The sequence below is a fragment of the Cydia splendana genome, chromosome 1 (assembly GCF_910591565.1).
Source record: "Cydia splendana chromosome 1, ilCydSple1.2, whole genome shotgun sequence".
Classification (NCBI taxonomy): Eukaryota; Metazoa; Arthropoda; class Insecta; order Lepidoptera; family Tortricidae; genus Cydia; species Cydia splendana.
In genome coordinates, this window is record NC_085960.1 from 11,715,255 (window position 1) to 11,850,640 (window position 135,386).

Genomic DNA, 135,386 nt, shown 5'->3' on the forward strand with positions numbered 1-135,386 from the left:
TTATGACGTATAAATAACACTGGCACTGCGAGGGCTATCAAAATCGCTGCAGACTTTTCGTAGCTTAACTCTACTGTAGTTAGTTTAAAAAAAAGGCTTGCATATCTCTTCGTAATATACTTTTTTATTCGACGTCTGTGGCAAACAAGCATACGGCCCGTCTGAGGGCTGCAGTCACCGTAATAGTATGAATGCCTGCATCTGCAATTCCAGCGGTGTTACATACTCGTACCCGACCCTTTAAAACCAGCGTGTACACTACTTTTTTGGGGTTAAAGGTTACTTTTAAAACATAATTATGAGTACTAATTTTTTATGGAGGTACACCGCTCCATGCCGGTGATGCGCACACACCTGTACAATACATATATACTTGTCCCTTTTCGTTTTGACTTTACGCTGCTGAAATTGGAAAATGTAGTTGAGTTAGCTATTTATGATACTCGTACCTATAGGTTTGTCTCTTCGACCAAGAGTGGCATAAAGATAATAAGTATATTCGAATCCTCTGTCATTTGAGCTTCAAAATCCTTGCATTTACAGCCAGAGTCCTATTCAATATTCAATCCATATCTTTATCCCTCGACTCAAAAGGATGTCTATAAACAAGAATCCATCTTCCATCACCTTAAAGAAATGTCATAGTACCTAATTCCACAGCTTCTTACCATGAGATTTCCCGGTGGATTGGTGGTGTTGGACAGGGACGGAGGATACTGGTTCTCAACAGTGTAAGAGGGATGGTAGACAGTCACGGGTGCGATTCTGATGATTGGTGTACGTGCTGTGTCGACCGCGTTGGGACGTGACTTTTGAGTCCGGTTTGTGTTGGGGTTTGATTGATTTTGATACTTGTTTTGATACTGTCTTTGAAGCAAAATCGTGTCAACTATAGCGACTGAGTTTTAAAAGTTTTGTAAATTTAATCGTAAGAATCACTGTGCATCTAGGTAAGCTACCGTCATTAAATCACATTTTAAAAGTATCAATAAATGAAATGAAAGATTAATGCAATAAGATTAATTAATACTACGAGTAGGTATGTGAGGTGTGCAATAAAGAGTATTGTATTTCATTGTATTGTATAAATAAAACTAGGTAAATTTGTGTATTGCTGCTACTTTTTTTCCTACTCTTTGTTAAGTTTTAATTATTAAGCCAGAATTCATAGGTATAATCGCGAGTTATTAAAACAATACATTTGTTATCCAATCAACTTTGCTGCTACCCTAAATATCAAGAAATGTGTTCGTGGTATAAAACCGAAGTGCTGGAGTATCTAGCATACCGGCCGGCTCATTCATTGTTCTAGCGGTCGTGTTTAATGAAGATTTTAACGCCTCTCGTGAATGGGAGGGCTTACGAAATTTTTGACACGAGTCGTTTGGCAGCGTGTGAAATGGAAATTATGATGTCAGAAATTCGAACTCGGGCAACCAATGAAGCGAGTAGGGAAAAGGTGAGAAATGGTACTTGTTATGAGTTGTTAGATAATGATTAAAGTTACTCAATGTCTTTTTATGGATTTCGCTTTTTATTGTTTTTTTTGTTATAAGAATTACATCATCATCATCATCATTTCAGCCTATATACGTCCCACTGCTGGGCACAGGCCTCCTCTCATGCGCGAGAGGGCTTGGGCTATAGTCCCCACGCTAGCCCAATGCGGATTGGGGACTTCACATGCACCTTTGAATTTCTTCGCAGATGTATGCAGGTTTCCTCACGATGTTTTCCTTCACCGAAAAGCTAGTGGTAAATATCAAATGATATTTCGTACATAAGTTCCGAAAAACTCATTGGTACGAGCCAGGATTTGAACCCGCGACCTCCGGATTGAAAGTCGGACGTCATATCCACTCGGCCACCACCGCTATAAGAATTACATCTATCGATTTTCGATGAACTTACTATAAAAACCCGGATAGAGAAGTTATAATCGTGGAGTCACTCACCATTATAACTAACCTTATACTTAATGTGGCGGCGTTTCTTGTTTGTCAGTGCCTATTACCTATATTTGTCCTTTGGATCCCTTTCATTAGGTACTTACAACAGATTATTGCTATCTAGTATTCCATTATGATGTGTTACAAAGTGTTTTATTTTAAAACCATATTTCTCTCAGGGATGTCTTTTTTATATAACAGTCTCTAACCAGGCAAACTTTATCTAACATGTCCAAATAACTATGAAGCAATAGAGACCGATCTACATATAAACATAACACATTTTTCGATTGGATCGCAAGTTACAGGCGTTATAAAATCGGCCGCCTAGATGTCTTCAATCAATCGCGTAATCGATTAATATTGCAAAACAGCGACGGCGGAGGCGACACGTAGCATACTAACGAATGATTACCGGCTGTATTAATTTGGTTAATTACATGGGTGGATACATTGATGAGTCATATAGCTTTTCTGTTCGTTTACGTTTGAAAATAACTATGTTGTAACTACCAAAAGGAATATCTTAGGTGGTTATCTGAAGTCCAGGATGAGAACCAAAGTCTTAGACATAGTCCAGTTTGATTCAAATCGGGGGTGTTCTCAAAGCCATATATTTTTTTTTTCATAGGGAAACAAACAGCATATAATTACACATATAGTTAAACGAATTAAGTTAATACAATTGCCAGAACAGTTTCCACTTATGGGTAACACAATTATTGCTCTGAGCGAATTAACATGCACTTATATAAATTAACAAGGCAATTACAAACTAAACCTAAAGATTATACAATTAATGACACAATTTATGAAGAAGTTAATTAATGACAACATTGAAGAAGTAGAAAAAAGAAGCATTTTATACATATTTGCTGCATTAAAAGTTAGTGCTCATTGTTTAATGATTATTTATGTATGTCTTTCCCATCACGGAACAATGGTGTTCCGGACCTTTGGGAGGCGTGCGCGGAGCCGAAGCCAACACGTAGAGGCCCTTTTGACACTTTAATGAAATGTAAGGGGTACACCGAGCGGAGGCTGCCCTTGCCCGTGTCATGGGACGCACGCAGAGGCAGCACCCGCCAGGGATGTAAGGACTATTGAGAGTTGATGGAATCTAAAATGAACTAGGTTATTGGGTGAAAGCGATGGACTAAGAACTGAGCTATGGGGTAAAAAACCGGACGCCTGCCTAATAAAACGGTATGCAATTTTATTTCCGGCAGACGGTGACTCGCCCTCACAAGATGGGCCCCCACAAAAAGCGACATCTATGATGGCTCAAGGGCAACACCGGTGTGAGCGGCTCAGGGGTGTCGAGAGGTGTGCGCCGCTTTCTACCCAGTGGCTGTTAACAGCCACTGTGCCAACTCGCGTCTTATGCATATTTCACTTCCACCCCTGGAGCTTATAGCTCTAACGACTCCATTCTGGCCGGCCGGCTAAGGCAAGCCAGAGGCAGAGAATCCTGTCCCACCCACCCTCCTTGCGGGTAACAGAACTCTCCAGGAGCACTCGGGTACGTGAGGTCGCTAATCCCCAACAGCTCGCCACAAGCTGCCCTGCGTTGTTGATTATTTATTATTATTGTCATTTGTTTGCTTTTTTGTTACTTTCATTGCAGATACAAATTTACGGGGATTTAAGTGAAACATGTCTATATGTAAATATTTCTTATTATAAGTACTACATGCTCTTACTAAATACTTATTGTTTGCATATCTTTTACGACTAAACGGAATGGAAAACAAATAAGTGGACCTGGTACGAAAGGTAGGACATCTAAGTGACAATTTGTTTACAAAATATTGGGAGTCAACAATATTATTCAGAATCTTATATAAGAGCGTGATATCCCTCTTTTCTCTACGCATCTGAAGACTTTCTAAAATTTTCATACACGAAGGATTTGAATTTATATTTAAGACGATTAAGGAACTTATTTTGAATTCGTTCTATTGAGTTTATATGTACTGAGTATAGAGGGCTCCATGCTGCAGATGCATATTCCAAATGCGATCTAAAAAATGCATTATAGAGGAGAAGTACTGTGTTGGGATTTTTAAAATCTTTACTCTGTCGAAGGATGAACCCGAGCATTCGATAGGCTTTAGACCAAAGAATATAATACTCACTAGGAGAAGAACGATAACTCCATACAAAAAAATGTCCCTTTCAAAAGTTCGTTTATACTACTAGCGCTCTGGTAGGATACCATTGTAATTAGAATTGACAACCCGTTTAGCCTAGCGGGTATTGGCAGTAATCCAGTTCAGGAAGCTAATGGTCCTGGGTTCGAATCCCAGAGAGGGAATTTCTTTTTGTATTTTTTTCTTTTTTGTTGGGGTCAGGTTTTTAAGAGCCCATCAACGTGCACACTAGCGCCACTGCTGAATACATTAAACTAGTTTTTATGTTATTGGATTCGTCAATCTACCCGTCCAAAGTTAAAACGGCCGTTTTTGTTATGAGCTCATAGATCGACGAATCCAGCAACATAAAATCTAGTTTGATGTATTCAAAAGGTACCTAAATACACAATACAGTCCGTAGCGGCCCCTTTTTTAAATACATGTCGTTAAATTTAAATAATCACGATTATTTAGCAGTGGCGCTAGTGTGCACGTTGTTGGGCTCTGAAATTAGCATTTCACAAATAAGTAAAAAAATACGTTAAAAGATAATGATTAGGTACTATATTCAGAAATTCGTGAAATATAAAAGGTAACAAAAAGTTACGTATTATTAAGATATAAATATTTTCATAATACATATGAATACATACACTGATATGGCAAATGGTTACAAGTTGTTATTACATCTATCCGGTTATCGGACATTTTCTGCTTCACAGCTCCGCGCAGCGTTCTTGGTCACCGGGAAACTAGTTTGGATATGCGGCAGATACGTGCCCTTCTGAGCTTTTTCCAAGAAATCATATGTGATGTTCCATGGAAAAAGGTACCTTATGGCGGCCGGCGCTTACGTCGCATGGCGCCGCAATAATATTGGAGCGGCGTTAATAATAGCGTAAGCGCCAACCCCCATAAGGTACCTTTACCCGTGGGACGTCACATATGACGGCCCAGGATTATATTATTATCTCACGCTCAAGCCATCTGCTGATTCACTTTCTAAAACAAAATAGTCAAAAAATTAAACAATATAATCTATCTTCCTAATTACTAACGTCGCTAATTCCTAGGGTTACCAGCTTAAACAATGTGGGGTTTTACATCTATGTTGAATTTTGATTATAATTTCGGACGCGTCCGCGGGACTTACGGGGATAGTAAGATTAAATTATTATATTTGAATTTGGTAATTAGCACGCTCATTTTTTTTTAAAGATTAATATATATCTTACCTTGAAATTATCGCTGTTTCTGATTTACTACAACGGTTTCCACACACACATTAGGGCTTTCCATAATCCGGATAAGAATTGTTGATAAAGTCGCCATTGCCGGATACATACAGCAAGGAAGGAAGAGAGACAACGGTTTAAATTTAACTAAGTCTGTGTGAAGACGCATTTAGATATGTTGCTCGTACATATGAATAGATTTTATTTTTAAAATTAATAGGTAAATAAATATATTTCAAGTGAATAAATCGTTTTATATGAAAATTGATATTTTTGCATTAAATGACTTAAATGACAGCATTGACATTACAGACTTTTATCTTGTCTATGTTCTTACCGGCCAGACCCAAATCAAGGCCTATCAAAGAGGCCAATTGACAAAGATTTTTTTTTATTTTATCAAGGAGGGTAGAGGCACGTCTACCCTTCGTAGATTTTATGAACATAGACAAAGAAAAACTGAAATATAATAGATAATAATATACATATATCAAAAAATAAATAATAATTTACATATGACTACTTCATAAAATACAAATCAAAATAATTTGATTTGTTCCTAGAAATCGCATCTATAGACAAAGCCAGTTCTAGCAATGTTGCTGTAGTAAAATATTTTGATGTTAATTACTGGCAATCTCGTCTGGGAACGGACAACACATGCACAATTTTGAAGGGTCACATCGTTTCAAGGAAGTCAATAGGCCTTGCTTTAGACGTAATTTTATCAACATGAGACGTCAGTGTCATAATGTAAAAAAGAACACACGTTACGTTTACACCTAAAGGAAATGGTCAAAAATAACTTTTTCATGCCTGGATTCGACTTGTGATCGATTTTCTCATGCCAAGGAGGTCGCGTCATGAAATAGAGTAGAAAACAATGAAATAGGTTAGTAACCGAAATATTTAGCAATATACAGTTGCAGGAAATTAGTCATATTTCCTCAAAATCTATAGGTACCAACCTACCAACTGGGTATTAGACCCGTTCCAAGTGAAACCACAGAGTAGTGTGAAATAGAATGACAAATTTTATTGTCCATTGGTGCTCTCCGTTCCATTCTCAGATGAAGGAAAAATCCTAATCCAAAAAACTCATTTAACTAAAACTGCGTAAAAAATGGAAAGTATTGTCCAGTCATTGACTCGTGGTCGCTAATGGATGAAGCGTTTAGTATAATGTCATAATGGCTGCGATCCATGTTTTGTGTCACGTACGGAGGCTTAATGTGAATTTAAAAACCTAATTAGACGAATTAACCGCATTTGTTTAAAACTAGTTCATGAGTTTCATGACCGTTAACATGTAGGATTAAATTGTATTGTATACTAAAACAGTTTTTCTTGCAACTTTATTGATGTTGTGAGTAATATAAGGACTGGTACGAGCAAAATATAATATTACGAGGATGAAAAATCTTAGATGATGCTCAGCCATGTGACTATCTTCGAATATCTAACAAAGTGTTCGGATAAACTGACGATATGAATAGTACTCCAAATGCATTTTTATAATGGTAGCTGCCTAAATATATCATAGGTAAGATATATGTACGGTATCCCCACAAAGATGCCAGAGAGCTTCCAAAATTGCGCTGTGTTGCGAGGGGCTTGAATTTTCCCTTTACCTTGAGATACCTCTGGAGCCACAAGACTCGCAATCATTTTCATTGTTAAGTCCTCATTCCATTTTGGTCAAACAACATTTCTTAAAATTAAAATGCACACGACAAAGTTTTCCGCTCGTATGCCGGAAACAGCTAGTGGATTGTATTATTGTATTGTACAATTGTATTTGCGCGAGTGTGGCGTGGCGGTGTCGGTGACGTTTGGCGCGGACCCACGATTGCACGCGCCGGCGCACACGTGCAGACATGGGAATATGCTAGACCAGCCATCAGCACTACTACAGTCTACAGAAAAAAAAATAGTTAAATAACTTTTTTTTTAATTTGTTGTTTTTAGCCGTAGTGCACGTATACCCTTGATATTAAGGAAAAAGACCTGTAACGGGGCCCACTGATTAACAGTCCGCCGGACGGTCTCGGCCTGTCAGTTGTTCGGAACTGTCAAAATTTTGTTCTAACTGACAGGCCGATACCGTCCGGCGGACTGTTAATCAGTGGGCCCCTTAACTGTTTTCAACAAAAATCTCTTTCAGTTTTGTAATTTAAGTAAAAGAGCTAAACTATTGTCCTCAATTGGTACTCTTAAGGTATCTTTGATTGGTTATCTGTCCAGGTAATCAATTACCTACTATACCTAAATACACCTATTTTTGGTGTCCAAGCTTTGCCTATGAAAACACTAAAACATACAACAGTTTTACTACATTCGTTACATCTACATGGTGTAACATGAGGAAACTGAATAATTTTAATCAGGCATTTCTGAGGTCAAAAGAAGGAAAAAATGTAATATGAGTTTAGGTCAATTTCGCCAAAAAAAAAATGTTTTTTTTTGTTTTGTTTTTTCAATTTTTTGAATGTATTTGTACATAAAAAATAAATGTTATTGGTAAACTTGACACTTAAAATTGATTTTTACTTTTCGTAAAACCTACTTTTTGCAAAGTGTTACTTGTCACTTTTTGACATCTATCAATAAGGATATTTAGACTACGTCCCATAGCAGCAACATCACCATCAAAAAGGCCTTTTACACTATGTAACAATAAAAACTTGTTTTTTTTTATTAATATTATCTCTGAAACTAGGCGAATTTCAAAAAAGTTTATAGGACATTTTTGTCTCTAAATATGATCAGGAATACGCTGTTAAAATTATTCGGTTTCCTCATGTTACATGCACCGTGTATACAGACGAGGAGAGTTACATGAGTCTAATTGAAAAAGTTTTCGAGTCTAGGAAACGCATAGCTCTACCCGCCACCCCCTCATTCCACAGAACTTGTGGGTGACTTACAAGTGAAATGGAATAAAAAACTCAGCGACACGACTACTGCATTATCGAGGTTTAAATGAACAACAAAAGAATTTCATAACTCGTCGGGAATTAAATGCCTTTAAATTATGTGCCATTGAAAGGATCCTTAAAGTTACGGTTACTTTGCAAAAATCGTTACAGTTTGCTATTAAGACTACTTTGATTCCAAATCGCAGGTTATGGATTGAAATTTTATTCATGAGGTGAGTTTAAACCGTACTTACACTTACTAAATGTTCATTTATTAGTACCTATCAACCTTTGCAAAGGCAAAATAAAGGAAAAAGATGTTCTCAAGTAAATTCAATAAGTAAAGTCACTTTGTAAAAATCGTAGACGGGGTCGAATGAAAGAAACAAAATTACACGGGAGAAAAATTGTATGCAAATCGTTTGCAGCGGGACGATGGGGCGGTTTATGCAATATGGAGTAATGTAGACAACCGATACAGATGTAAAAAATAAGCACTAATAGGTATGTAGCATTCAAGTAGGTAAGGTACAGTCAGTACAGGTGCATAGAAGTATGTATGCGGGAGTGGTACCTTTTCTCTGCAGTTGACTGTACATAAATTTGGAAATAAAATGTATTACAGCAAGTTACAAGATGATTCTCATTAAGTCTTCACTTCTGGTTAAAAAGCATTTTATAAGAGACGTAAATATCGGCTTATAAGGAATCGTCAGTCGCGGCACTAGTTGACTTTACTAAAGTTTAATTATGTTTATTCTAGATACTTAAATAATAATACAAATTTAGTTATGTATGCAGTTAAATAGAAAGCCTAAATGGAATACCCATTGTACGTAAGGTTTCACATTTTGTTTCAAACATGAATGTAGGCGGTCACATCTTGACCAATTCAATTACTTTTTCAGACAACAAATAGGTGTTTCAAATGATGTATTTAAATACATTTTAGATAGACTTTAGGTAACCTATTAATCATGATACGTACTTACATACACAGCTATTTGGAATAGTTGTCTCTAACTGCATAGCAACATCCAAGAACAAGGTGCGTCGGAGAATTCTAACACGGACAATTGAAAAATTACCCCGCGTTATTGGGCCCGCGCTTACCGTCGCAAAAACTGCACTTACCTCGCCTTTTTTGGGGTTCCACAGGAATCCAGAAACATGGTCTTCTCAAAAAAAGTGACAAGTCTCATTTTACTTACGTTGTATGAAAAACTTCATACAAAATCAACCGTTTTCATTGCGGTTTTACTCGTACTTATAAGCAATGCTTGCATTTAATTGTCATAAATCAATCAAAGTCTAGGTACCTACGTTTATTATATATATGTATATTGATAATTAATATCTAAAATACTACAAGACAAGTAGTAAGAATATGTTAAACCACTATAAACTAATTGGTTTAGATTAGATGGTTTGACATCAGCAATATGTTTAATTATACTATCATTTTTGCTGATGATGTTTTCAAAATTAAAAATTAATGTTGTTTGCCCAATACACAAAGTTGTACGGATCCCTCTTAAAATACCCTTAACCGGTCTTTTTTTCTTTTTAAAAGGTTTTAAAAATGTACTGGCATTTGACGGCGAGGGGAGGTTAATGTAATCGCGCTTTAAACTGCAAGCGCCAATTTGTGCGAATTAAAGAATTTGTCCACTTTTTGTAGGGAATTAAGTTGGAAAAATGTGTTAAGTTTCGATGGGGTTCGCGAACGGCCTGTGAAAATTATTAGACGTCTGTTGGCGCTTTCCTTAAACTCACTCGTTGTTTTTAGATTTCTCAATGTTATTGGATAAAATTACTAAGTCTCCATGTACGTCTAAATATATTGAATGTATGTATATAAATTGTAAATACAGATGTCAATCACAATGAAATAAGTTTTTGGCAATAATTTCATTTTTGGTAAGTACAAGGTTTTATCGCTGACTGTACTTTTCTTACGACAGACAACTAATACTCATCGAGACAATTCTAAAAACCCCTAACACAATTAGGTTGCGTTGTTTCATCCCAGAGTTCCTATGGCCACTGTCACGTAAATATTCCTAGCCCGGCTGTGGGCTTTCCCTGAGGAAACTCACGGACAATTAAAGTTACTAAATTAAATAAAAACTAAATCTTACCAAAAGCTCAAGCAGGTGCTAAACCTATTTCCATCAACTATTCAGGGCAATAAAGGACATGAATGAAAGTTAGTTTTTGTGACACATCATTTATTACTAATTCGAACACGGGCAGTTACTCTACATGTAAATCATTAAGCTAGCATAAGCACCTTATTTTAATAATGTCAGACGACAGAGCTGGGTCGTGCCAGAAATGGTTCTAAAATGATTTACAAGCAGACCTATCTAAATTTGTTAGTCCCTAAATTATCATTTGCCATCACATATGATTCTACTAAATTCTTTAACTTTAAATTTGGAAATGCTTCTAGGACGGAAGGAAAGCGTACACCAACCTCATAACAATGTTCCACCAGTTCAAGCCGACGTGTGATCCTCCGCCGTGCCGGAGCTGATTTGCTGCAGCGGGAATCTGACCCGACACCGCAGAGCAACACCAAAGGACTAAGGTCTCAGTTTGAAGGTGACGTCACCTCCATCCAGCAGAAGAGCGAAATTCTTATGGCGAACTGCTCACCAGACACAGTTGAAGTTTTAGGAATATGGACAGACTTCCATACTCTGATATGCGAAACGATTTCACATACGTAGTAACGTAAAAACGAAAAACAACAATCAGCAGCTGGAAATTCCTAGAGTGGACTCATCTCACAGCTCTGATACTCCCTCCCACCAACATTGTTTTACCAGCAGATGTTTGTGGCAAAATAACAACAGCATGAGCTCCCTAGCTCATGGATGCAGCGGCTACTGCATAACCAAGCCTCTGATCGATGCTAACAGAGCATGATGTACTTCGCTTCACTGTTCTATGTATAAAAGATGCCCATCCAGGGCGAAAACCAGCCAGGAAATGATCTCAAACCATTCTGTCCCTGGGATGACACAATCAAAATAACAGTAACTAATGAACTTCATGGAATAATTTTATATGCAAGTATAACCCAAAGAAATAAATCATATTCAATTATTTGAATATATTTCAACCTATTTTGTATTTATAAATTAAGTTTTTGATTTAAATATTTATTAATATTATTCCATAAATTTAGGATTTAATTTGAAGTAGCAACACCATCAACTTCAATTTGTTTCCTATTGGCTGAATGCCCGTCATGTATATTGTTGCTACATCAAAGACTTCCTTGCCATAGAACAAAACTACACTATATTCGAGACAATCCTAAAAACGTTAAACTGAGCTAACCATACAAAGTGCCGTGTCACAATACCCCTCTCCCCGCTGTTGCGTTTTACCAAGGGTAAAACGCTCGCTGTCCTCAGCGACTATCTAAATCTAAATCATGTGTCACAAGAAACGAAAAAAAAACAAACAGAACAACCTCAACCATACTTAGTATGGGAGAACCCAAACAAAACCACCACCGAAGTGATTGCCGCAGGATCGAGATTGCTATCCAACAGAAAAGCCAAAGTAAACCACACAACTCCACACAACTACACGTACCAAAACCAATAAACTTATAAATTTTGAATTTTCTATCTCGAACCCACACAACCTAAATACAAAAAAAAATGTGGTATCCGCCAGCCGGAAAAATCCACACCGCAGTATCCAACTATCCAGTAAACCATCCCTTGGTTCTACCAGCACAACTTTATCCAGTTGCGCTGGCAAAACCAAACCAACTGCCAGGACCGATGTTCAGCATACTCAAAATATTTCTCCGCTAGACCGGGCAAAATTAAAATCAAACAATTCCTACTACTAAGTTTACTGATATAAACTAGAGTAGTTAAATAACGAAATTTGCATTCCAAACTAAATTCAAAATATCCAAAATTACTAACCGCTAGTTAGCTAAATTATAATTATGTGTTATGTGCCTGAGAACGTGTGCTGAGAGAAAAAATAAACGGACTACATAACCAAACCGAAAAACAACGTCCGCGGTATGCAGTGCGCGCCCTGCGATACCTCACAAAATAAAGCCTCTCCTTCTCACACAAAAAAAAACAACGCCAATCCACACATGCACGGCATCCGCCACGTATTGGCTAAAACCATCAGCACCATAACACCCAAATTTCTGCGTGACCTCGCACGACAGCAAAAAATAATCCCACATTAAAGACAACGCTCTTGACGTTAATTGAGCTATGGTTGCGCCGCTCCATACATTCATCGCTTTCAGTTCGTAGCATCCTTCCACGTTCATACTGTGTGGTGAAACAGTTATACCTGTTCGCCACGTCTCTGACAATTGGTGATTAAATATGACTTTGCAATATTTAACACTGTTGCTAAACTACAACCATAAAACCCTGTATGAGCTCTATTGTTCAGTCAACGGTGGCGGCGCGGCGAGCAGTACCCTGTACGCGGGCCGCACGTCCACCGTTCACCCTGTTCAGTCAACGATGGTGGCGCGGCGAGCAGTACCCTGTACGCGAGCCGCACGTCCACCGTTCACCAAACCAGAAGCTGCTACCTTCCCTTTCAGGTCTTTAATGTGCCATGATCCTATACTATGACCATCTTCAGTTTCTAACTCGTAGACTAAAGGCGACAACACTGCCTTTACTCTACACTTAACATATTTCGGGGCGAGTTTCGCCATCCTGAAATTTTGTGCGTCACTCTGCACATAATTACGTTTCCATACTAAATCGCCTACTGCAAATTGTTCTGGACGTCTTCTCAAATTATAATTCCTAGCATTTGTTTCGTGTGCTCTCAATAAACGTAACCTAACCTGATGAAAAATATCCTTTAAAATCCCGAAATTACCCGCATATTCCTCCCTAGGTACACCCGGCTCGTAATCCCTATCTGTGTCCTTATAAAACGACCCATTTATAACTGGCTCTCTAGCATGAACTAAAAAGAAAGGAGACTCATTTGTGGTTTCATTCACTGCACTGTTTATTGCAAACTGAATTTGGTGCAATTTTTCGTCCCAAGTCCTATGGTTCTCCTTTACGTACGAAGCTACAGCTGTCATGACCGTTTTATTGTATCGCTCAACCAGGTTTACCTGTGGAGTATATCGAGGTCCGTAAAAAACTTTAGGTACGTTATAACGCTTCATCAACTGTCTAAATTCCGATCCCGTAAACTGAACTCCGTTATCAGTAATTACGGTTTCAGGTACACCGTGCTTCAAAATGACATGGTGCTCAAAAGTCTTCGCCACCAACGCGCTGGTTGCGCGGCGAAGCGGAAAAAGAAGCGTATACTTTGAAAAGCAACACGTAACCACAAACAAAAACGTAAATCCTGCACGAGAGCGCGGAAGGGGACCTACCAAATCAATACTTAACGCTAACATCGGTCGATCACATACTTTTGGCTGTCCCATTAGACCTGGAGTCGCTTTCTGTGAATGCTTATAGGCTGCACAGGTATCGCAAGCCTTCACGAAATCGACAACGTCCTTATACATCCCTGGCCAATAGTATGTCAACGACAACCGCCTATGAGTTTTAAATACTCCAAAATGTGCCGCGGTTGGTTCGCAATGATTCGCGTGTAAAACAGCGTTCCTATCACCCTTGCGCACTACCTCTTTCCAGTCAAACTCTCGCAAAAGATTATACTTGTTTTTACTCAACCGGTACAATTTCCCTCCCCTAATACTATAGTTTGGGAAATTGGCCGGCAAAGTTTCACAACCTTTAAACGTCCTGTCATACCATTCGTCAGTCACGTCGTTAGGATTCACTTGGTCCACGGCGTCAACCTTCATGAGCCTGGACAGCGCATCAGGTACGACATTGTCGGAGCCCTTCCTGTGCTCAATATCAAAATCAAATTGAGACAGTCTGCAACCCCAACGTGCCAACCTGCCCGATGGATTTTCCAGGTTCATGAACCACTTTAGTGACGCGTGATCCGTAATCACCTTAAACCGACGCGAGCCTAAATATGCTTGGAACTTCTCAACCGAAAACAAAACCGCAAGAGCCTCTCTTTCCGTCGCGCTGTAATTCCGTTCACACTTGTTCAGAGAACGACTAACGTATGCAATAGGATGCTCCTGGCCATCAATAGTCTGTGAGAGCATGCCACCTACGCCATATGAAGATGCATCAGCGTGTACCGAGAAAACTTTGCTAAAGTCTGGAACCGCCAGAATCGGAGCTGTCACTAATGCATTCTTCAAGGTGTTGAAAGCGTTATCGGCCTCAACAGACCATTGAAAAGCCGGGGCGTTCTTCCCCTTTGAAGTTAATTTATTTAAAGGCGCTGCTATACTTGCGAAGTTCCTTATAAACCGACGGTGCCAAGAGCACATGCCCAAAAACGTCTTTACTTCACGAGAAGTCGTGGGAATGGGAAAGTTCAAAACGGCTGAAACCTTCTCTGGGTCAGTTCTTAAACCTAATTCATCAACGACATGACCCAAGTACTTAATGGACTGTCTAAAGAACTTTGACTTGCCGAAATTTATCGTTAAATTAGCCATTTTCAACTTTTCCAACACACGGTTCAAAAGAAGCAGATGTGTCTGAAAATCTGACGAACATATGACAATATCGTCCACGTAACAGAACACCATACCATTCTCTATGTCACTGGTTATGTTGTGGTCAATGAGTTTATCCATGAGCCGTTGTTGTCGCGCACTCGCGCCACACAACCCAAAAGGCATGACTTTAAATTTAAATAACCCACGACCAGGGACACAGAAACTAGTTTTCTCCTGCGAACTTTCATTTAGCGGTATTTGCCAAAACGACGAGCTCAAATCAATGGTCGACAGGTACCGTGCTTCCTTTAAGCTATCTAAAATTTGCGGAATGTATGGCATGGAATACGAGTCGCCCTTTGATACTGCATTTAGTTTCCTACAGTCTAAGCAAAACCGCCAGTCCCCATTTGGCTTCTTCACTAAAAGTGCCGGGTTGTTCCAGGGACTTTCGCACGGAGTAACAACATCTAACTTCAACATCCGGTCTAATTCGGAACTTAAAGCTGCACGCTTCTCAGGAGAGAGCGGATACTGTCGCGTTCTAATAGGCTGGGCATCGCCAGTGTCAATTACGTGTTCGACTAACGACGTCCTACCTAATCCTTTTTCCTCGAACGAGATATCCTTGAACTTCCCTACCACTGAGTCGGCTAGTTCTTGTTGTGCTGAAGTTAAATTGTCGTATGCCTGAATGGTATTCACCGGATTTACTGAAATACTGGACAAACTTAAATAATTGTTTGGTCTTTCTATGTAGTCGATGCTGTCAAATAATTCTGGCGCTAAATTAAATGCGCGCCAGAAATCCACGCCTAAAATAACGTCCGAGACAATACTGGGCACAACATAAAACTGAATAACCTTTGTAACATTTTTGAATGTTACCGGAACAAAAATGTACCCCAGTGACTGGACTACGACGCCATTTGCAACGCTACATGTATTAGACTCCATTCGTTGGAGCTCAAATCCAAACTTAATAAAATCTTTATAAGACTGCCGTCCTAAAATTGAAACGGCGGCTCCTGAGTCCGCCAAACCGTAAATGTCAAAATTACACACCTTAAGTTTCAAATATGGCCGAATGTCACCTTCCCTAGGTGCGAAGAGAATCGTAGCAATCGAATTATAACTTAAGAATTTTTTCATTGAAGCACTCAATTTATCCGGAAAAATATTGCTACAATTCGGCCCTATTCGTTTTTTGTCTGTGAAACGGAACGTATTTCCGCGCTTTGACTTTGACGTTTACGATCTGTCTGTGTTGTCTGTGACAGCCGGTTCGGACAATTCCTCGCTATATGATCTTTTGTACCACATGAATAACAAATAATCTCGCCTTTAGATGGTTTAGCCCTGCATCTCTTAAAATCATGCGCAGTGCCACCGCATTTATAACAAGTAGGAACCGTGGCAGAGTTCTGTGCATGTGTGGATTGCGTGGACGAGCGTTGGACGTTCCTAACAGCGTTACTTTGTTGCCCACTCGATTTCGCTTGCGCTGGCGACCTACTAAATGTTTGTGAACGCTTGCTACTACTAACATCTACTGCGTTCACCTGCTTGGACTTGGCTTTATATGCGAAATCACTACTAAGTGTGTGAGCCGAACCAGACTTGTTGGGCTCAACAAAATACTGCGTACGCTGTGATGCCTGCTCTAATTTCCTACAACAATCCTTCAGCTCGGCTATAGAATCAACCTTTACTAATGCCAGTTGTTGTGAGAAGCTAGGCCTAATGTTATTCATCAAAATCTGCAACTTTTCCTCCTCCGGCAATGGATTCTTCAAGCGACCAAAAAGACAAGACATAATTGCAAAATAAATGTGCACTGGCTCTTCTAAACCCTGTGTTCTTGCAAGAATCTCACACCTTAGGCGAAAATCAAAGTTTGCAGGCTCAAACTCATCTAATAAAATGGTTTTTAAGTCATTCCAAGAAGAAACTTGTTCCTTTATACCTCTGTACCAAAGCAAACCCTGATCAACAAACAATTGAGCTGCCGAGTTAAACAAAACCACATCTGACAGACCATAAGCCAACTTGAGTTCATCGACACGCTCTAGGAAAGACCTCGGATCTGTGTTACCATTAAACTTGACCCCCCATTTAGCCACATTTTTGTCTCCGGAGCAGTGAACTTGCAGCTCCCTAGTAGGGACTGCCTGTGAAACCTGAGTCACTGCTGCCACACTGTCGCTAGAGCTGCTGCCTGCCTGCCCTATACTGTCCAACTGTGCTAACAAAGCGTCAAGCCTATTTGTGAATTGAATCTTCTGAGCCAACTTCCCCGGATCTTCATCCACCTGAACCCGCAGAAGCCTGAAGTACAAATGACTACCCAGAGCCTTCGACCTGTTCCCGGAGTATCTATCCTTCGACTGAACAAACTTAGCTACTAAGGATGACAAATCATTTAATTTATCAGAAATAACTTTCAATTCTGACTCCGGGTTCAAATCTGTATCCAAAATCTCATCTGGCCGACACTCACCTACCAAATTCCTCAACTGTTTCCTAAGACCCTCAACTGTTGAGTGTGGTGTCTCTGACCTGATCTTTACTTCATAAATCAATTCATCGCGCAGCAAAGAGTGAAATTGCACAGAAGTGGCCATTGTATAATAAGTTTAACTCAAAAAATAAACAAATATGATGGCAAAAGATTTACAAATCCAACTCACACTATTGTAGTCTGACAATTATATTAAACAATGTTATATCAATGTGTTTTACTATGTTTTACCTTTTATCTGTGTATGTATATTTCCTTGTCTTTATTGAACTAAATTTTCTGACCCAAAATATAACAGTGAATGCAAAACCAAAATTGTTCACAATTTAAAAAAATCGTTCAAAAATCAAGTAAAAGTGTCTGTTCATAAATGTCAAAATTTCACAATTCGTTTTTTTTTTTATACTTTCTAATAAAATATAACAATTTTTTTTTTGAATTAGTTTATTTGTGTGTAAAAATAACCTGTCCTATATATGTTTACTGTTATTAAAAAACTTTCGAGTCAAAATGTCTGAACTTATTTATACAAAGCTTCTCAATTTTTAAAGCAATTTCTGCACGAGCTTAAAAGCTTTCCGAACTTCGCCTTAACAAAGTGTCAACTCAATTCAATTGCAATACTCATAAAAGCTCAGCTACAATAAAATAGTGCATGAGTACTAAATTATGCACTAGAATTACACATTATTTTTTTTTTAATACTCAGAAAATATGTAAAATAACTTAAGTTACAGCCTCTTAAGTCTAAATCTCATGCATTAAAGTAGCCAAATGGTACTTAAAGTTTGACACTTTACTTCCTGACAAAACGTCAGCACAATGTAACTAACTGAAAATTCGAGCACTTACTTCTAAGTTTTTACAAAATATACTGAATATCGTGCAATAATTTAGGCAAAACTCAAAGTGAAACAGCTAAAGCCTATACTTAACGTTGTCAGAGCGTACACAAGCAAAGCATAAGCTCAAAATTTCACCTAAACGTAAGTACTACTAAAACTTTTTTTTTATCTATATGTGATGGCAGTGATACAAACTGATTTATGATGCAAATAGGGCTTTAAGACGGAATCTGTGGGCGCCAAATTGTCACGTAAATATTCCTAGCCCGGCTGTGGGCTTTCCCTGAGGAAACTCACGGACAATTAAAGTTACTAAATTAAATAAAAACTAAATCTTACCAAAAGCTCAAGCAGGTGCTAAACCTATTTCCATCAACTATTCAGGGCAATAAAGGACATGAATGAAAGTTAGTTTTTGTGACACATCATTTATTACTAATTCGAACACGGGCAGTTACTCTACATGTAAATCATTAAGCTAGCATAAGCACCTTATTTTAATAATGTCAGACGACAGAGCTGGGTCGTGCCAGAAATGGTTCTAAAATGATTTACAAGCAGACCTATCTAAATTTGTTAGTCCCTAAATTATCATTTGCCATCACATATGATTCTACTAAATTCTTTAACTTTAAATTTGGAAATGCTTCTAGGACGGAAGGAAAGCGTACACCAACCTCATAACAATGTTCCACCAGTTCAAGCCGACGTGTGATCCTCCGCCGTGCCGGAGCTGATTTGCTGCAGCGGGAATCTGACCCGCCACCGCAGAGCAACACCAAAGGACTAAGGTCTCAGTTTGAAGGTGACGTCACCTCCATCCAGCAGAAGAGCGAAATTCTTATGGCGAACTGCTCACCAGACACAGTTGAAGTTTTAGGAATATGGACAGACTTCCATACTCTGATATGCGAAACGATTTCACATACGTAGTAACGTAAAAACGAAAAACAACAATCAGCAGCTGGAAATTCCTAGAGTGGACTCATCTCACAGCTCTGATACTCCCTCCCACCAACATTGTTTTACCAGCAGATGTTTGTGGCAAAATAACAACAGCATGAGCTCCCTAGCTCATGGATGCAGCGGCTACTGCATAACCAAGCCTCTGATCGATGCTAACAGAGCATGATGTACTTCGCTTCACTGTTCTATGTATAAAAGATGCCCATCCAGGGCGAAAACCAGCCAGGAAATGATCTCAAACCATTCTGTCCCTGGGATGACACAATCAAAATAACAGTAACTAATGAACTTCATGGAATAATTTTATATGCAAGTATAACCCAAAGAAATAAATCATATTCAATTATTTGAATATATTTCAACCTATTTTGTATTTATAAATTAAGTTTTTGATTTAAATATTTATTAATATTATTCCATAAATTTAGGATTTAATTTGAAGTAGCAACACCATCAACTTCAATTTGTTTCCTATTGGCTGAATGCCCGTCATGTATATTGTTGCTACATCAAAGACTTCCTTGCCACAGAACAAAACTACACTATATTCGAGACAATCCTAAAAACGTTAAACTGAGCTAACCATACGAAGTGCCGTGTCACACCACCTCCTGTCTCCATCATCAGATCAGGTCGACAGTACCATATTATTGTATTGTCATCAGAACTACATACAGCTGCCAATTTTCATGACGCTACGATCCTTGGAAGATGGTTAAATTAGTTACCTTAGATTCCATGACATCGACCTAATAAAAGCTTGTTAAGGCCACCTCCTGTCTCCATCATCAGATCAGCTCGATGGTACCATAATATTGCATTGTCATCCGATTTATACATGCATGCAAAATTTCAGCTCAATCGGAAACCGGGAAGTGGATCAAATTTAACTTGCAAGATTTGATTATACATAGTTACATACAGGTCGACCTAATAAAAGCTTGTTAAAAATCAACGATAATCAACTTTGGCCAACGTGGGACTAGAACCCACATCCTTGGATTGCCGGTCAAATGTGTAACCAATTCCGTCAATCGACGCGAATTATAGCAACGCAAAAAAAATTCAAGTACCTACTTATGCCAACCACTAATATTTTTTCTGAAAATGAATAACATATGGTAAACTTATCACTAAATAGAGTCAAATTTGTACAGTTAAAAAGTGTAAAAATATGGGCACACATCATACTCAAAAATATCTCATAGCTCTTATGTCGACAAAATAAAACCTGTAAGTATAGCCATTTGGTGCTTTTTATCATGGGATATCTGTAACATCCTGTTACTTGTACCTACCTACTTACGGCTCGATTCGGAAAATGAATTAGATTTCTACTAGACTTCAACAAGTTACGATACGGATAATTTAAAGATATTTGTAAGATAGATATGTCAAATTTGACGTTTCTGCGATTCTGGAGGTCCTCTTGAACGATTTCGACAAGTTATGACTTAGATATCCAAGTCGCATCTAGTCGATATCTAATGTAGATCTAGTTCATCTCTAAATCGTCTCAAGATCTTGTGATTATCTCGAAATCCGAATAGGCCTGTTAGTATCTTGAGTATTGAAATTGAAACTGATATTGACGAAAGAATACCTAGCTATGCACGGAGTAACCTAACCTAATTGATTTTCACTTTCATTTCTGAGCTAACCAAGCTTCGATCTATTCCACCACTTTATATTGCAATTATATTGGTATTTTGTTCGTAATGCATGCATCTGGTGGTTTAAAAAATCTTAGGACTAGCAAGGTTATTTTAGAGTCCCCTGAAGGGACTTTACAGTTCCTAAACAAGCATCCCAACATTCATCCACTGTCTGACATGATGGACGGTAAGTACCGATGACTTCGAGAAGCAACATGACGTGCGCCGCCTTTGATGCATTCTCGCGTCAGCCTCACAACATAGTATAGGTATACTCGCTAGGGGCGAGGGAGCGGCCGTGCCTCGCATGGCGATGAGCTGCTAAACTCATATCCGGTGTTTTCGGGAGATTTTAGAGCTTTTATAAGTGTTACAGATAAACGTATATTCTGGAAGGTATCGGCTTATAACAACGAGAAAGATATATTATAGAGCCTTTAAATGGGCAAAGTTTTCAATGGTAAAAAACTCCTTAGAACAAAATATAGGTACCTACCTACCTAATAAATAAATAAATAAATAATAATAATTAGATGTCTTAGTACAAAAAGGGAAATCAAAAAGTAGCATAATTTTTAATTTAGTCATAATAATGATCATTGGAATTAAATGCATCAGTACATCACCAACGTAATTCAGTTTTTCTACATGGATGATACTAAACTTAACATATATAGGTACGAGTATATTATTTAAGTTATATCTTTATATCAAAGTAGACCTTACCAAAACTCATAGAAAAGAAAGTGGTAATACATATAATAATAATATTCACACTAAAAGGCTTATCAAGCTTTTTGTGGCACTTGTAATAATTATAATTTATTCATTACATTAAAAAAAATAATTAAAATCGTACACAGACCTTCAGAAAAATAACAAATTGCTTTACCGAATGCAAATTTTTATTTTGTTTAACAAGATAAGCACAAAAGGGTTAACATATCGCGTTCATCTTAACCCTGCTAAGGGTTGCTTTATTAATTTATTTAGTTTATCTGCAGTTATACGAAGTCACCCTAATTGCACCCATATGCAAAGTTTAATGTTTTGCTCAGATCTTATCAGGGTTCAGATTTCTTAGGGCCCTATTCAGGATTTAGCGTAGGTGGCATCGGTATACATTGATGGCAGTAAAAAAATACCTTTCTAAATAGCCTTTAAAAACAATAATAAAACTGTTATTTTGACGCCATGACTGTTATTTTCTAATAAGGTACTTACATAAAACTTACATGAAAATAAATAAGTAGGTACCTACTACTCGAATATGATTTTTTTTAATGATTGTGGCGTAACATTCTTAAGAACTTAAAATAAAAATTATTTTTTTCTGTTTTGTGTCTTCAAGTGTGTTGTTTGGATTAAGTGATGTGTTTTAAGCTTAAGCAGAATAACCCCGCCAAGTTCGTTGACACCGGGGTGCTGAAAGTATTAAAGCAAGCTCTGGGATTTGAGGATCATGCTTCACAAGTTTGCCTTGCCAAACTTGCCGTCTCAGACTTTGAACTCCTTTTAATACATTTCGTAACTTTTAATACTTACGCGCCGATTCGAACTTTAAGATACGTCAAATATTAGTTCTAGAAACGATATGGATTAGATATGTCAGTGTCAAAAGTGACGTTTCTTCAAATCCATAACCAGATCTTATCCATAACGTTTCTAGAACTAATATTTGACGTACGTAAGTTCGAATCGGGCCGTACTTAACCCGACTGTACATTACATATAACCATTTTGAAATGTATGACTGTAAAGATGACATACTCGTAGTTTTAATTAACGCATCTAAAATAAAAGCGTTTACCCCGAACCCAGGCAACACTCGCATGGACAATTAAAATTAGAATATCTTAATTCATATCAAAGTATCGGGGTTGCCATCTTAACGCGCGATCTTCCCTAATTCTGGGGTAATATGGAGATTGCGAGTTGGACATGTTTATTCCGGCGTAAGTGAATGTTTATGTTGTTTGTGGATATGCTGTGTTTGTACATTAGGATAAATGGTTTACTTGGGTAGCTCTTGTTGGTATGTAGGAAGTTAGTTTGTGATTAATTGTTGGGTACATGGAATGAGATATTATTAAGGTTTTTATGTGTTTTAGTTACTCAGTACGGATATGATGGTCGTTCTTGTCTGCGTGACAGCGTGATAAGACGGTGTCCGTCACTTCAATCCCGCGGTGTTAAAAAGTGACAGTTATTTTATCACGTGGATAAAACCATCCATAATACGCCGGCAGTAGTCAAATGTTTGGATTTATTCCTATTTATTAGGTCAGATTCCTATTTATTAAGTGTGCTACTTACAAGAATTGGCCCAATCCTTATCACTTAGTTACTTTTATAGTTGCTGTAGTATGAAAATGAAAATGAAAAAATATTTATTCGCTAACAAGCAACCTTTAACAAAATACAGGTTGGTGCACCTTTTTAAGTATAAAAATACCTGTGTTAAGGAACACCGCTCTTCCTTAGTGATTAACTACAAGCTAAAAGAAAAACTATGATAATAAGTTTAATAACAATAAAGTAAATTAAATTAAACTAAACAATTTAACAAGTTAACTATGTAGTAGCAATTGTTGTTGAATTCATAGTTGCAATTAAATTGCTGGTACGAGGTATGGTTTATATTAAATTATGATTATTTATGGAAATCGTAGGTAGTTACATAATACTTGCAAATAATAAAGAATTGCTACAATATCGGTGACCGAAACTCTCGAGTTTGGAGTAATTCAACCGGAAGCTTGAAAAGTATACAATTGAACTTAAATAGAAGGTAGATTAATCACTGTTAACCTTTATCAATATTTAATAACTATTGATTACCTGCTAATAGACCAATTAGCCACGTGAATGACTCGATGAGGTGTAAAAGTGTTAATTAGTATCGTGGGAAAGTTTGCATAACTGTTTACTGAGTGAGTAGAAAAAACGCCCAGCTTATTCGTCATGCTGCACATGGGCCATTTTATTTTGCTATATAAACTAAACTTTTTTTAGGATTCCGTACCCAAAAGGTAAAAACGGGACCCTATTACTAAGACTCCACTGTCTGTCTGTCTGTCTGTCACCACAGGCTGTATCTCATGAACCGTGATAGCTAGACATTTGAAATTTTCACAGATTATGTATTTAAATTCTTATGTTATTAAAAAAATAAGAAACAACCATTTAGTAGGTACGTCTATTTCAGATAGGTAACCATTATCATAGTGCATATTAATCTGTAAGTATGTTATAAATAAATCAATTAGATTAGTGATTACAGATTAATTTATGAACGATAACACTTTCCTTCCGCAACCAGGTGAAACAACATGACCCTTCATAGAGACATCCCGTCAGACGTCGATATCGGAAAACATTTAGCACGTTCGCGCTATTAAAAAAATAGTTCATTAATACGTGCGAAGCTAGCATAAGTGACCCGAAGGCCGGTGCCCGACCCCTCGGATGTGGGCCATCGATCGGTCTGATTAAAATTCACCAGCCACCATTGGGGCGGATCGAAGATAGCTTAGGCGGTATGGGTTTGCTTGAGCTATTAGTGTTAAACCGTGTTGTGGATTGGGATAAAAGTAACACAAATTCACTAGATTTTTGAAATTTTTTTGGTACCACATAATATACTTAGTTTAGGAACGCATCAGTTCAATTAGTGTCGGCCCAAATCGAACTTTAAGATACGTCAGTTAATAGATCTAGAAAATATATGGATTAGATATGTCAGTGTCAAATGTGACATTTCTTCAAACAAAAACGTCACTTTTAACATTGACATATTATCTTTTCTAGATCTATTAACTGACGTATCTTAATGTTCGAATTGGGCCGATACTCATTGAACTGATCTTAAGGGATATGAGTTGGTTCGATGTTGATAATTTTAAATTTTAACTACTCACTTTCTTAATAGTCTATATAGTGTATAGGGTACAAAAGAAAATCCATTAGGATCTGAAACTAAAAGAAAGAAATACTATTTTAAGGAACCAAAAAGGAAATAAACTTCATTTGGAACCCGAAATAAACTGCATGTAGGTCTTATCTTAAAAAGTTATTTTCATTAGTATAGGGCTGTATATAGTGTAGGTATACTAGGTACTATATGGTTACGGTAAGTTAGGAGTATTAGGGCCCGTAATTTAGTTTTGATTCTTCGAGGCGTACTCTAAAACAGTATCAACTAAGCAACGGTTAGAAAAATAATAATTTAAAGTACCCGTTATGATATAGATAGAAAATTGAAAGATGTGTGGATTTATATCGACCGGGATATGAACCGTGATTACCTTTTGTATTGTTTTCGAGCTCCCGATATTTCGACGCAGTTGTTAGATGCATCTTGTTCACGGGTACCTAACTGATGAATAGCGGGTAGGTGTCAAAGTTGTGTAGACCGCGCTCGGTCTACCATCATTGCGTGCGCGATCGATATAATATATCGATATATCGTGGTCGATATAAGTCTAGTCAAACTAACAGTGAATCATTCAAAACTGTTAGGTGTGTGGATGTTTCGGAATGTCATCCCAAGTGATAGTGTCTGCTCTCCATAAGCCGTATTGATCAACCCTTTAATAATATTTTAGTCATATTTCATTATTAGCTAAATATGAACAGACATTTCTATCTACAATACCTACTAAATCATAATTTGTAAGCGCGAATTTGTTCACTTTTACCTCCTAATGATTTAGTATGATTAAAATGCGAAAGTTTTAAATCCTATTTACAATAATAGAAATAAAGGAAAAATAGTAACCTATAATAAGGTAAACGTACTGGTGCTCGACGCGGTCCCAGTACATGTCATCTTGAAACTTAAGTCATTGTCAATAGAGGTGACAGCAGGGTGTCATCTATTGGGCATTAGCATGTCGAGCACTAGTACGTTTACCTTATAAAACGAAAACGAATCCCACCGATATAATTCAAATCGAATCAATTACCGAAACTATTACTCGGAAAAACGATTTAGTATTAAGATCACCCAGACTTCACTCGAGTAGGCAATTCTTTACGGTGCCAAATGGACCGGAGATTCAATTAAACGTCCAAACGGCTATGTTTATTTTAATCTCTATATTTAAAAATATATGCTTAGATATTTAAAAACATAATACTTATATCTACATATGTGACCTCCCACGGGTAAAGGTACCTTATGGCGGTTGGCGGTTACGCTATTATTAACGCCGCTCCAAAATTATTGCGGCGCTATGCGACGTAAGCGCCAGCCGCCATAAGGTACCTTTTCCCGTGGAACGTCACATATAATGATTTACAGGTTTTTATAATTGCTACTCGCGCTTAGATAAAAAAATCACAGATTTCGTGCCTCACACGACTATCGAGCACATTGGAAATGAATCTACGGAATTCGAAAAAATATTGTCGCTGAGCGACGAGAAAGTCTGGATAAGGAAAAAGTTACAAAATAAAACTACAACGTTGAATGATTATTATTTTATTCTTAGATTAACACAAGTATCCTGGACATAACGCAAGTGAACAAACAAATTGCAAAATTTCCACACGCGTATCGAAGTTTGAATAATTGTAGCCGTTGCGCATAAGTATAGGTACATATTTCATTTTTCGATTAATAAGCAGGATATATTAATGTTCAAAGTACAAGAAAATTATTACACGGCAAATCCGTAGTCAACTCGAGAAGTGGTAGCCACATCGCCGTTATCGTCACTCGAGTCTTGATCGGCAGCGGCCCATTTGCTGCAAGATATGAAATTTTCTTGACAGCAGTTTGACGCGACGAGAGATGACCATAACAGCGTTTGTCTATGTTGCACCAAACCTGAGTTCCAATAGGTACTACCAGGGTTCAGCATCAGCTATCTTGGGTAATGCTCTACCATGTGATCATCATGACGAATCGGATGTCCAAAACAGCGCGTGCCTATGTTGCACCAAACCAGAGTTCCGCTAGGTACAACCAGGGTTCAGCATCAGCTCTTATCTTGGGTACTACTCTCCTAAGTACTCATCAAGACGAGTCGGATGACCAAAACAGCGTGTGCCTATGTTGCAACAAACCTGAGTTACTTTAGGTACAGCCAGGGTTCAGCATCAGCTCTATCTTGGGTACTACTCTCCTAAGTGCTCATCGAGACGAGTCCGATGACCAAAACAGCGTGTGCTTATGTTGTATTAAACCCGAGCTCCACTAGGTACTGCCAGGGTTTAGCATCAGCTATCTGCTAGCAGCCGCCAGCAACATGCTGAGGTGAGACCATTTCGTGGCACTTTTTCTTTTTTATGTTTCCCTGTATAAGTTTTTATTTTGTGTTTGTGCTCACGAATAAAATTATTTCTATTTCTATTTCTATTTCTACCTCTACCTCTACCTCTACCTCTACCTCTACCTCTACCTCTACCTCTACCTCTACCTCTACCTCTACCTCTACCTCTACCTCTACCTCTACCTCTACCTCTACCTCTACCTCTACCTCTACCTCTACCTCTACCTCTACCTCTACCTCTACCTCTACCTCTACCTCTACCTCTACCTCTACCTCTACCTCTACCTCTACCTCTACCTCTACCTCTACCTCTACCTCTACCTCTACCTCTACCTCTACCTCTACCTCTACCTCTACCTCTACCTCTACCTCTACCTCTACCTCTACCTCTACCTCTACCTCTACCTCTACCTCTACCTCTACCTCTACCTCTACCTCTACCTCTACCTCTACCTCTACCTCTACCTCTACCTCTACCTCTACCTCTACCTCTACCTCTACCTCTACCTCTACCTCTACCTCTACCTCTACCTCTACCTCTACCTCTACCTCTACCTCTACCTCTACCTCTACCTCTACCTCTACCTCTACCTCTACCTCTACCTCTACCTCTACCTCTACCTCTACCTCTACCTCTACCTCTACCTCTACCTCTACCTCTACCTCTACCTCTACCTCTACCTCTACCTCTACCTCTACCTCTACCTCTACCTCTACCTCTACCTCTACCTCTACCTCTACCTCTACCTCTACCTCTACCTCTACCTCTACCTCTACCTCTACCTCTACCTCTACCTCTACCTCTACCTCTACCTCTACCTCTACCTCTACCTCTACCTCTACCTCTACCTCTACCTCTACCTCTACCTCTACCTCTACCTCTACCTCTACCTCTACCTCTACCTCTACCTCTACCTCTACCTCTACCTCTACCTCTACCTCTACCTCTACCTCTACCTCTACCTCTACCTCTACCTCTACCTCTACCTCTACCTCTACCTCTACCTCTACCTCTACCTCTACCTCTACCTCTACCTCTACCTCTACCTCTACCTCTACCTCTACCTCTACCTCTACCTCTACCTCTACCTCTACCTCTACCTCTACCTCTACCTCTACCTCTACCTCTACCTCTACCTCTACCTCTACCTCTACCTCTACCTCTACCTCTACCTCTACCTCTACCTCTACCTCTACCTCTACCTTCACTAAATCTGCAGCGATTTTGATAGCCGACGCAGTGCAAGTGTTATTCTGCCGTCATAATCCCGATAATTCACAACAAACACCGATAACGAACTCTGCGAAACATGAAGTCATAAATGTCATGTGAAAAATGTCGTTCTGACTTTTTGACTATTTTAAGGTTAGGCTACAGGGCAAACCCTTAACCCGATCGTCTTTGTTTTAGGCTCAAATTGTAGCTGACTAAATTGTCCAGAGACGTTTTTCTCAAATTTATGATATCATTCTTCGTTTCCAAATTATCGAGCACCAAAATCAAAAATTCGGAAAAAATTGAATTTTATTTTCACTATTTCGACCATAACTTTTTTCGTTTTTGACTTTCTCGAATAATTATTTTTGCACCTTACAGATATCGTGATTATGCGTCTTTTGAGCCTATTTTTTTAATATAATATCTTCACAACTTTCCGAGATATAAGGGGATCGCACTTTTTCGTGAAATCGGACCCTATACTGGAGCGAACGAAAAGACATTTCCAATGTCAAAATTATTATTATTATTCGAAGCCCACTGTGTCCCACTGCTGGGCAAAGGCCTCCCCGTAATTTTTCCACTCGTCTCTGTTTAGTGCTATATCTGGCACGCCTATAAAAAAAGAGTCCAAGTTATCCGGCCATCGCCGACGAGGTCTGCCGGATCCCCGGTTAGACTCGTGGGGCACCCATCACTCCGTGGTATCTTATAAAAATACGAAAGTAAAAATAATGAAATTCCTTCCTTTTAATTCTAGAACTTCCTTCCTATCCTATTTCTTCCTTTGCTTTTAAATTTTAGTTAGTGATGGGTGATGGGGATTACCACCCTGATTTATCGCCCTGTCTGTCGCATCACGGAGGTCCTGCTCAGAGCAGGCATGCGGGCACGCTGGATAGGATATCATGTGCTCCATCGTTTATGGAGCCGTCCCATATGGACATTGGGTGTCTGAGCCGCTTAGAGCGCCCCACTTCAGCATGTTCTCCTTGCTGCGGCCGACCCGGGAGCGCAATCTGTTCAAGGCTTTCCCGATCGACCACGGCTGCTTATGCCCAGCGGGAAGCGTTTCACATTGACGATAATTAAGAATTATTGTCATGACTGTACTGTGGAATTTGAGCAATGGCACGATTTCGATAGACACAGAGAAAAATTTGTGACTATTGAAGCGTCGAAAAGAAAACGTCTGTTTTCTCCAACATGACAAAAAAACGCCTGCTTAGATTCCCAGAAAACATTTTTTTTTCAAGTATCGAAATAGTTATTTTGGTTCAGTAAGTAGGTGTACCGTAAAGGCGCAATCTGGATATAATCAATGAACTGACCGTTTAGATGGACACGGTCACGAAATACGGACGCGGAGAAACGCGGGGATGTACGATAGTGGTGGCGAACGCGGGAGAGGTAGCGGAAAGCTTAAATAAGCGGTTGTATGCAGGATTTTATATAAGTACATAATTTTTTTCCGGGCTTGTAATATTTGCAATATTCTAATAATGGGTATTTCGTCTATTTTAGATAAAGTCTTTAAGGAATAGCCAAATTATGTCAACGTAAACTAAACAAGAAATGCGTAAACTGTAACTCAGTATTTCAGTATTCTTTTTGAAGTTTTAAGTAGGGTTTATTAAATAAGTAGTTCATAAACAAGAAATGGTAAAATTAATTAATTACCTATTTGTAGGTAGCCCGGGCCATTTCATTACAAGGTGTTACACTTCACTTTTATTAGATTTCCGAACTATTATGCATTTATTCAGAATCACGAGCTCTTTTAGATGCTAATGAAAAAAAATCCTAAATTATAAAAATCTTAAGACACTTTCATTCCTTTATTGGGATCGAAAGAGCTCATGATTCTGAGTAGAAATAACATAAAAGATACCAAATCTACAAAAAGTGTAATGTTCGACTTTAAATAACATGGTCCACCTAAGCTAATAGGTTGCCCGTGGGTTGCTCTGCTGTATCACAAATTTAAATAAACTTGTACTTAGAGTCAGTCCATGAAAAGTCTGCAGCGGATTTGATAGCCCACGTAGGGCACGTGTTATTTTAAACGTCAAACTTCTATGAAATTATGACGTATAAATGACACTTGCACTGCGTGGGCTATCAAATCCGCTGCAAACTTTTCTTGGTCCGACTCTAATCAATAAAACCGCTACTTCCCACACTATGCATCCCTACCTACGCGTCGACCGCATTTACAAGGCAGTGTTCAAACTGCCTTCTTATTGGTTAAATTCGTGATTTAATTTTTTCTCTATTTAAACCAATGCGACAGGTGCTTGAACCTGTTCACGAACTTGACATTCGATTTTTGAAATGTACCAATCGTGTGAGGGTTCGTTGAACTTTTTCTTTGTATAAGTTGCTTTATAGTGGAAAATTTGTCAAGTAAAAACAAAAAAAGTGTTTTTATCTGCCTATTTATTTGTTTAAGTGTTGTTGTAGCTAAGACATGTTTTTGTATGTAGTAAAAAATACTGATCACGAACCTATTTCAAGTAATGTTTTTACACTGCAAGTTTACAAGCACTTAGTATTCGCTAAAAGTGTAACAACCAAAAGTAAAGCCCACAGTAGTTACACTTTTGAAGTAACTAAGTCTTTATTATAGTTCGTTTTTTTAGCATTCGAAAAAAGGTAAACAATCTTGATGTGTCTTTTAATTGAAAAACACGTTTTTATAAAAAAATAAGTCACAGCAAATATGTAACAATTACGAGTATGGATCTAATACGATCATGTATATTCTTCTGATTTCATAAGTAAGAGTTACAGATTTTTATAAAGCATTTTTCAATTAAAAGACATGTCAGGATCGCTTACCTTTTTTCTAATGCTAAGAAAAACGAACAATATATCCCCAAATCGGGCTTTAATAATCTATTACCTCAACAAGCTTTGAATCAGCTGCGCGGCTTAAGTAAATCCGGTACGACCTACCACATCCCGCTGATCATGATTTGCCATAATGATGGGTCAACACACACCTAACGCCGGCGTAATGATGGGTCAACACACACCTAACGCCGGGTAATGATGGGTCAACACTGCACATATCCGACGCTAGGACACGCCGGAAGCCGCAGCGTCCGGTGCATGCTATTAAAGTTAGATAATTGTGCTGTTGTTAGATCCAGATTTAGGGTTGGTAAATTGTATGTCTACCTAGCTTTATTCTGTTAAGAGTTACGGAATTTTGGTGTCATGCGATTGTTATTAAGTGTCTGGGCTCAATTGTATGCAGGGTGGCCAAAAAATAAGTACATTCCCGTTGCCAGGGAGATTTTGGGATTATACTGAGCTACTTTTACTATGGGACCAACCCCGAAATCGCGAAAAAATAATTTGGCTGTTTCATACATTTTAGCTTGTCAATTTTCTATGGGAGGGTAATTTTTTTTTTCGCGATTTCGGGGTTATATAGTAATAAGCGGTATAAGCGGTATAGTAAAAGTTGCTCAGTATAATCCCAAAACTTCCCTGGCAACGGGAGTCCACTTATTTTTTAGCCACCGTGTATATCTATAGGTACCTATAGCTTTATTCTGTTAAGATAAAATATCAAGTTACGGAATTTGGTGTCATGCGATTGTTATTGAGTGTCTTTGTCGCAATTGATTGATCAAATTCCGACGTAGGTTTTGAAACTCTAGTTTTGGCGGATTATAAGTAATTTGGGTTTTAGTCAGTTTTAGCGTCAATCTTGGTCCTAAAGTCCTCGTAAAAAGCTACTGTGATAGAACATTTAAGGAATGCATTGGCAATTTTTTTGTAGCTTTAACCTTTCGTATATATGTAAAAAGAAAAACTGCAATTCCGGGCACAAAATTGGCCCTTTCGTGTATGTATAAAACAGAGAAAATGCAATTCGGGGCCCAAAATTGGCGAAAGGAGGGAAAAAATTACGACTTAAACGAAGATGGTACCCGTAGACAAACAGCTGATCCGGTGGCGCCCGAGTCCAAGAGCCCGTTAAGGGCAGTCACGTTGCTGCTGAACAAAACCCTCGCCTCGTAGCGCGGCCATTGCCAGGCGCGCGGCGTACTAGCGCGAACTTGAACCTGAATATTGATTGCGGACTACCGCTTGTGGTTACTGAGATGAAATCTTGCCTGGTTGGTTAACCTATGGTTGTTTAGTGGATATTAAGAATAATTAGAGCCATTTTATTCATAGTTATGCTATATAGGACTTTATAGCCATCAACGGCGATGCCATAAACACACAAGCGCCGCAACAAGCATCGACAAAAGATGATGTGACCAATGATGATGACATTACTTTTCTTTAAAAATTAAAATTTGGGATGCTTTTTTTGTTATTTCTACTCATAATCACGGGCTCCTTCGATCCCAATAGGAGAAAAATAGGATTCCTAAAATGTTCATACAGTTTTGTTTATCGCATTCCGTTACCATCATACAAAGTCTATGAAAAGCTTAAGTTAGGATGCAGCTATGGTGGTAACTTTCTCTACTATGATGGCAGCTAGTTGCCTTTACAGATGTGTTTGTCAGTTCGGTGAATCGTAGTACATATATACCTAAGTAGGATACGTAGCTGTTAGATTTGTTACACTAAAAATAACCTAAAACGAATTCACTTTTAAGATTAGTAATAACAATTTTCGGAACAATTTCGCGACATTGGTTACAGCTCTACGCTGAAACGGCGTAGCAGTCGTAGCACTGATAAGGACTATTATCACGTAGATCTAATGACAGTGCTACGGACTTTTGTGTTCTTAATGAAATGTTAATATTCGAGTTATGAATTTGATCTGGATTTGTTATGGACAGATCTTATCCATAACAAATCCAGATCAAATTTTACGTCCGAGGTAATAGCTACTCTACAATATGCAGTAGTTTTTGTATAAAGTAAAACGCGTTTTTTTGCCTTGCTCTTAAGTTGAATTGACTCTAGGAAATTTGTACTGAAGTAAAGTAGGTACTTAGGTAGAGTCAGTGAATTTTATACTAGCGATTGGTACAAAACCGCACAAAAACGTAATATGGCAATAAAGTGGCAAATATCTATAAATAAACTGGAAAGGTATAATTATATTGCTCCTACTCGTCTAGTAGGCTTTAGTTTTTGCTTCACTTCTGCAGACTGCCTGTCAATCAATAGATCAGCTAGCCACGCCCCCGTTCATTCACCTAACGCATCCGTACAACACGCAACTAACCCATTAACGGCCCTAAACTAATAATTAAAAACCATTACACAAACGGGAATGGAAACCACAACACGCCGGTCCGACTGGCGCGCATCCAAACTACAACTCACTTATTATATTCTATGAGCTGGCTATAAACGTATTCCTGAACATATCACGTAGACGACTACTACCAATTTCAACCAATCACAACGCGACTATTCAACTTAATAGCTCAGGCCACGCCCAATCACGTAACCGCCTATTACGGCCCGTGTAACGACGCAGCCTTTTAACTTCGCGATGACGGCCGATCGATGCCGCCGTCCTTAACGGCGGGCTAGCGGCGTCCCGCTCCGCGAGCCGAGGGTGCATCGGGGTGTCTAGGTTGTGTGATAGAGTCGTGTTTGGCGCGTGCTTCGTTTCAGTTGCACGTCCGCGGCCGCAGGAGGGGGACGCATGCAACTGTTTTCGATAATCGGTCTCTGTACGTGAAGAGCGGGCAGTAGCGCGCGGGTCACGTCCGCGTAAAAACGGATATATGCCCAGAATATTTATTAAGTGGGTGGTTGTGCGTGACTTTTCCCCGGCGACTACCCGTAAATGATCACCCGAAATAGAGCTTGTTTGATAACTGAAGTGACATCGGACTGAAATCCGGAACAGCTGTTAGTGTTTACGTGAACATAGACAAGGAACAGTTTTGATAGTTGGGATGTGTCGGGGAATTTAAGTGATGTTGCCGTATCAGGCAGTGGCCATGGACTATGCAGTGGCGTCTGGGTTCCACCACCACCAGAGGGGGGGCGGGTTGCCCGGGGTGATGGGGCTGCCCGGGCCGGCCCCGGGCCTCAACCCGGCGCTGAACCCGGCCTTCACCCATTCCTGGTTCGTACAGACAAGCCCGGATATCTGTCGCCAGCAACCAGCAACCAATCTCGAACCTGGGCACGTTTCATTTTTTCTTATTTTTTAGTTTTTAAGTTAACACCTGCGATGCCAAGGACTCGCCAAGCTTGGTCACGGAAGTGTTAAAAGTTTTTATAGACTGTCATATTTGATTTCTTGCCCATTTTATACGTATGTCAAATACATATAAGCATTCCTTAAGTAAATGCACTTTAATCAACTGTTAGATTTCCTGCATATTTTTTTATGTACTTAATAACAACAATAAGTCATCAAATATGACAAATAGTTTAATTTGCATTTAACATTAATTGCAATTATGTTTTCATGTGCTTTTTCTTATTGTCGCTTCCAAATAATAATAATATAAGTTGTGATTTACATACTTAGATTGCAAAAAAATTCCAACTCGCCAAAACTCAACTGACGTAAAACACTTTAATGTAATTTTAACAGGTTTGACAATGATAAGGAATAAATGTTTAAAAAGACAATAAACCTGCGCAAGAGCAACGTTTAAAATTCTGATTTGTATCTCTAAAGCCGTCATACTTGTTCCTAAACAATTTGTGCTAACTTAATGACACTTGTTACCTCACTTAGAAAATAATGCGAACAGGAAGTAAGCCTACTTGTGAATCATAACAATATAAAAAATGGATATTACCTATTTCTTTAAAGTTGCCTCATACTTAACCTTATATTTTTACCAGGTTAAGTTAGGCGATAGGAAAGCAATAGGAAACCATTCTAATTGGAAAAAAATATAACGATGAAATATTCTTAGTGTGTTTTTGAAGATATTTTGTGGGACAGCATATCCCAAACAAGAAATCGATTTTTTTATAATACTTTTATTTTAATACCAACCTGTTCCCATAATATGTGTGCATTAATAAAATACTGCACCGTACACTAGCACTTAACTTAGAAAGTGTTAGGCGAAATTTAGGAACTCTACAATTCATTTGATATCTTAATGTACCTAAGTACCTATCACAATTTTCCAAAAAAATTCTGAAACAATTTCTTAATAAGTAAGTACCTACAACAATGCGAACAAAGGCTGTATAAGTACAATAACAAGTTGTATACGAACTGGAAATAAAGATGTTATCTTCCTCGTGCCTCCGCTTACCTTCGCCATGGCTCCAAATGTGGATAAATTTACACAAAACAGACACATCTTTAGCGGTTACTAAACTTATGGAATAGACTCAGATGCCTCTATCGCAATATATACAGTCGCCATCAGAAATTTCAGAACGGGCTAGGTGCTCAAAAGAATCTGAACACGCACTTTAAAGCCTTGACAATAGAGGCGTGTTTAGATATTTTTGAGCGCCTTGGCCGCTCCAATGTATCTGATGGCAACAGTACCTACATGAGAAACCAACATCCGCAACTCAGTAACAAAAAATATTCATGATCAATACATATCTTCCCGGGACTAGAACCCAGGACATCCGTCACTAACGACTATGCTGCTAGAAGAATGATAAATGCTTTTGAAAATAATTTCAAGGAGTATGTTACCGTAAAATGGGGTGAGTAGGGTCAAACTGAAATTCAAACCTCGATAACATTTTATTTTTACATATGAAAACTGAATGGTATATAATAAGTGTTCCGGACGTTTGTATTTTAGTTTTTATTTTATTTTGGGTAGTTCCATTTCATAACTTTGACGATAAAGAGGAAAACCCACCTCACCCCGTAGTGCCTCGTATTTGGGATGAGAGGGGTTTTCATCCAAAGGTGATTTTGGAAGATTGTTGGATCGATTTTTTTTTTATTATGCGTATTACTATAACTCCATTTTAAATTGGAATACATTATTTTTGTAGCAGTAGCCTTAAAATTACTTCTCACCCCCCTCTCAAACCTTCTCTCCCCATTCATAACCCACCTCTCCCCGCGAAACCTACTCACCCCGTTTTACGGTATAACTATTGTGTAAAATAGAATGTAGGTACAGTACACACAAACTTGACGGTATTGAAGACAGAGGAGAGCAAAACAATCCACGTACACTCCCAATTATTGTTCAAAACTTAAGTATAACAGCATGATACGATCTTGATATTCGTTTTGTGCGGCTAAATAAACGAGAGTTAGCCTCCATGTTCCCTTGTTCTCGGCAGGTAATAAGCAGTCGTAAATTATAATGAGATCCGATGAAAAAAATATAATCTAAAGTCAAATGTTAATTGGGATGAGAATTTTACCCATTTAGCCTAAAATGTGGGTAGTCTATGATACAAGGATGAAGTTTGTACGTAATTATCTTTCTTTTCTTTTTAGTAGTAAATTATTTACCTACAGATTATTATTAGGTACGGGTGATGTACCTTGGGCAAGACTGCACTTTATCCAATGGGTCTTCAGGAGTTCCTTAAAATGGCATTCCTTTTTAGGGTTCCGTACCCAAAGGGTAAAACGGGACCCTATTACTAAGACTTCGCTGCCCGTCCGTCCGTCCGTCCGTCCGTCCGTCTGTCACCAGGCTGTATCTCACGAACCGTGATAGCTAGACAGTTGAAATTTTCACAGATGATGTATTTCTGTTGCCGCTATAACAACAAATACTAAAAACAGAATAAAATAAAGATTTAAATGGGGCTCCCATACAACAAACGTGAGTTTTGACCAAAGTTAAGCAACGTCGGGAGTGGTCAGTACTTGGATGGGTGACCGTTTTTTTTTATATGGTACGGAACCCTTCGTGCGCGAGTCCGACTCGCACTTGCCCGATTTTTATCCTCTAATGCTAGTTCCAGTTTTAGATTTAATGAATTCGGCTATGCAGGGAAACTGTAACTGAAAACCAGGCAACAGGCAACAGGCCTGGGAGACATGGAGGCCAATTCGAACGTACGTTTTGACATCAGAATGATTAAATTATGATGAAATATCAAATGATGTTATTTAGTTGTCATTAATCGCCAAAAGAATTGCGCAGTTGAAGCGGGAATGGGCCAGCCATATCTTTCGCAGGATGGCGACCGATGGGACAAGCTAGTAACTGTGATAGGAGACGTCGATTGGGAAACCGAAATTACGGAAAGCCACGAAACCAGATGGTCGGACAACATTAAAAAGATGGCAAGGCCGCCGATTCGCGCATAGAACCGCCGCATTTAGAACAACACGGAAATCCGTGAAAGAGGCATAATGTCCAGCAGTGGACGCGAATAATGCTGAGAAGAAGAAATGTGCATTAATTTCTCTTTTCTATTACGCTTCATCGATTCAGTCTATCTTCTTTCTTATTGTACATATTTTAATTACGTACTAGTAAACACTTTATTACTTCTTCTCGACTCTATCTTCGACGAAAAAAACACGCTTTACTAAATTCTTAGGTACAAAACAACATTAAAAAAATATGTAGTCGTTAACTTGATTTTGCAACCAGCTCACACGGGCACTAGCGAGCCTAGCTCCACTAAACAAGTATCAAAATAGTCTAGTCACAAAGTTACATAAGCCTGATCAAGATCGTGCGCCTGCGCCGGTCCGGTTTCATTGACGGACACGCGAGTAATAAACTTGAGACACGCGTCATTTCCAGCTAAACTGAACGGGTTGCAGGCTTGAATGGACCAACTGACCAACACGTAGTTGAAGTTAGATACAATGATGTAACAAAGAATGTACAGAAACACACGTATAATATGACTTGATTAGTGAAATCACATATTTTAACCGTTAATATGCCCTTAAATTGTAAACATTTTAACGTAACTCCTTTTTAGGGCTCCTTACCCAAAGGGTAAAAACGGGACAATAGGGTAGGACTAAGACTCCACTGTCCGTCTGTTTGTCACCAGGCTGTATCTCATGAACCGTGATAGCTAGACAGTTACAATTTTCACAGATGATGTATTTCTGATGTTGTTACAACAACAAATACTAAAAACAGGATAAAATAAATATTTAAATGGGGCTCCCATACAACAAACGTGATTTTTTGCCGTTTTCTGCGTAATGGTACAGAACCCTTCGTGCCCAAGTCCGACTCGCACTTGGACGGTTTTTATTTTATTTAGACTAATGTGATATAGGTAATTAAGTGTTGTAATTGAATAGATAAATATCTACATACAGTCGGGATCAGACAAATCTCCATTGTCACGAAACTGCTTAATGTAACAGCACCTCATTTAAACTCTATTATGATGAAAACAAAAACATTTTGACTCAATCACTGAATAAAAACCCTTTCACACCTCATCTAAATTTCTAAACGCTCCAAACCGATAGAATTTCATACAAAAACACCATATCCGTTGTCTAAGATATTTTGATTGAAAAATAAAGACCGTGTCTAAATCATAAAGAAATCCTTTTGAAGCATGCATTCTGTGTAAAAAAACTGGACCAACATATTCACCAACATATTTAGATAATATTTGAATTTGTATAAACAGGATTAAAAAACTTTTTTCACCAAACTAACTTCATTTTTAAGGATTGGTCTTGAAGTTTTGTCTCCAGATATATGTATTAAATCAAGTTAAAAATAACTAAAAAAGTCTTTTTTTTATTTGAGTTACGTTTAGTTATATAAGTTGTATTTTATAAGTAGATATAATTATTTAATGTAATTTATTATGACATTAAAACAATAAAATAAGTAATTAAGTATAGTCATTAATAGCAACAAAAGCGAAGGTTTTTAATTGAAAGTAATATCGATTATACAAAAGAAATTTGTTATTAACTTTGTTCAGGTAACTTGTGCAATGCGCACTTTACTTAAATGATTATTTTCATCACACCTTGAAATTTCAAAACAAAAACCATCCAATTTAATTTTATCCAATAAACAGTAACCAAATCCCGACGTTTCCGACAAAAATCGAATTCAATCGATTCCAGCAAAAAGTGTTTCGACCGCAATCGAGAAATCTCGGGAGCCCTCGTAACCACAATTAAGGGACATTATAACGAATAACGCAACCGTTAGCCGGGTTTAAGTGCTGAAGGGATCAAAATGTTGGAGAAAAAACAGGGTTTATTGGTGAGAGTAAAGATATATTGCAAGAAAATAGTAATCAACCAACGAACAGCTACTTTTGACTGAGAATTGGAATTGTCACTTGCCTTGAGGCTAAATTGAACTGAACGGGCTTGTAATTAGTATAATTTATTCTTGTTTATAATTATTAGCGATATGGGGGCCAGAAAAAATGTATAAAAGCAAATATGAATTTCAAACACCTATTGAACTGTTATATAAAACTCCAAAATAAATTGTTTTGTAAAGTGGCTCTACTTACCTATATTATTTTCTATTAAGTAATCGAGCCTACTTTTTGATTTTCATCGACCTATTTTCATTTGCAAACTACGACAAAAGATCTCAAACTCTATCAAAGAGATAATTACTTGATTCATCAAGTTCGTAAAAACGATTAGTTTCATGTAATAATCGACTTTGTCCCATTGAGATACAGATTAAAGTAAAAATATTGGTTACAACGACCTTTGATTTGGAAGATATTATAGCTAGCCCTTTTTATAAATATATGGATCTATTACGTTTTGTCTTGTGTTACTTTTTATCGGATGTACAGGTTGATCCCAAAATTTATTAACTCATAGGTAACAACACTTAATAAGGCGCATCTGACGTGTAATAAACTTCTTTGCTTTTCGAAATATCTGTCCAATTTTTAAAACCTTACCACTACGTTTAAAAATTACAGAATGAATTTGGTTGAACTATTTCCAAACAATCCTATACAAAAATAAGCACGTTGATGATTGATATTGATGATATGATGATTCATTCAACCTAAATAAAAAATAGACCGAAGTTTAAAATTGTGACTTTGTTTATCTAAGGTTAGGACCTAAGGACATATCTTTTTTAGGGTTCCGTACCCAAAGGGTGAAAACGGGACCCTATTACTAAGACTCCACTGTCCGTCTGTCCGTCTGTCTGTCACCAGGCTGTTTCTCATGAACCGTGATAGCTAGACAGTTGAAATTTTCACAGATGATGTATTTCTGTTGCCGCTATAACAACAAATACTAAAAAGGAACCCTCGGTGGGCGAGTCTGACTTCTGAGTGGTTTTAATTTTTATTTCAGGTGAGATTCACTAACACACTGATTCTTAGTTCCGTAAATTACTCTAGAATAACGGCATCAAAAATAGCAAAGTGTAGCTAAAAATATTTAAATTATGATAATCTTGTTAACTGTAGGTAACCCATGTGACCGTATTTAATATCTACTTACTCACAATATTACATTTCTACTCCCAAGAACAACCATGTACAGTCAGTTAAGCTAATAACTTGGAATCCCTGCAAACACATTTCTATAGTTTTGCTAACTGTACGTAGCTGTCATCTGGCATGACATGGCTGGTGACTGGTGAGTGTCCTTACTTTGGGATACAGGAAGGACATTTAATGTTTCAGTCTTTATACTTACCACTCGACCAGCAGAATTATCGATAGTATTTCAACACCCTGTAGTGGCACAGAAGCCGAGCTCAATCAGCAAAAGGCAAGTCACTGCGATTCGTCGCGCACCGCCGTACGGCCGCTTTTTACTACTCGACCGAAAAAACACCTACTATCTATTCCATGATAACTCATACAATATTCATATGATTCATACCATAAGCCGGAGATTTTCACGATATACTTAGTAAGTGTAATTTTCCTAGTTTCCTTCACCCCATAACTTTGTCACGGGGACCTTGCGACTGCGGACATGCAACTCGGACAGACAAACAGGAAAATCGTGTTTTTTTTTTCATACAACAACCTAGAAATTTTGCTCTAAAATTGAGCTCTGGCATTGAATAACCAGAGAACACCAAATAAGTAGGATATGAGATATTATTAAGCATAGCAAAGACATTTATAATCAAATTAAAAAAGATATCCAAATCATAACGATTTCTCTCCAATCGCACTAAAATAAAAACGTCACAATCGAACCTCATTTTGAATAAAAGTTTTTTTCCACAACCAAATCGGTTATTAACTGTTATTTGGAAATGAACAAAAGTATAGAAAAACATTCGATTTTAAAAAACCAGACAGCCGTCTGCGGTTTAAGAGAATTTTATTGCGGGCTATATTTGTAACGTAAAGTTAATGTTCTGATACCAATGGTTGTACTCCGCTGGATTTTGTTCCAAAAATCCTACATACGTACTTAAGCGAATTAAGAAATTCTATTCAGAGAAGAAAAATAAAATAATAATAATAGTATGTCATACCTATCCTTTTATATGCCATTGAAATTAATTTAGGTATTACGATTTTAAACCGCATCGATCAAGTTAGTTTTACATGAGTTAGACCGATTTAAAAAACTAAACAAGTGCGAATCGGACTCGCGCACGAAGGGTTCCGTACCATAATGCAAAAAACGGCAAAAAAAAAACTGTCACCCAGCCAAGTACTGACCCCGCCCGACGTTGCTTAACTTCGGTCAAAAATCACGTTTGTTGTATGGGAGCCCCACTTAAATCTTTATTTTATTATGTTTTTAGTATTTGTTGTTATAGCGGCAACAGAAATACATCATCTGTGAAAATTTCAGCTGTTTAGCTATCACAGATCACGAGATACAGCCCGGTGACAGACGGACGGACGGACGGACGGACAGCGGAGTTTTAGTAATAGGGTCCCGTTTTACCCTTTGGGTACGGAACCCTAAAAATAGTAAATTGACAGAGAAAAAACAGGTATGTCACCTATGTTTTCATATGCTATTGAAATTAATTTAGGTAAGAAAGCTACGCCGCATCCATCAAGCTAGAGTTAGACCAAGGCAAGTCTGCAGCAATTTTGATCGCCCACGCAGTGCAAGTGTTATTTATACGTCATTATTATATAGAAACCTGACGTTTAAAATAACACTCGCATTGCGTGGGCTATCAAATTCGCTGCAGACTTTTCTTGGTCTAACTCTAGTTTAACATGAGTTAAACCGATTAAACTAAAAAAATAGCTTGATGTTAAGTATGACTCACGACAGTTTAAATTCGCTCATTCATCAAGTTTTCAAAAATGTAGGATCGTCTTATATTACCTGATTAATATACAGTAATATATGCACCTAAATAAAATTAATCAGGTCGACTTATTCAGGTAATTACCATAAATAATATAAATCTTTATTTACATACAATATATATACAGTGGTACTACTAAACGAAATTAATAACTAGCTTAAATCTAAAATAGGCCCTTGAGGCATTGTACCAAGGATGCTGGCGGCATTTCCTCGCTGTATCGCAATGCTGATACGTAAATAATTATTTTTACCTACTTAAGTCATCCTAGCCTTCAAGAATATCACGACGTGAACTGCAGTACACATTTTCTCGAGCTTCCATTTCACGCACTTAGATATAATTCTGATCAAAACTTAACTTTCGCAAAAACAAGTATTTCTTCAATTTAATAGACATTCCTCACTCAGAGTCAATCGATCACACTGGACAGTGGGATTAACAGCGGGACAAGTGTCCCGAAAATGATCAATTATTTCCCCTTTACCTCATCAGGCTGACCCCGACTTGTTTAATTCTTTCTTTTAGGGTTGAGGGTGACCAGATCAGGGTTATTTGGGAGTTAAGATGTGTGTGGGAACGTTGAAAGAATAATAAGTTAAAGTTAATGTGACCCTTTTGTTATGTTGTTGTATTAGGATTTTATATTTTTTCAAAATCAGAATGAGATGCAATAAACCAGGCGACTATAATTATGTCCTCTGAAATGCATGTATTGTTTGTATGTCACTTTTGGTATGAAATACGGCTATACAATAGAGTAATCATATAAAACGTACATTTGAAATATTAAAAGCCTAATTTTAATTAATATTTGGTATTCAATTCAATAATCAATATTTTGCTATTTTTCTTTTTTTTTTTGAGGCATAGGTACACATCAAAAGAAAACTTAATATTGGTCAACTTTCGAAATAAATTTTAAACGAACAAAATACTCCTAAATCCCATTGGTTTTACAAAAGCAACAACTAGACAAAAATTGGCAAAAATGTCCGCCCGGGGCGCAATCAAGCGTCCCTCCGATTATTGCAAATAACTATTATTTTCTTCGCCTTTCAATTGCCGCTCAATGCAGCCTTTGTATTGCTAATTCGACTAGTTTTGTTTAGTTGCGAATGTGTCTGTAACTGTCTGTGATCGAAACGTTAGGAGTATTTTAGATGGTAACTGAAATAAAATCCATGTGTTGAGTCAGTTAATGTTTTGCATTGTTAAGTATGTGTTACTATTACACGATCATTAGGTATTTAAACTATTTAATTTATCTTTTCTTGGGTAGATTTACATTTTTTCTGCTTGCAGATATTTATATTTTTCTAACACCTGTAACGGATAACTCGTTTCATACGTTGAGTACAATATAAATATTTTAAGGACGGTCTAAACAAAAAAGAAGTTTTGTACCTATTTAGTTATCCTACAGATCAGTATAATAAAAATGTCACTGCAGATGTTACCACAGACAATGTCAAATGATTCTAACGATGGCTTATATCCCCAAAAAAGGGATATCAAAGAAAAATGGTATCAAATCCGTGCACGATAATGTTAATACAAACATTTGTCCATCTGACAGCGTAAGGGGCCACTATTTTATTCATCAAATCTCCATCCTTAAAGCCGGGCAATCTTTATGAATGAAACAATTTTCCAGTTGCGAGCCAGGCAATTTGCGGGCATCATTAGTCATAGCCGTATCGACGCGTCTAGCAGATTGGTCATTTTTTGTCCGTAAAGCTGGATCGCTGCCCACTGGGGTGTGTTAGCTATCAAGGGTTGACTGAACAAAACATTAGTCTGCTTTTATAATACGAACTTTATTCGTACGGAATAAGGTTTTTATTACTAATACGTCACGTATATAGCATGAGTTTAACAAAGTAATGTTACGAGTAGAAATGATATGTCAATTGCTTGCATAATTCGTTTTTACAAGAGGGTGTTATGTGTCGTCTTATTAAATGGACATTCCACGGAGGCGCTAAACATGCAGTTAATGCAAATTAATTACTGCGTGTTGGTAATATATGTAGTCATGATTACTAATTAATTGACGTATTTGTATGAATGGAATGTGTGACTACTTATACTCGACGCTTCATACAATAATTTTAACTGCGTTAATTATACCAAGAATTTACGAGGCACATAAAACATAATAATTATCGAGTTCATTACTCTAGATCCTGATTGTATTATGGATTGGTTAATATTATATCATTAAATATTTTTACATTATTTTTTATATTTAAACAAAAATATGCAATAACAATGTATAATTTTGATGCAAATGGATCCGACGTGGTAGATAAAATAAACCAGTAAGCAATAAAATACCTTGCATATATGATAAAAATATGCAAAATCTAAATTGATTGGAAATTAATCGGTGAGGATCCGCCTTAATTAAATCAATCAAACTACTACCTACTAAACTATACTATCTTTATCCAACGTAACTACCTTAGTCTAAGACAAACTGATTCAATCAACGCCCATTGGTATTCCTCTCCCGTTTGAAACGAAAATTGGATATGACGTGATTATTAGCGTCCGCGCCTAAAGAGCGCAATTTGCCCAATCGCCCGTCCCTCGGGCCCACTGCGTTATTTATTTTTGTCCAGAATTTTGTCCAGGGCGGCGCGCGCTACACCACTGGGCAGTGAATCATGATTTTTCTATTGGAGCTGTTGAAGAAAACAGGAGAAAATGTGCGTCATTTTAACAAAAATAATCAATTTAACGCGAGAAAAATTACATACAGGTTTTGAGGTAAAAAAGAAAATGTTATTATGAAAATTTACGGTCAAATACAAAAATTTCAATGAGAAGTTGACCCGCTAGGGACAAAAACGCTAAATTCCGAATACAGTTGAAAATTCAAATTTGAACCGAATCTAAGTAAAGGTCACGACTTCAGCTAATGTCAAATGTCGACTAAGTACAAAATGACCGACCTTACCTGCTTCCAATTTGAAATAGTAATCGTTGAGAGCCTTATCTCATGTACGTAGAGCTTATTATCGAATGGCTTGACCGTCATCGTGACTTGGTGTAATGCAAGATGTCCACGGCGGAGGTGTAATGATGACTGGGTGATTTTGATACTTTAAGTTCAATCTTATTTTGGCAAGTCATAATAGGTGGTGATAGCTTTTAGTCACTGATGTTAGACGTAAGTATAGGGAGATATTTTGTATGAGGGATTTTTAATCCATGAAAAACATGAGTTTTTAACTACGTATTAACCTCCATTTACTGTGGCCGGTTATTAAGTTGGATTAGATAATTTACATACAACTGAGACTATCTGTGTATGTTTGCTATGTTTAAATGAAAATGATAATGTTGTGACCCTCGGAAACAAAATATCTAGGATCGTTTATGTAAAGATGAACTGAAAGATATCCCTTAATAAAGGATAACTTTTCGCTTGTTTGCTTTCTTGCATTTTCCTAACTTACATTTCTAGATTCAGTTAATTCCACATCTGACACAAAGTACTAAGACCCTTTAAGATCCTGGTCGGAAATAATCAGTAGTCTCTCGGGACGGTTTAGTCGAGATGAGCTTAATATGACTCGGCGAATTCTAGAGGGCTCCGAAACTTCCCGAAGTGACGCGGACTCACCCGAATGGTCTATTCTATGGGGTAGTTTTGAAACGGTTATTGTTCAAGGTGTTTACAGATTTCTTGTTATTTTTTGGTATATTTTAACCTTTTGTCTGCTACTGTCAAATTGTGACTGTTCATAAGATTAAACTTGATTTTGGCATCCTTAAGTTGAATGTAGAGATGCTAAAGCATACCAAATTTAATCGTAAGTATTTGAATAGGTTTTTCGGGGTTTTAAATAATGTCATGTTTTTTACTTATCCCACTTGTTTTAAATTATTTATTATATAAGCAAGTATGGTAGCAAGAATATTTTTTTTACCGCCTGGCATCAAATAGGCGCATTTGTAATCCATTTTTACCTTTATTAATTGTATTGATTAACTTCTTGATTTAGGTATATTATAAATTTCCGTAGGTTTTGAACATAAAGAAACTAGAACATTCATTACATTCATCATTCATTACGTTTGGTAAGGATCAAACACTAAACCATAAACCAAACAATAGTACATTGTGCAACATGGGGCGTAAGTTGAATATTGCAAACGAGAGTAAGTTAAATCACGACGGCTTGCCGGAGCGATTTATAGACTCGAGTTTGCAATATTATTACGCCACGAGTTACACACAATGTTTTACATCACACTTGCGATAAAAAAATTAAGTATAAAGACAAAAAAACTGTTAATTATGGCACTAGAAACTTCATAACTCCCTAGGGAGAACGCTTTTTCTATAACTCCCGCTAAACTTGCGTGCAATTCCACATTTACTGAGCGAGTGTGATGAAAAAATATATAACTCGGTAAATCCCTCCCCGCCCGCTCTAATGAAATATCCATATTTCTGCAATAGGCTCACACATTAAGAGTTAATAAGCGGGCCGTGTTGGCCCATCTCCCGCGACACATCTAATCATGGCGGATAATGCTTGTATCAATAATCAGTAATAAGGCGATGACGTTTCATTTCCGTCGTCGCCCTCTTTATGACCCCTTTTGTATTTATATGCGATATTTGGAGCTTTTGTGATGGAAAGTTGGCGAAAAGTTTTTGGGAGTAAGTAACTATATTTAAAGAAGATTGAATTGCTTTTAATAAATACTTATTCATTTATTTCCCAATGGATTGGATTCACTTCGTCGTCGCTTTAAAATTTAAAATGTATTAAGGATAACTAAGTCATACTCGTACTGTGGTGTTTTGTAAGATTACGCTATAGGAACTTACTTAACTAGGTGAAAATGTAGAACATACACAACCACTTTTATTATGTATACTATACCCATAGACCCATCGTCTAAAGAAATAAAATAAAACAGTTTAGTCAATCGAAAGGTACAAAATAGTTGGTCCGTGCTTGTATACATATAAGTAGGTAATCTAAAATAAACCTAGACTCTTCGTAATCTATTCATGTGACAGCCAGCCTCGAAACCTTTTCACTTTTGCCAAGTTTAGACCTCTCAAATCATTGCAATATCATAGGTAAATAGCATTATCCACTATGACAAAATAGTACCGACCGATCTGTTTTCTACTGGCTAGTAACATGATCTATATCGGCTTTATAACTCAAGAAGTACATATCTCCTTCCTTGAACTCGCAAAGTAACAGTGTAAAAGTGCATGCAGATCATTTGATTCACCGGCACTGACCGTGGCCCCTGGGGGCCGACGCCTGACTAAACAGGGGTTTACAACTACCCTCTGAGGGTCCATTTCTCTTTGAGGACCCGCGGCCCGTGACGGACTTTTAAACTTGTTTAACACCTTCTTTTGGTGAAGATCTGTTGAAGACATACCTTATTTATGAGTCTGGACTCTGGAATGTTTTACAGTAAGACAAATCGAATTCCGACTTAGTGAAGTTTAAATTATCATTATTATCAACTATTATGAATTCTAAATTATTGCCAGTATTGTACCTATTATGAATTCTAAATTGTAGCCATCAATATGACTGAAGGTCCCTCAGCACTGGATGATAAACTGGTATTACCTTGTAAAAGACGCACTTCAAGAACAAGATCGATAAAATGTCTTACTATTATTCTCAACACCAAGACTTCTAAAAAATATAAAACGGTCTTATAACCCTATTATTAATATGAAAGAATTATTAAACGCATTATTATAGAGTCCTTGTACGGATAAGTGGGTACTCATTGGTGACATAACCACTTGAGGAGACAATGTGACGTGTCATATTTGTCTCGTTACAAAAGGGGTTTAGGGTGACAGCGACAACTTAATATCACGCTCAGCGAAACCGTTTCTCAGCGTTTATAAGTATAATACAACGTAAAAATAATGAAAAATACTATAGCTATGACTTGTGAAGATTTTAATGGAACTAAACTTATAATTTTCACTAAATTATTAATAGAGTAGGTACCTAGTTTGCACCACATTCGGTCATAGCACAGTATTAAGGTCATTGCAGGCTAATACAATATGTATGTTTTTAACCAATTTATTTACATATATCGTCGCTACTAAAAAAAAACGTATCGCGCGCTACATTTCTACAAATGAGTAGGTAATCAATAAACATACTAAGTTTTGTTGTTACTTGAAAGTGATTTGATATGATCCGACGACATAACAGAATTTGATATTTAGGTCCACCCCCACATAGTCATAAATGCATAGTTATTATTTTTATTGATGGGTTTCATAATATTTGTAATTACAACTGGTACTAAGTTGCAGCTAACATACTTGTTCTTCCTGCAGTATTACTGAATTGCCCCCGGGCTTCGAGCAACACGGAAGGGAGGCGGCATTCGCACTATTTCCCCTCTGCCGAGGTACAAGATTAGCGCGTCTATCTAATCTAGCGCGGGTAATAAAACTAGTTGCACTTGGATTTTTCACTAGACCGAGTCCAGATGCGCGCGTGAACACTGCTGCACAAAATTGCCTGTTTGCTCGGTTTTTTGTTATAAAACGAGGTCGGGGACATCAAATTTACAAAAAGAAAGTGTTACATTTCACATGTAATATTTTTTTTTACATATCATACGTTTAATTACATTCAAACACAATTATTATATTTTAGTCTCATGTAATTGTTGGATTTATCGATTTTGCTCGCTCAGTACAAATTGCGGATCGGTCGAGCGACAAATCCGACTTCTCATCTCTCAGAATACAATAACATACTTCAACGAAAATGTGTTAGTGTGCGTGTTGTGACACTTGTCACTCGTCCGTACACAAAAAGAGATCGAGGTTTGCAAGATTTGTCTTTGACGTGTGTCATTTTCTATGTATTTGTGTCGTCATTACAGATTGGATTTTGTATGTAAGTGTGTGAGAAGTGCGACTGTGTGCACCTTTCCCCCCGCGAAAAATGGCAGAAAGATTTGTACGGTGAGATATCGCTTGGGCCCCTCCCTTCCGATGTGTCGGAAGCCGGTGTTGCTCGAAGCCCCCGGGTATATAACCAAGACGGTAGAAAATCATGTCGTCTTTTTAAAAACCCCTTTCACTATTCAATAATCTCAAACACTTCGTCAATAATCCTTTAAAAACGGTATCTTTTTATCACCATCCATTTATACCAATAAAATGCAACCACAGCGGCACAATGTTTTGATTGCGACCCATTCAAGCGGCAAATACGCTGAAATTCCCAGGGACGAAAACACCCTTTACTTCATAATGTCGCCGCAAAGGTGTGACCTTTCTAGCCCTTATAATAAGCGCATTGATAGTTAATCTTTGCTACCTGTGTTACCTTGGTTAAAACGGACGTAAGTTTTAATGTTCTTTTAGTGCACATGTGACATTTTTGTGTTATGTACCTACCGCTAATCTCTTGTAATGAGATGTTTGAAAGTATTATGTGTGGCAGATGCGGGTTGTTGAATTTCGCTTCAATGACACCAACACATTGATTCAACTATACTTTTATACTGTACGTTATACATTTAATTTCGTCTACGTATCTTTTTAGGGTAATTTTTGTTACGGAAGAATCATCCGAGGGCCGAATTCAATATGTGGTTTTTCACAGCATTACTCATAAATAGGTACAATGTAACCGTCATCGCCAATCGTCATAAGTGCATACGTAAGTCTCCCGGGAAAGCTAATTCCCGGGAACTCAATTTGCCCGGACACATTAACCGTAGCGACACTATGCCGGAGTCCCGGCTTTTTACGATGCCCGTGCGTTCGAATTTTTTCCTTTCCATTTTCAATTTGCAAAAGAAAATTCCTTTTGTGGCTCCTGTTTAACGAATTTCAACCCTGTTGCGATGAGTGGGACTTTCATTTCTTCTGCAACTGTTTCGCTTTAGGTTATTTTATTATCAGAGGCTACCAATCATCACTGACCGGCTCCAAGCGTATGAATCCTTGTTAAATGAACCTTAAGCCGAGAGCGTATGGTTGATTTCTGCTTTTGAGGTTTGGGGGTAAGTTTTAGTAGGGGGTCAAGGCGTTAGTGTAGTATTGCGGGTTCGATTCCCAGGTGTACCGGGCGTCGGGACACGTACGTGCACACTTAAAGACAGACACTTCTAAGATGAAGGGAGGTCCGTCATAAAAATTGGACGGAACAAAAATAAAGGAGACGCTATTTGGGCTTGATTTATTTTTACGTACAGGTCTAGCTTACCTAAAGCCAAATACAATGGTGATATATCTTACTTATGAGAAAAATGTTAAACTTTAATAGGATATTACCTACTCAAAGCACATTATGATCCTTGTTAAATTCGGGACTAGAATCTAGAACTTCCAGACCCGCTTACCAAACCCTAAGAGTTTTATAGAAGATGATAACGTCGAAGACAGCAGTAAAAAATACCTACTTCGCTATTAATATATATTTGAAACGGGTACTTACATAATTATTTTTATTATTATTTAATTAAATAAAATATAGAACATTCTGCACACAAATGAAACCTGTCTCCTTCATCACCTATCTACATCTCACTGTTGTGTTGATTTGCTATACTATAGAGAACATTTGGAATAAAAACCGAAATTAGTCCATTTGTATATTTTTCGTTTTTTTTTTTGCGCGATGAGTTAAAAATAAAAAAATGTAGGTATTCGTTTTCCTAAAAAACGGTCTGAAAATGAAACAAGAGCTCGAAAATGGAGGTGTCCCTTTCTGCGGGGACTACTTATCCTTAGCTGTAAACGGGCAGAATGCGTCATAAAAGCCGTTACTGGAGGACTGGAAAACGGAATCACTGTTCTATTAGTTCCATTTTCGAACGTGCACTCTGCTTTTAAGTTTTCAGTATTTTAGTCCATGTTTTTTGACTTTTCTACTAAAAGAATAATAAAAGAATAGCAGTAATCGTAATAACGTTTTAGCATACCTAGTTACTTTTAACCTAATACTTGTACATTACTATTCTAACAAGGATCTGTTCATTAAATTAAAAATTATTTCCATATTACATCTATGTACCTAAAATCATCTTAAACAGTAATAATTATATCTGTGCCAGAAAAAAAAAGCAGTTAAAATACTCCAATAAGAAAATACCGAAAGAAAAAGGTTTTAATACTATTGCATTTTTTATTGTAATGGGATTAAGCTCCATTTAAGGGAATTAAGGATAAGTCCCCCTCGGGCCAGGGGCGGTCAACCCTCGGTCAGTTTAAAGTTATTTTAAACAATCTAATGCTGTTACCCTTATGGTATTGTATGGCTAGGGCGGTTGCACACGACCGACCGATAAACAATGTTTCAGAAATATTGTGAGTCCAAAATATTATCCTGGCATAAGTTGCATAGTTTGGCGTCTCTTTGTTTTTTTTTTCTACTTGTATAGGTAGGTACTCAAATAAAAATTCTATCTTCTATCTATTTTACTAATATTATAATCATCGGAATCCCTATTTATGTGTATATTATCTAAAAAATTGTTAATATTGAATTAACATTAACGTGTTGTAAAAATTAAGGTATTTGTAAAAATAGAGTTTTTTATGACATTCTGAGTGTTTTATTCGAAGTAAGGTAACTACGCAAATTTAAAATGTATCAAAAATAGGAATAGAAAAGTTAAACATTTGTCTGCACAAATGAGGTTACAAACTACAACAAACATAACCCCACTAGTCGTAAACACCTCAATCTTAAGCTAATCTCGTAGAGTCGTAGCGTACCGTCATAACCTCTAGTATCTTTGTTTGTTTTGAACTGAACTGAAAACCATATGTTTTCATTTCAGTGTGGACGATGGTAAGCACCTCAGCCTCACAATTAGCGCTGAATTTCTTTTAAACCAGAATTGTAGTCGTCCGTGTGCACACGCCCTTACTGGGCATTCGATCTCATCATTAAATCAAGCACAACCGATGTTCGGCTATCGGCCATCTTGCCGGAAAAGGCTCTTTACTTTTAAAGAGTTATTAGTCCCAGAGCAGCACTTCCGCTCTGATAAGAGAATTTAGTACTCTAGAATCGCTGATAAAATGTTGTATTGGGGAACAACAAACAATTATATATGTGAAATAGTAAAAACTTAAGATGTGCTTCTTGTGTATGAAAATAAAATGTACACGTACACTGAAATGGAATTTAATTAATATGGAATTTAATATAGACATGTTACTCTTAAATCGATCAGGTGACAATTTAAAATTTTATGCTATACATATTTAAGAATGCTTTCTAGTTAAAGTATTTATGAGTATTTTCTACAAAGAGTTAAAGCGAGTTCTATATACAAATGTGCTATTATGTTATAAAATTTTAGAACTATTTTATGCTCGCCTTTATTACTACTTATGGTTTAATTTTTTTTTTGTTTTTAACTTTATTGCACAATATAACAAATAAAGTACAAATGGCGGACTTAATGCCTAAAGGCATTCTCTACCAGTCAACCACCTTTTTTTTTACAACCTGTTTGGTTTATTTTATGACTACTTAGCCAAAGGTACCTAGTAGTGGTGAAAATACTTTCCATAGAGTCTAGAATCACCTTTTACTAGCGCACAATCAACGGGACTTAACATTAGACCGCATCAGCTGAAAGTTTACAGGGGTGCTAACCGTTGGTCCCCCGTTTACGATCAAACGCCATTACGTAGCCAGCTTTATTGACCTTACTCAGGTCATTCGTGAATGGACGGTTTTATGTCGTCTTGGAAACAAATAGGGTTTCTGGAGTAAAATGTGTGATGAGAGTGTTCAATGATAATACGCTGAAAATGTAAAATCAACTTCGTGTGTTTCTTGGGATTTCATATATTTTGTTTGTTTTTTTTAATCAAAAGCAACTGGATTAGGATGATATATAATTTGAGCTTGATTTTCAGTAAGATGATGCTTGATTTTCTGGATGTAGAAATTGGATAATGTTTAAATGGAGTTAGTCATTACATATGCATTTATTCGCGGTCACTTAGCTCTTTTTTATACATTGACATTATCATGACGAGCCTATGTCTACCGTATGTTCCCCTGCTGACCACAAAACTCCTCTCATTTAACAAGAGGGTAAGGCTATACTAGTAGTCCCCATGCTAACCCAGTGCGGATTAGGGGTTATCCATGATCACTGAACTGAACTTTCGTCAATGGAAATTATAGTTCAACCAAGTTATCTATTTCTACATATAAATAATCTACTAAGTTGTGTTAACTTAGGGACCTGGCTAAAATATAGTTCTCCTTAATCACCACACCTTATAAAACAAAGCCCCCCCCCCCCGCGCCTGTCTGTTTGTATGTTTGCGACAAACTCAAAAACTACTGAACGGTTTTGCATGCGGTTTTCACCTATAAATAGAGTGACTCTTGAGGAAGGTTTAGGTTATAATTTGTTAACTCTTGAGAAGCCAGGGCGGGTCGCTAGTCTCAGCATAAAGTAGTCTGGTAATGTTACCGTACAATTTACGACGCTCTAAATCCAAACTCTTTGTTTTAACGAACGTTAACCTCAAACTTCATAAAACGCAAATTAAACCCGCGCGCCCGAGGAATTCCATCAAGTCGGTATAAAAATGCAAATGTTATTTATACGCAGCTATGGCGGTGATCATTAGTGGGAGGAGCGCGCGGCCACTCCCACCTGGAGGAGTGGAGGTTTCAGGACCACGGTGACAGGAGTGACACGCGCAATTAGATCCATTAACTTGTCAAATAAAAATGTACCTATGTGGGACTGTGGGAGGCAGCTCCGAGACCGTTTTTTACGCTGCATAACATAATTGGTCGTACAAAGTCGGACCAAGCTAGTTATGCACGGCATTTGCAATGACAAAGTGGGACAATGTCATCATTAATGTCAAAGGAATATGAAAATATGACGTTTATAATAACACTCCCGCACTTTGTTCTATTCAAGTCGGTGCAAAGTTATCTTAGACGAGTAAAAACGGTTATTCTTTGATTGCGAAGTTACAGCATATAACCAAGGATGGAGTGAGCATTAGGTAATTTATCAAATAACTTGCTAAATGTAAATGAACATACTAACGAGTCTAAATACCGTCAAGAGCATTGGATTGATGCAGCCGGATATAAAGTACTTACCTACCTTTACGATCAACATAGTTTTACAAACCCCGAGGGGTGTGACAAAAAAAGATAAAAATGTGTTAATTTTTTCATCAACTTACATTCTAGATTATACTTAAGATTCAGGATTCTTTATTTTATTCGTGTTATTTATTCAGTCTTAAAACTGAAAGATTGTATTACGGATTGGCTTTAGTTTTCTGTAAATTACAATAGGTATCAGAAAATCTGAATGTATACAATACAACATGTGAGGTTGTGAGGTGTTCGGTTTAGCATTAAGGTGACAGTCCATTTCCAACGACGGCAGCACTACCATTCATTTTACTATGGAAATTGACAATAACACCGACGCGTTCGTACTAGTAGTGCAGCTGCGGTCAGAAATGGAACGTTACCCTTAGTATCTTACTATACAATAAAATCGCAGTAGTTTCATAAAACTGATAAACGTGGACTGTAGATCCATAGGTCACTGGTTCAAATCCGGTTAGAAGGGCCAAAATTTTATGTAAGCGGATATAAATAACGGATGCCAATGATTTGTCAAGGAATGTCAAATTATGTCAAAATGCAAGGAGTGGTGCCGAAGCACCAACAAAAAGATAGCAAATGCAAAGACGAGAGTTTACTGTGACATAAATACAATCATATTATTAATTACGGCTAGGTTGAGTGTCAAATTGCGATGCGTGTGCAAGATGACGCTCTACTTTTTGGACAAAGTACAGATATACATCGTTTGCACGGAGATGTTGTTTTGGGTCAGATCAAAGTGCGCATGCATAGCTGCAGAAAATGTACATCTTTGTACAATCATAACAAATGGGAATAACCTACCCACACACCATAATTATCTATATGTGGGCATCCAAATCTAACCTACCCATTTCTTTCCAGCATTCTCGAGTTGCGGAAAGAAAAAAGCCGAGACGCGGCGAGATCTCGCCGTGGAAAGGAGAACTACGAGTTCTACGAGCTAGCGAAGATGCTGCCGTTGCCTGCCGCCATCACCAGCCAGCTGGACAAGGCGTCCATCATCAGGCTCACCATCAGCTACCTGAAGTTAAGAGACTTCTCCGGGCACGGGGACCCGCCGTGGAGTAGGGATCCGCCGCCGAGTAGTAAGACTCTTAAAGGTTAGTGTTGACACGTTTGATTAAGATGTTGTAAATAATTCTGCATTTGCCAAATGCCATCACCAGCCAGCTGGACAAGGCGTCCATCATCAGGCTCACCATCAGCTACCTGAAGTTAAGAGACTTCTCCGGGCACGGGGACCCGCCGTGGAGTAGGGATCCGCCGCCGACTAGTAAGACGCTTAAAGGTTAGTGACACATTTTACTAAGCCCACTAAGGTGTAGTTAAAAAAATGCTGCCTACGCAGAACAACTGGGCGAAAAAGTAGAATTCGTGTCGTGAAAAACGAAAAAATACTTAAACATGTTTTTGTTTTTCACTAAACGATTCCATTGCGTAGAGGCACTAGCCAAGCTAATCAAACGACGACCCAGTGATGAGACCCATAAAAGTAATACTGTATATTTAATAAGCTGCAAAAGTGCACACACTTTAAGTGGGTATGTACTTTTGCAGTTGGGTGTACATGCACTTGCATTAGTGAGTTACTCGAATCCTATAATAACGCATTCAATGCAATAGTATTGAAATAATCTAGGGTTACCAAAAACCGTCATTACGAACGGTGCTACATCATCACAAAACCATATGCCCCACAGCCGGGCGCGACAGCCCTAACGTTCAAAATGGACTCGGTTTAAAACAGCGGGAGGGTCTGCAAATCAGATTTGCCTTCGTCAAGTCATTGTCGCGCTAACCACGTTACCCGCCCCTGTAGCGTCGGCAAAACAAGTTTATTGCTGTCTGTCTCTTTGTAGTTAAAGTGCCGACAGTTGAGGTGTCTGTTGTTTTATAGTTAAGGTGTAGTTCCAGTCAGTGGCGTAGCTAGGGGGGGGCGGCGGGGGCGGCCCGCCCCGGGTGTCGCCCATCTGGGGGGTGACACCCGACCGTGAACATCAGTAGTGCCATCTATAAAAAATCGTAAAACTGTGGCAGATTGCACAACCGCCATTAAGGAAATAATATACAACATGCCCGCATGAGGAACCCGAGAGATTTTAACAGAATATTCCTGATCATATTTAAAGACTAAAATGTCCTATAAACTGTTTTGGAATTCGCCTAGCTTCATAGTCCAGTACCACCAGCATAGCAATGTACAAATTGCAGAACATTCCCAAAAAGCGGAAACGTTCTCGAGAATGTTCTCAGAACATTCCTGCAACATGGAAATTATTGTTCCGCCATCTTGGATTTTTTGTCATAGGAATCTAGAGGCCTCTATCTCCCGCCATGCCAAATCTCAGCGCGCTCGGACCAACTTGAAAAAATTAAAAAAAAAAGTCGGCCATTTTGTTTTTTTTTTAATGCAGGTTGTTTTGTCTCGGGGCCCTCTATGACATTTGGTCGAGCACCCCCCACCTATCACGCACCGATTAAAAGTTGCCATACAAAATAAAAGTGGCCAGTTTTCCCGCAATTGTAGCATTTTTCCAAAAAAAAATTTTTCATAGATATTTAGAGGACTCCGAGATTCCGTGACCAAAATTTCAGCGCGCTAGGACAAACTTGAAAAAATTAAAAAAAAAGTCGGCCATATTGAAAAAAACATGGCGGCGTCAAAAACTGCCAGGGTCCCTCTATGACATTTGGTCGAGCACCCCCCACATAATTAAAAAAAACTTTCCAAAGTTGCGACGTATGTATGATGTATGACGGCCCGGCCAACCGTTTGGCCGGGCCGTCATACATTTTTCTGACCGGAAGCGGTAGACCAAAAGTCGGAATTTTCTGGGGGTAAGGATACTACACCTAAACTATCGTGAATATTCATGGTATAAACTACGATAAATAAATAAATTCTCGTTCTCGAGAACATTCTCAAAAGTTACCAAAAAATTCTCATGTTGAAAGTTTCGCAACTTTGGAAAGTTTTTTTTAATTATGAGATTATTTCTGTAATTGACAAAAAAGTGTTAAAATTATTTTTGGGTGACAGTTTTACAAATTATAGCATTTACATTTTATGTACAAAAAAATCGAAAAACGAGAAATTATCATGTGGAAATTTTCGCAACTTTGGAAAGTTTTTTTTTTAAATTATGTGATTATTTCTGTAATTGACAAAAAAAAGTTAAAATTATTTTTGAGTGACAGTTTTACAAATTTACATACATTTACATTTTATGTACAAAAAATCGAAAAACAATTTTATTTTGGCGAAATTGACGTAAATTCTTTTAGTATATTTTCCTTATTTTGGCCTCAGAAATGCATGGTTAAAATCTCTCGGGGTTCCTGGTATGTAACAATAATATGTTGGCGCCTCGTAGGTTTTTTTATTCAGAAAGGTTTTTTTTTATTATGTGATTATTTCTGTAATTGAGAAGCTATGTCACTGTTTCTAATTGGGTGACTCTGGACTATTTGAGATTCATAGTGAAATGGGATTTTACAGAATCTCTTTCAAATCGCGCACTTGGCAAAAAAAGTTTTTTTTAACGTAAATTATTTGTATATCTTTCACGGGACAATGATGACTTGATGACTCGGACCTTTGGGAGGCATGCGCGGAGCCCAAGCCAACATGTAGATGCCCTTATGACACTTCTGAAATGTGGGTTACACCGAGCGGATGCTGTCCGTGCCCGTGTCATAGAAGGCGCGCAGAGGCAACACCCGCCAGGATGTGGACTATTGAGAGTTCATGGAATCTAAAATGAAAGCGATGGAGTAAATTGTGAGCTATGGAATATTAAACGTAATTTTATAATTGTAAAATATTAAACATATTTTACAATTTTGATTGAATTTTGGGGTGACACCCACAATTTCCGCCCCGGGTGCCACCCATGCTAGCTACGCCACTGGTTCCAGTTCCAGTACGTACTTGCAATCCCATAACACAGCTACAAAATTGTGATTCCATTTTCTCTCCATCAGTAAGACACCTTTAGAAGTGTAGGTCTAATTTAAATTTAGTTTGAAAAGTAGGAAAGTAGGTATAATGTCACAAGAAAAGATGCGACTCTCGGAATACACATCAGCTGTAATAAACATCTGAAGAAGATGTAAAGGCCAATGATGATGATGATGAGGTATAATGTGATTATATTAAGGAACAGAGAACGTAGGTATACTGTATACTGTGAAACGGCATTTCAAACGGCTTAAATACATTTTCTTTAGGAGTACCTATAATAAAAACAATTTCCAAAAAGCACACAGTGGTGCTGCCGGCTTTTCTCCGCACAAAACCACTAAACAATGGGGTAAATCACATAAAATTGTCAGTCGAAGCGTGCAGGCAAATAAATACGCCTTAGGGACGCTGATTCTCCGCAATACGTCAAATAAATATTACCTATTCGTTTGTTGGGAAAAAACACCGGTGTTTGTTCACGGACAACATTACACATGAGCCCTGATTATTGGAAGGGGACGCATTAAGAAATATATTTTTAGCAAGTTTATTGCTCAGTATAACGCCTAACAATTTAAAAAAGGAGTTACCGGAATATTTATTTATAATATATTATACAACTAAAATATTGTATATTGATACTAATTGAAAAAAATAATTGTCTCAGACAGAAAATAATGTTATTTGCTATTTTGCCTTTTTATGTTTTTATGCTATTCTAATAAATAACATATCGACTTTATGTAATCAGTTTTGCCAGTTCTTCCTTTGAACCACATACATATAACATCCACATAAATATTTAAGACACCGGGAGCATTACAATACAGTCACATATTTGTCATATGCTTCACATATTTTCCAATATTTTTTTACCGCACAGTGGTCTTAAATTCGTAACAAGTGTACCAATAAAACACCCTCAAATCCAATTTAGCCCCCTAATGCGCTTAATGCAACCGCCGCGCGAATCACTACATACGCCACTGTCATTTTAACTCAATTTTCAAGCGGGATTTTTTTTGTATTTATTGAAATTTTGAATGTGTTACGACAGACATGTAGGTACCTATTGAAAATTACAATCGGAACTTTTAATAGTATTCGTAAATTCTAGAGCAATTTAACATTACTACATAAATTATTGGCCAAATGAAGAAGTAATTTAATGAAATTCAGATATATCATTTACCTAAATAATTTTGTCTCAACTTAAAAAAGAGAAAGTACGTCTCGTATAAGTTCACAAGAAAAGAAAATCAGAACGTTTTATCATATTCAATGGTTCACAATAAGTATGCGGAATCCCAAAACTCGCAATAAAACATGAGCATTTAGGGGTGTCAAAATTGTCTCACAAAATATTCGAGGGCAAATTTTCTAGTTTCAAATATACTCACGTATGCAATAAAGGTATTGGGGTACTTTGTTAAATGTACTCCGCTTGTAAAAACCCCTAAAACTCATGTGCAATGGGGTTCGATTTGTACATTTGAGGCAATCAATTTAAATAAATGTTTTTGTCTTCCTTGGTCTTGTTTTGGTAAATTTTCTATAGGTACAGTATTCAAGTTTCTTGCTTTATTAAATGTACTTAATCTTACTGTTCATTTAATAATAGGTACTGTGTCAGACATATAGCATAAATGAAATGGTACATTTGATAAAAATTACCTAAGACATATTGTATTACTTAAATACAATTTCAATACCAGCCATTGCCACATTATGTCGTCTAGTAATATATACGGTTTAGATTGAACTAAGTGAGAAAACCCATTAAACAATTATGTAAAGTGTTTATTAACTTAGGACGTAGAAAATCTTGTACTGATTATACAAATTTATGTAAGATTTATTAAAGTAAGTTGTCAGGTACTTTACAAAGTTGTTAACATAATTTACACTTAGGTATACAGGTACGCATAAACCGGGTTTTGATAATTTCATTAGGATTTTAGTTGCAATGCAATGCCTTGGTTACTACTTATTGCGAATTTATTCCAAATAAAGCGACAAAGACACACCGACAATGGTAAAAGAAACTTCCAAATAAAATTAGCAAGATGATCCCAACATCTGCAAATATGTCGTAAGGGACACCGCCATTAAAAACCTAATTAATCCCCCCAGTGTAACAATACGCCGTGAATTGGGACGAAATTTTTAATCTAATCAATTAACAATCAGTGCAAACGATATACCGCTTGTTAGTACTGCTTATTTGGCGAACGTGACGTGGTTATTCAAATCGCCGTGGGGTTCGTTTGACGATTTTGTCTGGAGCGTTTAATTGGACGAACCACTGTGCGTCTTCGTTTAATTTTGGGAAAGTAAGTTTTTTTTAAAACAGTGTAGGTACCTTTTATTTGCATTTTCATTAGAAGTTGAGTTTGACTTGTTTGAAGTTGGATGAAGTTGATTATAAATTCAAAAGTTATTAGCGTAACATAGGTAGTAGATAATTTTATAGTGTAATTAATTAATTATTCGAGTTGTCGATAACGCGACGTGCGTTTTAGATATGAAACAGGCTAATATATATACTATCCTAGTATTTGTATATTTTTACACAATATGAATAAATAAATACGAATAATAATATGAAAAAAAAAGGGAAAAAGGGCGGGATGGCTGAAATGGCGTTCCCTCACGGGCGTCTTGTGCGACCCAAAGATCCCAATCAAAACAAAGGGCACAGTATACAAACGGGCAGTTAGACCAGCCCTGCTCTACGGATCCGAGTGCTGGTCCGTGAGACAACAGGATGAACAAAGAATGCACGTAACGGAGATGAAGATGTTGCGCTGGTCGGGGGGAGTTACAAGGCTGGACAAAATAAAAAACACGTACATAAGAGGCACCTTCAAAGTCGCAGACATTCGGAACAAAATGCGCGAAAGCAGATTGCGATGGTTCGGACATGTCCAACGCCGTAGCGACGACCATATTACAAAGAGTGTAACCACCGAGAGTGCTGAGGTCTCAAGGGGAAGGGGCCGACCGCTGACAAACTGGGCTTCGACCATCAAAAAAGACCTACTGACGCACGGCTTGACGCCGGATATGACAAATGACCGCCAAAAATGGCGCCAGAGTGTTAGATGTGCCGACCCCAAGTAAATGGGATAAGGCAAGGATAATGATGATGAATGATGAATAAATAAATACGCAAAGAAAATTAAAAATCGCTCGAGGAAACCTTACTGCTAACAAGCTATATTCACTAGTGTCAACATTGCATTTGAATCCAATTTTAATCATACGAGTATTAAATCTGCCACACCCTACACAATTAAAATAACTGGACTGTTTCCGCCGTAAGTGAGTTACGTACGTCACAAACGTCAAATTAACCGGCGCTGTAATAGCATAATTGAATGATAACCATCTAACTGGAACAGGCCTCCTGGTAGGTTAGTGTAATCAGTTTACTATGTGCATAGCTAAAGTTAGTGGAATATGGTCGTAAGATCCTGTCGGGGTAGTGCGAGCAGTCATAAGTGTCTAAAGTAACGTTTTTGTTTGAAGAAACGTAATCCATATGTAATCCATATCGTATATCTAGCCGTAATATTTGACGTATCCTAAAGTTCGAATCGGGCCGTTAGACGCCGTTTGATAGTTTAGTAGGTACGTACCTATCTTGTTACTTTCACTGCCTTGTTTTACCTTTAATGTTCGCTGTTCATAATACTGTCTGAATAACCAATCATAAATGTTTATATAGATTTATTTTTCTACGCTTGATTATCAGTAATTACGAAGCAGATTATAGGTCTTATTCGTCAAAAAATCAAGTATTTAGTAATCCCAAGGCAACCCAAATATAGTCATACGCTGCCCAGTCTTAGTTATATAACCATGTATTCTTGTTTCTGTCTAAAGGAGTCTAGTTGGGTATCTACCAATAAGTTGTTAACCCCATTTTCTTGTTTATCCTATTTTTCAGGCAACGGTTCCACAGCGAAAGCACCCAACCCAAGTTTCCAATATTCCCGCCGTATGTCGCCATCTTTATTTATTGTTATTTTTCTATTTCGCCGGCAGATGTGCCGCCCATGATTTACGGGTACAACGTATTAAGGAACGTTATCGGGCTCGGTCAAGGGATGTTTAAAATATGGCGTTAGGTATGAGGATAGTTGAGACTGTTAGGAATACGTGGGCCATACTGAAAGTTTCTGGATTCTGATATATGAGAAGACTTATTTTATCTAAGTGGCCAGTCCAGGAATTTTCAGTATGTTCTAAGTAGGTAATGGTAGTTAGCCGATTATTATAAAAAAAATTTTTTTTGTCACATTTTCATAGCCACTTTCTTCATTTTCTGCTCTGCGTTTTCTGTAAAAAGTACTTTAGATACTTTTAATTCCTTTATACAACTGCAATACTATTGACTTTAAATTTTTTGAATTTGTTTTATTTATAAGTAAAAACGAATCACTGAGTCAGTGCGGAAAGAGGAGTCCTGGAATGTAAGGGAGCCCATACGACTCTTCTCTTTCCGCACAGACTCTAACAATAGAATTTAAGATATTTTATGAATGTTGAAACATTTCATAAGTTGTTATTAAATGTACAAAGTTCCAATTCCAGGTCTAATCTCAAACGAAATCGAATTTTGAATAATTCACACACTTAAAACAACATCAAAATCTGCCCCAAACGTCCGTTTTCTGCCAACGCCGACACCCTTCTACGATAAATCACATGCTGCCACCTACCGGCAATATAGGGAACAAAACATGTGTTTACCCCGAAGTTAATTTGTCGAATTTATCTGGCTTGTCTTCCGTTATTGTATTGAGAATTATTGCCTTTTTGACTTATGCGGTTTTGCGTGTGATTCAGGTGTTATTATAAAGAAGATATGGACAATTGTAACTACTCGTATTGTCGTATGTGTTTACTTATATCATAATATTTTAAAACTAAAAATATGGTTATAAATCAGTAAAACACACGCAAAATTATTACTTACAGAAAGTAAGGTTGGCAATATTTTAACATTCTTGGTTAAAAAGTTGATTTTCTAATATTTTAGAATGTTAATGCTTAAGTAAACTTGCCAAAGTTCAAAAGCAAATCCAAAGATAAGGGGTTACCCTGCCATGCCTGGAACTCGGCTGTAATCCCGGGTATGACCGGGAATGAACCGTGACCCCGGCATAAGGAGGTATCGGTATCGGTATCTTGGGTATCGGCATTTACCATCGGGATACTTGACATAGTACTTGTCTATTCAAGGTAAATGGTCTGCTTTACGTTTGGGTTCCTGATGTAATTTTATTACCTAAATAGTAGAGATAAAAGGTAGATACATAACAGGGTTTACCAAAATAATAGACACACTCTATATTACTTATGCTATGGTTGCATTGCATACTTACATATTTTATCTGTACGGATATGATGGTCGTTCTTGTCTACGTGACTGCGTGATAAGACGATGTCCGTCACTTTCTATCCCATGGTGTTAAAAAGTGACAGTTAGTTTATCACGTGGATAAAGATGGATAAAGCCATTCATAATACGCCGGCAGGTTGTGACAAAGTCACAAATAATAACTCCGTTCATACTAAAAACGTGACGGATCTTATCCACGCCGGAAAGTAATAAAAAGTCAATCAACAATTGACGACTAGTGACAAAAACACAAGTGCAACTGGAAAAAGCTTGATATAGCATAATAAAGTGAAGGTTTCAATCAATAGCCCCTGCACAATTGGCGTATTGACAGGACGTGTGTGGAATGGATGAGGTCCGACTAGGGGCCCTTGCTCGACGGGGCACCGGGTTCCGGGCGCTGTTGAAAGAGTTGGAGAAATGATTGCTTGAAGTATAACAGCTAAATCGTAATAAATTTACCTACTTATAAGTTATAAATGTAATAATAGATTTAATTTAGGAAAAGTTTTATTTCAGAATAGGTACCTACATGTGTCAACTATCGACACCATCCAATGACAGAAGAATAATTCTTCTTGATACCTAATAATCAATATTATAAAGTCATGGTAATTTAGTAGAATCATTCTCCCACGCTACTTACTACCGTCTATAATATTTAAGTGGTTATAAAGCAGATTTGGATATACTTGTATAATCCTAAAATTTATATCCGTATTTTTTTCAAAATAACCAGAAACACCATCTACATTTAAACGAATATATATCATATCCTTTAAAACATTTACTTAGAAACATCAGTATACATTCCCAATACGGAACCCACGTCCAGTCAGCCGGCGCGGCGCGGCCCCGGGCACCGGCGCCAGAAGGGTTATTCGGGTGTGTAATTGGCTAGTTACAATTCATTACCACCGGGCTACTGCGATTTTTCCGTATTTCTCTCTGTTTTGCTGACGAGTCTTCTGCAGATAGGTATGAACAAATTTCAGCAATATTTATTAACTAATAAACAGTACAGTCAGCAGCCGAAGTTGCTAAGCGGGCCAGGTGTTAAAATGAGCTTGACGCAACTTTATTGTTAAGAAAATAACAGCGTGTCAAGGTAATTTTGAACACCTCGTCCGCTTAGCAACTTCTGCTGCTGACTGTACTTACGGCTAGTACTTTCACGGGTACCTAGTTAAAATAAAACTTGCAGATAATGATGTTATTTTACATTTCTTGCTTTCAAGAAGCAGAGAGGTGAGTTGCCTTTAGTTAAATGTTACCTAATGATTTTTTGAATTAGTCTTGATAAAACTACTTTTTAGCACGTGTCGCATACTTGTAGAGAATACGAGCTTTACTGTTTCAATAAAATTCAAAGCCTTACGTTTTTGTTACAATCATAAAGGTAAAAAAAATAATTTGTAGTAAATTCCATCAATCAAGAAGATCCGCAGATAAAAGGCTCACACTTCACCAGAACCCCATAACTCCGTATTCTTATTTTAAAAGGCGCCAATCAATAGCCCTTGGAGCCACAAAGGGCAGTAATTCTTCATTAGGGTTCCGGTCAAGGGCCCTGGGGGTTGGTAATCAACGCACTTATGTTGTTTTTGAGGGCGGGAAAAGTTTCAAGCTGCGGTTATGCCGTTTTCCTCTGGAGTCCAGAGTAATGAATCGTGGAGTGGGTAAATAAGGATCCTAGGTAATGACAGCTACCCAAAAGAACCGGTAGTACCTATATATGTTGTAGGTAATAATGTACTCACAGGAAGGCATGTATATTTGATACTATATACTTCGTAACTACGTTATATGTGTACCTAATACTGCATTTATGGCCCTAGTGGATTTAAATGGAGATAGAAAAAATATTTACAAGAGATAACGACATTAGTAAGACATTATAAGTATGTGTAACAGCTCGGTAAAAGCCAGGTTACTTAAAATATGATTTTTTTGAACGTTAAGTCACTTGCGTGCTGTGTGCTTTTCTAAAACAGCCTTTTTTTTAGAAAAGTGCAGTTTTTATCACTGGGAAAAGTGAAAGTAGAAACAAAGATTTCTTTAATAATCCATATAATAGCTCCTCCTGAATTACTAGTATTAGAATTGAGTACCTACTTCTTGCCCTTCCTGGCAATAATTACACTTTTGAACTTGTTCGGCTGACTTCACTTAGTAGGTACTTTAGGATCAAATCTTTTATTCGTCCGGTTTATTCATTTATATTAAAAAGTACCCTCGAATGGCAATTTCTCGTAAGTTTTCCTTCGCCGCTGACCCCTGCGTTTATTTAATTTCGCGCCCCGCAAATGTTAGCTCTGAGCGAGCAAATACGAACGAATTATTGCTCGCCCACTAAATACTGGCCGTTCAAATATGGGCTCGTGTGACACCGGACTATTGTCGTTGTAAAGCAATTTTATTTCAGATTAAATTTAGTAGCATTTAGTATTCAATAGTTTACATATATCTATATGTAAATAAATTTTTGAAACTAGTACTTTGTTTATAAGGTTAGGTAAGTACCTATGTAAAGATCGACAAAATGTCTCGTAGTTTAGAACTACACAGGACAGAGGCAGGATTTCCCGAAATAATGCCTAGTAACAATATTTTGTATTCTAACTACATTGCTGCCTGCATTACAGTTCGGTGTGAAAGCCTCGTTATTTCGTGTCAAATCGATCGTTTAGCGGGCCACCCCAGGATACTATTAAAATCGCACCAAATTAGACCAATTTGACAGTTGTGTATAAAAAGCCATAGTTTTTTTTTATATCCTAATCTGTATGAATGAAGGATTTTTTTCTTAAACATGCCTCCTTCATTGGTTACTTTGTGTCTTAAAGAAACAAAAATAAAACAAGAACGCAGTAAAAATTAACTGCGTCATTTGATCACAAACACAAAAGTGAAATTTAAAACCACATTCGAGTAGGTAGGAACCTTAAAAAAACACAGTACAGTTATCGGAAATAATATATGTATAATCTTGTTTTAGGGGACTATGGGCTTTGGCTAGACAGTTGTCTTTGATTCTATATACTCCCAGATACACGTTAACGCTAAATGACGTAGAGACCTGTTAAAAATATATTGTAAATTATAGTGAGCAATTCCAAAGCGTGCAAAAATAGGTACTTGATAGTGACAAGACCTTGTTCCCAAAGCCATATGAGCATGTCGAGTCATGTATTATTTCACGTCATAATATATTATTTCAGATGAAGGTGGCTGTACACCGAAATACCATTAATAAGGCAGAGATTAATACCCACATTTGGGAAGTTCCTTCCGCAGACGACCGTAACTACGCCGCGCCGGGCGCTGTCGGTAATGACGAAATTATACAAAGACTTAGCGGGCTTAGTAAAAATTTGTTCATCTGCTTTTATTAACGCCGGAATGGCCCTATTTGCACTTAATTTGCTGCTGCGAATAATCCTTCGTTCATAAGAATTATATAAATATGTGAAAAAGTTATGCTATAACGACGAAATAGCAGGCAGACAGGGAAAGGTTTTACGTTGTTATAAATTTAATTTTCTATTATTTCTGAACATTACAATCGAGATCTCGTTTAGCTAGCGAGAACAGCCTATAAGTCCAAAATGGAAGAAACTTGAGTGCCTGTATTAAGTGAGTTACTGAGACAGACAGACAGTAATAATTAATAATAATCTAATAATTAGGTACCTGTATTAAGGATGGCCCACGTTAGACCGGGCCGGGGCCAGGCCGGAGCTTCCGGCGCTTCGTTTTCTATGGAAAGCACCACGTGATCACCGAACAGCAGTCATAGAAAACGACATGTCAGACGCCTCGGCCCGGTCTAGCGTGAGTCATCCTTTACACATGCATGTCATTTAGATCTATGAAAAGAATACAGAAAGTGCATTGTTTTGGATTGCCCTTGGATGTTATTTTTATTCTCAGTTGACTAAAAGACAATGATAAAAGTGAACATGGACAGTGTGTGTCTTGTGTTTCACGGTTAGTTCAAGTGAGGTTCACACGCGAATTGGGCCCGATGCCGCGATAGCAGTGCTTTATGACGATTTAATTCAACGACACCGCCTTTGATATGCCGACTGCAGGCTGCACAGGGTAACCATACGGTACATGAAATATTAAAGAGACTTTCTAGTTCGAGTCTCGTCATATCTGTAGTCACTTACCAAAGCGGGTGATGGCGGGTGAAATGGAAGGATGGAGGTGAAGTAGGCACATATGTTTACAGACTCCTCATGAATGGAAGCCTGAATCATATTGAAACGGGCATTTATAATTTTTATTTATTTAGCATCAATCTCCATGAGTCATAAGCGATCACCCATGAGTTAAAATACTTGTTTTTTTTTATCACCAAATTGAAAATTGTTTCTCTTCCAGGTACTTCTTGTTCTTTATAAGTAACTGAACGTCGTGCCTGCCTCGAATAGTTTTTACGTTTTGAAGTAAAAAATTAGGAACGAGAAAAGGCCCTTAAGTAATCTCTAACAAATCAAAAGTTTATCAATATTTTAATCATCAAAAAATTACTAATGAAACTTTCTCTTTACTCCCTGAAGCATGGTGTCCCCGCTCGTGTATAAAGTCATAGTGGACTATGTTTTGTTCCCTTTTGAAAGCTTTACGGCCTGGCGTACGACAATCATATTTATATTATTTCGCTTAAACTGTTTATTTTACTTTGTTGCAAAGGTTAGTTAAGGATCTAGATAACGACAGAATTAAAAGTGCAGCGCGTTTTTAAAATGCATTTTCTTGTATTTAGTATGTATATGTTTACGCAGGTGGAAGTCTAAGTATGATAACTGATAAAATTTAGCGACAAATGTGGTGATAAATTTCAATCATGCTAAGTGCTGACTTTTAAAAATAACTTATCTAGGAAACATACGTTAATACGTTCATTGTAAGCATGAATAAAAATATATTTCGAGCAAAATTTTAATGTAGGTATAATAGTATATCTTTGTGAATTCCAATAGATAATGTGAAAACTAATTGTTTTTTTTTGGCTTGGCTTGAGTTAGAGGTGTTTTTTTACTGTCGCGTAGCTTGTTCAATTGCTAGGACGACGAAGTTCTTACTAAGTCACATTTCGCTCCCAAAGCTAATTAGGCCAGTCAAATTAGATCCAAAAAAACCGTTTTTAGGAATTAATTCCCAGCAAGCTGGAAATCATTTTAATACCTTCATTTGGTCCTAAATGCGTATAATCTGAATTTTCTCCATCCTAGGAGATGTGGATAAATTTTGGGAGCGTTAGGAGATACATTTTACCTTGGATTGCCAAAACCACTCGATGTAGAAGGAACCCACCGTCAAAATCAATGTCACCCGCAAGGTAGTAATGAAAAAATATACTGATAAAAAAATAACGGATTTTAACCCAAGTTTACAAAAAAAAAAAGAAATTCAAAGTGGCGGCCATTTTTTACAATGTCGTTCAATGTTCGTTTTCTCAATGTGGTGTCGTTGTTGACTACGAATTTATATTAAGGTACTTTTCGGATCCTCAGATGTCAATTTTTATCATGATAAGAGTAAGAGTCCGTCGGACGTACCGCTTTTGAAGTACAAGCAAAAAACTGAAAAAGAACAAATTTTTTCCACAACTCCTGGAATGGAGCAAACTCGGATTACACTAATTTAGAACCAAATGAAGGTATAAGACGATTTCCAGCTTGCTGGGAATTAATTCCTGGAAAAAATCTAATTCGAGTGGCCTAAATGATGTAATGTAACGAACGTGGTCGTCGAACGTGTCGTGCGACCGCGCTACGTCACGAGTGCGCCGCACGACCGCTGTGTCCTTGTGAATGGTCGGTCTGTTGACAAGAGGTTCCCGTGTTCACGCTTCCAACATCGTAGGGTTTTAGTGACACGAGTTGGTGTTATCCCCTTAGAAAAACATTGAGTTGGTGTACTGGCTACCTAATATTTCTTCATCGGAAGTTGCGTACATATACCTAGTACTTACGAATCTTTAATTTGGCACATTTCTAAAGAAACAGAAAACCTGCCTCATACCTCTTTCATCTCCCTAATGTCGAAAGCACAAACATATAAATATAGAACTTCGTTTAAGGCACGAAGACGCATTATATAAATTAAAACCAAAATATTACTTTGCTAATCCGCGAAAAGATAACGTGCTAGTCAATCAGTGCTAACCCGTTATACTTACTTGCGTATTTTTACATGCAATTAATATTCCCACCCTCCCACCGCAAAAATAAATACGCAAATAAATATAACAAACCACCACCAAAAGAATAAACCTCGACACGTGTTTCGCCTCTCTACGAGGCATCCTCAGGAGTTGTTGACGGTCTGACGCCCGGCAACGGAATAACCTGTCTAGAATGGTCGGCCATATTTATACCTTGACCACTCCCCCTACCGTGCAAGTGTGAGTGAGATGGAAAAATTCGTAATAACGGCGATGACGCAACATTCAATTGTTCGTTAAGAATCATGCCCCTATTGTTGTACCTAATTATTTCCAGTTGTTCCAGAACACCCAAACGCAATCCCTTTTCGCAAACATGTAAAATATCAAAAGAATGATTCTCAGATAAAGTGTGATCTGTATCTAATAAGTGCTTTGCAAAATTGGACTTCTCTGGATGGTTATGTCTATATGACGCAACATGCTCTTTATACCTAGTAGTGAAACTACGGCCCGTTTGCCCCACATACACTTTATTGCAATCGTCACAGGTAAGCTTATAAACTCCAGACTTTTTCCCATTCTCGATCTTATCTTTGCCATTGCAAAGCTTCGAGTGCAAAGTATTATTTGTCTTAAAGGCCACAGGAATGTCGTTGGACTTCAAAATTTTGTAAATTGCATCAGACAACTTGCCAACATAAGTTATGCTCGCTTTATATTTCTTAATCGGTTCAGAGGATCGTGCCGCATACAACATAGTGTTGACCATACTATTTCGCTTTTTCCTGATGATACCATCCACAACAGACTTATCGTAACCATTCGAAACTGCTAAGTGATAAATATTATTTAATTCAATCTGATAGTGTTCATCAGAAAGAGGCACAGTCAACATTCTATGCACATAACAATGAAAAGCAGCCAACTTATGCTGCCACGGATGCGTGGAAGAAGCCGGGATAACTGTATCGGTATGTGTAGGCTTACGGTAAATTTTGAACTGATGCCTGTTGTTTACTTTAGTGATTGTTAAATCTAGATAATTCAATGAGTTGTCTTGCTCTAGTTCCTTTTTAAACTTAATTTTTGGATGCTTACCATTAATTTCAGCAATAAATGCATCCAGCAGGCCCATACTACCCGTCCAACAAATAATCAAATCATCCACGTATCTAAAATAGTATAATATATTATTGTTGCCCACAATATGCTGGTTCTCAAAATGGTCCATAAAAATATCAGCCATTAAAGGACTTAGTGGTGAACCCATAGCCAAACCATCACTTTGCAAATAATACTGTCCCCCAAATCTGAAATAATTTTGTTTCATACAAATCGCTGTTAGATCTATCAATTCATCTACTTCCCCTGGATGTAAACGTTGCCTTTCAAAAAGACCCTTAATAATCTCCAAAGTCTCTCCATATGGCACATTTGTAAACAAACTGTCTACATCCAATGAAAGAAGAACAGCATTATCTGGTATGTTAATGTCCTGGATCTTTTCTATTAACTGCAAGCTATTTTTCAAGCAATATTTCGGCTGGAACTGGGACTTGTCTCTTATAATGGAATTCAACCTTTTTGCCAGATTATAAGTTGGCGCACCCAAATATGAGACCACTGGACGAACTGGGATATTATCCTTATGAATTTTGGGAAGTCCATAAAGAATAGGAGCTCGTGGATTCATAGGCACAACCATACTCTTCTGATGTTCGGTTTCAAAAACAAATGAAGAATTCTTAACTGCTTGTCTAAGATCTTTCTGGAACCCTGGAGTTGGGTCTCTTTGCAATCTCGAAAATCCGTCACCTTGAATAAGGTCTAGTACTTTCTGATTATACTGTCCCTTCTCCATAATCACAATGCAGTTGCCTTTATCTGCCTTTGAAACCACCAAATCACTGTCTTGCACTTTCTGTTGTATAGATCTTAGCAGCAAAACATCAGAATCAACACACGCACTCTGTGCTGGACTAGTACTCTTGATAACATTAGCCACCATGGTCTTTGTATCTACATCACCACGGCCCCAGGCAGGCAGGTTTGAAGTATAATTTCCAGTCAAAAATTACTCATAGAACATTAGAAAATTTGGCAGTGGATTCTGAGGTTGCAATAGTGCGGGGCCGTGGTGATGTAGATACAAAGACCATGGTGGCTAATGTTATCAAGAGTACTAGTCCAGCACAGAGTGCGTGTGTTGATTCTGATGTTTTGCTGCTAAGATCTATACAACAGAAAGTGCAAGACAGTGATTTGGTGGTTTCAAAGGCAGATAAAGGCAACTGCATTGTGATTATGGAGAAGGGACAGTATAATCAGAAAGTACTAGACCTTATTCAAGGTGACGGATTTTCGAGATTGCAAAGAGACCCAACTCCAGGGTTCCAGAAAGATCTTAGACAAGCAGTTAAGAATTCTTCATTTGTTTTTGAAACCGAACATCAGAAGAGTATGGTTGTGCCTATGAATCCACGAGCTCCTATTCTTTATGGACTTCCCAAAATTCATAAGGATAATATCCCAGTTCGTCCAGTGGTCTCATATTTGGGTGCGCCAACTTATAATCTGGCAAAAAGGTTGAATTCCATTATAAGAGACAAGTCCCAGTTCCAGCCGAAATATTGCTTGAAAAATAGCTTGCAGTTAATAGAAAAGATCCAGGACATTAACATACCAGATAATGCTGTTCTTCTTTCATTGGATGTAGACAGTTTGTTTACAAATGTGCCATATGGAGAGACTTTGGAGATTATTAAGGGTCTTTTTGAAAGGCAACGTTTACATCCAGGGGAAGTAGATGAATTGATAGATCTAACAGCGATTTGTATGAAACAAAATTATTTCAGATTTGGGGGACAGTATTATTTGCAAAGTGATGGTTTGGCTATGGGTTCACCACTAAGTCCTTTAATGGCTGATATTTTTATGGACCATTTTGAGAACCAGCATATTGTGGGCAACAATAATATATTATACTATTTTAGATACGTGGATGATTTGATTATTTGTTGGACGGGTAGTATGGGCCTGCTGGATGCATTTATTGCTGAAATTAATGGTAAGCATCCAAAAATTAAGTTTAAAAAGGAACTAGAGCAAGACAACTCATTGAATTATCTAGATTTAACAATCACTAAAGTAAACAACAGGCATCAGTTCAAAATTTACCGTAAGCCTACACATACCGATACAGTTATCCCGGCTTCTTCCACGCATCCGTGGCAGCATAAGTTGGCTGCTTTTCATTGTTATGTGCATAGAATGTTGACTGTGCCTCTTTCTGATGAACACTATCAGATTGAATTAAATAATATTTATCACTTAGCAGTTTCGAATGGTTACGATAAGTCTGTTGTGGATGGTATCATCAGGAAAAAGCGAAATAGTATGGTCAACACTATGTTGTATGCGGCACGATCCTCTGAACCGATTAAGAAATATAAAGCGAGCATAACTTATGTTGGCAAGTTGTCTGATGCAATTTACAAAATTTTGAAGTCCAACGACATTCCTGTGGCCTTTAAGACAAATAATACTTTGCACTCGAAGCTTTGCAATGGCAAAGATAAGATCGAGAATGGGAAAAAGTCTGGAGTTTATAAGCTTACCTGTGACGATTGCAATAAAGTGTATGTGGGGCAAACGGGCCGTAGTTTCACTACTAGGTATAAAGAGCATGTTGCGTCATATAGACATAACCATCCAGAGAAGTCCAATTTTGCAAAGCACTTATTAGATACAGATCACACTTTATCTGAGAATCATTCTTTTGATATTTTACATGTTTGCGAAAAGGGATTGCGTTTGGGTGTTCTGGAACAACTGGAAATAATTAGGTACAACAATAGGGGCATGATTCTTAACGAACAATTGAATGTTGCGTCATCGCCGTTATTACGAATTTTTCCATCTCACTCACACTTGCACGGTAGGGGGAGTGGTCAAGGTATAAATATGGCCGACCATTCTAGACAGGTTATTCCGTTGCCGGGCGTCAGACCGTCAACAACTCCTGAGGATGCCTCGTAGAGAGGCGAAACACGTGTCGAGGTTTATTCTTTTGGTGGTGGTTTGTTATATTTATTTGCGTATTTATTTTTGCGGTGGGAGGGTGGGAATATTAATTGCATGTAAAAATACGCAAGTAAGTATAACGGGTTAGCACTGATTGACTAGCACGTTATCTTTTCGCGGATTAGCAAAGTAATATTTTGGTTTTAATTAGTATGGATTTCCGCAAAGTAACGCCTGATTCTATGCATTATATAAACTCTTAAATTATTTAGATATGCTGTACAGTACAATAGTAGGTATCCACACCATTATCTAATAGCTTAACAATAAGTGATATACCTCTATGTGATATTTAGATCTTGACATATTCATTCAAAAAAGTATTTAAGTAGATATACTGTTGGAGCGTTGTTTCATTCGGTACTATTGGTGCTGACTGTCTCATATCTACATAATAAAAACTTTAGGAATTTTGTTTAATTTAACAATTGTATAATAAAAAATATGGAAGTGACGTCTACGTATTAAGTTTTACATCTGGGAGACCGAGCTTTGCTCGGAAAACATATAAAAACTCAAAAATGCGCCTTTTCCCAGAGATAAGACCTAGCTAGATCGATTTTTCGCCCCCGAAAACCTTCATATAGCGAATTTCATCGAAATCGAGCCGTTTCTGAGATCCCCGAAATATATATATATAAATAAATAAATAAACAAGAATTGCTCGTTTAAAGGTATTAGATTAATAGGTCATGGGCATGGCACCAATACCGGTCTATTAGTTTACATCTCATGTATGATAGCGTCAAGACGCCGTATAATAAACACATATTTAAATACTCATAATAAATAGACAAAACTTCCAGCCTTAACTCTGCGCATCATATCAGAAACAATAACTCGGGAACCGCGTGTTGTCGTAAATCCGTCGCGCGCGCAACCCGACACCGCACGATAGGATCTTCGTGGCCGACAGTAGCTGACGGATCGCGGTGGAGAGGGTAGCCTAGCGGCGATGACATGTGTCATGACAGTTCTTACTTACGTGGAAATGTATCCCTTTAAATAGCCTAGGACTGCGCGCTGTTTCGTATGTAACTTAGCTCCTAAATGGTCTTCTGACTGGAAGAAATCTGCAAGACAAAATTACAACTTAAACATGTTAAACAAAGTGATGGCTCCTATTAAATCTGTAATTATTGGGTAGATTTTCTTACAATGTATGTGTTGTATGGATTACGAAAACTCTCGAGAACTTTATAAAAGTTCCTTTTTCTCTCGCACTGTTGCCTTCTTTAGCAGGATAGCCGGCAAGATCTTTGACAATTTCGACATCAATATTACTTAAAAACAATATAGATTTTTTTTCCTACAATATATGATATATTACTTAACTACTTAAACTTGACAAACATTTTTTATGCATATAGATATAGATATATGTTTTCATTGTTGCAGGAGCCCAGAACCGGCGGACGGCGATCGGGCTCGCGCTGGAGCTGTTCGAGCAGCATCAGGGCACACACATACTCCAGGTAAGTTGGAATCCACTTAGAAAAACGTCCACTGCTGGACATAAGCCTCTTCCAAGGATGTCCGAACCGACTTCAGCGAATCTGCGGTCCCCACACAGTTCCCATCGATTTTGACCAGATTATCGCTCATGGGTCATCTGGTAAATATGTTATTAGGTTTGAACCTTCCTTTAGTGCAGAAAATTATGTAACCCTGTTTTTTCCAGTCGATTAAGGGTCATGTCAGCATGAAAACTTTTAATAATTGCCTTCTAGGGCCGTTAGCCAAATGTGGGTCATGGCCAGGGTTAATCATCTTTGTACGCAGTCGAATGCTGATAGGGATCCTGCGGCGCTCCACTACAAGGCGGGGTCGGCATTCGTTGGTGGTTTTAGACGGTAGTCCTATTACTGGTTAGTCCGTCATCGCTCCTGGTTCCCCCGGACCAGGTGGCATGCGTAAACGCATTTCCCCAACGTTAAAAAAAAGGGTTAATCATCTTTACAAGACAATGATATACATAGACACAATCTTGATGCAGCGCTACACAAGTAGGTTAAGTTATTTCTTAGACCTTTTCATTATCAAGGACTCGATTGACCCAATTGCTTACCATATTACAAAACAAGCAGAACAATTCTACCTACTCAAAACAATAAAAAACACACCACAATATTACAATGGTGCAACCAACAGTAACCTGACCCACGCACGTCTTTGTTTTTCTTAAGCTAAAAAACCGATCAAGGAATCACGTATTCAGCCGTTTCAGCAAAGTAGAAAACCGCAGCACCCACTAAACATAATGACAGTAAAATTGCACAAATCGATAATTTACGTGACTACTTGACAAGTGCAAGCCCTATAGAATATATTCTATTAATTTTGTTATGAAATTGAGTGAAATCGAGCAAATATCAAATTAGTTTTCGTAAATGTGTGGTATTGTGTTGGTAAAACGAATTGTAATGCGGCCAGTGGCGCAAGATGTCAAGTTCGTATATGAAAGGTTGTCAATTCGAAATGGTTTTTTTTGTTGTGATGAAAGCTCCTAAGGCATTGTTGATTTTAATTACTAAGTTATTGGTACGGATTGATTTGTCTCGCGATATTTATCTCTGTTGATTGAGTAGATGAAATCGGTAGTTAGTGTATAATGGATTGATGCAGTGGCGTAGGTCATAGATGTTTATATTTTATGGTCATGCAATCTCTTAAGTTTGTTTTCAATAATCATACATCATGTAAATTTTACCTACTCTTATTTCCTTTTAAAAAAATATTTAGATGCCCAGTGCAAAATAAAAGAAATGAAATATTTAAAACTGCATTAAAAAGGCAGATTACGCTAGTATTGATTGCTCATAATTTTGATTGGCTTAAGTTTTTTACCTATTAGGTGCCTTTGCCTCAAGTGCACCGTTAAAAACCGTTAGCTTTGTTAGCGCACAGAAACTATTAACAATGAATAATCCAAACTTTTATTGTTATTTTTGACTATCATCTACTACCGTTTTAACGCAGATTTGATACAAAAAACCTTGATTCATCTTTTAAAAAGTTTTTCGTCAACCGTGCATCTCATTAAATGGTAAGTTTATTAAATAGACTCAAACTTTAACTAGAAGTGACATTGGCTTTATAGGATGAGAAAAAATGTCTTATTGACGTTATCTTTCATATTTCTGTTTTTCACTCTAATATGCAGAATGCTAAATAGATATGGTGGAAAGATAAGCCGGGCCCTGGAGGGAAACTACCTTAAATCCTTAAGCTGGCTCATTTTACTTAAAGGAGACATTCCTTTATTTTTAAAAAGAAACAAAACTGCATTCAAAGTATTTTTCTTTTTTTCTTCAATTTGGCTTGTCTAAAAAAATCTTGAGTACTAAATATTAGATTTTATGGATATTTTGTACGACAGACGAGTGTAAGACCTAATGTTTCTTGGAGAAATGTTATCATTAACATTAACTGTATCGACTAGTAGAATAAAATTTTAGAATTATTTTAAAATTCGAGTTGTTTTTAGACGGTTGGAGTCCCGGGCGAGGCAAGCGAGTTTTGGAAACCCTTTGAATGCAGTTTTGTTACTTTTTAAAAATAAAGGAATGTCTCCTTTAAGTAAAATGAGCCAGCTTAAGGATTTAAGGTAGTTTCCCTCCAGGGCCCGACTTATGTTTCCACACTGTATAATTGTATATATGTGCCTTGGTTCGATAATTCCGCATATATTGCAGGCAGGTACCTACTATTAAAACCGTATGATGGCACAAATACATACAAATAAGTACCTACTGTTACTACCTAGGTAATATACATTCTGGAAAACTGACATATTAGTATATTACCAATGCTCTCCAATCGTCATAAAATGTCAAATCAAGACAATCAGCGATCACTAGTCATGTAAAAATGAGCTGTCTTACAATCGCAAATCGTTATCTCATCAGGTACCAGCTATACCTTAGGTAGCTACTTGTCAATTGTCCTACTTAAAGAACAAAGTTTGAACGATATTGAACTCTAATACTAGCTGCCCGATTTGAACTTTATGGATTAGATATGTCAGTGTCAAATGTGACGTTTCTTCAAACAAAAACGTTACTTTTAACACTGACACATCTAATCCATATCGTTTCTAGATCTATTAATTGACGTATCTTAAAGTTCGAATCGGGCCGTAGGTATAGTTCGCTTTTTTTAGCATTAGAAAGAACTTGCAAGAAGGTAAGCGATTTTGACAAGTCTTTTAATTGAAAAACGCTTTATAAAAATCAAAATTTAATACTTATGAAAGCAGAAGAATATAAATTATCGTATTAGATTCATAATTGTTACATATTTGCCGTAACTTATTTTTAAAATGTGTTTTTCAATTAAAAGACACATCAAGATTGTTTACCTTATTTCTAATGCTAAAAAAAACGAACTATAACAGCTTTTCACAGATCTACATAACAGTAGAAAAGTATCAGTCTCATCCAGTATTTCTTCAATCAGTGGGTCATTTTGGCTCGTGGTGATCGTTTTTCGTCATCATCTTGTTTGTTTAGCTTTTTTGCGCCGCCGCGGAATTGCTATTAGATGTAGAGCCGGTTTTACTTTCTGTGGGCCGTCAGCAAACAAAGAATAACATGTGGGAGCAGGAATCGGATACCGGTATTTTTTGTAAGGAATCGGATACCGGTATTTTTTGTATAGGAACGAAAACGGTATTTTTTCGTTCTTTGTTATATTTCATTACTAATTGGGCAATCTAATAATTCGAAGTCGTTACCTAAATATACAACTGAGTCCTACATTTCGAGTATAAAATAATTCGAAAAATATGGTTATTTCGAAGCTTTTGCAAAAAAACCGGTTCCGATCCCTGTGTGGGAGCTCGTGATCAACCGCAATGATTGATGAGTAATTACTTAATTAGCTGAAACCTAATTGAATCAATACAAAGCTGTAACATCGTTACTGTCATTTTATGTTTAGTGGGTTTCGTAGGGCATAATGGCACAGGCATATCATAAGGCAACTCTACCAATACCAACGTTTTTCTTCCACTACAGTATTAAATTAGTTTCGTTAACTTCGTCTATAAGTAGGTACTTAAAGTTAGGCGAAAATATAATCCTTTGGTCGCCAGTACAACACAGTTTCTGTACCAGTCGCGATGGAATATTTTCACCATTAACCGAAATTATGTTTAAATGTTTAGGTACCAATAATGATTGGGGGTTTATGTGGGTTTAGTAGCCTAGTTTTATAAGTATTATTTTTTTTTTATACTTCTTGTTTGTTTAGGTACTTAGTTTTCATTTAGTTTATTTTTAGATTTAGTAATTATTTGTATTTTAAGAAAATACTTTTTAACAATTATGATATTTTAAATTGTATTTTTTAACAGTTTCGTGAACGCGATCAAATCTCATTTCTGTTGACTGTACTGGAATATCAATAGATAGATATTACACGCGAGAGCGCGCGCGCCGACCGTAACATTTACCATTTTAGGTCTTTTTGTATCAACTAAATAGCTAAACATAAAAACAGGTGACACTAACAATAGTTAGGACACTAGCAATAGCTTTTTTCCGAGTTATGATGAGACACACGATTTTCCACATTTAACTACTTTTTCTATTTTAAAAAGCTTATTCGTTTTTCAGCTATGTTTAGATTATTTTATTTTTTCTTTCTTCGTATACTTCTTACTCATAGAGGATCATTTGGTGTCTGCCGTTTCATTATTATTGCGCCTTGTTGGCTCTGTCATTGTAATCTGCTGATATTTTCTGATGTAGGGGTTCATCGTTCAAAAAAATCTTAGTCTTGGCAACATACTTTATTTGTCATAAAATATGTTTGGTGAAATTGTAGTCTTTGAGGCATCAGAATATCCTTCAACTAGTTAATTTACTACATGTCGCTAATTCATTGTGTTTGTTTGTTCACAGTCGCTGGACGGTTTCGCGCTGTCGGTGGCGGCAGATGGGAGGTTCCTGTACATATCTGAAACTGTTTCTATATATTTAGGATTATCACAAGTAAGTAATTCCATGTTAACATTAATAATGAATCCAATCCAACTAAGTTATCAGCTTGTTAACATAATCTGTAACTTTTACGAACTTATTCGTCCGTCAGCATAGAAAATAGCGCGTAGACCAGAAGTAGTGATTCATGAGAATACTTGGTTATAGGGTAGCTCTGGATTGTTTCGTGAATTGAGCTTATAGAGTTTACTAAGCGCAACGTCTCGGATGAACCATTATAAATGAGACCCCAAGTGCCAAACTATGTATGTAGATGTAATAGAAGCGTCCTTACAATGGTTCGAGTACGTTGTCGACTTGTCTGCGCTCAGCCGGGCTAGCGCATGATTGGCGCGACAGTATCTCGCGGCGAGATATACTAGCCGTCCCTCTTTATTGAACATAGAAAAAGACGGATAGTCTATCTCGCCGCGAGATACTGTCGTGCCAATCATGTGCTAGGCCTACAGTAAACGATTGTTGTAATACGTATCAGCAGAAACGTAAACGTCAACGTCTTCAGCACACCTACGCATGTGCAGTCAGCAGATAAAATCATATTTCGGCGGCGCTACAGACATCCGGTGATGTACAGATAGCAGATAAATACACGTGTCGTGTTATGGGCCGTACGTGTCTCGGGTTCCGAGGGAAGATTTAAAAAAAGAGGAAAAATAGGAGACATTTGAGATTTTGTCAATGGCGGGCTCGAAAGTTGTCGAGAAATATAAATAGTAAAATGTGGAAAAAAGACTATAAAACGTCAGGACACGTACATGTGCTCTCTAGTTGGTTATAAATTTAACTCGCTAAATATTGAACCATTGTATACCATTCTACTGAGTTTAAATAGTACAATCTTAAGTTATATTAGCCCTTATCAGTTCCAATAAGCTGTACACTGATTACTTATAAATAGTTGATGGAGGTCCTGTGTCCACAAATACTTTCGAGTGAAACTTTTTGGGAGTATTTCAGCTTGCTAGTTCGTGCCAAACACACTATCTGTAGTCTTGTGGCAGCTGGCCAGGAAACAAAGGTTAGGTATAATATAACACAAAATGTAATAAAGCGAAAACAACCCTGACGTGGATTAATGGGAAAAAAGAAATTAAATAACATAACAAAATTAAAAGGCCGTCTGAAAAGATCCGAAAACTGGGAAATTCAACATGGCCGTTTCGTGGGGGATCCGTGTTCGGGGGTGGTGTGAAAGAGAGCGCGTGGGGGGAAAGGGACGATGCGCTATGCTGGTCACGTAGCTGGCGAGGCTCGCGCGTGCTCGCCATCCTAATGCTGGAGTCGTACACACACATACACATAACTATACATACATATACACTAATGTCAAACAGCTAAACACTTTCCTAACACACACTTAAACTTACATATCGGTGTGTGTAAAAATACATAAAGTTCCCGGTAAATAAGAGCAACCCGTAGCTATATTAAATTCTGCCAAGTTTTTTGGTGATGATGCCGACAATGGGAAATCGTATTTTCCTTTTATAGACGAAAATGAAAATGGATTTCCTTGAGGAGGATTATTTACGTGTAGCTTTTTGTTCTGGAATAAATAAGTCGCTGATAGCCTCGTATTGGTGTCCTAGAAAAGTGTAACAAAGAAAATATTTCAATTCACCAAAAGTATTATAAATTATAATCAGCAGCAGAAATTATTAAGCACAGGAAGCGTCTTAATGAATTTGCACATTCTCTTGTATCGGGTACATTCTGTTTTCTTCCCTGTATATTAAAGTCTTGTACCGATGCTTGAAAATAAACATCTCAATTTTTAAGTATAGTTACACGTAGTGCCTACCACTATCACACTTACTACTGTCACTGTCAGCTTACATCATATCTCCACCAATCACGTCACCAACATCCACAGCGACAAATTTATCGTCAAACATCATAAAATCCAAAAGGCCTTTCTTAGAACCGACCACCATTGTCTGTAACGATTCTCATGCGCGGCCGCGCGGCGGATACGCACCAGCTGAATCGGTAATAGGGTCCCACAATTATATTTGATAAATTTATTTATATACCGATTTGCATACGGCGTGAAAGGCGATGATTCATTTGATCTAGCTTCCTTGATTGTGCTGAGGTTAATAATGTTTATGTATCTTTTAAGGCAAGGCAAGTCAGACAAGGTGTAAATTCCTGGCGAAATTTCATACATTCACAGCGGGTTTGCTGCTGCGAGTATTCGTACTGCGACATCTATTTTCAAAGTGCTTAAAAGCTTTATTACGATGTCGGTTTTTGAATTTTCTTTGATGCTTCATCTAGTGTGATAGTGGCCATTATGTCATCCAGATTACAGTTCTTATCAATCATAATGCTTTAGATACACTCTGCCAAAACAAGGCTCTTATTCAGCGACAACCGATAATTTAAATTCAGTGTTAAAGTAACACGCTATTATACATTACAAGTTACGGCGTTAGAGCAATCAAACATTACTATGCAATACCCAATGCATGTCAAGTTATATCAGTGCCTTGCGAAAATAAACGCCAAAATATGAAGTAAAGATTGAAGACAGTGTTACAGAGGACCTGCATAAAAGATCATAAGTTGCACTAGGATGGCGAGTTAATTCCTATGGCAAAGGTTAACTATGTTGTGTGTCACGTAGCTATGAATGAACGACGGCTATCAGGCATCGCCTGGCAGGTGGCTTCGGGGAAACGGCGCAGGAGTCGCGATTGTGGTATAACTGCGTTGACTCTATCGGGGTATGGGATGCGTTAATTAGTAAAAGTTATGCCAGGAAGATACTAGACTTGAACATACTTAAAGTTGGAAAGTTGGTAGAACGACAAAGCTATATAAGAAAAACAAAATTTACAAGTACCTTGTAAAAATACAACCCAGCATTGGGATACTGTTTAAGCTAGATAAAACACAACGAAATAAAACATTATATGTTCTAAGTTGTCTCTAACTGCGATCTAAGTTGTATAAGTTACTTCTTGTTTTATAAATTAGTTCGAGCTATCTGTATGCTAGTGCCTTAACCTCATAATATACAATCTATGAAACTACTAAAGATCGACGAAATTTGTTAAGCTCTTTAGATACTTATAAGCAAATGGCCAATACTTATGGATAAGGATATGGATATGGATTATGGACAATACTGAGGATTCTTCAATATGAAGGACGTTCTCGAAGTACTAAAACCCGAAAACTAACCAATGTTTATCTCTCGGCAGGTAGAAATGACTGGCAGCAGTATATTTGACTACGTGCACCAGGCCGACCACGCCGAGATAGCGGAGCAACTAGGGCTGTCGCTCGCGGGGCGGTCGGGCGCTGGGCTCAATAGTCCGGCCTCTGGCAGTGAAGAGGGCAGCCAGCATGGGACTAACAACCCTGACGGTATGTATCACAATATATAATGATTCTGTAATTTGGTGTAATGTAGATGTTGCTCCTTCTGATCTACCGACCGTCTGTAAGTGGACTATGTGTATATTACAAACGTAAGAGTTAGAAGACTTAGAAGCGACGAAAGAGCTTGTAGACGGATAACCTTACCTATAGACCTTCTTCCCTACATTGATCTTAATTAATTTTGTAAGTTTGACTTTGTGTGGAGAATTAATTAAGCCCCTGAGAATTTTACTTAAAATGTTAAATCGACCTCGGACCAAATAAACGTTTTAAGCTGTCTCCCAGAAAAAGTAAGTAGGTATATTAAATGACTCCATTCAAAGAATAAAAGACAATTATAAAGTAGATCACAAAGAATAAAACATCAGTAAGTATCACAAACCGTTACCAGATCGAAAACTAAGTAAAACGGACGTTTTTTCCAAACGTTTCAAAATTCAATTACGCTTTCTTTATTTTTGAGTTCAACGGCACTACAGTATCGCTCCTACTGCTCAGTATGTCGAATCGTTCAATAGTATTAATAATAAGTATAGTACAATTTAAATTGAATTAAGTTCACGGGTGTTGAAGGCTCATGAAATGGTCTATGGGGTGTCTGTATCGCGCTGATTAAATTTTCGGCGCCGCTATGGGAGAAAATTGTCGGCGTTGCGTATCTTATGGCGCAGTTTCCTAAAGTCATTCGAACTTTCTAAGCTCACCGTTTGTTTATTGTAAACTTCACAGACTAGATGGCATCAAACTATGTAGCAGACACATACCTACACGTACAGTTTCCTACAACTTAAATACTAGCCTAGATTTAGTCGAGTCCAGTATTTTTAAAAAGATAGTTAATGTGCCAAATGTTTTACATCTCAGTAAGTACCTACTTCTATTGCTGAGGATATTATCTGTTACATACCAACATTAATATTATACATATACATACAATTTCTAGTATCACCAAGTAGGTTTCGCGTAGTAGGTATAAAAATACTACTTAGGCAAGCAATAATAAAAGGTACTACTCGTAATAGCGCCCACTACAATTAGCAGTTTTAAATAGGTAAGCAAAAAGTGAAATGAAGTAAAGCTAGTCCAATAGTAGAATAACTCTTTATAAATACTTCGGTCCAGCGGCTACGTTCTTTTTGTTCATCATATTCATCTGTGGTCAAGTAAAAGACGTTTGTGTTATTGTAGCCAACTGGCCACTTGTTAATGTTTGGACTAGATAGCTTTTTTATTTCAAACCCTTTACTCTATTTAGGTAGTTAAAATGTAATGATAAGATAATAGGTACCTATCGTAGGTACCTATAAAAAAACATTAAGTTTAACTTAATTTTTGAAAGTAGGTACCTACCTATAGTCAGCATCAAAAGTAGCGTATACTATGCGTCAATAGTATCTACCCACCATTCCCTTGTAGCTTAACAAAATCAAATTCGCCTATAAGTATAGAAAAAAAAGTAACGGATATAGCAAAAATAACATGAACAGTATTCGTGGCCTTCACCCGAAGAGGGGTCTCTACAAAATTAATAAATAATACAATAACTTTTTACTACTGCTGATGCTGACTGTACTCCAATCGATATATTCTTTTATCAATGTAATGGCCGGATTGCTCAGTACGGTTCTGATACATCTCGTAGAAAGATCGCATCTTCATTGATCACATAAATTAAACCAATCTGCCAATTACAATACAGCTAATAATCGAACAACCGCATCCAATCAGCTAAAAACCGTTTATTTTCTAACTGCCTCTAATTTCCTAACATGAAGGGCTTTCAATTTACTCGATGTGTTCGAAAAAAGCTGGTGAAATGGTGTAAAAAAATCAATCAGGAACGAAAGATGTGACAGGCGGCATTGTAGGTTGACGGGCGTGGAGAAACGGACTCCAAGGAAAGATGTGGCTCTTTGTACGCTGATGACCGTGGTGCTGGACGGGGCTAAACTTAGGATTGAAGAGATAATTAAAACGCTCGATTGCGTCTTGGTACAGTCACCAAGAAATATATAGGTACGCCCAATCGCCCTTAAGTTTTGTTCAGAAGGTTCAGGGCAAATAGAGTTGTATCAGATAGATTTTGACCAAATTGTTCTGTCAAATATTAGTGCAGTCCAGTGAAACATCTCCACCGTTTGGTTAGAAGTTGAGTCAAATTTTGTTGAAAGAAAGTGTCTGTGATTCTACGACCTCGTGAATACCTACAATGAAATACCTTTACTTTATACGGGTCAAATATTTAATAAAATGTTACGACATATTCCATTTAAACGGAACTGAGACGAATTCTTTGACATCTGAAGTTTTAATTTGGCACAACAATTTATCTCGCCATCGACCCGACTCCAGTGATCTATTACAAAACATTTTACCATAAACTAAATCACAGATCGATTGCGCAAAAAGCTACCGCTTAATCTAAGTTTACAACCGAGGCATTTCTATTTTAAAGCACAATATGTGGCCAGATGTGAACACAGCGTAAGTCCAAAAAAGATTGCTTTAATTTTATTAATTGTGTTAAATACTGGTGATAAATTATAGAAGGTTATAAGGTAAGAACCTACAGAAGAAATAGGCTTCTATACATATATACACGTGTGCGGAACTGCGTCCAGGATTTTCTTCAAATGTGATTTAAGGAGGAGAGGCCAAAGTTCTTTCAGTAAAGGTAAATTGCTAATAGAGAGCTAACTAGCTGACTGGTACCAAAGAAAGCTGCAAAAATAATGTACATTCACTTTAATGGATATTGGACATGTGTCATGTCATGATCAACTGCAATCGATTGCGGCTTGCAATGAATGTAGTATTGTCCAGAACCACATATCAGTGACTGATGTTAACCCTTAACTCGCAGTGGGTAGTTGAATCACCTCAATACGCAAAGTTGACATGGTGACTCAATGCAGAACAATAACGACCTTGTGGCTCAACAGGTGTCACATTGCGCAGTGTCAAAAAAATTGTCTATTAGGTGCATGGTTATCGGCCTTTGTTGTCTTGAGCGCAAAAGATAATCTGCACGAAAAAAGATACAAGTTATCTGTAAAGACCAAAGTAAACCATTGGTAAAGGCTAAAAAACTAACGGGAATATTTTATAACCAACATTTCTAAACAAACAACTGAACGTCTCCCAATGCAACGACCTAACTGGAAGTATTCTTTATAAACCTCAGTTAGATTTCTCAGCTTTGGTGAAATCAATTAAGGCATGAGATGGTTCCATCGGCGGTCAAATTGGTGGAACCGAACGTCAGTCAGATCGGCCACAGATGACTCAGACGCAGTGGAATCATGAAAGGACCAATATTTTTAAAAGTTTAACATAACGGCTTGGCTAAACTTCTACTGGTCTTTTTTTGCCATAATAGTCTTCTTTATTTAGTGCGATTAATAGGTTGCCTGTTTTTTTTTCGGTGGATGTTAACTAAGCAGGCGACTTACTGATCTAAATGTCAACATATGAAGATGCCTTGGGAACCCAACATATATAAAAACATATTTAACACTAAGTACCTAGTCTAAGCTAATCTAGCTATCTTTGTTAACAGTGTCATCAATAATGAGTCTAGCAGCAAGTGGGAGCCTGTTCCGAGGTATGGACCGCGCCTTCTGCATCAGAATGAAAAGTACCCTCACCAAGCGGGGCTGCCACTTCAAGTCGTCGGGATACCGGGTAAGCAGTGATATCACGAGTACTGCCAATTGATGTATTAGTAACGTTACAGACAAAATAACCTTTGGGATTACTTAAGTTATCAATTTCGTATAAAATTTACAACCATTGATATAAAAGATCGTAATCGCATTTTTAATTTTGTTTCCAGCATTATTATTCTGTCTACTAATACTTCAGTTAGCATTGAATTAATCATTCCTTGGATTGCAGATAAACTGAATTTTATTTATAAATTCAATGATAACGGGGAAGGAAAGGAAGCACCTTATCTAGAAGAGATTTATTCACTCGAGTCATTAGCGTGAATTTGTGGATATTTATCTTATCTAGACATTTTAAGGAAGCTGAATTTTCGTTTTCGATCTAGGTTGGGAGGAGAGAAGAGCCGACCAGAGGAGAGGGCGGTAATTGGAGGGTGGGTATTTTATAAGCGACAGGAACACAGGAAATAGCAGATTGTGTTTTAAGATGAAACTGTATTCAAAAACATGTAATTTACAAATTGTTCAAGACTGAACGAGATGAGATAAGATGAATAAGATGAGATAAGACTCATTAACCAGTTTAGATTAAAGTATTTTAATAAGTTAACCATTATACACGAGGAAAATACTGCTTTGCTGTTACAGATCTTTGTTCTTTTGTTTCTTATCGCATAACAGTGAACTTAAACGCACGCATATTAAAAATCTTTTACAAAATAGATCAGGTGTTTGCAAATATTGTTTACGCTAAATCTGCAGCGTTCACATAATTTCTGTCATGGTCTCACGCGTAACAACCGAGATAAGTTTATTTCCCTGTTTATTCCTATAAATGAAATAATACGACCAGTTTATCCCAGCAAGATCACAAATATTATTGGTTGAAATTATTGTCTGTGCTGGGGGTGCCGCAAGGCGCGCTCTTGGGTCATAATTTTTGCTCTAACTCGGTGTTACTCCATAAAACGCGATTATATCTAGCGACCCGCGAATTTCTCAGCTACTACATAAAACTCGGCGTAATAGATTGTTTTCGGGGTGTAAATTGTAAGCATTTTGCAGGGACTTCCTTTTAATATTTGATGGTTAGCTGTTTTATTCAACGTAGAAAAAAACTTACCTACAAAAAGTGGTACGAATTATGCTCTGCAGCTTTAAGTATTTTAAATAATTTAACTGCATTTCCCGGATGCAGGCGCGCCTCGTATGATGTAGCTAAAGTAAGATAAGAGATTTGGAGAAGGAATAGAATTATTTAAGTTAGATTAGGTAAGGGCCAGTTGCATCAACCACAATTGGCCGACTGATCAACGTCGCCCAGCAGTGAAATATAAAACTTCCCATACAATAAAATTTTGCGAACCGCGTCTCCACGTTAGGAACAACCCCTGTCATTTTGTCAATCGTTGCGATTTTAGTACAAAACATACACGGGCACAATATCAAAACCTGTTACATCAGCCTTCCTGTCAAACAGCCATTTACAAAAAAAACTGCTACAACATGTGTATAGTCCTGTATAATAACCTGCCGGAACACATAATATTAGAAAATAATACTTCATTTAAAACTAAATTATCAAAATGGCTACTAGACAAATGTTTTTACAGCGTTAAAGAGTATTTGACATGTGAAATTTAGATAATTAATAGCAAAATTGTAATTCTTAGTAATTTAGATTTTTTATTTTATTATTATTTCCTTAATTTATTTTTGATCTTAAGTTATTATTATTTTAATCCATTATTTTGTATGTAGTTGTTTAACATTAATATTATATTTTTAGTTTAGAATTTGTAATGACATATTAAATAATAATAAAACTGTAAATAATTTGCACGCCTGCATGCAGGTTGAATATGCTTGGACAACTTAACCATAAGATCTTACCTGTTACCATATTCTAGCAAATAAAGATATTTTGATCTTTGATTTGATTTGAACGCTTCCGCTATCGCTTCTTTAACGGTGCAGACGGTTTAAAGCAACCGACCCTTAATTAGTTAAACAGGATAGTAAAGGGTAATAACAATTAATATGAATAGGTAATTCTAATTTCTGAGTTGTAAAACTCTCAACCCTCCAGACAAACTGCAGTTCGGATCCGAATCCACTAATCAGCATACAAAATCAGACACAAGTAAAGTAATTAGGAATCCCAATAAATGTTAGCCTTTGGCGCTTACGGGTCCCATGAACGATGTAATTGCTGTCGAAGCGGCGTATGAGCCATTAAGATATAGATAAAGTGGAGTTATGGACGTAACTTACAGATTATAACGCTTTATTGGCGATGTTGTGCGCCCTTAAGTTGAATTCACCTGGAAGATAATTATGAATTTGGTGCTTATTAGAATTTGAAATTTATCGTATAAAGGGTTTGAGTTTAGGTATGTATACTTACCTACTAAAATGTAACATTTCACGGTACTCGTATCATGTAGGTAAATAATGAAACAACAAAATTGTAAATGTCTTTGTCGACTTGCTAGGTATAAAAAAGTTTGTATAACACGCGACGTGCTTTAAAGTCATCTAAAAGTTTTAACAAGGTTTTTTATTACACAGGCGCCTGTAGAAGTTGATGTCCGTAATTTCAACTCAGAAAATTGTTTCAAATAAAATATGTGAATATAAGATTGATGTTATTACGGCTAGTTAAGTATGTTTCTTTAGTAAATTTTGGTTTTTATGCGAATTGTGTTTGTATTTAAAATCTGTAGTTTTTTTAAGGCGCGTATACCTACAGGCCGTTTCAGACACATCCCAATTCTATGGTTTTAGAATTTTTATCAGATCAAAATGTAAATGGCGCCAATTCTAGACACTAATTCTCTTAACTGTCAAAATATTTACTTGTGTTTGACTTTCCTCATAGTCAAAATGAAAAGTAGAGTGTTTAAAACTCGGGTAAAAGTAACCATCTCACCCTCGAATCTATTGGCGCTCTCACTTCGTTCGAGCGCCAAAATATCTCGGGTGATATGATCACTTTCCACCCTTGTTTAACAATCTACTATTATTTACGTTCGGTTTAAACTAACCATAACCAATGTATTTATATCATGGGCTTGTTATAATTCATTTGCCTACCATAACTTAATGGCAACTAGCATATCTTCCTAACAATAGTGTTCTCTTCTTTCCAGGTAGTGTTAATGTTATGCCGTCTGCGGCCGCAGTACACGTTCTCTCACAGCCGGAAGTCGCCGCCGGCGCTGCTGGGAATGGTGGCGCTGGCCATCGCGATGCCGCCGCCCTCGGTGCACGAGATCCGGCTAGAGTCAGACATGTTCGTCACTAGGATCAACTTCGACTTCAGGATCGCGCACTGCGAGCCCAGGTATTTGGAATTGTATATGTTTTAATAGGTGATTAAATTGGTAATGAAATAGAGAACAGCGAAAAATGCATATCATCCATTTCTTAAACATATACTGAGTACCTATGAATAAAGTATGATCAATGTCAGATCAGCAGAAGAAAAAAATCCGAGCTAATAGTAGTACTAACTGGTTACCCACTAGGTTGCAAGAAAAGCAATTTACAAAGAAACTAATAAAGATACCTGCTTAGACAAGGACAATGGTACCCATTCCATATTTACTGTAGATACAGGAAAGTATATATCTTATATTAGATTGATGCATGTATATGGTATTGAATTTGATACATCGTTGTATTTCTCTCAGCAGGGTGTCAGAGCTATTAGGCTACACGGCGGAGGAGCTTACGGGGAAGAACCTCTATGCGCTTTGTCACGGAGAAGATGCAAATAAACTTAGGAAATGCCACGTAGATTGTAAGTACATGTCTTAAATTAACTTATTACTAGGTATGACCACACATAAATCGTATATATTGTATTCAGTTTGTGTCAATTGGACTCGTGAAATTTTCAACGACTTGGACATTATTGTAGGCACTATATATAAAGATCAAATCCAAAATTTATAATAATGAAAAACTCTGCCGGAAATCACCAGAATGTTGGAAAAAATTGCCTTCCTCTTTTTACAACGTCGATTTAAAAACAACAATAGCGACCGGAAAGCCATTACCATTTCAAACTGTCTCTACATACACGATGGCTTCATAGTTGATAGAAGACGGATGACCACACACCATCCTTGGCTCTATAAAAGTCCTGTTTTCATTAACCTTGCTGGACTCATCAATTGTAACGATCGCCGACCCAATAATGTGGTGAAATCCTTGTGTCGTAACGCACTTTGTATTCAGAGGGGACAGTAGAAATCCATGTCAAGACGGCACTCAAGGCGCTGTTACAAGGAAAATTTATGACTAGTGCAGTGCGGAATTTGTTCTAGGTTCGATTTTGATTTCAAAACTGTCCTGAATGACTCAATGAAGGGTACACTTCGAATATGGATTCTGAATAACGGTTCATCTAAAACCTCCAAACAATTAAATTCTTTAAATATACTTTCGTTTCGATGTATAAAATGAAAATTTTCCAGACACCTATTTAATTTCGGAAAAGTATGTTTGTAAGCACGTCTCACTTCATATTAATTTATATAGATTCAACACGTACGTAATTTCAGGCTCCGCGTCTTAATATTTCAGTCACACCGATAATTCTAACATCAAGAGGAAATATGCATTCAAATAATATAATATGACTCTCATATGCGTGTGTTATTACATTTTTTACGCTTTCGTCAGAAAGCTCAGTGTGCCACGCCGGTTTCCCATTATCTATATGAGAATCATTTTGTAATTTATCCTTTGTAGCTATGAAAATAAGGTCTGAGAGGTTTTGTGGCCGTTTGTACAATTTAGCTAGCGCCGTATCTACGCCGGCTGTCTTTGTCGGTTGTGATTTGAATAATAATTTTTATGCCAGCATTTTGGTTTCCTCTCTCCAGCTATCGTGGGAAACGTCAGCCTTAATGTCCTTCGAGATAGCTATTGTTGCTTCTATTTCAGCTACAATATCTTTACTTTATCCCGTATTCAAACGGCTACTTCGCATATTCTCAATTTAAAAAAAGGTTTTTAAAATAAGGTCAAGTCATTTCATTGTGTAGGTACTTGATTTTTGCTAGCTGTCATCTCAGCTAACTTTGTACCTATTTGAAAATAATGAAGTGAGGGAGTGTCATTATTTAAACGTCAGTTCCCATAATAAAATACATTAATGATGACAACGCCACACTTTGTCATTTCGCAATGACCATGATGCCATCCTGAGTTATGTTGGTCAGACTCTATCAGCTTCAATTTCACAGGTAACACGAGTATTAGAGAGAGAAAATAAATTCAAATATCGTTATTCATAAACGCATGTTAAGTCTAACAAGCCCTTGATAATCGTTTGTCCTTATCCGTCATTTTGACATTTGTGTTTGTTAAGGGGCCCACTGATTAACAGTCCGCCGGACGGTATCGGCCTGTCAGTTGTTCGGAACTGTCAAAAATTTGTTCTAACTCACAGGCCGATACCGTCCGGCGTACTGTTAATCAGTGGACCCCTTTAGAGGGGGACTAAGTTAACAGAGGTTTGCTAAGTTTTATGGATAATGGAGGATAAATTATTGTGAGTTGTATCATTTTAGTATAAAATGAATTAAAATTAGGTTCCTTCCTATAGATACTTTTGTATTGTCTTGTCATTGATAAATTTAGGTAGGTAACTATGTTTACATTACATCAAGCCGTATGCCGCAATAAAATTCCCAAATAGCCTATCAAAACTCCAATCACGCATCAGCCCAGCATGGTTTTTCTCTAGCACCTAAACTGTTGATAGCTTTGCGATAGCGTTTAAAACATACAATACGTATGTATGTATGCACGTATAGATGCCGGTCAAATGTGGACATATCGGGCCGTGAATACCAATTGTTTTATTAACATAAAAGTCCGCCGGTTTGCTAGAAAGCGGGTAATTTGGTTAGCAATGTACGTTGGCAGGCTGTTGATGCGCACAGCTTTATTCGGTTGTAAATTAATGTTGAAGACTTCCGACATTTTTATGGCGTGCGTCATTTGTTGACTGAAAAGGATTTATTTTTAAATCGGAGTTGAATATTACTCAATTTACTGTTGATTATTGTAATATAATAACTGTTAAAACGTCCTTCATTAATGTTTAAAGTAAGACGATTATTTATGGATTGAACACGAACCACAATATAACGCTACTGACAAGACAATGAAGAATATGAAAATCAGTCAAAACAAAATCTTTATAAAACCAACGTTATATTGAAAACGTCAGGATCGGTTTCACTCTTTGGCTCACGCCCAAGCGCATTGATAATTAGGTACAAAACTGACAATACACAATGCATGGACTTAACCAAAAACCGTCAGAACCTTAATGACTCACGTACAACAATACACGTGTCTTACTACCTTTAGCTCGTACGATTTGTATAGGTTTGAATATAATACGACTGCTTGTTTAACGTCATGTGTCAGCAAGGTCGCGCTGGTATGGACTGAGCCTTTTGATAACAATGTCAACACCAGAAGTTAATGCTGATAGTTGCAAGCCTAAGTTTTTGCACAATGAAATCGATTCCTTATGAGTGGACGCTTCTATAAAAGTACTACGAAGACCTTCCACTTATTATTTTTTGTTTGAATTACGTAATCCTACATCTAGTCTCAGTAACAAAGACATTTTAGTAAACATTCCATGTAGTGGCGTTGATTGGCCATCAGCGTCGGAGTAATGAATCTCATAGCCGTGGCTTTGGTACAGGATCTGAGGATCGACAGCCATTGTAGAATAGCGTCGATTGTCTTTAGGTAACTGGACATAGGGGTAAACGGTTCCCTAAGATGTCTTGTCGTGCATCAAGTGTCCAGGCCAGGCATACTTGTTCATATTTATCTTTCTCGTGAACCGACTGTCGTGTACGGTCATGTAATGTACCTAGTAGAATGTTTTCTCATCGCTTCAGTCTAAATTTCAATGAGTCCGTTGTTTAGAAAACGACAGTCAAGTGAGTTAGCAAGCAAGAGAAGGTTGAAAACCGTAACACGGGGGGTTTAGTCGTAACAGTGATAATAAACATTTTCCTTCTTTCTTGAAGAGGTTGAAAACCGTAACACGGGGAGTTTAGTCGTAAAAGTGATAATAAATATTTTCCTTCTTTCTTGAAGAGGTTGATAACCGTAACACGGGGGGTTTAGTCGTAAAAGTGATAATAAACATTTTCACACCACCTATTCGGAAAAGAGCTTTTTCTTCCCTGCTAGGAGGGATCAAAGTGGCACTTTTCCTCCCTGCTAGGAGGGATCAAAGTAACACTTTTCTGTTCCAGCACACTGTTTTTACATTTTTTTGCACATTATTTTTTTAGCTTAAATAATCTGTTTAAGCATTAGATTGTGTCAACACTAAGATTTTTTGATTCTCCTCATAGTTGATGTGAAAAGCAGTATGTGTCACACGGTATCAAAATTATTTCGTCTTGGGCGTTAACACTTGAATCCCTCATTATGCTCAGGATTCAATGTACGCCCTTGACGGAAATATGTCATTTTGATCCCTTGTAACACAAACTACTATTTCCTTCTTTCTTGAAGAGGTTGAAAACCGTAACACGGGGGGTTTAGTCGTAAAAGTGATAATAAACATTTTCCTTCTTTGTTGCAGTAATGAATAAAGGCCAAGTGCTGACGCACTACTACCGCGTGATGAACAAGCTCGGGGGCTACACCTGGATGCAGACCTGCGCCACCGTCGTCTGCTCGTCCAAGAACGCAGAGGAGCAGAACATCATCTGCGTCAACTATGTTATAAGGTACAATTCAACCATCTTCCGACCCTCAATGCCAAACACAAAATATTCAGCTTCTTTACAAAACTTAATTCACTTTGTATTCTTAGAATACTTTCATTGTCTCCTTATCTGATTTTCCAGCGACTTTACTTTTCGGTATTTTCCTGATTGACAATTAATGTATTGTGAATGACACGATACTCTGGTAATGTGTGGTAAATTTGCATACAAAATTAAATGCGCATTGTGGTCAGGGTAAATACGTGTGCAAGAGAATTATATATTTATCTCTTTCTTTATTTCACAATAAGCATAAACTATAAATGAAAATGCAAGCTATAACCATAAAAAGGAAATATTGTAACAAAACAGAGATTTAGTTATTTAAGCTTCCCGTCTTGAACCAACAACACCCGAATAAAATTGCTTTCATTAATAAAAAAAACATTTGTTGCAGCGGGCGCGAATACGCTAACACTGTAATGGATTGCTGCCAAATGGAAGAAAGTGTGCAAGGCGTGAAGCGAGAAGAGACGACGGGAGACCCTGAAAACGGGCCCCCGGACGCCGACAACTCTGGTAATCCGCCGCCTCCCTCGCGACACCCCGCGGAGAGAACTGAAGCCACAAACAACGCCGAATCTGCCTCAACAGCCCCAGTACCTACATCTGACGTCACACACCTCACCAGGCTCAACGACTCTCAACCGCTGCCGTTGCATACCAACCCGGAAAGAACCTCCCCCATGCCGGCGAGAAGAATGAAAAAGAGAAAACATGCGGAATGTGATGATGAAGAAAGAGACGAAGATAGACGAAAGAGCTCATCCAATCCTGGCGAAGCGATATCACCTGCTGAAAGAGATATCAATAAAACGAACTTGTCTATCCCTGAGGGCTCTTCGGACGCAACTTCTGTTAGAGATCTAGAAAACGCCATGTCGAAGCACTTACCTGCCTTAGACGGTAAAGAAATCTCACATAGACCGACGGACTTTTCAACAGACGCACTCTTAAAGCAACAGCAACAAAAATCTACTATACAGTGGATAGGGACGCAAAACCATCACCTAAACCATTTAAACAGGCAGATGCCTGGAAACCATACTTCAACACCCGCCTCAGCGCTACTACGGCAACTTTATGCTAACAGGGAGAGTGTTATTAGAAGTAATTTCCTTGGTGATGGTAGGACGGGTGGCTATTATTCGAGTGACGGTCAGTCAGGCCCGCTACCCACTCCTCCTGGCAGCGAGGGATCAGGCTATGGTGAACAACTAGGTCACAAAGGCACCGACATTGGTACACTGGCCTATGGTGGTTACGCGGATTACCATTCTGCGATGACTCCTCCTGGATCCGTTTCTCCTAGGGACAAACAGCAATACGCTTTGTCGTATGATAACAGCGCTTATTCCGAGGCGTTAAGGCACTCTTATTTGGGTGAAGCGCCATTACCGCTGAAGCCACAAGCATACTCCGCTGTCCCTAGCGCTTTGGACTACACATCTTCGTTAGATCAGAGTCAGTTCTTCCATCCCCCTTCCTCCTTCCATCTTTACCATCCCCAGGCTCATTCGGCCCACACGCCTCACACTCACCAGTCCGTAGATAAATCTGCACCTCCCAATACGAACTGGTACTCGTCAGGTTCATAGCCACATAGACATTATTAGTTTGGGATTGTGTATTGCTTGGAGTGAGCAATTGCGTTGTGTGTTCAATAGTTCGTTCAAATGTTTGTCAATCGTGTTAAGTTGGTTGTTAAGTTTAGTTCTTTTTTGTTATAGTTAATTATCCTCTAACTGTCTTGAACCAAAACTGTTGTAACCGACTTATTTGACAGACTGTAAATATATTGGTTTGAAATTTTTACTTCACAAAATTGTATACGGATACTCTAATGTCAATGCTAAACTAATTAACGACATTTTAATACTCAAAGCTTGAAAGGTAATTTCTTTTTTATATGACCCCAATTATTAATACTCTAAGTGTAAGGTAAAACTGTGCCAAAAACTAGGTGCTGAGCACTTGACGACGCATTTACAGAAACATTCCAAACCGTTACGATTTTATTCCATTATCTTTAAGGGTTTAATAACTTCGCCGCTGTTAAGTTTTAACGTGAACTGCTGCTGCCGTACTATTTTCGGCTGAAACTTAAAGCGACGAGGTTCTAAGATCTTAGCTAGGAATTTGGACATCTGTGAGCTACCCATAGCTTATTGCATATCATTTTAACTTAAGTGTCTAGTTAATGCTTTTGTAAATTATTGTACCATAACTACACGACTGTACTTAGGCTACTGTACGAAGTGTACGACTCGATAACTGTAAATTGTAGGCAATAAGAACTGTATATTATTTTAGTCGGAAATAAGATTTCGTTGTACATACTACTTATATCATTGTAGGGTAAGCGTTTAGTAAAGTTTGTTCTTTTTGGCAGTGCTCAAATTTTGTTAAAAATGTTTTAGTTGTATTTGAATTGAAATGTTACAACGTAAGTTCGTTCCAAAAGCAATATTAATTGTATACAAAATGTTCATACCACTCTACAAAAATCTCGATCAAACTGTGAATGTTCAGCAATATAATAAATTTACTACATATTTACATTCCCTTTACGAAAATTCAATATTTTAAAATATGAATCAAATTCTCTCTTACTCTTCATTAATTCAATCATGATGAACGAAATTAAAACGCCGTCATCGTCATCATCATGACAAAATAATTATAAAAATACTCAACACATTCCAGTAAGTAAATACTTTTAAACCAAATTATACTTATTTTTTTATATATAATTGAACAAAAATAGATAATTATTTAAATTACTAGATGTAACAGTTATAAATAAAATTGGTAATATTTATGCTATTATTAACAGTGCAATACGAGTGACAAAAGTTATTCTTTCGATTTTTATACGGCTTCGTTAATGTATCGTAATAATAAGGTAATTATCATTAATATTGTATCAAAGTTGTAATTTACATGGGATTTGGCTTGTAATTCGATTGTTTTCAGTTGTACCTCGACTTAAGCCTCTTCTCGTGTACAATTTTTATGTTTATTTTATTTGTAACATGAACAAAAAATGGAGGATTTTATTTCTCTGATTAAATGATTAAGATTTTTACTTATGTTGTGTTATTTATAAATCGTAATCAACTCCTTTATTAATTAATCCTTCAAAATGAAAATTAATGAAGATAAATGCCGCGGAAGGACCGTAACCAAACTGAAGCATTTACCGCATAATAAAATCGGATCGGCTCTTCACTGCCCGATTCGAACTTTAAGATACGTCAATTAATAGATCTAAATATGAATTAGATCATTGTCAGTGTCAAAAGTGACGTTTGTGTTTGAAGAAACGTCACATTTGACACTGACATATCTAATCCATATGGTTTCTAGCTTTATTAAATTGACATATCTTAAAGTTCGAATCGGGCCGTGAGTCGCGGCAGTCGCGTCTTGTCGAGTTGTCGATTCTGTCGCGGAGAAGTACTAGGGGCGCAGAAGTATCACGAAGTATTGAATAAACGGCCTCCTAGCCTACTTAGTAGAGTTATGATAGTGATCCTGCGTACGAAATTAGAGGTAGTACTGGGTCGGTAAGGGTAATTTATTGTGTTGATAAACATTAGTTCTTGAGTTATGGATGTTTTCTAGTCATTTACCGCCTGATTTAGACCGACTAAACGACTAATCAGCTTATTAAGTACGGATGCATTTGAGTTCTGCTTCTTGCATTGCGCTATTATCATATTTTTAAGACACCCGGAAAAGTTCTTTCGTAATTGGCTGTTTTTGATACAATTAAAAGTCGTTGCACAATGTACTATTGTTATAAATAAATAAATAAATAAATAAATAAATATTAAAGGACATTTTTTACACAAATCGACTAAGCCCCACGGTAAGCTCAAGAAGGCTTGTGTTGTGGGTACTCAGACAACGATATATATAATATATAAATACTTAAATACATAGAAAACAACCATGACTCAGGAACAAATATCTGTATCATCATACAAATAAATGCCCTTACCGGGATTCGAACCCGGGACCATCGGCTTCGTAGACAGGGTCACTACCCACTAGGCCAGACCGGGCGTTGTTATTGTATGTACTGTGTTATCTTATACCTTTAAACGAGCAATTCTTGTTTATTTACTCAAGTATATATATTTTTCGGGGAACTCGGAAACGGCTTAACGATTTCGATGAAATTTGCTATATGGGAGTTTTCGGGGGCGATAAATCGATCTAGCTAGGTCTTATCTCTGGGAAAACCCGCATTTTTGAGTTTTTATGTTTTCCGAGCAAAGCTCGGTCTCCCAGATAAGTACATATGTGACGTTATCTAAACTCTAAATCATAATTAGATTCCAAAAAAAGTAAGACAATGTTGCCACTTTTTACTAGCGCGTCTTGTATTTATGTAAAAATAAGTAAGTAAAAGTGCTTTTTTAAATCGTAGGAGTAAAATTACCAATAAATAAATTATCTAAGCGTGTTTATTTATAAAAAGGAATTTACTATTTTACAAACAAATTATTGCAGTGGCAACATTTTTTGGAATCTAATTATGATTTAGAGTATATGAAAAGGGACCTTATTGTCGATGGCGCTTACGCCATTATTAACGATGCTTCGACTAAATATAATGCCGCGCGACGCTGTGCGGCGTAAGCGCCATCGACAATAAGGTCCCTTTTCATAGATAATGCCCCATATTTATAAATTTCTAGTAAGCTCACTAGGGTAGAAACCCTAGTGAGCTTACTAGCATAACTTATTTTTCACCACACCAACTGGTAAAGGCTCTCTGCTTGTTCAAAAACCGATAGCAAAGTTGCATTTTATTCACATGTGAGGCAAAGTAGTCAAATGCAAATTTTGAGTTGTTTTCTTATGTTTGCTGGTTGAATTGACTTTTAAATGATGATTTTGAATGATAAATATATATTTAATAACATTCATTTGGATTTGATTTGGTTTATTTTGTTTGATAGGTATCTTACAGTTAATATTTTCTTCGGGTTGGTGTGGTGAAAAATTTTGTGTTTCACTCGGGGGCAAATTTTGTTTAACCCTCGTGCTTTGAAACCCCCGCAACGCTCAAATTCCATTTTTTTAAATTTTGGAATTTTTCGCTTGCTCGGATTATATATTGGCACGAGCGGTTAAACAACAATTTTGCCTCCTTGTAAAACAAATAACTATTGTGTTGGTAATATGGTTGCCTATGTCGCACCCAAGAAATTGTAGATGTTGTAGATGCACTAGCCGAGAAAAAGTAGGAGCACAGGAGTTGCGCGTAACGGGAAGACGATAAAAATCGCGGGACACGGGACGGCTGTAATCGAACCGCGCTCGTGCTGCTACCGTGTTGACGAGAAATTCTCGATTCAGTCGGGAGAAATACTAGGCGCGGAGAAGTTGCACACAGTTGTGCTTCGCTCGAATATGCAAGAGCCAAAGAGATGCAGAAAACGCAATTTCCGTTTTTCGCGGTAAGCCCCTGTATACTCGAATCGTACGCGAACTATGTCGCGGTGTTGCCGAAAAACAGTCGAACCAGTCGCGGAGACATACTAGGCGCGCAGAACTTGTAGGAATCGCAGAAATGTCGAGGCCTAGCACAGACAGACGCCCTATAGCGTATACCGAAGTTTGCATATTGCGGGCATCTTTCTCTGTCACCCTAATTATGCCTTAATTGGAGTAAAAGAGAAAGATGTCCACAATTTGCGAACTTCTGTGTTCATGGTCCGGCCCTCAGGAACGGCGTCCCTGTCTGTGCGGGTGCGGGTTCGCGTTGAATGTTAAAAGTCGAGAGAAAGTAGAGAAAATGTTTATTAATGTTAAAATGTTAATAGTTAAATGATTGTTGAAAGTTATGTTATAAAATGTTATAATTATCGAATGCACCCGGCCGCGATGGATCCGAAAAGTACACTGAATTTGGGTTAATGCAAATTATTGGTTAACGCGTCTTTTGCTGACAGGGCGCGCCGCGCCGCACGAGGCTTAGAACGTGTTAAAGGTGCATTGCACCGAACATCTTGCGGGGGGGCAAACGATGAGATGAGATGAAAATGTTAAAGGAATGATACAAGGTGATTGTACAATCGACTTAAAACTAGAATGTTATTCATTGAATGATATTTTTCTTAAAATTGGGGAGCTTCCCCTGTCCATATGTGTCGATTGACTCATCTCGCGTGTATGACATGTGAGCACTTTCACTCGCGCACTATTTATTTCTCCTTCACTCACACTTTTCGCTCGATATCGCGCACTAACACTGCACTTATCATAACTACAAATGTCACCGGTGCTGGTGCGACGTGCACTGCACGGCGTGGAGGCCGCGCTCGCGCTTGCTCGGGGCGGCGGCGGCGGCGGCTGGTTCGGTCGGCGTCTCTCGAAGATGTTGTCCGATGCTGCTGAATCCTCTGGATTCGTTGGGGTTGCCGGAGCTCTTAGAAGTCTCCATTGGCAACGGTTTTTTCGGCAAATTAGCACGATTGCTGTTATGATCATTGTGATCCAAAGGCAGTATATGGCAGTGTAGTGGTGTACATCATGTATAGAATAGTCGTTCTCGTCGGGTAGTAGACTTTCCTTTAGCGCTTTTATTCTTTCTTGTATGTTTTTATCTTCGTTTCTTTCCATAAAGTTCAAGCTGCTGTTTTCGAATTTTTCGACTGTAATGTTTATTATGTTTATTATATATCTTCTACAATGTTACGAACAGGGAGAAATTCTAGGCGCGCAGAAGTTTGTAGAGGCAGCAAATAGTCAATTGTTTTGCTCTACGTGTGGTCGAATAATTGTCAAATTGTGTAAGTAAGTAGGAGAGTAGAAGTGGCACAAACTATTTTTGTCAAAAAACTTACATTTATAATAAGATAATAACTAGGTACTAGGGACAGGGACTGAAAAATTCTGCACGAATATCATGGTCGCATTTTTATCACCTGTCATCTCATGCGTCACTTTTTCATACTTTCATATTTGTTAGAAAGTGACAGGCATGCTCTGAAACATATTCAACGATAATAGGGAATATTAGGCAAAGCTCTGCGTAGGTGGCACCTTTGTGTACAGTAAACAAACCACATTGACACATCACACGTCACGTCAATCACATGGCCTACCGCGAAACAAGAAAATCGAAATTTCGTTATCTAATCTCTCTATCACTCTTGCATATTCGAGCGATAAAGAGGCAAATTTCGATTTTCGCGTTTACCGGTAGGTCCTTGTTAACAAACCGCCTTGATGCATCAATGTCATATTTTATTGTCTGTGAAAACTTGTCAAAAAATAGTTTAAGGCACAGTATGTATAAGTTAGTCTATGAATTTACTGAGTCGGTACTGCTGCACTCTGGCGGCAGAACATTGCAGTAATATCCCCTATTTCGTAGGATAATATTTAAAAAAAAAAATATTTAAACGTCGAGTGAGACAAAACCGCATATTATTTTTTACGGAAAATCGTGAACAACCTCAATCAGAGCAACACTGTTATGTTGAATGTACCAGGACATTATAAAACGAAAGCGGCGACGGATTGCGGTATACAGTGTATCAATGACGTAACCCCGCGATACCAAAGAACTAGGAGCACAGTAAGAGGAAAGAGCAATTTGCACTTTTATACGACATTATGTATACACACCGTAAAGTTATGTATGAAATTATTATATCAACATTCTTCCCATAAATATTTAAGAATTATGTATAAGTAATGGATTTTTCTTATATTTTTTTAACATAAATGTGTAAATACTAGCGCCATCTGTTTTGTGTAGCAGGAACTACATCATTACAACGACGTCTATCGCAGTAACTTTGTTGGATTATTATTATGCGGGTGCTAACTTTCTTAAAGACAACTAGATGGCGCTGTACTTCAAACCATCAAGAAGTGAAACTTATCAACCCGTGAAAATAGCTTGCACTTGATACATATTTTAATGAGATACCCTATTATGAAAGGGGACAAAACATACATTAAAATGCCATCATTATAGTTTCATTGTGGGATTTTGCCAGTGACAGCAAGTAGGAAAGTCCAGTTGGTGGCGCTACTGCGCCAAATTCCCTTTCGACCTATTTTAAATCAAAAACTCTACGGTGACTGCTAACCACGTAGACATGACGTTGACATACTGACTTACTGACAACAGACTTCAATATTGAAAATTGCCGCATAAAGCATCGTGTACGGATTTCCTTGTGTTATTAAGAAGAATCCTGCAGTTTAATATATAAATATATCTCTCCGCCCGCTACAACATAATATTACACCGCTCTTGGATTTCGTGGACAAAGGACGACGGACGAACGGGTAAGTCACCTGCGAGTATAAATTTTGTTTAGAACCGCACATCGCAGTATCGGCTCCAGTTCCCGGATTCTCCGTATTCCTCCAAATTCTAAAGTCCACGACAATCTATCATTTTTGGTCCTTTTCGAACCGCGTATTGATCCATATTTTATTTATTATATTTTCCGCCATTTCGTTTATATTTTGTTTTATATTTGACATTTACATTTTCCGCATTCATTTTTATAATTTCCGCATTTATATTCCAACATGTCTAAATTAGAGTTGGAAAATAAAATAAAAATTTTGAAGAGTAAGGAAGAGAAAATCTTTGAACGTGTTTCGCGTATCTATGATGCCTCAAAAAATATTTCAAGTTTCGAATCGAGAAACAATGAGAAGTTTATGGCGGATAGTGAATCAATCGAAGAATTACGCGTTAATTTCGAAACAATTCTCGACGATATTAACAAATATACGATGTCTCTCATTCCTGGCTCTGAACCTGATTATGCAGCCCTAGATTCTTTCGAAAATATGTATTCGCCAATTAAACGCGCTCGCAATAATATTATTAAAATGTCATCACCGCAAATAAATACAACCGCTTCCGCGAGTCGCAGCGACGGTTCCTCGTTCAGGGGTATTAAAGCTTCCACCTATCGAACTGCCGTCTTTCGATGGCCGGACGGAAAATTGGCCCATATTTTATGAAATGTTTAAGGCCAACATTCATGACAATAACCAGTTGTCTGACGCGCAACGTGTGCAATACCTTGTTAGCAAATTGACAAATAACGCGTTAAAGTTAACTGCTGGCATAGTGCCTAATGGTGAAACTTACTCCATAGTTTGGAACAGTCTTGTCAAAAAGTATCAAGACAAACGCGCTTTGGGTACTTATTACTTGAACAATATACTCGATCTCAAGCCATGCACAAATAATTCCAGCAGCCTTAACAACTTCATTGAGAAGTATTCCGCGTCTATCTCTGCGCTTAAGCAGTTAGATATCCCTGATTTGACCGATTTTATATTTTTAAGTTGCGCTTTGAGGAAAACGGACTCACAGGTTTTACAGAATTACGAAATGACTATCCGCGATGAAGAAATTCCAAAATATGATTCTTTCATCTCTTTCGTACAAGACCAAGTGAAAATTTTAGAAAGGTCTAATGGTGGTACATCCAGCAAACCAATTGTCAATACACCAGCTCAACCCGCTAAGACTACATATAAGGCATTTGTAGCCAGCAGCGATACTGATTCGAACTCCGCGACAAATGAACAAGCTTGTGTATTGTGCAATAAAAAGGATCATTCACACCTGTACTCTTGTATGAAATTTAAAAATATGATATCCCCGCAAGCGAGATTTGAATTTATTAAAAGTAAACATGGTTGTGTTAACTGTCTCAGCACTTCGCACACGATTCTTAACTGCAAATCGCGCCACACTTGCAACGTATGTCAGAAGCGTCATCATACGCTTTTACATTTCGAAGCGAGCAAGACTGCTTCCGCAAATGTTAATTCAACACAGTTGTTTGCTAATGTCAGCAACCCTGCGTCGGCGCCTGCTGCGTCCGCTGTTCCCTCTCCGCAAGGCTCAAGTGTATGCTCGAACTGTGCATGCACACCGCAAGTAAATTCTACAATTAATGCGCAGACACAGCCCGACATGTCAATGTCATCTAATATTTGTAAGATAATTCCGCCTACAAATGCTAGTGTTTCGCTACCGACGTCAAATCCTCAATCTGCTATATTATTAGCAACTGCTCATATCTACGCCAAGCCTTATAATGGTGATGGTAGGTCAATAATTCGCTGTATGATTGACAATGGCTCTCAAAACAATTTAATAACGTTAGATTGCTGCAAGGCGCTTAACTTGCCTGTGATACCGCTTTATAATTCCTATATTAACGGTGTGTGTTTAACGAAAGACAAGATACACGGTTACGTCTACCTAAACATTGAATCGCGCATATATCCAAATTACAAATACTACATACACGCGTTAGTGGTATCTTGTATAACTGGTCCGCTTCCAGAGATTGTAATCGAAACTAATAAATGCGACTTAGCACATTTGGCGAATATACCATTCGCAGACTTGACCTGGAACATACCAGGCAATGTTGATCTTCTGTTAGGAGTTCAGATCTTTCCGTACATATACTTGGGGAACATGATAGAGTCTGGCTCGTGCGCACCCCCCGCAGTGCAAACCACATTCGGTTATGTATTTATGGGTGACTATCCTCAGAAGGGTGACAATCTTCAGAAGGATGACCATATTTATAATTCTTTCGCCGGTTTGATTCGCAATGACCTTGAGTCGAGCTTAAATAAATTTTGGGAATTGGAAGAGATCCCATACAAACGCTTCCTCAGTCCGGAGGAGACGGAGTGTGAAAGCTTGTACGTAAAGTCCGTTTCCCGCCAAGATGACGGTCGTTACACAGTCGCCTAAGCTTACCCTTCTGCAAAGATTCTTCTGAGCTAGGAAACTCCCGAGCTGTGGCTCATCGCCGCTTGCTTTTCCTAGAAAGGAAATTTAAGCAAATACCTTCACTGCGTGAAGACTACAACAAAGTTATCGACGATTATATGAAAAATAATTATCTCGTCGAGGTTCCTGAATCTGACGTCACAGATGACGGCTACTACATCCCCCACCACGCTGTAATTCGACCTGACAAAGCAGGGTGGATTTCATCACCAAAAATTTCACCATACAAAAAAATATTTTTTTTTAATGTTTAATTTAACACGATTCTAGCTGGGTAAAGTAATAGGGGGCTGAATATTGAGGATATTTATGGTATTTATACAATCATTTGTGGCTTATATTTGAAGTTATCGCTTTCGGAAAATAAAAACGCAAGATGGTGATGACAGTCATGGTATGGTAATGACTCTTTTATAGACGGTAATGACACTGCATGTACGGTAATGACGATTTGGGAACTAATTTATATATGTATTAAAAACGTATTAAAAAAACAAAAACTTTTTTTAATTGTAAGGCTTTAGAACTTTAATAAACATTACAAATAACATGTTTTTGAACATAAGACTAGCTACATAAATTATTTTTAGAAAATTATAAAAAATACATTTTATTCATATAAATAAATATATAACAAGTATTTTTATTGTATAATTTTAAATAATTTATATTCCGAAATAGGCAATTTATGTATTCATTTATTTTTTTGGGTTTTTTCAATGTTAAATCATATTAACAATATTGTACTCTTATTATCAGTTTAAACCCGCATCTTCTTTTATCTACTGCATAATTTGGTATTTATATCATATTATAAAATTGCTGGCTTACCAGTGAGCTTAATTTTTATGATATATTACTTTTTTTTGATAATTTGATTCATTGCATAAGTTTGTATTCTTGTTGTTTTATAAATTAACTTTGAAAATAGCTATAATGATTTAAATCCATATATATATTGTTTAATAGCTAAACATTCATATATAATCAGTGTTTTATAAGTTGCAAGACCCCTACTTGTAATGCATGTCATAAGTTACAAAATGTTAGGTATTGGGTCCGGTGACTACCCAATGGTATAATTATTAATTTCTGTAATTATATACATCAATTAATATAATATTATCAAAAAACATAAGGCCATTACGATAGTGAGCCAGTACCGTAGCCTATGGTCGCTTAAAACTTAATATATGTTGCTTGTTTAAATACTTTGTTTCAACACGACTAACATGCAATTACAGACTCTAAGTTGCACGATTTACATTATTAGATAATAAAAAATAAACATTTGTATGTTCTAAGTTCTAAGTGACCTAAATTTTGCCTACTTCAGTCAAAATGTTATTTAAAACTAACCATCCTCTAGTGTGAAAAAAATAGTCATATCTTCTTCTACATTTATTCTACATTTATAAGGTAGACATTATATAGTGTTAGAAGACATAGAGAACGTTTTTCAAACATACAGCTTAATTTCATAATGAATTATAGCAAAATAACTAGAAAAGTTTCTGAGAACCGTCATCACCATACACATGAAATCATCACCGGTCGTCATTTTTTCCCGGTGATGATGGGTATGGTGTTGACGATTTGAGAGTTTCTTGTTTTTATTTCTAGAATACGAATAATAGTAGTTAATGTCTATGCTACACAATAAACTTCATGTAGTTTGCCATTCATTTCAATAATTATTTCTAATATATAATTTGTAACTTTTTTAAACCAAAGCATAACGGTGATGATGCTCTGTTGTGACAAACTACGTTTTACAAATTTGTTCGTAATATTTCTCACGATTCAATGATGTGACTTTATAGTGAAATCATTTTTGGCATTCTATATTGAAGTGAAAAATAGGGCAAGGACCTTTAGCGGTATTTCATTGTTGATACACGGAGATAAGCTCACATTGACATTACCATGACGGTGTTGACGAATATTCGTGACAAAATTTTAAATATTTTTAAATGTACTTTCTCGGTGAAGGAATTATTGCATATTTTCCCATGTGTTAAACAACAACATGGAAAAGATATAAGTAAAAGAAAAATCGCAATCGTACGATAGGTATGCTATAATTTTCACTGCAAACAATAAGGTTCAGATTTTTCCGGTAGACGGTGATGATTTTAGACACATAAAACATTTTATATAAAAAAAACTATTAAGTTATTGGAGATGGTAATTGAAGGAACATGAAGATAATAGTTCTTAAAAACATATAAAAAAGTTGCAACTCGCACAACCTACTAGTTTTTTTTATAAAGACCGAACCATAAGTTTTCGCAGGATTTTGAAATCCACCCAGCAACGTCACGTGTTAGAATTGTTCTGGATGCTAGTGCCAAAAGTCATTCTGGTCAGTCGCTTAACGACATTTTACATACTGGTCCAAATCTTCAAGCAGATTTGTTTACTCTGCTTTTGAATTTTCGCCTGTTTCCAGTGGCAATGACGTCAGATATTCGTCAAATGTATATGCAAATATGTTTGCCGCCTCACGATTATAAATACGTGAAAATTTTATTTCGCTTCAATGAAAATGAGCAAATTCGCACCTTTCAGTTTACGCGTGTTCCATTTGGGCTCAAGTCAAGTCCATTTATGGCTATGCGCACTGTCAAGCAGCTTTGCTTGGATGAAGAGCATCAGTTCCCTGAAGCTGCAACTGTCGCTAGTTCCCAATTGTACATGGATGATTTAGTACATTCGTGTATTAATGATGAAACCGCTATGCGCTTGTCGCAGGAGTTAATATCTCTGTTCAAAGCTGGCGCATTTGACTTAGTCAAGTGGTCCAGCAACTCGCCCGCTCTTTTGGAAAGTCTTCCTGACTCACACCGCGCTTGTGTCGAATTTAATGACAAACAGAGCTTCGCTAAGGTACTGGGATTATCTTGGGAACCCTCCAATGATACTTTCTTCTTGACTACGTCCCCGCCCGCTGGAGGGAAGTGTACCAAGCGAATTATACTCTCTACCGTAGCTCGCTTGTTTGATGTGCTTGGTTTGGTAGCACCTGTCGTATTGTACGCAAAGTTGTTCAAAGAACGTTGGCTCAATAAAGTCGATTGGGATGCAACTCCCCCAGAACACATAATTAAATGTTACTCTATGTTTGTACAAGAATTTCCACTGTTATCAACATTAAAGATTCCGCGCCATGTTGGCGTTTTCGCTGACTCTAGTGATTGTCGAATAATTGGATTTAGTGATGCCAGTCTTAATGGATATGGCTGTGTCATCTACTTGCATGTGACAGATTCCGCTGGTAACTCAACTGTGAGGTTACTATGCTCTAAATCTAAGGTCTCTCCCGCTAAAATTACGACGCTTGCTCGTTTAGAGCTTTGTGCTGCTGTGCTGATGAGTAAATTGATCAAAATCGTACAGAGTACATACCTTGCTCGTATCGCAATTAAAGAAATTTTTGCTTTCTCTGATTCTACGATTGCTCTCAACTGGATCAAATCATCGCCTCATCGATGGTCGATATTTGTCAGCAATCGTGTTGCGCAATGTCAAGAAAATGTGTCACCAGAAAACTTCTACCATATTGCTGGAGTTGAAAACCCAAGTGACTGCTTATCTCGTGGGTTGACACCATCGCAGTTAATTTCGCATACATTGTGGTGGAATGGGCCTTCATGGCTGAAGGAGGCGCCGAACAAATGGCCTATTAAGCCATTTCAATGCTCAGCAATCGATCAATTGCCAGAGCACAAAACTGTTGCATTAACCACTATAGTGCAGCAAGAGTCGCCTGTACTATATGATTTGGCGCAGAGCATTTCTTCTTGGAACAAATTGCTACAAATCGTTGTATATATACTTCGGTTTATAAAGAAATTAAACCCAACTGAAACAATTAAAAATCTTGAGACCGCTGAAACCGCTTTAATACTCGCTATACAGAGAGTTCACTTTAGTGAAGATATAGTTCAAATTAAAAAGAACCTTTTACCATCGCGCAAACTTGTAAAGTTGTCTGCATTTATTGACAACAAAAATGTTTTGCGGATTGGAGGTCGTCTCTCGAATGCTGATTTGCCGTTTGAAGTAAAGCATCCAGTTGTGCTACCCAAACGCGATCACATGGTGAACTTAATCATTGACCACTTCCATGCTGTCAATTGTCACACAGGCACAAGTCCATTAATGGCAATCATTCGCCAGCGTTTTTGGATATTAGATGGACGATGTAACTCATGTTTCCGGGTCAAGCCAACACATCCTGTACCGAAGATGGCTGACCTGCCATCTTGCCGCATACAAGAAGCCAAAGCCTTTGTGCACACTGGGGTTGATTATGCTGGCCCTCTTCGCATCACGCTTTGTCGCCGTCGTGGTCAACACGCACAAAAGGCGTACATATGCTTGTTTGTGTGCCTAGTTACGAAGGCAGTGCATATCGAGCTAGTCTCTGATTTAACGTCTGACGCCTTCCTAGCAGCGTTCAAACGATTCATATCTCGACGTGGTCCCGTCTCTTGTCTTTACTCAGACAACGGAACAAATTTCGTCGGTGCCAAATCTCAACTGGATGAGATGTATAATCTTTTCCGCACGTCTGATTTCAAATGTAAACTTAACCGCGAATGTAGTAATCACCGCATTGAATGGAAAATGATTCCCCCTCGTGCGCCTCATTTCGGTGGCATATGGGAATATTGGGAATCAAATATTAAGAGTGTAAAAACGCATTTGTACCGTGTCATTGGATCACAGATTCTGACATACGAAGAACTGTCAACCGTGCTCGTTCAAATCGAATGTATACTTAACACTCGTCCGCTCAGTGTTTTATCTTCGGATCCGCATCCCGAAGTATTAACTCCCGCTCATTTTTTGATGTCTACACCGCTCCAATACTTACCCGCGACTGACCTGTCTACCGAGTGTCGTAACCTCAACAATCGGAAAAGATTGCTGGAATCGATTGTGCATTCCTATTGGAAAAAATGGCGTTTGGAGTATTTGCACACACTGCAAGTTCGGAACAAGTGGTGCACTCCAGACCGTCCGGTTGTCCAAGGCACTGTGGTTCTGATGGGTGATGATGACATACCGCCCTTACATTGGCCGCTTGGCATTATTACTGCCACACATCCTGGACTAGATGGTGTAGTTCGGGTCGCTACTGTTAAAACCGCTGGTGGGCTATTTAAACGCCCTATTGTAAAACTTTATCCGCTGCCTTCGCAATAATCTGTTCCTTCCTCTTCCTTATATATATATATATATATATATATATATATATATATATATATAAATTCATTTACCGCATCATATCATTTTATTTTTGAAATTCTCCGCATTTCAAGGCCGGCAGCATGGTGGCGCTACTGCGCCAAATTCCCTTTCGACCTATTTTAAATCAAAAACTCTACGGTGACTGCTAGCCACGCAGACTTCAATATTGAAAATTGCCGCATAAAGCATCGTGTACGGATTTCCTTGTGTTATTAAGAAGAATCCTGCAGTTTAATATATAAATATACCTCTCCGCCCGCTACAACATAATATTACACCGCTCTTGGATTTCGTGGACAAAGGACGACGGACGAACGGGTAAGTCACCTGCGAGTATAAATTTTGTTTAGAACCGCACATCGCAGTATCGGCTCCAGTTCCCGGATTCTCCGTATTCCTCCAAATTCTAAAGTCCACGACAATCTATCACCAGTTTTAAGGTTTAGAAGCTCTTGATTCTGTGACTGTGATCGTCTAGAGTCTAAATGTTATCTGGAATGAGTATAAATTATGAATGACAGTTTTCAGACACAAGAAGCTAAAATCCAGATGTAATAAATAGCACCAACACAGATGAAATCTTGTATATCTTCTTGTCTCTTCTTAGGGTGGTATTCCATCCGTCCAATATATTGGTCCAATGCGTGTTTGCGTCTCACGTTTTGCTTAATGAGAGAGCGAAATACAATGCACATTGGACCAAGATATTGGACAGATGGAATACCAACCTTATACAAACGTGGACGAAAGGAATGCAATGGCCATTGATGAGCAGTTGACGAGTGGACATAAAAAACCATTTCTATTCTACAAATTTATTAAAACTTTAAGTGATTTGTTATGGATTTAGTATACATAAATATCCAAACTACACAATTCCATAACGATGTAAAACACTAAACATAGGTAGTGTATTATACAGGATGGCCAAAAAATAAGTGCATTCCCGTTGCCGTTGGGAGGTTTTGGGATTATACTGAGCAACTTTCACTATGGGATCAACCCCAAAAACGCGAAAAAAAATAGTACTCTACCAAAGAAAATGGACCAACCAAAATGTATGAAACAGCCAAACTTTTTTTTCGCGATTTCGGGGTTGGTCCCATAGTAAAAGTTGCTCAGTATAATCCCAAAACCTCCCTGGCAACGGGAATGCCCTTATTTTTTGGCCACCTTGTAGATTTACAGTAAAGTTACTTATAAAATATGTTATAATAGACAAAGAAATATGAGATTCATCAACATAAGTAAAGAACATTGCGTTAGGACGGAATTCTATCATTTTTCTTACACTAATTTAAACATGCTTATATCTATGTTTTTTAAGTAAAATTACTTGTCAGGCACTTTAAGAATGGTCAGTCAGTTCAATCGTAGTGATAACAGTGAGTCAAGTCATAGAGAAAAAAATACATAGAGTGCTCACTCCATACTTCAGTTTTAGTACCAAATAGACTATTATTTTTGTAGTCGACATCTAGCATCGAGTAGCGGAATTATCAGTACAGCTAGATGTCGACTGCGAAATAATAGTTGTTTTGGTACCAAAACTGATGGATGGAGTGAGTACTCTAATCTTACTATATTTCTCTATGGTCAAGTCAATATGTCTAGTCTACATCGATTATAATTTATAACTAATAAATGCTGTCTATTGTCAAGTCTAATTGCCTTACATAAGTCGTTAGTTATTTTATTATGTATATTTTTAGATACAGTTTAATAATATTTTGCTAATATAATCTTTCACAAATAAATAAATACAATATTTAAGTAATATTAAAGGACGGACGGAGAAGTCTTATACATTACGAATTTATGAAAACAGTTAAGCATATTAAGAACTAAAATAGTAATAAAATACTTGCCAGATTGTCATATTTGTCATAACACTTAACGCTATCTAAGGGAAATTTTATACTTCTACCAAATTAAGCCAAAAGTAAAGGAAAACCACGAAAAAAATACTTAAAACGATAAAAGTTACATAGAAACGCGATATAAGATTTCTTCGAAAAACTTAAGGCATATTTTTAATATGATGTAGTTTAGTATGAAATGTTAAAATTTATCCGATACTACTAACGCCATCTAGCGGCAATTTCAAAAAACTGTCTAAAATATCAAAAAACGGTGAACATTGTATTGATTGTTATACATATTTTCGTGATATACTTATAGACAAATTAACATAAGTGATTTATTTCGACGTAAACAATATATCAATATATGGAGGAGACAGTAGGAGTTATACATATTGGAAATACATTACCTAAATATTTTTTTGTGCCAAACTGTCTTAGCGTTATTCTTCGATCAACATTTCTATATTAGGTGACTGCATATCTAAAATTATTTGATACTGGGAGAAGACGCACAGCCAACAGTAGATCTGAAATGAAGATATGACAATAATATAGTACATTTTATTTTGGATGAAGCAATGTCAAGATCCTCAAACTCGCCTAAACATTATTTTATTATGGAACTAATACTAAAACTTAATCCAAATCCTACACGTTGAATTACTAAATAACGCCTATGATACGAGTTTTTCTGAAAGGCGAAGTTATGTCCTAAAGGCGAAGATACTATAGAAGGGTATTTAAATTTGGCAACCATTATTTTCAATGACCTGCAACATTGATATGGGGTTGTGCACAAATCACGCGAGGTGTTTTCGGCTACTTTTTGATCCCCCCTCCCCCTTGGTGATATTTGGTGAAGTTTTTGGCTACCCCCTCCCCCCACACAACCTCACATGTATTTTTTTTTTATTTTAAATTCGACCAAATTTTAAGATAAATAGTATTGTATATAGAAAATCTTGTTTATGTTTCTATTTTCGTTAAATAGACTCGCTATTTTGAAGTGCAGAGTGAAGATTTATGTTTAACGAAACCGAGAAAAAGTATCTACTCTAGTGGTAGGTTTTTTTTTCTTAGTTTCGTTCACTGTAGAAAAATACACGTGAGGTTTCCCCCTCCCCCAACGTGATCTATCGTGATTTTTTCGTGACCCCCTCCCCCTATCGAACCTCGCGTGATTTGTGCACAAGCCCTATGGGGGTTTGTTAAACAATCAGCGATGAAAGATTTCTTTTATTTGCGTTCAAGAAATCTGTACGGTCTTTCTTTGCTGTTAGAATGAAGGATTCCTAGTAGTGTAAATTTAGTTTTTATAAATTATTGATTGTATGTATTATGTGTATTAAGTATGTTATATTAATTGTATGTAGTACATTATGTAGGTATATATATGTTTGTCGTTGCTTATATATGTAAAATTTTAGATTAGCTTTAGTGATTAGTAGCACCACCCACAATCTCTCTGCTTTGCCTTAAGGTTGACTGGTAGAGAATGCTTTTGGCATTAAGTCCGCCTTTTGTACGATAAGTTTTCTTTTGTGCAATAAAGTTTAAATAAATAAAGATTAAACAATGGATTTCTTTTATTAACACAGAATCTGATGATAGCTGATAACTAATAGGGGGTATTACTGCAATGTTCTGCCTCCAGAGTGCAGCACTAAGCTAGCTAGTAAACCATAGAGTAACTTATACATACTGTGCCTTAAACTGCTTTTTGACAAGTTTTCAGACAATAAAATATGACATTGATGCATCAAGGCGGTTTGCTAACAAGGGCCTACCGGGAAACGCGAAAATCGAAATTTAGTTATCTGCCTCTTTATCGCTCGAATATGCAAGAGTGATAGAGAGGTTAGATAACGAAATTTCGATTTTTTTGTTTCGCGGTCTACCCCCAGATTGTGATGAATAGTGGTAGTGGCGCCCCCTACGCAAAGTTTTGCGTAATATTCCCTATTGATTTTTCGCAGAAGATGGGACAGTCGCTAATCAATGATACTTAAATTATTTCATTAAATAATGTCAAAAGCAATGAAATTGGTAACAACTGGTATCATTAGTACACACTATGCATGGTACTTGCACATATAAAGTGACTCTCTTACTTACATTGTAAGCCATAAACAGGAAATCAACCAGGGCTGCAAATGTTGCATCCAGCTGTAACAAAGAGGAATAATTTATTTACTTATAAGTATAAAAAATAAATGTCACGCATAATAGTTATTTACGATACAAGTGCGGAAAAGACGAAATTCGACACGAGTTGCGAATAACCTATTCGCATGTGTATTGTACAACGTTTTACAGTACATATGGCCTTTTAAACTTTTGACATACACACGTATTTTACGCACTAGTGCGGGAAAACAGGGCCATATGTACTGTAAATTTTTTTTTACACAAGATACCAGATACTGGAAAAAATGGTCTATCTATTCTATAGTTACTGCCAGAAGAGAAGGAACAGATACGTTTTTGGTTAGATAAACTATTTCTTGTTGTTATTTTGTCGGGTCAGCCAAGCGACAATAGTAGCAGATTGTTAGAGGAACTATAATCTTGACGATCATGCTTGGTACATTGGTAGATGACCCATAATGGAAAGGGCTTATATTAATATAACTGTCATAAAATAGTTATTTACGATACAAGTGTAGATACAACGTTTTACAGTATATATGGCCCTTTTAATTTTCGACGTAGTTACGTTATGTGATTATTATAGCACCTGGTGTAATGTAGCACCAGATGTACTGTATGTTTCGTTATTTTAAATACAGTCAGCAGCAGAAGTTGCTAAGTGGGCGAGGTGTTCAAAATTACACCGACACGCTCTTATTCTCTTAACAATAAAGTCGCATCAAGATCATTTTGAACACCTGGCCCGCTAGCAACTTCTGCTGCTAACTGTACCATAAAACCAGGGTTTTAAGAGTACCCCAGGCAACCATAACCACGGCAACAAGATACAAGTAAAACTTGATTCATCCTTTTAAGGGGCCTACAAATTACCAATTTTCTGGACTGGAATTTGTGGTCAGTTCTTCAGAACTGTCACCTTTTGCGATTAACCGACAGGCTGATATCGTCCGGCAAACTGGTAATCTGTGGGCCCCTTTACAATAATTAACTTACATAAATGTAGTAGCCCCCTATTAGCCACAACCCGAAGATAAGTTGGAAGCTAATGATGAGTCCCATGATGATCAGCCAGGGCAGTATGAGACCGCGCATCCAAATATTAATGCCAATCACCTGAAAATATATCAATGATTTTTATCTTATTATAATTACTTATGAGAAACATTAAGGGTCGGTTGCACCAAACCATCTGTCACCGTTAAAATGTTCACTAAATTTTATTGTTTGGGAAGTTTCATAGATCTCTGCTGCGTGACGTTGAATAGTCTGTTAACTATGGTTGGTGCAACTGGCCCTAAGTCGACCCAGACAAAAAGTGAAACTGACAGCAGCCTGTCACTTTCATTTTTGACATTATATTATATGTATACCATATCACAGAATAAATAATAGTACTACCATACAGAAAGGACACTTCCTACAAAACCGAAGTTTGGCAGCGATTCAGGGACGAATCATGCTATCCCTTTCTAATGTATGGCATTATCCCTTTTGGCTATTTAGGGTTGTCACAATTCAAGTGATTATCTTATCTGTGGTTGGGCATGCAAAAGGACGTGAAGTGGTTGATAATTTGTAGGAGCCCTATGTTCACGTTAATAACCTCATCTCAAGAATTGATGCGGGTGCTAGTTTTTAGGGTTCCGTACCGCTTTAGGACTCCGCTGTCCGTCCGTCCGTCTGTCACCAGGCTGTATCTCATGAACCGTGATAGCTAGGCAGTTGAAATTTTCACAGATGATGTATTTCTGTTGCCACTATAACAACAAATACTAAAAAGTACGGAACCCTCGGTGGGCGAGTCCGACTCGCACTTGTCCAGTTTTTTTACCCAAGCAACTGCCATTGGACCTTCCAACCAAGGTGGGAAATTTGCCTTATGAAATTAGTCCTGTTTTCTCACAATGCTTTCTTTTACCGTAAACCAACTAATAAATATTTAAAGATATTTTACTATAAAGGCGGATGCAGAGCCCTGGGCTGGGTCTACAATAAATAAACTTTCATAGTTTTATTTGCAAAAAAATAACTAATATTTGACCATTACCCTGACCTCAAAGGATCTGCCCTTGTTTGGCTGTTTGTGCCTACATTTGTCCTAGATCTATGACAGACCACCATTATGTATTGGGTATAATAATAATAATAATAAGTACGTCGATTCCTCACTCTGCGGCCCTGACCACCGGCAGCTTGGACCCTGCCCCGCTGCCGGCGGCACCCTAGGTTAGGTTTTTTATAATGTGTTTATATATTTTTGTTATGTTTTGTAAGTGTTTTTATATTTTACTTTTATACTCACATTGTAAAACCCTAACCTAAGACCCTAATTGAATAAAGAGAATAATAATAATAAATAAATATTATAGGGACATTCTTACACAAACTGACTAAGCCCCACGGTAAGCTCAAGAAGGCTTGTGTTGTGGGTACTCAGACAACGATAAATATAATATATAAATACTTAAATACATAGAAAACAACCATGACTCAGGAACAAATATCTGTATCATCATACAAATAAATGCCCTTACCAGGATTCGAACCCGGGACCATCGGCTTCATAGGCAGGGTCACTACCCACTAGGCCAGACCGGTCGTCTGGCCTAGTGGGTAGTGACCCTGCCTATGAAGCGGGTATATAATGTAGTTTAATTTAAAAATATGATTAGACAGGAGGAGAAAGTTTAAATTAACACATACCATCCAAATTGAAGATATTATCAGAAGTCCGAGAATGCAGATGAAAATGCCTCCAAAAACTTTCATTGCTGAAACAAACCATGTACTTGTTAGGGATCTGACAAAGCAAGAAAACAAATCATATTTTGCATAAATAGTTAAACTAAACATAAAGTTGTTACTGCAAATTTGACAAATGAAGTGGCTGCCATATTTCTTGGTAACAACACAATGTATTGCACACCCTACCAAAAAAAAAAATCTTTCCAGCAGCTATGTGCTTTGTCTACCCATTCATTTGGTTAAATGAAGTAAGAGAAGAAATAATATTGTACATCAACATAATAGACAATTTTTTTATTCAGTAAATTTAACTGTCTGCGGCTTTTGACCATGTTGGACATAATTGGTATACCAATAAACAACACTTGATAGGCTCTTTGAGGTGAATCCTAGGGAACTGGTAATGGATGTACATAAAGAGATTTGAAAAAGTACTCACATCCCCGCACATCAGCTTCAAACAGAGGATTCCATAGTTGTGTCGAGTCTCCACCTGCTAGCTGGTAACTGATGAATGTAATTAAAACTACACTCATCGCTGCCGTGTACACCGCCACCGCCCGGCTGCCAGTCTTCACGTCAGAAGACCAAATGCAGGGCGACCAACAAGATTCTAACACGACCATCTTTGCTATTTCAGCGTCTGACTTAGACTATTCTTATCCAAATTGATATGGAATAGTTTGTGGTGAATTATCAGGCTTCTGAAATAATAGAAAGCATACAAATGTAGTAAACAATTGACTTGACCACACCTTGTTGGACAAATAACATTCAATTTTAATCTGCTCTTATAAATGAAAAGAATCATATATTTATGTTATAGTAGGTGTTATACTATTTATAAGCTGGTATATTATAAAAACACACATTTTTACCTTGTATTTAACATAGAAAAGGACTTAAAAAGTTATAAAACGCCTCCAATACAAGCACTGGAATTGACAGTTCGACTTGTTTGTACGTTTCGTTTTGCTTATTTCATAGAGAGACCGTTATTTATTCTAAATAAATACGTATTACAAAATATGTGACTAAAATATATATTTTTAATGGTATTATTGCAAAAGTTTTGCTAAATTTAACCCAAATAATGCAAACACACCAGAAACTACATATATATAGCATGGGTAAGACAAATTTTATGTTCAATAAAGTAGTTAGCGTGCTTGGAACGAAACGCACAAGTTAATTTTCGTTATACGCATACTCTTTTAATTTCAGTTATAAAATAAAAGCACAGCTTCAAGAAGGCGGCGACGCGACGACACGCGACTCGCCCTTAGAGCATTTAATAACCGGAGTTGCCTTTAAGAGCTCACCCCTCTGCCAAAAACCTTGCACAATTGTGCAAACTTTTGTATGGACTGACATGGCTATTTGTACCTTACGTACAAATCATGTAGAAGGGTGGATTTCATCACCAAAAATTTCACCATACAAAAAAATATTTTTTTTTAATGTTTAATTTAACACGATTCTAGCTGGGTAAAGTAATAGGGGGCTGTATATTCAGGATATTTATGGTATTTATACAATCATTTGTGGCTTATATTTGAAGTTATCGCTTTCGGAAAATAAAAACGCAAGATGGTGATGACAATCATGGTATGGTAATGACTCTTTTATAGACGGTAATGACACTGCATGTACGGTAATGACGATTTGGGAACTATAGTGTGTCAAGCAAATCTTGTCAGTAGCAATGTAAAGCAAACTAAAGTAGGGCAACACTCAAAGAGTAGTATTGCGCTAAGAAAAGCAGCAATGTACAATGTACATCGAACCAAAACTTTTTTTTCCGCTGAGCGCGCCCGTCAATTCAAATTGTCACTCGCGGATTCTCTATTGAAAATGTTTGAAATTGTTATTAATAGGTATGGACGGACAATTTAAAACCGGTGTGTGATGTTGATAAAAATGATTAACTAATTTGAAGATCTCAAAATAAAAATAGAAGTGGACTATGCCGTTAAACAATAATGTATGAATAAAATAATTGCTTCAGCAGGTAGATGTCCTACTGGATGTTAATATTTTATTCGATTTCTCAGTTGGCACTGTAGGCATTGTAGGCATCTTAGCTTTGATTAAGCACAATCTTATTTAATATATTGGTATTTAATGGTGACACAGCAGAAATATCTCTTGAAATAGAATCGATTCAGAATGTATGTTTACATTGAGATGATAGCTGTCATTCGCGATCCACATTCCACAGATAAAACACAGATGACACGCGATTTTCGAATTATTCGAACACAGTGTTGCTAACCCGCGATTTTTCAAATTTGCCGCCGTTTGCTGCTGACAAGATTTGCTTGACCCAGTATAATTTATATATGTATTAAAAACGTATTAAAAAAACAAAACTTTTTTTTATTGTAAGGCTTTAATAAAACTTTAATAAACATTACAAATAACATGTTTTTGAACATAAGACTAGCTACATAAATTATTTTTAGAAAATTATAAAAAATACATTTTATTCATATAAACAAATATATAACAAGTATTTTTATTGTATAATTTTAAATAATTTATATTCCGAAATAGGCAATTTATGTATTCATTTATTTTTTTGGGTTTTTTCAATGTTAAATCATATTAACAATATTGTACTCTTATTATCAGTTTAAACCCGCATCTTCTTTTATCTACTGCATAATTTGGTATTTATATCATATTATAAAATTGCTGGCTTACCAGTGAGCTTAATTTTTATGATATATTACTTTTTTTTTGATAATTTGATTCATTGCATAAGTTTGTATTTTTGTTGTTTTATAAATTAACTTTAAAAATAGCTATAATGATTTAAATCCATATATATATTGTTTAATAGCTAAACATTAATATATAATTAGTGTTTTATAAGTTGCAAGACCCCTAAGTACTTGTAATGCATGTCATAAGTTACAAAATGTTAGGTATTGGGTCCGGTGACTACCCAATGGTATAATTATTAATTGCTGTAATTATATACATCAATTAATATAATATTATCAAAAAACATAAGGCCATTACGATAGTGAGCCAGTACCGTAGCCTATGGTCGCTTAAAACTTAATATATGTTGCTTGTTTAAATACTTTGTTTTAACACGACTAACATGCAATTACAGACTCTAAGTTGCACGATTTACATTATTAGATAATAAAAAATAAACATTTGTATGTTCTAAGTTCTAAGTGACCTAAATTTTGCCTACTTCAGTCAAAATGTTATTTAAAACTAACCATCCTCTTGTGTGAAAAAAATAGTCATATCTTCTTCTACATTTATTCTACATTTATAAGGTAGACATTATATAGTGTTAGAAGACATAGAGAACGTTTTTCAAACATACAGCTTAATTTCGTAATGAATTATAGCAAAATAACTAGAAAAGTTTCTGAGAACCGTCATCACCATACACATGAAATCATCACCGGTCGTCATTTTTTCCCGGTGATGATGGGTATGGTGTTGACGATTTGAGAGTTTCTTGTTTTTATTTCTAGAATACGAATAATAGTAGTTAATGTCTATGCTACACAATAAACTTCATGTAGTTTGCCATTCATTTCAATAATTATTTCTAATATATCATTTGTAACTTTTTTAAACCAAAGCATAACGGTGATGATGCTCTGTTGTGACAAACTACGTTTTACAAATTTGTTCGTAATATTTCTCACGATTCAATGATGTGACTTTATAGTGAAATCATTTTTGGCATTCTATATTAAAGTGAAAAATAGGGCAAGGACCTTTAGCGGTATTTCGTTGTTCATACACGGAGATAAGCTCACATTGAAATTACCATGACGGTGTTGACGAATATTCGTGACAAAATTTTAAATATTTTTAAATGTACTTTCTCGGTGAAGGAATTATTGCATATTTTCCCATGTGTTAAACAACAACATGGAAAAGATATAAGTAAAAGAAAAATCGCAATCGTACGATAGGTATGCTATAATTTTCACTGCAAACAATAAGGTTCAGATTTTTCCGGTATACGGTGATGATTTTAGACACAAAAAACATTTTATATAAAAAAAAACATTAAGTTATTGGAGATGGTAATTGAAGGAACATGAAGATAATAGTTCTTAAAAACATATAAAAAAGTTGCAACTCGCACAACCTACTAGTTTTTTTTATAAAGACCGAACCATAAGTTTTCGCAGGATTTTGAAATCCACCCAGAAACAGCAATACATTTGACGTCCCCTACCCCGCAAAAATCGGCAGACTGTTTTGTACAGAAAATGACAGCCATGACTTCTCCAGTTACTGAATGCTCTAAGCCCTCCAAGGACAGTAAGCAAAGAGTATAATAAGTATAGTAAGGACTCGCCGTATCGCATCTCCCTTCAGCGATGTTCGGTATTGAGAGTGTGATTCAGAATTTTTTTTTGCAAGGAAGAGCGCCATCTAGCAATTGCATTTAGCTGATTTAAGGTGCAGTGGGTTCAGTCAGCCATTGCCTAAAATATAGGTATTATTACTTTGTAAAGAAGGGCCTTACGGGTACTACAAAGTGGGAAATCTTTACAGCCAGCAGAGTTTAAAAAAAAACGTAGCGTTTTATGGGTTCCGTACCCAAAGGGTAAAACGGGACCCTATTACTAAGACTCCGTTGTCTGTTCGTCCGTCCGTCCGTCCATCCGTCCGTCGGTCCGTCCGTCCGTCCGCCTGTCACCAGGCTGTATCTCACGAACCGTGATAGCTAGACAGTTGAAATTTTCACAGATGGTGTATTTATGTTGCCGCTAATTATAACAACAAATACTAAAAAGTACGGAACCCTCGGTGGGCGAGTCCGACTCGCACTTGTCCGGTTTTTTTAGATCACAATCACAATACGGTTGCCAAAAATTATATTAGCAATCTTGAGGCCTTTTTTTTTATGTAATAGTCAGCAAATGAGCAGACGAGCCGCATGATGGGAAGCGGTCGTCGTCGCCAATGGACATACCTAAGCAACATCACAGGAGCCACTTAAGCGTTGCCGACCCTTGAGAACCCTAAATACCAGCTTCTTGAAGAATCCCATGTCGTAGTGCAAAGGAAATTCTTTAGTAACTTTATCGATTCGAAACTAGTGTCCGACCGAAGGTTCGGTTTCGGTTTCGGTTTCGGCCAGTTTCGGCCAAAAAATCATGTTTCGGCTGTAGTTTCGGTTTCGGCCAAAAAACGGCCGAACCTTTCGGCCGGGCCGAAACTTACGAAATGGTACTTCGTACTATGAAACTAAGCTATGTGACAAAGACCAAGAGTTGGGGAATAAGTAGGACAACAATATTAATATGTACAGTCACCTGCAATAGTATGTTACTCTTAGAATGCCGCAAAAATATGTGACACGCTGTTATGGCTCTACAAATAAGATCGTGTCAGTTATTTTGGCGACCTTTGTTGTGTAATATACTATTGCAGGTGACTGTACCTACACATTATGATTATGGTTATGTTTAGGTATAGAAATTAATTGGTTTATTATAAAACACAATTCCACTAATGCGGGCGCCACTAGACGGTCGACGCAGTCTTAAGAGGCTGTTAATACCTATAACGCGCACACTCTCTAATTGTATCGGAGTAAATGAGATAGCACTGTCGCATGTTACTGGGCCAGGGCAAAGGAATAATAAGAAAACTCATCATCTTCCAATTTTTGCCACGGCTCATGGGAGCCTGGGGTCCAATTGACAACTAATCCCAAGAATTGGCGTAGGCACTAGTTTTTACGAAAGCGACTGCCATCCGACTGACCTTCGAACCCAGAGAGTAAACTAGGCCTTATCGGCACTAGTCCGGCTTCCTCACTATGTTTTTCCTTCACCGAAAAGCAAATAGTAAATATCAAATGATATTTCGTATATAAGTTCCGAAGAACTCAACGAGCCGGGGTTTGTACCTGCGACCTTCGGATTGAAAGTCGCACGCTCTTACCGCTAGGCCACCAGCGCTCATAGAAATATCTCGCTTTTAATACAATGGACATTGGTTGGAGTCTGTGCTCAACTACTTATCCTGAAGCCTGAAGCACTGCTTTGACTTCGCATGAAAGTTCGCCTCAATGGGGCACTTCGGACGTTTAGGCCCAGGTGAAGGTCGATACCCGGCCTTGCGATATTGTCAACAAAAAATTCGCGCTCGCTGCGCTCGCGTTTTTGGTTGACCCTGTATCTACATGTTGATTTGACTGGTGAATCAATAGAATACGCCGTGCAACTAGTGCAAATGTTATTACGTCATAATTTCATAGAAGTTTTGACATTTAAAATAACACTTGCACTGCGTGTGTTATCAAAATCGTTGCAGAATTATCTTGGTCTAACTCTAGTAAATTTCTTAAAAAACTGCTCAAGTAACATCAATTTCAAGGACATTGGGTGTTGACAGCCCCATAATATGTGTGTAAAAGCGGTTTTATAACATTTTTTCAACGATTTTAACAAGTCTACAAAAGGTTCGGTTTCGGTTTCGGTTTCGGCCGAAACTAGAGCCAAAGCCGAACATTCGGTTTCGGTTTCGGTTTCGGCAAAAAAACATGTTTCGGTCGGACACTATTCGAAACGTAATTTCTTGACTTTCACTCGATAGAAAAAAAAATCACGAACATCGTCTAAAACGCACCCTAAAACTGTATATATACTTACTTAAAAAGCTAAAAATATTAAAAAGTGCTTCCAAAAATGCGACATTTTATTTTTGATCGAACTCATCGATATTTTTTGGTAAAACTTACAAAAAATTTAAATTCAAAAACATAATATCCGCGATCCTGGGCTAAAAAAGAGATCTAATCAAAATAGTTATTTAAAGGTATTTTGAAACGGTAAACTAAAACAATTTAAACTTCTTAATTGGGTGCAATAGGTATACGTTTGTTGAATGCTTGTGTAAAGATGATGGCTTAATTCTCTTGAGGTCTAATCGGCATCAGCAGATTTTAATAAATTAGCATATAATGGAACTAATCGTGACTGCATAAAATAGTTAACAGTTAGAAAGTTCAGAATAACGAGTGTACAGAGTGTACTTAGAGGTAGAAGTTTCTATTCGACAGTAAGATGATAAGCTAGTGAAAAAGTTGTGCACAGGAACTATGGCCCACTGTCCAACCAATATTGTATACACGTTAATTTTTAATACTCTTAGGCCCACTTGCACCATTCCACTAACCCGGGGTTAATCGGTTAAACCGTTAACCAAGTGTCAAATTATACTGGTAACCATGGTAACGCCATGGTTTAACCAGTTAACCCTGGGTTAGTGCATGGTGCAAGTGGCCCTTAGTCAGCGTAGTCGTCCCAGCTTTGACACATGCGCGATTTTGACCATAATGGCTTATCCAAAGAAGATGCATTAAGTACCGTATAAGTATAAAACTTTGCCCTTTAACATAACTTTGCCCACCGCGTCACAGTTCAGTAAAAGCGAAATAACTTAAAAATAGTTACAGATACACTTTCTTAAGAAAGTGAAGAAAAAAAAGAAAGTGAAAAGTGAAAGTGAAGTAAAGTTAAGCTAAGTTTGGTTAAGGCTTTGGCTTAACTAAGGCCAACTATAGGATACAACAACTACATATAATATTGTTCCTAAGGCCAACTATAGGATTACAGAGAACACAGGTAATAGGATGTCAATGTAAGTTGACATTAGGATAACTATCTAATTATTCAGAAAATCATCCCCTATGGGAATGAAAAGGGCCTTGAACTTGTATGGGAGAGCGATTATGTTATTCTATACGAACTAAGTCGCAGGCAAAAGCTAGTAAGACATAATTCGGCTAATTTACAGTTCAAAAAGATACAACCCGTCCGTCAATTCATAGGAATTCAATAGGTATGGCAGTTATCGGCCGGTGAACATCGATTGATACAACACATAACACGAATTTGACTGGCATCAGGGATCATTCCATTCACTTGCCGAGCGCGGGTTAAGACGAAAGTGGATGACCCTTTTCATAATAAACGTAATAGTCCTCATTTTCCTCTGTGGATCAATCAATCAATCAATAATTTTATTTCGTCATCATAGGTGTAAATACATTAGTACAGGTGATAGGGTGTTTTTTCAAGGCAGCAGCTATGATGTACCTTTACGGCTTTACGGCGGCGGCTTTTCGGCTTTGGATATTAACATTATTTAAAATATTGAATAAGTACGTAAAGCCTGACCAGTAATATATGATCATTGCCAAGAGGGCGCTGTATTTCTTATGTATAGGGTGACAGTTCTATAGTATGAATAAAAAATTAGTTCCAGTGAAATTCCGCAACATGGCGCGTGATCATATACTTATTCATGGTCAGGCAAACCGTAAAATTACTTTAAAATCGATGGGACTCTAGTTTTACACTGGTTCGTCCGAAAATAAAAGACACCTGCGCTCGCGCCTCCAATAAGAATGCTTGGCCTGTTAATCCACGATTCATCAATGGACTTAAACAAGGCGTTAAGCAAAACAAACATTCCAATAACAATGACTAGGCGTTCTTAGAGGCCGTGGAGCCACGGAGTGCAGAAAAGTTAACTTTGTAAAGCCAGCCAGTTAAATTATAATTATAAATAGCGACCCGCCACGACTTCGCACGGGTTAACAAATTATACACCTGAACCTTCCTCAAGAATCACTCTATTGATAGGTGGAAAGTTGGAAACCGCTTGAAAATCCGTTCAGTAGTTTTTGAGTTTATCGCGAACAAACACACAATTTGTTTTATAAGGTGTAGTGACTATGGGCCCTGATATGAAGGACAGACAGTATTTATCCGACACATGATCAGTTTTACTTGTCAGTGAAAATTATTTAGTGTCAGGAGTCATCCAAAAGTCACGTACAAGCTTAGTCCGTTAAAGGGGAGGAGAGGCTGAGGCTTTAATAAAGACCACTTTCACATTTTCTCTTTTAATTGAAATAATAAAATAAAAAGGGAGGGTAGAAGTAAGTGTACCTAATATGAGTACTCGTACCCTTACTACCTAGGACGGACTAGGTAGTCCGAAAAGAAATGTGACATAATTAGTGGACGGTCGCTCAGCTCACACAAATTGTTTATCAACTTTCCAAATATTTACTATAATATTAAGTATATCATAGCCCGGAAACCCACCGCTACCCACTAGGCCGGTCTGGCCTAGTGGGTAGTGACCCTGCCTATGAAGCCGATGGTCCCGGGTTCGAATCCTGGTAAGGGCATTTATTTGTATGATGATACAGATATTTGTTCCTGAGTCATGGTTGTTTTCTATGTATTTAAGTATTTATATATTATATATATCGTTGTCTGAGTACCCACAACACAAGCTTTCTTAAGCTTACCGTGGGGCTTAGTCAATTTGTGTAAAAATTTAATGTCCTTAATATTAAAAAAAAATAAAAAAAAAAAATATATCATATACCTAAAAGCAGTTCTTCCTCACAAACATCCTACACTCTCTTGGATTTGCAATAAAATTTAAGTGTATTATTTTAAGGGGCTTGTACACCGGCACTCACCGTTGAGGCGAGATGATGCGTAGGCGAAACGGGTCATTTCGCACAATGGGAGTGAAACAAATGACTATTTTATCGCTATTATCGCTAGTAGTAAGGTAAGACATTTCGTCGGTACCCTGCTTCCTAACTTACAATTGTTACAATTTTGGAAGCATTCAAGTCTTTGAAATAAGTAGGTATATATATACCTACTCATATGATATGATATACATATAGAATCTTAATCGAAGCCTGACGAGTCTTTAAAAACTTAGATTTTGGTGTCTTTTGCGTACTCGAGTCGTCTCTAGAGAATTTCAATTATACACAGGATTTAAATGGCTTCTATATTTTACAATTCATAATTCAGATAGGTACCTAGTTGGAATATTTCGATGTCGGCTTCCGGCGCTTCGTTTTCTATGAAAAGCACCACGTGATCATCAGCGATCAGCCGTCATAGAAAATGACATACTGTACGACGCCTCGGACTGGGCCCGGCCCGGTCTAGCGTGAGTCAACCTTTACATTACCTTTTAGGTGTAGTCTCTTAAAACCATGTGGGTGCTTATATGTACCTATGTCTAAACTCGTAAGATAGATTTTATAGGTAGCTACTTCCCATACAACCATTTCCAGTCGCCGTTACGACGCGGTGTTGACACATCTTGTGTCGACACCGTCTGTTTCGGTCACAATTCCAGTCGCAGAGTCGTCGCCGTGTCGACACAGTTACCAGAAATGGGGAAGGGTCGACACATGACACAAAGTGACATAAAGTGTGGTCGCCGTGTGCACACATTGTTTCGGGTTTGCGACTACTTTATGCCAAAATCATTCGTTCATTCGTTCATTTTGTTCCTGTCAAATGGAAACTGTCAGATGGAAAAATACTTAAATAAAAATAAGTGACATTAATACGCCATCTCTAAAACGGATTACAAGACGTAAGTAATTATATATTGTTTGCATTTATATTACAATATGACTTAAATTATTATGGGGAATTAAACTGCTCGAGTGATTTGATAAACTAAGTGTAATATAATCAACGCGCCACCACATTGTTTTAGTTTAGCCGGAAATGAAATTGTTTACTTCTCAGTGCCTGTGTTCATAACTATATTATTTGAAGCATTTTTAGTACTTCGATGCGTATACTATACTTAAATAACAGAAATAACGCTTTACATACTACGAAACTTGTTAATTATGATGTATAAATATGGTTTAAGGCTGAGAAATATTGCAGTCACAAAGTAGTTGCAATGTTTCGACTTTGTGTCGACTCTGTGTTGACACATGACACGCGCTGTCAAAAGTAATAACAAAGTTACTGGTATGTTACTGGATTTGCAAAATGGCTCCTTGTGTTGATTTGTTTTCAGATATTCTCAAAGTGTAAAAATGCCGTGGTCAGAGATGGGCATTAATCTATTAACTGTTTATTCGACTAATTAATGGAATAAAAAAAGTTAATTCTCAAATTTTAATCGCTATTAGTTTAGTCGACCTAACATAGATTGAAATTGAATTAATCTGAATATTAATCGAATAAATTATCGATTAAATCTCGATTGAAAGTTGACAGGGGGCCATTTTTGTACGTAAAAATAATAGAAATGTCTTGCATGCAGATGGTAGCAAAACACTTTGTCATAAAAGTCGAGATGGGTGTCGATATATAGGTTTTAGGGAGTGCCGATTTCGAAAATAATGACCATTTTGGAATCCGAAATGGCGGCCATGCACTGTGTCATAAAAGTCGTCATGGATGTCGTTTTATACGTTTTAGGGGGCCCCAATTTTGAAAATGATGACCATTTTGGAATCCAAAATGGCGGCCATGCACTATGCCATAAAAGTCGTCATGGGTGTCGTTTTATAGGTTTTAGGGGGCGCAGATTTCGAAAATGATAACCATTTTGGATTCCAAAATGGCGGCCATGCACTATGTCATAAAAGTCGTCATGGATGTCGTTTTATAGGTTTTAGGGGGCCCCGATTTAGAAAATGATGACCATTTTGAAATCCAAAATGGCGGCCATGCACTATGTCATAAAAGTCGTCATGGGTGTCGTTTTATAGGTTTTGGGGGGCGCAGATTTAGAAAATGATAACCATTTTGGATTCCAAAATGGCGGCCATGCACTATGTCATGAAAGTCGTCATGGGTGTCGTTTTATAGGTTTTAGGGGGCGCAGATTTCGAAAATGATGACCATTTTGGATTCCAAGATGGCGGTCATGTACTATGTCATAAAAGTCGTCATGTATGTCGTTTTATAGGTTTTAGGGGGCCCCGCTTTCGAAAATGATGACCATTTTGGAATCCAAGATGGCGGCCATGCACTATGTCATAAAAGTCGTCATGGGTGTCGTTTTATAGGTTTTGGGGGGCGCAGATTTCGAAAATGATAACATTTTCAATTTAAAAATGGCGGCAATGCACTATGTCATAAAAGTCGTCATGGATATCGTTTTATAGGTTTTAGGGGGCGCAGATTTCGAAAATGATGACTATTTTGGATTCCAAGATGGCGGCCATGCACTATGTCATAAAAGTCGTCATGGATGTCGTTTTATAGGTTTTAGGGGGCGCAGATTTCGAAAACAATGACTATTTTGGATTCCACTTTTATGACAAAATACGAAGCCGCCATCTTGGATTATAAAATGATCATCGTTTTCGAATTCTGCACTCCCTAAAACCTATAAATCGACATCCGTGACGACGCAAGTTATCTTTATTTTCAGATCTAACAAATTGCTACAGAATACAAAGGACAAAAAAGAAGCGAGGAAGTAATGAAACAAGCAAAAATACAGATGATTCCTCGACGCAATTGGGTGATTCTTAAATTGTGTCCAGATTTTTTTTGTCATAAAAGTTTATATTTTTCACATATTACTCTCACAAGTTCCGTGACATTTCGACCTTGTAATTTTTTAAGTAAATGTTTTTGTTTATCTATGAGGATCTCACTAGAATAGTATAATCAAGGTATGTTTATATTTGATGAATGAAATAGTAACGCAAAAAAAAAATATATTTGTGTCTTATATTCCTGCCGAAGACTTTTATTTTACCTTTTCCTTCTACACAAGTTTGGCCAAGTAATAAGAATTTAGGGCTCTCAATTTTATTTTGACTTCTACAACAGTAAAGCTACGAGGCCATGTTTGGTATCGTTTTCGTATAAATTCGCAGTACCAAATTTAGTTAAGGTATCACATTGACACCATTCCGAAGTAAAAACATATAAACTTATTAAAATACTTTCTTTTAAACTCCTCTTCACGCTTAAACTGCTGAACAGTTTTAATTTAAATTTGGTACACATATATTTTGAGTCCCGAGACAGGATATAATAAGTTATCTCAAAAATCATCCTTTAAAGGTGTGAAATGAGGTGTAGTGGGGAATTCAGAATTGACTTCTTGAAGTTAATACTGTTTAAGTTTAGGTTTGAAGTCATGTTTTTTCATCATTTTTAACTAAATCAAAGATGTAGACCATCCCAAATTTCATATAAATCGGTTCAGCGGTTATTGATTTCCCGTACAAATTTCCACGCCACTTTTCACACCTTCAAAAGATGATTTTGGTTATAAGATCTATCCTATGTCCTGTTCCGGGACGCAAACTATTTCTATACCAAATTTCAACGAAATCGGTTCAGCGGTTAAGCGTCAAGAAGAGTTTCAAAAAAACCGGCCAAGTGCGAGTCGGACTCGCGTATTAAGGGTTCCGTACATTAAGTCCGACTCGCGCTTGACTGCACATTTCTAATAGGTTTTCCTGTCATCTATAGGTAAAGAACTATTTTGTGTATTCAGACGGACATACATACAGACGCACGAGTGATCCTATAAGGGTTCCGTTTTTTCCTTTTGAGGTACGGAACCCTAAAAAGATTTATTTTTATTTTGTGGAATGGTGTCAATGTGATATCTTAAATGGATTCAGCACCCCAGATTTATACGAAAACGATACCAAACACGGCCTAGCACCTTCACTGATATAGATATATCAAGATAAAATTGAGAGCCCTAAATAAACTTTCAAGAGCGGATATCTCAAAAACTATTCAACATATCGAAAAAATTGACGGAATAAACTTGTAACAAATTAAATTAACTTTCATTTTGTATAAGTGGCCATGTCGCTGAGATGCATAGTTTCCGAGATATAATCGAAAAACGGGAAAATGGGACCTTCAAAGCCCCCTCTCTCCCCCCCGCTCAAGGGCTACGGCCGGGGGCTTTTGATATGTTCACCTCCTAACTTGTCAAACCGAGTTACGGAGTCAAAAATTGTGTTCCGAGCATTTCCCTCTACAACTTTTGGAGCATTCGTTGCCTGACCTAAGTAGCTTATTGAATTTCTTTAAAAACTTTTCTGTAAAAGGTTGACGGGTGTTGGGTGTTTATATGGTTTCGGTCGATTATTATCATTTGCATTGCCCATGATGACTTACTAGAATTACGACCACACGAGACACTAATAGTAGTTTGACAAACCTTGGTTTTCAAAAGGTATTTTATATTGACATTTGCTGTCACAAATTTGCTGTCAGATTTAGTCGCAAACCGCACGCAAAGTGCACACAAATGTGTCGACACCTTGTTACGGAAAAGTGTAGACACGGCGACGACACTTTGTTTCGAAACAATTCTAGACACATTGTGTGGACTCTGTTACGACACATCTGACATTTAGTTACCACTTTGTGATTCTGCGACTGGAATGGTTATATGGGTTGTTTATCATCCTGATCCTTCACGCATAGGTACCTATATCAACTACCAATAAAGTGATTTTGGATAATCACTTTAAACTTGGAACTTATTACGTGAAAATACGCTAGGTAAGCAATAGAATGAGGTTTCGAACGTCACTAAATTTTTTTAAATTTCGGTAGGTTGGTGGAGGGTTAAAAAATCGTTAAGCAGTTTGTGGGTTAGGTCGTTTTTGCTATATTTTTTCTGTAACTTAATATAACACTTATTTGTAGGCATTTTCTTAATCTGACGAACACAAGTTTGACGCCTAATCTTTACATTGTAACCGTCAGATTAAGGAAATGCGTGCAAATAATTATCAGATTTAGTAATATCACAATTAGTGTCCGACCGAAGGTTCGGTTTCGGTTTCGGTTTCGGCCAGTTTCGGCCAAAAAATCATGTTTCGGCTGTACCCAACTAACATTAGGCGCTAAATTTAAGGGTTACAAGAGATTTATATAAGCGCCTATTTACTCTTTAGGTGTTGTTAGTACTCTAAAAATAGGAGTTATAGCCGGCTATAACCCCGTTTTAACCCCGGATTGGGCACAAATTTTATCACCGTAAGATTTATAACAGTGCTACAGTAGGGTTAGGGGATAAAAAAAGAGACATAAGAGCGGTATAGTGGAGCTACAATAGTGTTAATTAATTCTTTAGGAGCTATATGGGTTGCATATAGGTGACTACAAACTGTTGTAGTAGAAGAGCGCTAAAGTAGTGCTGTAATAGCGTTGATTAACAACTTAGGATTTAAAAGGGTGCCAAATAAGCGACTACTAACTGTTTGAGTAGTAGTGTAGAGCTATATAGTTGATACTTTCAGCTTTAGATGGTATATTAGCATTTAAAGTCAATATTTGTAACACTCAAGAAGGTACAGTGGAAACTGGATAAGTGGAATCGCAAGGGACCGGCTGTTTAGTTCCCCTTATCCAGGTTTTCCATTTATCCAGTTTTCCACTTAACCAGGTTCAAATAAAACGTTTTCTCACTTACAGAGGCTCTCGCTAACAGAGGTCGTGGATGCTAGTAATGTCGCTTATAGAGGTCACGTATAGTATGGTCAAATAAAAGATCAAGACTTAAATAATCATCTTTTATTAAATATGTATGTAGATATGTATGTATTAACAAAAAATAGGTATGTAATCCTGACTTTAAAAAAAGCAATACTGTAAATAATCCACAGTACTCGTATACAATTTTCAAAATTTCAATAACAAGATCAATTAAACAAAATCACTCCTAATATTTATTTATGCAAGAGAAACCAGTATGGTTAAATATAAATAGGTACGTAGTTAAAACACGAACCATATTGTTAACAAAACAAACTACCCTCCTTGTGACGGTTTATTAAAAATACAAATTTTATAACGCCGAGCTATTCCACTCATAGAGGTTTCAGAGACGGCTGCTTCCAGTTACAGAGGTAAAAATAAGAAATTTTCAAAAAATGGATTCCGCTTATAGAGGTCCCAAAATTCCACTTATAGAGGTAATTCGTTGCCAAGGGACTGGAACCGAGAACTTGGGTCCACTTAAAGAGGTTTTCCACTAACCCAGGTTCCACTTATCCAGTTTCCACTGTAATTGCACATTTTTTCCTTAGCCTTGACTGCTTTGGTTGCAGATGTTTCCATTTTGTATTATTATTTGTAAGCTTGCACTGTGACAGCTTGAAGTGAAATGTAATGGCGGATAAATAAAAGCAAATAATTATTTTAGTTCACCGATGCCGGTGTTATCTGCGGATTTATGATGGCGAAATTAATTACACTGTCAATAACTATATGTATTACTAACAAAATTTTAAAGGGCCTCTGATCCTTTGCATATTTATCTGAATATATTATTTTTTAAATTGTGGTCCACCGTATTTAATTTTCGCAAAATTACACAATATACGTGAAGTCCGGTTTTAAATACAACAATACTAACATTATGTCTATAGTGAGTAAAATTATCGATTTTTATTAAGTATTTACGTTCTAATTAACAATTTTTGTTTTGCTTATTGATTCATCGGTCATATTAACATGGCGCTATAGGCTTAGGTTGTAAGTAAGACTCTAATAACACTATAAGATGTACTAAGGTATTGAATAACGCCCGTCTGCGACTACATGATCTATAAAAGTGACTCATAACTTCTCTTTTCGACTGTAAGTGAGACAAGAGAGTTAAGAAGCGATTGCGAGTAACGGAGCTATAAAAGAGTTTTTATCGCCTGTTTAGAACCTTAAGTGAAAATTGCAGCTGCTTATTACTCATATAGATGTTAAGGTGGTAGAATTCACTTTGAGCTATAACACTAGCTGCTTAAGATCCATTATAGCGGCCAAAACGGCTATTGTGGATCTTAAAGCTATACATGGACTTCTTAAAGACCTTGATGTCACCAGAGCCTGTAAGCTTAGAGTATATAGCTATTCTCCAGCCGTTATATGTCTTTAGGTGATAAAATAAGTGCTAAGTGTCGCCTAATTGTATGTTGGGTAGTTTCGGTTTCGGCCAAAAAACGGCCGAACCTTTCGGCCGGGCCGAAACTTACGAAATGGTACTTCGTACTATGAAACTAAGCTATGTGACAAAGACCAAGAGTTGGGGAATAAGTAGGACAACAATATTAATATGTACAGTCACCTGCAATAGTATGTTACTCTTAGAATGCCGCAAAAATATGTGACACGCTGTTATGGCTCTACAAATAAGATCGTGTCAGTTATTTTGGCGACCTTTGTTGTGTAATATACTATTGCAGGTGACTGTACCTACATATTATGATTATGGTTATGTATAGGTATAGAAATTAATTGGTTTATTATAAAACACAATTCCACTAATGCGGGCGCCACTAGACGGTCGACGCAGTCTTAAGAGGCTGTTAATACCTATAACGCGCACACTCTCTAATTGTATCGGAGTAAATGAGATAGCACTGTCGCATGTTACTGGGCCAGGGCAAAGGAATAATAAGAAAACTCATCATCTTCCAATTTTTGCCACGGCTCATGGGAGCCTGGGGTCCAATTGACAACTAATCCCAAGAATTGGCGTAGGCACTAGTTTTTACGAAAGCGACTGCCATCCGACTGACCTTCGAACCCAGAGAGTAAACTAGGCCTTATCGGCACTAGTCC

At 37.4% G+C, this 135,386-nt stretch overlaps 2 protein-coding genes across 3 annotated transcripts; one reads left to right on the forward strand and one right to left on the reverse strand.

The window, feature by feature from the left end:
• Positions 1 to 33,304: 33,304 nt before the first annotated feature.
• Positions 33,305 to 98,218, forward strand: LOC134795216 (protein trachealess). 2 transcript variants are annotated; one of them, XM_063767053.1, is made up of 10 exons: positions 33,305 to 34,425; positions 55,465 to 55,703; positions 75,640 to 75,716; positions 80,148 to 80,237; positions 83,456 to 83,621; positions 87,196 to 87,320; positions 90,457 to 90,650; positions 91,000 to 91,109; positions 94,944 to 95,091; positions 95,528 to 98,218. In XM_063767053.1, exons 1-10 carry the CDS (start codon positions 34,214 to 34,216, stop codon positions 96,726 to 96,728), a joined length of 2,562 nt encoding a protein of 853 aa, XP_063623123.1. In that variant the 5' UTR covers positions 33,305 to 34,213; the 3' UTR covers positions 96,729 to 98,218. The 2 variants fall into 2 exon arrangements, with proteins under 2 accessions (XP_063623123.1, XP_063623119.1); XM_063767049.1 differs by lacking the exons at positions 33,305 to 34,425; positions 55,465 to 55,703 and adding an exon at positions 55,747 to 55,891.
• A 15,248-nt stretch (positions 98,219 to 113,466) lies between these two features.
• Positions 113,467 to 118,917, reverse strand: LOC134796232 (uncharacterized). The gene is made up of 6 exons (XM_063768281.1): positions 118,848 to 118,917; positions 118,409 to 118,673; positions 117,928 to 117,995; positions 116,218 to 116,337; positions 115,189 to 115,239; positions 113,467 to 113,600 (listed from the first exon to the last, which is right to left on the reverse strand). Exons 2-6 carry the CDS (start codon positions 118,593 to 118,595, stop codon positions 113,514 to 113,516), a joined length of 513 nt encoding a protein of 170 aa, XP_063624351.1. The 5' UTR covers positions 118,596 to 118,673; positions 118,848 to 118,917; the 3' UTR covers positions 113,467 to 113,513.
• Positions 118,918 to 135,386: the final 16,469 nt, after the last annotated feature.

Coding starts and splice junctions, on each gene's coding strand:
- LOC134795216 (XM_063767053.1), top strand. CDS start 34,214: ATGTTGCCGTATCAGGCAGTGGCCATGGACTATGCAGTGGCGTCTGGG. Junction 55,704..75,639: donor GAGTAGTAAGACTCTTAAAG/GTTAGTGTTGAC, acceptor TCATTGTTGCAG/GAGCCCAGAACCGGCGGACG. Junction 83,622..87,195: donor TGGGACTAACAACCCTGACG/GTATGTATCACA, acceptor CTTTGTTAACAG/TGTCATCAATAATGAGTCTA.
- LOC134796232 (XM_063768281.1), bottom strand. CDS start 118,595: ATGGTCGTGTTAGAATCTTGTTGGTCGCCCTGCATTTGGTCTTCTGAC. Junction 115,240..116,217: donor TAGGGGGCTACTACATTTAT/GTAAGTTAATTA, acceptor TCTTTGTTACAG/CTGGATGCAACATTTGCAGC. Junction 113,601..115,188: donor TCCTGTTTATGGCTTACAAT/GTAAGTAAGAGA, acceptor TCTTCATTTCAG/ATCTACTGTTGGCTGTGCGT.